Here is a 107,083-nt window from a genome sequence, read left to right on the forward strand (position 1 = left end):
CTTAAGACCAGCCGAGCTGCTTGCAGGCAGTGCAGTGTGCTCTAGGTCCATGGCTGTAAGGAGCAGGTCCCTTTGAGTCCCTTCTGCTCCTGGGTGCAGCCCCTCCCCCACTGGCACACAAGTCCTACTTTAGAGTCTGCCCATAGTAGGTTCCAATCCAGGGCGAGGAGACCTGATGGTCTCAGACCCACAACACCGCCTCTCCTCACACAGCATCTCACAGTAGCGCTGGCTGGCCTCTAAGTCCCAGCAATGCTCCCGACTCAGTCTCTTAAGTGCTGAGTCACGCTTGACCACTTTTTGGTTCTTGAATCAGCTTATGTAAAAGACAGCTTCTGCTAAAGACTTCAATTTTATTGAATTAAAAAACAAGCAAACAAACAAAAAACTTACAATCGAAAAAAGCAATTAGAGCAAAACCAGTAGTTCGAGGACTAGAATTTAAATAATACAATAAAAAAAAAAAAACCAATTGCATACTTGGTTTCATCAAGGCTGCCTCTCAGTGCTACCCTCACAGGCAACCAGAGGCAGAAGAGATGTTCCCATGTGACGTAACAGGTCCCCTTTCCTGCATTCTAGGACATGGCACGCTGCCAGAACTGAAGCTCCTCTTTAGAGCGCTGACACAGCAAAACACTTTAGCAAATTTTCAGTTTTTTCCAGTGGAGCCGAAACCTCCTGAGCCCCTTTCAGTGTTATCCAGTGTCTGAAAGACAAGAGAGGAGGAAGGCACGCCAATCAATCCGTCAGAGCTCTCCGGACAACCCACAAACCCTTAGCCTACCCTGTCACCCCACCATCCGAAAGGCTATGCTCTTCCAGATGAAAACATTCAACGGCCTCACACTGAAAAACCAATCTAGCTTAACTAGCACGGGTCGCGCACACTGTTTAGCTACACACAGCACACTCCCAAACATCCCTCCTCTGCACTTTGAGACGCCATTCGTTCTCCACTCGGCATTTACACTTACTTCAACTTCTTCTAAGTCTGGATAAAAAATCCGCTCACAAATGAGCTGTGCAATCCGATCACCTTTTTTTACTTAAAAAGAAAAGAAAAAACACAGATTACTATTGATATTTATGGATGTATTTTCTATCCTGTCTTATTCAATGAGAACTAGGGTCAGTTTTACTAACACAGGTAACTCAAATTTCCTACACAGGTGAATGTATATACTTAACTCACCTTCAAACTTCTCTTTTCCAAAGTTAAACAGCACGACACCAACATTTCCTCTATAATCCTCGTCTATGACACCGGCTGGAGGAAGGAATAATTTAAAATAATTTAAATTTAAATAAAATTATTTAAAATAATTTAAAAATAGTTATTTTTGATTTATGTCATTAGAACAGCAGGTGTCTTAAGATTATCTCAAAACTACTTTTCCAAAGACTTCCTCAGATTCTCCTTCTTACACCTGACAAAGTGAATTTCACTTTGGTCCTACACAGTCTGGAAACAATTGATATTACTAAAAAACAAGCATTTTAGAAGTGTGTTCCAATTTTCCATCCTGAATGCTTATCAAGTGGTGAGCATCTTGTACTCCAAGCTGGCTGGAGCAAGCATCCTCTCCAACCTCCCGGCCGACTTCACAGTTCACATGCTAAGACTAGCAGAAAAAGATCTGGGCTTTCGAAGTCTTCTCTGCTAACAGCTTTCGTTGATTAAATCAGAGAAACAACACTCCGAGCCCAGCAACCTACAGGGGAAGTCAGTGGTGACATGCTACGTAGCAGTCTTGCAGCTACTAGAACAGTCCACTTGCACAAGAAAATGGGGCAGAACTGCTGCTGTATCTCCCTTTCCATTCAAACCACGAGAGTTCGGTTAACACTGGCTGGTAAGCTGAATGAGTTCTCTTAAAATTTTTGCTGTTGTTGCAACAGCGTGAGTGGAGGTCAGAAGGCAACTATGGGAGTCAGTTCCTCCCATGCACATGCGGGTGTGAACTCCAGTCACCTGGCTTGACAGTGGGGACCTTTACCCCCCAAGCCATCTTGCTGGCCCAAGATTATTTTTAAATATCTAATTAGTACATGTTTGATATTACAAAATTAAATGGATCCTTACAAGAAACCTGAGCTAGGTCCTTGCCACAGCCCAGAAGATACAGGCCTCACAACTGCCCCCAGCCATCCCGGAGTCCGGAACTTGATGTGTTCCCACAAGCACAGATAACGTGGCTAACAGCCCTTCATTTCTATTAGCATAGCAACAAACCTTTCACCAATCCAAATATTATATAAGGTTCCCTTTATTATCAGTTTATTACTCTTCAATAGTTAGGAAAGGAACTGACAAAGATTGGGTCAGCCGTTCTCATACTCTTTGGAGGAAGGTTAGCGGCAGGAACAATGCAGCTTGCACTTCACAAGGAAACCCCAGGATAAGTGTGTGCTGTCCCACGTTGGAGCGAATGACCACAGAAGGCTGGAGAATTTCCACCGTTGAAGACCTCTGAGGCACACAGCCTAATACGCATACTGACTACAAACGAGTCTGTGTAAGATAACCAGGGCTGACTTCCAAATTCTTTTGGTTGTGCTTTATTAGGAAACTATTAAATTACCCAAGCAGCATCACAAGGTAAAAACCAATATTATAGTAATCAAGTTTCTAAGAGTAATTAAATTACTTTAAGTCTTCCGCCCCAAAGAATCAGTTATTCACTGAAACAGCATAAATTCTAGTGATTCCTTTATATGCATATGTAGAAGGGAGTGACATTACTTCTATGCAGAAATAACATAACAACATACGTAACAAACACTCATGTTGCTTTCATGTTTTTGCTATGATACACAAAACAGCCTTGGATGTACATCAGCGCTATCTCTAGTAAGTCACAGGAACTATCCTGGGTCAAAGGACGGACATATACATACATTGCTAGATAAAAAAGATTCCATGGTCTTTTCATTCCCTGTGGGTAAACATTCTTTCCATATGTACAATGGACACTTGTCATACATTTCCATATTTTATCTATGATTTTTATGTTTTTTTCATGAGCTGTAAATATAGTAATTTTCTAGCATATATATATATAAAATCTCCACTGTGTATCTGCAAAATTCTCCTATTGAGAACATTCAAACAGCTAGGTGTCTTGAATCCTACAAGGTCATGTCATTTTATATGCCCGGAATATGAAAATGTGAAAATCTACCAGCAAGCAAATAAACCAAAACAATGCTGGCTCCAGTGGCAAAGGCCTTCAAGGCCAACTGCCTGGGAGGCTGATGCAGAACAACTGCCATGTTCAGGGCTCACCGGGTAACTTAATGAGCTTTTCTCTCATGAAGACAGGAAAAAAGGGCATGGAGACATGGCCAGCACTTAAGAGCACCGGCTGCTCTTACAGGATTTGAGTTCAATTCCTAGAACCCACAAAGCCACTACAAACTACAAGTACAGATAGGACTAAAGAAAGAAAAAAAAGGGGTAGGGGAGAGCACTTGTGTGAGTTCTTGGGGGTCAATCCTAGTACCACTATTATAGAAAGAAAGAAAGAAGAAAGGAAGGAAGGAAGGAAGGAAGGAAGGAAGGAAGGAAGGAAGGAAGGAAGGAAGGAGAAGAAAAGAAAAGAAAGAGAATAAAGGGCAAGTAAACAAAACCCCCAGAGATCGACCTTCTCTGCATGAAGATGGTGAACCCTGTGTGTAATCTCTGACGATGGTGAACGCTGTGTGTAATTTCTACATGAAGATGGTGAACCCTGTGTATAATCTCTGACGATGGTGAACGCTGTGTGTAATTTCTACATGAACATGGTGAACCCTGTGTGTAATTTCTACATGAAGATGGTGAACCCTGTGTGTAATCTCTGACGATGGTGAACGCTGTGTGTAATTTCTACATGAAGATGGTGAACCCTGTGTGTAATCTCTGCATGAAGATCGGTGCGTTCTAATATCTCTTCGTGAAAATGCACCAAGTATCTTGGAAAGTTATCACTGGAAAAACCAGGCACTGGAACTGGCAGTCGGTAATGGACTTCAGGCAAGGCTTTCTGTGTCAAGACTTTGGCATGTCACTGTTGGAAACTTCACTGAAAAGGCTCCACACCTACCAGATGTGAATTCAGAGCACAGTCTTACACAGTCAACTTTTCCTTTTGACCCTTCTTCCAGCCTGAGGCTTCTAACAGCATCTCCCTTCAGTGGCCAACTATGATAAACTTGTACCTAAGAAAAATTCCTTAGATTTTCTGAATCCAAGAACATACCGCAGTGTGATTTTATGAATAACCTCACACCAACCACCGGGCAAACTAACCTTCCAACCACATGCTGTTCCCCCAGACAGTTGGTTTAAGCAGAGCAAAATTTAGAAACAAGGTTGGAGGGGAAAAAGAAGTTTCCACATAAAAATCTGCTACGTCCTTAGGAGACAGAACTGTTAACTTGAATCAAAGTATGTGCTAAACACTGTTGGCTGTTTCACATGCAGAACTTAGCTCTTGTACCCCTCAGAGGCAGGCATACTAAATTCTATTATGCAGATGAGTATAGTCCCTTTCAAAACCCTTTGAAGGTTCAATAAAAATATACAAAACCTTTTATAACTTTAAGTTAGGTAATTAGTATATGCCAAGTGGCTATTTTTGAATTGGTAATTTTTTTTTAATTTTTATTTTATGTGTATGGGTGCTTTGTCTGGGTAGAAGGCTATGCACCACATGCATTCTGTGCCTGAGGAGGTCATAAGAGCATGCCAGAACCTCAGAAATGGAGTTACAGACAGTTGTGAGCTGCCATGCGGTGCTCAGAATTGAACCCAGCTCCTCTGGAAGAGCAGCCAGCGCTCTTATCTGCTGAGCCATCTCTCCAGTCTGTAAAAAGTATTTCTGAAAATTAAATGTAACTCACTAAGCCCTGGGAATTCTCAATCCAAGAGAGAACTGTAAATACCAACCTTAAGGCTACACACAACAGACAACTGTTTAGGCTATCTGCCTTGCCCCACAGTGCCACCTAGTGCCACCATGGGAGACACCAGTACTTTCCAAAACAGGAGGCCCGCGGGTAGACAAGTCCGGGCAAGGAGCCCTTCATCTTCCTTAAGCAACCCACACCCACACTGGCACAGAACAATAAAAACAGGACAGTGAGGGGATGGGCAGTGTTGATTCCACTGGTGAGGGCAGTGGTATTAGAAACACAATTCTAAGCCAATTTTCTCGTTTAAAAAAAACAAAAAAACAAAGCAAACAAAAACCCCCACTTGACACAGTTCTGTAAAAATGGCCGCAAGAAAATCTAGCATACATAGGTATCTGAAGGCCAGTGTCTCTGCAGTCAAAAATACTGGATGAAGAAGAAAGGTCAAGAGTCTGGCACCACAGCAGTGAAGTCATGTGCCCTAATAAGAGCTCAGAAACAACATCATCCTATCAGGAGGGCCGACAAAGATGGCTCAGCAATTAAAAGCACTTGTTGCTCTTGGAGAGGATCTTAGGTTCAGCTGACAGAACCCTCAAGGCAGCTCACAACCTTCTGTAACACCAGGACCAGGGGATGAGGCCCTCTTCTGGTCCCCCAAAGACCCAGGCAAGCACACTGCACATGTATACACAAAGGCAGAATGCTCACACATACCAAATGAATACACACATAAGAATCCTGTCAGGAAAGAGAAGAGGCACGGTTAGAAACCCTGTAGCTACAAGGCGACACTGCCCAAAGGTGACAAGAGAGACAAGTGCCACTGAAGACACTTTCGAGAAACAGAGAAAAACACTGTAGTTAGTCTTGGTACTGTGGGGCAAAGAACCTTGCTACATTTTGCAAAACAAGTATGGCCTTTCAAAGCTAAGAAAATTCTTACAAGTTAGAGCTGTCTAACTAGAACCTTTTGCTAAATAGTTCAGCAAACTATAATTCAATAACCACACAAAAGGTTTTCCTCATCTTTGTATTAAATACAGATTATCAGTACAGCAAAACAAAACCCTTTGTTGGACAGTGCCTGTTCTTAGTAAGACAAGATGCATTTCATATATGATCAGTAGAAATCAGACATTATCAAATAGTATCTAAAACCACAGCATTATTGCCTATTCAGACTTAGAGATTCCCAGAGGCAAGGATACTACAAAATCTCATAGAATAAAGAAATAAATGTTACCTCCTACATCTATGAAGTGCTTTACTGCCAAGCCAGACCGTGGAGCTGAAAACAAAATTGAAAAACAGTGGTCACTTTCAATGGTAAGGGGAAATAGATACACTATTTGCAATATAACTTAAAGTACCACGGTCTCCTCTAAGGTGTTTATTTTCCCCTTAATGTCAGCAGATCACTCTTAAAGAACACTCTTACCATATACTATTCTACCAAAGCTGAAAGAGGCTAGCTTAGAAAAAGTCAATGCCATTTTAATTCAAAACAAACCCAAAGCACCGTCACAAGGCTGGTCGTGGTACCGAAGGGAACAATGGGTTGCTGAGATGGATTGGAAAGGCTCAACCTGAAGCCTTCTGACTAGTATAACCGTGCATGGGGTGTGTGTGTAGATCAGAAGTGGACTCAGTTCTCTCCTGTGCTGGGACCTTCAAAGTGTAGTCAGCGATGCTACAGACCAGCAGAATCCATTTTCCTCCTTTTAAGGGGCAAAGTACTACTGGAGGCTCTACACATGTGTGACAACCGTGTTAGTCCAGGTCTCTTATCTAAGGAAGAGCCTTTGTCTCCAGATAAGTGTCACGTCCCAGAAACTCAGTCCATGTCTTCTCAGCAGTAACGGTACACACACAAGTGCCCCTCGCTCTAATCTCTGGGGCCCAGAGCAAGACAAGGCTCGTGGGTGTGGGTTCAGGCTTCTCTCCCATAATATAAAATGCCAAAGCCATCATAAGACCCCACTTTCTTACACAAATATTAGTCTGCTCATCACTATATTTACAAAGAACGTGACCTCCTATGCAGACTAACTTTTGCAAAGTTACAACACTACTAGAAAAAGCTCCAATTAAAAACCACCCATGTTTTCCATTTTAAGAACCAACAATTGGGTCAGTGTAACAACTCTATAAACTCAAGAAGGTATTTGAAGTAAAAATGCAGAAAGAGGCAAACGTAGACATGTGAAGTGTTTTAAAATAGCTGTGTGTGGCCAGATGGACACTGCCCAAGCTTGCATCAGCTCTCCACTGTGTGCCCACATGACACTAAAATGACAGATGTTACCATACAGGGCAGGCGTGACAGTTACCTGTTTCTTAAACCACTTACCTACTCTTCCATAGCACCCAGAAGGAACAGCGATCTGAATGTCTGTTTTCACAACAGCTTTCTCCATGGGTGCTACTGTATAATCATAGGCACTAAAAAGACATTTAAATAAAGTAAGTATTTATTAAACTTTTTTTCTTTCCAGACACGGTTTCTCTTTATAACAGCCACGGCTGCCCTGCTACTCTTTGTGGACCAGGCTGGCCTTGAACTCAAGAGATCCTCCTGCCTCTGCCTCCCAAGTGATGGAATTAAAGGTGTGTGCCACCACCCCTTTATTAAACTGTTTTTAACATTCTTTGCTGTGATAATGCATATAAACTGTATAGCTATGTCATTACTTCACATAAACTTAGATCCTATAAACAATATTGACAAATTCCTAACTCATCTAAAATGTTTCTTTAGAAGGTAATTTTTCTTTTAGCTTTAAAAAGACGGCCTTAGGTTGGAGGTGGTGGCAGACACCTTTAACCCTAGTGCTCAGGTAGAGAGATCTTGGTGAGCCCAGGCTAGTCAGAACTCCATGGTAAAACCCTGGCTGGGGGTGGGAAAGAAATACCGGCTCACAGCTTAGCTAACTGTTCTCTGAATTTAACAGTGGATCGAGCAGATGCTAATACTGCCACAGCTGTGCGTTTTCGGCATTGAAAGCAATGGCTGGGTATTAGCACGGGGAGCAGAAAGGTAGACTTAATTCACAAACTTTATGGAAAGAAAATGAAAAGCCAAGAAACTGGCAAACAACAGCTAACACTCACTAGGCCCTCACTCCATGCCAGGCACAGTTCTAACCTGCTAACACATGATTCTCCTGAGTGAGGGTGAACCTGCAGAAGAAAAGGGTAAACACGGGTGAGGCGCCCGAGATGCGCTGCATCCTTCTGAGCCAGGTAGATCAACAAATCTCCCAAGCTGTGGCTGTGAACTTCAGTGGCTGAGGAGAAAATTGGCCACCCAATTTTGGGTGTCCATCCCCAGTGGCTCCTGGGATGGACACGGATGAAAACCGATTTCCGAAGGTGCACCTACCAAATGCTGCGCTCCCTTTCTGTTAAAAACGTCAGAGGCTACAATGAGCAGCACTGGAAGTTACTCGGGAGACCTTAATTTAGTCTGGAGAACTGTGATAGCTCCATTCCTTTCACGTGGTATGTGCTCACCAGTCACTTACGAAACACAAAAGACCCCAGCTTACTTACAAGATGTGCAAATTATCTAACCTCTCTCCAGAGACTCGCCATGCTAGATGCATACACACGGGGCATGAGGCTTGATGACCATCGCCAAGTGCTTATACTGCTGAGCCTGGGATCCCCCCTTTCTTAAGTTCCCAGTCTTTGGACGGAATGGCCGTATAGAAATGTAAACAGCGTCCAGGGGTCCTCTTCCTAGACTCCCACGTAGCTTTTCTAACGTGCACACCGTCACCTCTCCGTCAAGGATAAGCCGCGCTCACCGGACCTTCCCCTTGCAAAGGGTGGCGTGCACGCTGCACAGCAATGCTTTTGGCTATGTCAGACGTTTACTTTCCCCTCGCCCGAATCCCTTACAGGGTTTGCTTAGGTAGAACTCTTAAAAGTTTCCGCGAGACCGCTGCGGAGCCACGGCTGCACCGAGGCTCGGGGTTTGCAATCCTGCCGCGTGGCCGTGGCTCTCACCTGTACAGGTCGTAGCCCGCAGCGCGCGCGGACCCGCGGGTGGGAGCCGTGGCGTGCTCCGAGAGGCGCACGAAGCGCAGAGAAGAGCCATCCTCGGCCCGAGCCCGCTTGCTGACCGAGCCGGCGGCCGCGTCTTCCGAGCAGGGCATGGCGGCAAGTGGGGAAAAAAACCAAGAGCGGAATAAGCACCGGAGCCCACCAGCCCGGGAAGAAAAAAAAAACCTCTCCCGCCTGGACGAGCCCACCGCGCAGGACAGGGGCGCCGCCTTCCGCAAAAGGCTCGAGCGCAGCCTAGCGGAGACTCCGACCGCGGCGTGCTCCCCTCCTCGGAGACCCCAATGGACTCGCTCCCGCGCTCGGAGCCCGGCCCCGGCTCCCCGCTACCTGAGCAGGCCCAGCCTCCCCACCCGTGCGCGCGCGCGTGTTTCCTCCGCTGCGTCCCCTCCACCCGCGCGCGCTCCCGGCCCAGCGCCCGCACCCTCCCTTCCCCCCCGCCCGGGCGGGGACTTCACCGGCTCCGTCGCGGCTTCGGCTCTGCACGGGCGGGAGCGCGCGCACGGGGAGCCGAGCCCGCAGGAGCGCACGCGCGCACAGGAGCGCCATGGCGGGTCCCTCCCTGGGAGGCCGGCTCGCACTTTAGGCCCCGCAGGCCCCGAGCCCGCCGCCCCGCCCCGCGCTCCGCCTAGCGGCCTCCTGCGCGCCCTTCCTCGGCCCGACGTTCCGCGGCGCTAAGGAAAGACCGTTCGCCTTCTGCAAGTGAACCGGCAGAGCGTTTTTAAATCTCTTCTCGGCCAAAGCACATGGGAGATCCCGTGGCTGGAAGTCAATTATTCTTTGACTTTACAAAGGGGATAATGAAGGAACTTAATAGACTCTCCGGTTTTGTCTGTAGTATACTACAAACACATGGAAGCCCAGTTGTGATGCACTTGGATTTCAAAATAAATAGAAGGCCCAAGGCATTTTTACAGAAATACCAACTAAACATATTAGGGGATGATCGTCATTTCCATGCCTTTTCTACAGGCCAGTGCCGTCCTCTACTGGGTGTGCAATACACTCTGCTTCCTGAAGCTCCTTGACGAATCTGTTATTAGCCAGGCGGTGGTGGCACACGCTTTAAATCCTAGCACTTGGGAGGCGGAGGCAGGTGGATGGATGGATCTCTGTGAGTGTGAGACCATCCTGGTCTACGGAGTGAGTTCTAGGACAGCCAGGACTACACAGAGAAACCCTGTCTCAAAAAACCAAACAAACGGAAGGAAAAGTTAGAGGAAAAGGGAAAAAAAAACCACATGATGTGTATGTGTGCTTCTGCATCTATGGCCATGCCTGTGTGAGGTCAGCTCGGTCCACGATAGGTGGGTTTAGGGGTGGACTTTTGACCTTTGGTGACCAGGCTTGAGCAATAAGCTCACTGTCCCACTGAGCCTTCTCTCTGGGCCCAGACTTTAAATTTTATTTATATGCCCAGAACTTTGAAATTTCTAGCGTGGGCAGGCGTTCATCTCATTTTCCCGCTTGAGCGACTGTCCTACGCCCTCTGGTCGCGGTGTTTTTCTAACCGTTTCTAGACCCAGCTTTGGCCCCAGCAAAACTCCATTTATCTCCAGGCCATTCTGAAAAAAACTTAAGTGGTCGCCCCGCCCCCCCTCAGAACCGTTTACTACCAGAATATTTTTTATTTACATTTCTTGTTACTACAGTCTGTACATGTATATTTTTTCTTGTCTATTGTCTACTTATTGATTAGATTCAAAATCCATCAGGGAAGGCCCTTATATCCTTCAATTGGCCTTTTATGTTCCTGGTGTAACATGGTAGGTTTCTGAAGCTCACTCCAGGCCCAGTGTCTATTTCTGCCTGCTGTCTGAGGATCAAGGCGCCTCTGAATTTTAACTGAAGGCTTTTTCTTCCGTATATTGCTCTTCAGAATAAGAGACAGGTATGATGCCTTCCCTAAGCGTCTGCACACACCCACTCCCAGTCTCACTCCTTAAGGGCAAGGCCCCTAATGTGTGGGCTTTTCGTGCTGGAATTTCCTTCCCTATCTCTAGATTATGTGTTGACATTTCTCTTAAAATGATACAGAACTTACCTTCTGAATTAGGATAATTCTTTTAACATTATCCTAAACACCAGTCCTGGGAATATTTAATGAGAACGTTTGAGCAGGTCCTCCCTTGAAAGACCTTTGTCCTGACTCCAGCTATCATTCACTACCAAGGCAAATAGTGTGATGCTTTAAAAACCATAGTGCTCTCAAGCCAATTGTTTTATAGGAGCTACATCTAATTTGCCCATTATTTTTTTGTATTGTATTCCAAACATGCTACAGGAAACACATTTAGTTCTTTCTCAGTTATAATTTCCCCCAGGGTATCCTTTTCCATGGTCTGGCTCTGGTCTGTGGTGGTTGAAGTGGCTCTAGCAGGCCTGAGCCTGGTGAACGCAGGCCTGGGCATGGTGAACGCAGGCCTGGGCATGGCTAACACAGGCCTAGGCATGGCCAACACAGGCCAGAGGATGACAAACATCTAACTTTTACCCTTCTTCCCCATTCCCTTGCATTCTTTAAGCTAGCTACCAAGGTCTTTTCTTTCATTTGACCATTTTCTTCTCCTGAAGTTGACTACCAAGGTTCAGTTATCAAAGTCTTGAAGTCCGGCAATCAAAACTCCCCCTTTTGGCTGCCTTAATTACCTTGTCCAATCAAAATTAGCCAACTCATCCTAAGAGGAATTTTACATTTTACCTTAATAAACTGCCATTTGCCTACAGGCTACTTCTGTCTCCTCTCTATCCAGAGGCAACCCTTTGTCCCTCTGAGGCAAGTATCCCTTCCCCCTACTCTGTTGTCCCCTTCCCCTTCTCCCTTATCCTCTGTCCCTTATCTTTGTCTCTTATTCCCTGCTCTTTGTCCCTCTGAGGTGAGGAAGTCTTCATTGTGCTGAGAACTTGATCTGGGGTGTCTTGTGACTTCAAGGTTGTTCCCGCTCATCCTGAGCGTGGTTCCAGGGATCAAGTGTCTGGCTCTTAATTTGTTCCTTCGTTTTTGCTGGAGTCCTTTCTAGTAGTTTCTGAAGAGAGTTCCCATGAGAAATTGTTTGAATCCGTGCTTCCCTGATCATGTAATAATTATAGCTCTCTTCTAGTCCCAGATCAAAATTTCTCTTCACCCAAGACACTTACAACCAGAAGTGACTCCTGCTCCCATCTTATCTCCCACGACACTCACTCTATCATTAATTTGTCACTTAGCTCTGGTGTGTGAGCTCCTATCTTATCTTCCAGATTAGCAAAAGTCATATAACGTCATGAATGCTTCAAAGTGCTTAACTGGCTGTTTTATTCCAACAAAAGCATCGCTTACCTTATAATACCCACCACCATGACAGTGCCCTTATGTGCTTTTTATTAATTTGGGTATAGAAAGTGTTGACTGTGATCACTTTTTCCTCTGGGTCATTTTCGACTGAACAGAGAAAGGGCCATTAGCCACCTGAAAAGGAGTGTCAGGATTCCGAGGGGGAAACACGACAAGTCATTGTTAATGGCAGTGGAGATACAGCTAAAATGAACATCGACTTGCAGTCCAAGCTACGCTACTTAAGAAGAACGAGGTATCTCCCACCCCAGTTTGTTTTATCAGGACTCAGCTACCAGTCCTGCTGACTAATTTAATTGCATATGTCCAGCGGCAGCTAGAAACCCGAGGATCAAATAGGAGCTTTGCGGGCGAAGTTTGCCGCGCAACCTCAGATGCTCTGGTGTCCGAATCCTTGCTATTTCAGCATTCTCTGCAGGTTTCTATGTATCTCAAGAAGACCCAGATGGCAACACGGAGCCTGCTGCCACCCATACTCTCAGGTGCTAAGATGACTGGTAAACGAATCAGGGTCCTTCATGTTGGAATTGATGGATGGTCCCTTGTGGGACTGCTTCCTCCACAGGCTGCACCCTCTCTCTGGTCCCGTCCCCCCCCCCCCCCCCGGGCATCCTTGGGTGAGTTCTGATCCTTCTCAAATTCTTGTGCTTCAAGCTTAAAAAAAAAAATCTAAGAAGAGCCAGGTATGATGGCACATACCGTTAATCCTAGGTCTTGGGAGGCAGGGGCAGGTTCTGAGTTTGAGGTCAACCTAGCCTACAGAGCCAGTTCCAGGATGACCAGGTCTACATTGTGAGACCCTGTCTCCAAATGAAACAAACAAACACAGCATTTTAAGAAGAGACTTGGTTTTTCTTTCAGTTTTTCTCCTCTTTATTCATTAACCAATCAACACATAGACAGAGGGACCTCTCACACCATACCGCCACAGCCATAGTGTTGAAAAGCGTGGATGTTACTTGATAAGATTTGTTTGTTATCTGTTGGTTGATTTAATCCCTTGTAAAACTGTTAAAGATTTCTGTAAAGTACCACCCATTCCCTCCTCCAGGTAAGCTTTCTGTGCTGTTGAATAAAGGAGAGAGCAAAGCCCTTTGTGGGGGCATAAACACACAGACAGACACAGGCACAGGGTAAGAGTCACCAGACAGCTCTCAGTCAGCAACAGGTTCAGACCCATGCAATAGACAAAGAATGACAAAGGCACAGGGAAAGGCAAGTAGAGAATTCAAATCTGGCCTCACTCTTAGTTACACCAAGTAGAAGTGATTTTAAATTTATCTTTCTTAATTAGACACCGACGCATTGTTAGTGGCTGGGTGTTTATCACTAATGCATCCAAACCGATGCATCTACTAACATTTATCGCTTTCTCCATCTTCCTCCAGTGTCTCAGACCTCTGGCCAGCGTCACTGTTCTCCTCTCCAACTTCCTGAGGTGAGGGTCCTTCATAGAGGAGCCTTCTCAGACCTGGGGGGTTTGAAAACTCTTGCATTCCTTCTGGGTGGGGGTCTGTCTTATTGGGCAATAATGCAGGAATAGAAGCATTGTAGGCAGTGATGGAAGACTGTCCTTATTGTCTGAATTTAGAACATTCCAAAATGGGCCACAGCAACTTGGTTTCTCATGCTGAAGTTCATGGAAGTTTGTGACGTTCAGACATGGATGCCAAGAAAACACAAGGTCACTTAGGACTCTGATAGTAAAACTGAAATGTGTTTCTTTGTTTCTGCTCCGGAGGCCTTTCCACCATGGAACAAAATCCGAGGCAGGCTGGGGGCAGGTGGGGAGTGTGCTTTTGTAAACAGATGGTTACAATAGGGGAGCTAGAAAAGGAACTGGTAATACAGACAGGGAAGCATAAATAAAAATATAAAATATAGCCGGGCGGTGGTGGCGCACGCCTTTAATCCCAGCACTTGGGAGGCAGAGGCAGGTGGATGTCTGTGAGTTCGAGACCAGCCTGGTCTACAGAGCTAGTTCCAGGACAGGCTCCAAAAACCACAGAGAAACCCTGTCTCGAAAAACCAAAAAAAAAAAAAAAAAAAAAAAAAATATATATATATATATATATAAAATATAATGTTAATGAAAACCATTCTTCCAGAACTTCTGAATGTTTTAATTTTGCTAATGTACTATTTTTAAGTTTTTGGCCCAATACACCATTGTGGGTTCTGGAGAGGTGGCTCAGTAGATCGTTTGCCATACAAATGAGAGGACCTGAATTTGACTCCCACTACGCACATAAAAAATAGGGTGTAGTGGTGTGTGCTTGTGTTCACAGCACTGGGAGGCAGAGACAGACAGAACCTGGGGCTCCCTGGGCAGCTATCTTAGTCTAGTCAGTGAGTCCCAGGTCAATGAGAGACCCTGTCTGTACAAACTAGGTGAGTGATTCCTGAGAAATGACACCGGAGACTGACCTCTGGCCTACACACACCTATACAGACAAACATAAACACACGTGCACACACACCTACACACACACACACCTACAAAATAATACCATTGGGAAGCTTCTCAGGGTGACTTTTCCTTCCCCAGAAGTGTGTGTGCAGGCATATTTGAAAATATTTTATTAGTGTATAATGTAGCAACCACATACGAATATTCCTACGAGGCCCTCATGAAGAACACAATGAACAGATGTAGGATTTTGATTCCGTGAGACAAGCCCAGGGATCTTGAACATACAAATAGCTCAGGAGGGGCTGGAGAGATGGCTCAGTGACCAAGAGCACAGGCTGCTCTCGCAAAGAACCTGGGTTCAGTTCCAACCGGGAACACAAAGGCTTACCACCATCCATAGCTCCACTCCCAGGGGATCGAGTATCCTCTTCTGACCTCCGTGAGCACCGGGCACACATGCAGTGAACTTAGATACATGCAGGTAGAACACTCTTAAAAATAAATACATCTTAAGGAGAAATAGTTCTGCAGATCTACACAAGAGTGACTGGCAGTTAAGTGGCCTGGAAGCTAATTAGGCAAGTATTTCTTGCTGTAAAACTATTTGAACCGACTCACAAATTATTGCCTCATTGTGCTGCAGAGGTTGGTGGGGATAGAATACTTATCATAAAATCTGAGAGCGTGACGTTCTCTTGAATATACTGAATACTCAATCTAACTTAACGAGGCGGCCATCATGAAAAACTGATTCTACATTATGCAGACGTGTCAGGAGACACAATCTCTGTAATTGTAGTTCACAGATGAGTTACTATTATCTAATTTTAAGGCATCATTTAGCTCATCTGAAGGAAATAGTGTAAAAGTGACAGCTTTAAGAAGGGAAGTACACAGGACAGTCACCAGAGAGCTTGGCTAGAGCTCGGCCCAGACCTCAGAGCCCATGGTTGCTCATCCTGTTCAGAGACTGTTGCTTTGGGATTTATTTTTGGAGAATTTTGTGGGTTCATCACACCCTAGGAAGAATCCCTTCACCTTTAGTCACTCTTCCCAGCTCTACCAAACCTGCTGTGCCGAACATTTTGGTGGAGACATCATCACCTTAAATACGCGAGCCCCAGCAAGAATTTTTGTGATATAATTTTATTAATAAACAGACAGCATCCCGAATGTCTCCTGCTTTCTCAAGTAAGCTGAATGGAGATCATCAAAACAAGTCACAAAAGATGCCCCATCAGCCACTGAGTGGGACCAGAAGGCTGAAGTTTATTGTCAGATGCGAAGGGAAAGTCTGAGTGATGCGGAGCTATTAATGGAGGAACGCCCTTGAGAAACCATGGACTTTCTTTGTCTTTCCTGGCTCATGGTGCTTCTTCACAGCATGTCTTCCTTCCTCATTGGACTTTCTTAATGAACTACGAAATTAACTTTAGAATGTAGCCATCTCTGTTGGCTGGGCTCTGGTCAGAGCGTCTTTATATGATTCCATCTGACATTGGGGCCGAATTTATTTTTCTTTTACCGTTTTTCTAGACACCCTTTGTGCAACGTTTTGTAACTCACTCGAATTTTCAATTTGAGTCAAGGTAGAAGGAATAATAGTTTTAGGTGCCATTTCGGGTTACCCTGACTTCCCCAAACACACGTGTATTATTTATAGAGATGGAATGGTCTCCTACACCAGGACAGAAAACAGCAGAAAGGGGGGCTATAGTCCAGAGATCCAACTGAAGGCATTTCCCTCTGCCCCTGCTTTTGTATTCATTGCTTTTCTGTTACTGAATCCAAAACGCCTGACAGAAGCAATTTGAGAAAAGGCAGGCTTATTAGAGGCACACCTCCAGATCCAGTCCATCATGGCATAATAGAGGCAAAGCCGAGAAGTTCTGTTCGTGGCAGCAGGAGCTTGTGTCCATGGCTCTTCAAACAGCAGAGACCAGGAAGCAAAACCCCTCACCTTCCTTGGTTTCTCCTCCAAATGACTTCTGGGAATGAGAAGCAGTCACCTCAGAGAGCCCACTTTCACTTTCCCAGTTACCTGTCCCCCTAACTCTCCCATAGGAATATACAAGATCACATGGTTTGGGTATGAAGTTTCCCCTAAAAAGCTTAGGTATTGAAGACTTGGTCTCTAGTTCTTGGATTCAGCCATTGAGGACAGTTGGGTTATGAAGACTCTGCTTGATTCAGAGATTAATCCCCTGATCAATTCGTAATTCAGTGACATTTCGGGAAAGTGGTAAATAATCTGAGAGGAAGTAGTCCACTAACCAAATATTCTTGGAGGTGTTTCTCATCCTGGCCCCTTCTTCTGGCTCTGTCCTTTCCTCCTTACTTGCTGTGACGGGAACAGCATCTTCTCTTTGCCATTCACTAGATGTTTCCGCCTCCCCCATAGAGTGGAAAACTAGACTTTAGGACAAATCAACTGTCAAGTAAACTAGAGAGAAGTGAGCCGTGGGCCAAGAGAAGGATTCCTTTGATAGACTCAGCGCAAGTTCCCAGGGTGGAAGAGGAGGAGTTTGTCTGGTAAGGAAAAGATGAGGGAGGCTGTCTTGGTTTCTTGGTAGGAAGAGGCCTGCAGGTGAGAAAACGACCTTCGCTGAGGGGAGAGAAGGCCAAGAAAGAGTCTAAGCTTCCCTGTCTTCCTTGTCGGGAGGTAAAGAAACACAAAAGAACAAAACAAAGCAAAAAGGCACTTTCTGGGAAAGTGGAAACTTGAAGGCCTCTTCTCAGCTTTGAGAAACTGTAAATAACCACTGGGACAGGGGGTGTGCAGGGTCCGAACTCTGAGCAGCCACGCTGAGCTCCAGCCATCTCAGAAGTTGAGGGATTCCTCAGACTTGTTGAGCTGCCTGCAAGTTGTGCAGAGAGCTCCCAGGTTGCAGCTTTCATGAGGTGTCACCTGTGTTGAGGTGGGATCATCAGTGCTGCAACTGTTCCTGAGTCTTCCCTGCTGCTGTGCATGCACGCTGGCTGTGGGACATGGGAACAGATGGAATCCATCTAACTGTGGTGGAGGCAGAAAACCTGAGCAATGACCACCGCCTCCTTAAGATAAAGGAGGTAATCAGACATTGACTGACTGGCTAAGTAGAGCTATTAGGAACACTTGGCTATCTCCATCTGAGGTCCTGTAAATATCAGGGAAGAGAAGTCCATAAAGGAAGGATGGGGTGACTGAGGAGACTGAGAGAAACTGTGTTTGATCCCCAGTTCACAAGGCCAGAAAGGTTGATGTTCACAGTAAAAAGGAAGTTGCTTCAGCAGGGACCTTGGGACTGTTTTAGAGGGCTTTAGTGGCTTTGTTGAGTCTCATGATGGGATGTGATATTTTTGAATTAGAAGAGGCTTTGGCAGACATGGGTGACCTAGACCAGCAAATAAATTGAATTTGTAAAGTGGAAAAGCAATCAGAAGAAGGAGAAGGAGGAGGAGAAGGAAGAGGAAAGAAGAAGAGGAAAGAAGAAGAAGAAGAAGAAGAAGAAGAAGAAGAAGAAGAAGAGGAGGAGGAGGAGGAGGAGGAGGAGGAGAAGAAGAAGAGAGAGAGAGAGAGAGAAAGAAAGAAAGAAAGAAAGAAAGAAAGAAAGAAAGAAAGAACAAGAGGTCTGTATAGTTCACTTGAAGTGAAGATGTTGCAAGATCTAAGTCAAACTGGCATTCCTAAGGGAAAATTGACAGAATTTCAAATGTGCCAGTGAGCTTCTGGAAGGCTTCACATTGCTTTTTCTTTTCTGCGTTTCCTTTGTTTCATTTTGCTGTTTTGAGACTGGGTTTCTCAAAGTCCAGGCTGGCCTTGAACTTCCTGAGGAAAAATTTGAACTCGTGATCTTCCTGCTCCAACCTCATTCTAGGATTACAGACTGCAGCACCGCACTCAGCAGCCTTGAATCTGTTGGTACAACAAAGTACTACAGTCTGTGGTAGTGTATAAGAAAATGCCCCCCAAAGGGAGTGGCACTACTAGGAGATGTGGCTTTATTGAAGTAGGTGTGGCCTTGTTGGAGGAAGTGTGTCACTGTGGAGGTGGGCCTTGAGGTCCCATACATGCTCAAGATACCACCCTGAATCACAGACTACTTCCTGTTGCCTGCAAGCCAAGATGTAGGATAATCAGCTACTTCCCTAGCATCATGTCTGCCTGCAAGTCGCCACGCTCACTGCCATGATGATAATGAACTAAACCTCTGAAACTGTAACTGTCCCAACCCCCACATTAAATGTTTTCTTTTATAAGAGTCGCCTTGGTCATGCTGTCTCTTCACAGCAATTGAAATCCTAACTAAGACACACTGTCTTTAAAAGTAATCTTTAGGTCAAAAGTCTAACCCAGTTATCAATAATCTAAATAAAACCGGGCATTAAAAAACTGCTTTTCTTTCTAGAAGTTCTAGAGGAGAAAGTCATGTGTTCCTTCTTCTTCCTTCCCTACCTCAGGCCTCCTCCCTTTGTGCTCAGAGATTGAGCGGCAGGTGGAGCTCTGCTGCTAATTTTCATCTCTCTGATTCTCTGGCCACACCCTACACTGGCTCTCCCCTATGTCCTTGTAACTGCAGTGTGTCTGTCTACCCAGACTGACCAGGACAATTATCCCTAGCTCTAGCTTACGCATGAGCCATGCATGCAGAGTCTCTCTGCCCCTGGAAGTAATAGACACGCCGGTTCTAGGGATCAGCGTGTGGACATCTTTGAGGAGCAATGTTTTGCTCGCCACCGAGACTTAGAACATATTTTAAGCAATCAAAAGCACACTGATGCAAGACAGAATTAGACTAGAAGTAGAGGGAGATACTGAGATCAAATGTTAGTCATTTGGGGTAATTTCATTCCTTTCCAATAATTAGAAGGCTGTGAAGATCTGTCTGTGTTCTCAGTCTCTTCAAACAGTTCTCTGATGATGAGAGAAGGTCTGCGAAGCAGGGCAAGAGTCCAGATCTGGGTCAGTGAAACTTTAAACACAGGCCTGGCAAGGCCGGGGTGTAGCTCAGTTGCTAGAGGGCTTGCCTTGAATGCATGAGGCCCTGGGTTCTATCCCCAGCGCTACAATAGACTACATGTGGATGAGTGAGGCCCTGGGTTCTATCCCCAGCGCTACCATAGACTAAATGTGGTGATGCAGGACTGGAATTCCAGGCTTGGGAGGCAGGTGCAGGAGGAGCAGTTCAAGGCCATTTGAGGGAGTCTGAATTCAAATTGAACTATATTACCCTATCTGTCCAATAAAAACAACTGAAAAATCACCCCGAACTAATAAATGTAGGCTTGACCTATCCCTTAGTGTCTAAGGAATGAGCTCCATTAGTAAATTGAGACTTGAGCTCAGACCAATCTGAGAGGAGATGATTGTTTGTTTGTTTAATTCACTATAGTTATATACTCCCTTTGGCAGAGATGGCAGACTCGTTAGTAAAGAGCTTGCTATCTGTGAGCTGGGAGGGCTGTCGGCAGACAGACCTCAGCTCTCAGCCCCTTCAGAGAAAAGTTTATACCTCCTCCTGGACAGTCCACAGCCAGTGCCTACATCATGCAGGAGCACAAAGCCCAAGTACTTTCCTCGGGTCCTGGGCTATTTTGAAGGAACATCCCTGTTCCAGATTGTTGGGCAAGCCAGTCCTTAGCCCCCACATCACTGCTTCCACCATTCCCCCGCTCCACTTCCAGGCTCCTCCACCCTCAAAGGTTCACTGTGAGGAGGATGTGTTCTCAGTGGTAAACTTCTTGCCTTTTCCTGAGACCTGCTCTAGTATTTCAGAGGAAGCAGGGTCATTTTCACAAGGTCACTAGTCATTCAAGCTTCAGATCCGTAGGGTGAGCTGAGCATAGGTGGACAAGGGAACACCAGCTGTCCAAGTCTTGCTCCTTCCTTGCCTCTGTTCTTCTGCCAACCTCTGAGCACAGCTAGGCCTAGAAGCACTCACCCTGAACCCCAGCTTTAAACAGGCTGCAAGTGTGGCCACGGGATGTACTATTCTATTCTGGCTCATATCTATGTACCATGGCACAGTGTCGTTGATTTCAATCACAGAAAAGTAAAATACACCACTTTGTCAAAGCAAAAGCATTTTAACGATTTTATTTCAGGTCAATTTGCCCCCATATGTTTCCCCAGAATAGTCAAAAATATGCCAAGGAAAAAAACAAAACAGAACAAAACAAAAAACAAGCCATTTATCAGATAAACAATTTTTTCTGTGATTAAATATTATAGACACACTATCAAGAAGAATCATCACCTGTATTCTTAAATTTTACAAGTTTCTTCATTTATGTCTTGTTATTCTTTAAAACCTATATAAGAACTATAGGAAGTAAATAGATGTAGGGTCTGGATGTATTTTTAATAGTAGACTGAAAATTTATGAGATTATTTTTCAATGACACATCTATTTTGATTTCATCTATGCAAACCACTTAATTAGAGAAAAAATGAGCAAAGTAGTATTAAGATAGACATTTAAAAATATGTAGTAGGGAAGACAATTGGAATTTCTATGTTAAGAATCAACTGGATTTCATTTAAGTGGAACATGTGTCTCTTACTTGCCTGCCTAAACTGCCTTCAGCCGGCAGCAAATGCAAGCCCTGTGCTACCAACCATCTTGTAACCAACTTGTAAGCACATTATCTGCTGCATTAAATAAACCTTATTTAGCTAAATGCTTTGAACATTCTGTAGACTCCAGTCCTTCACAAAGTTTTCAGTTATTGATTTTTAAATCTTCATAAGCCTCTCAGGAGACCAAGCAGAATCGGGCTGCTGACCCAGCAGGTCTTTTCCTGTGATTACCTCCTGCCATCCCCATACCAGCCCATCAATAAGCGCTTATGGGTAGCCTGCTGTGGGCCTGAGGCCTGCGCCAGGCTGTATAGACTCCACAGAAATGGGATTAGGTTTGCGTGGAGCTCACATCCAGATTAGCATGCCAGCGAGGTTTTATTAATTTTTTGTTTACCAGCAACTACGACAAAGTGTTTCTCTAGGAGTGACATGGCTTTTGATGAGCCTTAAACTAACGGGGAAACCTCTCATTAGTAAAAACTCTTTTTTTTTAAGACAACATTTATGTAGAATCAGGTAGACTAGTCTCCGGAGATTTGTACATCTATAGACAAGGTTTTAGAACACAAAGTACCAGATGTGTTTCATATTTAGATGTCAAGATGCAACACTCCTCATCTTTCACTCTTTAGGAGTAAAATGTCAGGACATTTTTGTGATTTCCTCTAACCAGTAACACAGGAGGCAGGTTCTTAGTCAGAATTTCCAACCACGCCATGTACAGCAAATCCGATATAGATCCTTTTCTCGCCACTGGAAGACTCCTGACGGCATGGAAGACAAATTAAAAGCAAAGAGAAAAATTACAGTGGGAAGGGACATTATCTGCGCTTCTGAATTAATAATAACTGGTAGCCTGAAATGTTTATCATATCCCCCTTAAACGAGAGCACTGCAATTATTTTAAATACAGAAATTAAATTGATGTATTCTTCAGATAATGCAAACATGTATAAATGAGAAAAAATGGCTTAGTCATTGTACAGACAAAATAAAATTATCACTTCTGATATTTTTTAAACAGAGAATTTAATAAACAAAAAATTGCTCTATGGAGAAAGTTACTCTTCCTTCCAATATATCCTGGGAATTTTTTTTGGGAGGAGTGTACATTAGAAGTGGCAGTCCTCCAGGCCACACCGTGCTTGAAGATACATATATTTTCATATATAGGTCAGTTCATGGGGTAAAAATAAAATAGCTGGACTTTTTCCCATTTTAGCACCAATCTCCATTACATGAGTAATACTTTCAGTGGGTATATTCCTAACGTTGGTGGGGTCCTGGGAGAAAGAATGAAAACATAAAAGCTCATGGTGATCTGTTCCCACACTGTCAGCCATGACACACATGGCTTGGAAGTACCCACTCAGGAAATCAGCCGTGTACACACACAGCTCAGGGGCACCCATCAAGGGGAGATGCTTGTGAGCCCTGTGGCCTGCTTGGGCTATTGGGAGGGAATTTCAGAGTTCCAGGCTTCTGGAGTCTGGTCATATGGGACCATAGGGTAGCTTCAGTCCATGGACACATGCTCCTGGCCCCATGGTTGTTGTAGAACCACTAGCAAGTCCAACCACATCCTGCTGAAGTTCACAGAACTTGGTCATCCCTGTCTTAGAGTGACAACTGTCTTCCTTCACAGCCTAAACTCCCACACGCTCCAACTTATTGCCTCCCACCGGAGGAGTCCTGGACCTTCAGTCCGATCAGCCCACGCAGCCTTCCACGCAGCCTGTCCCTTCTCCCCACCAGGCAACTGCGCCAGCGACACTTACAGCACGATCAGGTTGGCGGCTCTCGAATGTTCCTGTAAGAGCTCATTCAGCCGGACTTGGCGGTAACTCTGTGGACAGTATTTAGACTGAGTTCAGTGCGGCTCTACCAGAATTACGAACAAGAAGTTATTGTCTTACCTCAAAACCATGAATAAGCAGAAGATATGACTTTTAAAAGTCATTACTAAGAAAAAATAGAATGAAGATTTACTGTAAAGCTTCACGGGCAATTGTAGAAATGTAAAGAGTGAGTGTGGATTGTCACTGTGGCGTGGTGGCTTACTAGGAGTGTAGGGTGTGTTCTAGGGGGTGTAGAACAGCACAGATAGCAAAAACAAAACAGGTGAGAACGGAGGATTTGGAAACAGGCTTTCATCTGAAGAAAACCAACTGAATCTTGCTATCTCTTTGGTAGCCTAAGAAAGCAGGTTGTGCTCTAACCTGTTTCCTTTAAGCCCCCTGGTAATATAATATTAGTATTTTACTGGTTTTGTAGGACCCAGCCATGACAAGCTCAATAGAGGCCTGAGTCTCAGTAGTTTACCCTGAGGCAATACCTGGTTCTGAGAAAGAACACAAACTGAGACCACCCAGGTACCACCCAGGATCAGACCCTCAAAAGGAAATTCCTAACATTCTAACCTCTGTAGATAGGATTACCTGCCAGCACACATCCATTGTTTTTCACCAGGACACCCCTAGACAAATGTCAGCCAATCGGAGGTCCTGAACTTTAGAAATCTCTCATCCCTACCTTTGCTTCTATAAAAACCCAACCCCATCTGACCTCGGGGCTCTCCAATTGCTCCAATATGTTGGACACATGGAGAGTCCGAGTTTGAAAATTTATGTAAAAATAAAAGCTCTTTACTCTTACATACAGGACTCCGTCTCCTAGTTGGTTTTGAGGGGACTCTGTGATCTGATCTGGGCATAACAGTTTAAAGTAAAAAGCCACCAATAAAGTCACTGGAAAATTATTTTACAGTGCTCAGACTAATGCTTATTTTTGCATTTCACTGTTTCAGAACTAGGTTCATATGTCTGACTTGTTTAATTATATGTGATATCTCTGTGAAGACTGGGTACGTAATCACACGCACAATTTATTGTTCTCTTTTAGCTCTGTTTATGCCACTACTGGAAGAGGTTAATATTTTCTTCCTCTACAAGTTCATGTGATCCCTGTCCTTTAATGACCAGCTAATATGTTGAGCTTTGTACTTAAATCTTTACCCCTGTTCTTTCCATTATATTACTGCCTACCACCTCAATGGACGCTCGGGTCAGAGAGAAACTTAACAGTTGTTCTCTGTTCTCCTAGCCTGGCTGGGGGTTTGTGAGCCTCCTGTCTCAGCTTCCAGAGTGCTGGAATTCCCGGCCACTGCGCTATGTAGAAAAGCTCATCATTTTACATTCATCTCACCGTGGATGCTGGATGCAACTTACACACACACACACACACACAGTTATTTCACTATTCCTGTATATGTATGGCGTGTGTGTGAGTGCTGCAGTGTCTTGTAGATGTCGGAGAACAGCTTTCTATGAATCCATTTTCTGTCTCCACAATGGGATCTGGGAACTGAGCTCGGGCCACCTGATGAGCTATCTTGTTAGCCCAGGCACAACATCTGTACTGATTATTCCAACCAATGCATCATACATTTCTGCAGATACTTCTGTTAGTTTTTCACAGCTATGTTTATCAAGTTAAAGGTCTTTGTTATTGTTTAAATTGTGGGTCAATTTGACTTGATCCACATTATATGCCCAAATGAAGAATTATTTTAAGATTAATAAAAATACATTTCAAAGGAGACCTCACAGTATGGACCAATAACTTGTTTTGTTAAACTTAAAAATAGGCTTCTTTCTAGAAAAAAAAAATGAAAACGTTTTCTGAATGATTGTATCCAGTAATATGATCGAAATGTCCCTGAAAATGTGGGCGTCTGGGGTGCTGAGGAAGGCAGCTTGACCTGATGGATCAGTTCTTAAAAATCAACCGCTGCTTCCTCTTCGCTAATTAGACAGCGAAGTGGAAACGAGGGAAGACAGGTCCTTACCTTTTCCTTGACGGCTTCCAGTTCTGCGTCTGTAATTTTCCATGGACTCTCTCTTTTTAATTTCTCAGCAGTGGTCAAATCTTTGTGGCTTTCGTGGAGTCGATAAGGTTCAATCAGCTCCTCAAAGACTTTCCAGCTGAAATTGGAATTGTAAAGGAGGCCTCATAGCGGGGAAACGGGTTCATTATTTCACAGATGCAAAGAATCAGAGCTGAATGGTATGCAAATCTTTTAAGAGTCCTCTGTGGGAAACACTCTGTGAGGGAGACCATGGGCAGAGGCCTCTCTCCTTAGTCAAAGCAAGCAGCCCGTGTGTTTGAGGCCCAGTTAGTTTGCAAGGATCATCAATATTATTAATTCATGGACACGGAGATAATAATTATTCCACATATATGTTTTCTGCATAATGTAGTTAAAGATCCACTTATGCTATAGACACTGAAGCCCACATCTGAGTCTCCACTTGCTTGTAATGCAGATCAAGGGGAAACATCGCTCAGTTATTGTAGTTGGAGTATGACCTCCATTCTTTGAGCACTAGGAGTCCTCCTCACCTGCAGTCAACCGACAATGCCCACGCCTGCTGGGAGACTTCGGGCAGATAGGAAAATAGCCTAGCCTGGGCTCTCACAGGTTTAACAGCTCTAGCGCAAAAATGTCTGCGGAAAATAATGGTGTCCTTGTCCTGGTGTTTGATGTTGCTGCCTGGGATTTTCAAATGACTATTGTTCATGTTTGTGTTAAGTGAGAGGGCAAAAATCAATAACATTTAATGCCTAAAAATCTGAGGCATCTTAGGGCATCTAAAAATAAATCATTGAGGAGAAAGCGAGAAGCGGCGTCTGAGCTATGGGACATTTAAAAATTGCAAAAAGAATCTCATTCTTGTCTTACATGATAATCTCCTAAGATTTATTCCTCAAACTATGGCACAAAGTGAAGCTTCTAATTTATGGAAGGAGCTGTCTTCAGAGCTCTGCTTAAGAAGACTTCAACTATGAATAATTTTCTTTGGTTTTATATAATTTAGCTTACTTACCATTTAGTAACTTCGGGATGAATGATAATTAGAACCCATACGCTTTGGGGTTAAGAAATTAAAATACAAAGTGATGAATTTAATTATCTCATCAGTTGGCCTGATTTAGGACTTGCAGATAAAAGTGCAGAGATTACGAGGGAGTAAAATTGTCTCTCTGTCAGTCAGCCTCTATAAAGGATGAGGGGTACCTAGTCAACCTCTGTAAAGAACTGAGGGGTACCCGGTCGGCCTCTGTAAAGGATGAGGGGTACCCAGTCAACCTCTGTAAAGGACGGAGGGGTACCCGGTCTGCCTCTGTAAAGGACGGAGGGGTGCCTGGTCAGCTCCTGTAAAGGGTGGAGGGGTACCCGTCAGCCCCTGTAAAGGACGGAGGGGTACCCGGTCTGCCTCTGTAAAGGACGGAGGGGTGCCTGGTCAGCTCCTGTAAAGGGTGGAGGGGTACCCGTCAGCCCCTGTAAAGGACGGAGGGGTACCCGGTTGGCCTCTGTAAAGCACTGAAGGGCACTGAATGCAACAGACTCCTATTGTGCTGACTCACATAGAGAGCGGGGAGACAATGGGTAAGCAAGAGAACTGATGTGTCCCTGTTATTCTTTCAACAATACGTTCATTTGCTATTGCTTCCCACGGTGTCAACCCTGAGAGGGCTGTGGTGACAGTCAGTGAGATGCAGTCTGGCCTCAGAACCTGGATGGTTGCGTTAGGGTCTCTACTTTCCTCTTAGAGCTAATCTGGCCTACAGAAGGAAGTGACAATGGCCACCGAGAGCCAGGGTGATGGTGTGGGTACACCATCGGGAAAGTGAGGTAGCATTGTGCTGACCAGCCCCAGAACTTGGTTTCAGGATAGAAAACTCTATTTAAACTTTACACATTCTTATTTTGGAACAGTTTGAGTCTCTATCGCCTCATCCAGAGCCTGGCTAGAAAATACAGCGTAAGAAAGATTTCCCAAGAAACAGGCGGAGTGGTAGTTGCTTCCACAGTATCCGGGTGAGAAGCGTTCCATCCAACACCAGCCAATGCTAGCATATGTCTATGCTTTCTGCAAGGACTGAGTGAAGCCTGGGTAGTTTTGCACTAATATACACCCAGTACTATGGTGCCTCCCACTAACGGCCCTGTTTTTTAGGGGTAAAGTGAATCCTGAGCAGAGTATAAGAGCCTGACTTCACCGACTAGGGAGAGATACTTTTCCTCCCACCGAATGAACAAGAACAAGTATGGAGTTCTAGCTGCTCTCGTCAGTCATCTTGCTTTTTATAAGCTAAATGAACTTTGATTGGCAGCTCTCTACAAAAAGGGAGAACGGGAAGAAGGAGAGAGAATCAGTCCTTTGTTATGAAGTTTATTTTCTAGGTCATTTAGTGGAAACCAGCCCACACCTGTACTTAATTATGTGTGACACTAATTTCTGTCATCTAACTCACTATGAGGTGATTTCCACTTGCACTGAAACACGCTAAGGGGGTGTTGAGGGAAAGCAGAGTAGGCCACTGGATATCCTGGAACTGGAGGTGTAGATGGTTATTAGCCAGCATATGGGTCCTAAGACTCAAAGCCCGCTCCTCTGGAAGAACAGCCAGTGCTCCTGGCTGAGCCGTCTCTCCAGGCCCCAAATGATCTTTCTTTAAAGCACCTTTTAATTGACTCTCAGCCAAGTAATATCTGCTGTTAAATATAAATGATGATTAATTCTGATTTTTTAATTAACTAATAGCTGTCCTGCCTTCTCCATCATTTTCTTCACACCGAAGTTCAATACTATTTTAACTGCATAAAACTTTCTCCCTGTGAGAGGAAAGGGAAGGGGGAAAATGATGTATTTTAATCTCAAAAGTGTGATAATAATTTAAAATTTTAACCTTTGTCCACATAAGATTTCCTCTTTCAAAGTAATGTTTTGTGGTTGTTTTTAGATTATTCTAGCATCTAGCATCTTTAAGCTAAATTATCTGGTTAATTGCTTCCAATTTCTCCTTGATTTCCATATAAAGATTTCTCCTTTGGCCCATGACTTTTATTTCAGTTTATACAATAAAAATGGATTCTAACCACAATATGTCCTATGTTTCCCTAGGCTCAATTATTTTCTCATTCAGTTGGCTTTTGTGCTATCTTCACTCTTGCCCTTCCAATATGTAGAGATAAGGTTTCTATGACAAAATGCCTCAGACATGGCTAACCAACATTTCATGGTGGCTGCAAGATTTGCTAAAGAAGATTGAAAGATATTTTAACATTAGACTTCCCCAAACCAATCACTGGCAAACTGTTATCCACTCTGCTTAACACCAGGTGAGCAAGACCAAAATAGTGATCTGGGGACAGCTGTTAATGGTGGTGAAGACTGCCCAGCTAAGAAGGCCACCATGGGCACTGAAATCGAGACAGTATTCTCTTGATGGTTTAGCTCAATGGCCCGGAGTTACATCCATCTACAAGAGATTTCTCTATTTGACTGTACTACCCAGAGTTAACACAAACACGGCTAACCTGCTATCAGAGGCCACAGGTACTCTGGACCAAATGACTGTTTTCTGTTCCAAACTAGGGCTACTTTCAAATCGTGGGACCTGAGTGACCCGGGTACACGGTATTTTACACGTCAGTATGGGTACAGTGTGGTGGAAGGGTAAGAGAGGAGAAAGGCTCTCCTGAGCACTCTTCCTGGCAGATGGTCTCCTTTTCTCAAGACAGCATACATTAGCCACCAGAATTCTTTGGTCTCTGGAATGAACTTTAGACACATGGACAAAAAGTGAAAATGCCCCAGGAAGAGAACAGTGTGGGATAAATAAGGCAAAGTTGGTCTGTACTATGACACGCGGGTTCTCCCAGAGTGGAGAGGACAGCAAAGGAAGGTAACACATATCACACGTTCAATGACAGAACAGAAAGGGTAAGAACACAGTGTGGTGGCCACAGCTGCTGAATGGAGGCTAGCCTGCGTGACACAGAAAACAGAACAAAAACAAAAAAACCAAAACAAGCCTTAAGGAGAGAAAACCAGCTTGAGGGGTGAAAATACAAGGGGGTAGAGAAACAGCTGCTTATTTACAAAGATAAACAACGAAGACAAATTCTAGTCCTTCAAGAACTGGGTGGCTAAATTTTGTTCAGCATTGAGCAAGGGCTTGAAGAGAACCAGTGGTACCCTCCAGACAACGGAAAGTGGCTTGACCTTGACTTATGATGATATCTAAACCCTACCACGAAGGCGGTCATGCAAAAAATTGTTTGATTTGCTCTGTTCTGAAGGCTCCATCTCTACCAACTTGAGCCACTAAATAAGCCTGAGGGGTCACATGGCTGCAAATGCAACAGAGGCATCGACTCAGTGACCTACAGCTCTTCAAATGAGAAGAGACTGCACGACAATCCAGGCCTGGTCACAACAGTATCCCCACTTATCAATGGGAATTGTAAATATGTTATTTTATGTATGTGTTTGTAACTGCAGAAGCCCAAGAATGTCAGAAATTTGAGGTATGTCTGACACAAGGAATGTTTCAGAGCGTATCTGGTGGCCCAGCAATTTCAGCTTTCTTATCACAGTTAAGGTGCCCTGTTAAGCATTCTACCTGACCCATAGCTTTGGTGAACTCACGTACACCCTAAACAATATAAAGTTCGAGTTTATCCGGTCCATAAAAAGTGTATCTTAAGTCGTAATATTTTTAGATATTTATCAAGTTCATAAAGGAAACACTATACTAACAAGAAGGGAAGAGGTGAAAAGAGTTGGAGATTGTAGAACTACGGCTTGCCAAGAATAGCCAGAGGAAGCAGAAACTGTGGTCAAAGAAGACCTCACAGCAGTGGAGGACCCAAGGCGCTTAGAAGCCTTCACGTCCCACTACGTGATTTTCTTTGTGGGATCCAGTCTACTCTAAGTCAAATGCATTGAATCATGTCCACAAGAGACAGTAAATATAGCTTACTTTAAACAACTGAAAACGTCTTGTAATGGCTAGATTACAAGTCTAAGCAGTTCATTTAATTTATAATTGACCGTGATTCCTTGCACCTTTGTGATATCCTGTGAAGTTACAACCCGCGATACCAATAGATTTCAGATGCTGTGGCTATGAACTGAAGTTTTGCTGTCTGCTAAAGTTCACACCATGAAGCTCAAACTCCCAATGTGGTGTAGTTTGGATGTGGGGCCTCTAGGGGGCACTTCACTTTAGATAGATTCCTAAGGATGGTGGCCCCACAAGGGAATTCATACCCTAGCAGAAGAGAAAGAGATGCCAGAATTCTTTCTCCATAAAATGAAGACATAGATGCAACCAGCTTCAGGCCAGAAAGAGAATCCTCAACAGACATACACCCCAAAGCATCTTGTTCTTGGATTGCTCAACCAGAACCGAGAAACAAACCACCTAGCCTATGGCATTTTGTTAATGACTAATATAATAATGGAGCTGAGAAATTCAACAGTTGATAAGGGTTAAAATGCTGTCATACTTTGAAGACGTTTCAATGATTGTTTCTACTTTGTCACTTTCAGTTTTCTGGGAGTGGGGCTTCAACCACCTCTCTGGGTCTCAGATAGTTTTAGAGGTTCTCTCAAAAGTTCACAGCCCTAAGCATGGAGTCCCTTAGTGCCTGGAACCCAAAGCATCCCTGGGATGGGGGCCCTTTCCTTCGATTCCTCACCATAACCCTCTTCTCTCCATTAAAACGGACTTGATGGCTTTGTGCCATAGTTATGGAAAAGACTTCTCTAATATCTGTCAAGAAGATGTTACAGCCCATATAATACATCTTCAGCCCTTTGCTAAGCAACGCGGAAAAGATGAGATAGGAGCAGGGGCTGGGAAAGAGCCTACTACCCAGTTCACACCTCTCTTTGTTTGGCTTGATGTTGATGTCTCCAATTATATGGATGTCTGCAAATTTTATCCTAAATTTGCTGAGGAGAGAAGCCATTCTGAAAGAGAGAGAGATAGAAAAAACATCATTAGTGTCTATGTAATTACTTTCTATCAAAATTGTCTTTGTGTTTGATTAAGGCATCAAAAGCAATCAGTATAGCTTCCAGATGGAGGCTTTTCAGTTTTGAGATTTGTTAGCACACTTGTTGGAGACGTCACGGACAAAGCTGCTCCACTGAGGGTATAGAGCCAGCCCTTCAGGTGATCACGGTGGCACATACCTGCCATCTCAGGGCACTGAGATAGGAGGACTGTGAGTTAGAGGCCAGCAGGACACACTCCGAGACACCTTGTTATAAAAATGAATCCAAGAAATAAAAACAAAGAAATCCTGGTAGATACAGAGAACAGAACAAAGGGAACTCTGCGTTCATCTTCGTGAGAGAGAATGTGAAGCCATCCTTGCCATCAGTCAGACAGAACAGCTAATTCTTACTGCTGGACATCTTTTATAAACTGCTGACAAAATGGTAACTACAGTGTAGTTCCACCACCCCTGGAAATTAGTAATCTTAACTTAAATTTACAGAAATCTTCTAAAGTGATCCAAAAATTTCTAGGCTTATCATTTGCTTATTTTTTTTCCAATTTGGCTTGGTAGTCTCTTTGTTTCTTTCTCTTTATATCTATCTGTCCATCCACCTCTTAAAAGAATCAATATATATGATATTATTGTATGAGCGTTGTGATATATTAATTGAAAGTAAATGTATAAATATACTCATATCCTTATTATAAATGTGAGTATATGTGTGTGTTTACCATAATTACATTCACTTAGAGGGAAAAAGAAAATATGAAAATTGATGGAATGAGAGTCCTGTTATCATTGCACAGTTTCTGGAAGGAACAGAGCTCAGGACTTTAGCCTATCATGCAGGACCGAGAGCTGCTGATATTGACTCTCCAGGCTTTCCATGACAATTATGAGTACATATGAGTACACCATGCTCTTGGATGCTTGTTATTCTCACATCTACACATCGGCTTCAAGTGGCTACATTAATGAAAAATCTACAAAGATTTGTGAATCAACTTTAATTAGAACTGTCTCTCACACATTCTCTCTCTTTCTTTTGAGACAGGGTCTCATTATGTAATCCTTCCTGGCCAGAACTCAACACGTGCCCAGGTTGGCTTTGAACTTGCTATGTAGAGCAGGCTGGGCTCAAACCCAGAAAGATCTGGCTGCCTCTGCCTCCCCAGTGCTGAGAATTAAGGCATGTGCCACCACACCTGGCTAGCTCAAAGGTATTTAAGCACTGAAAATGACAGCAACAGAGCAGCTCATGCTCAGAAGGACCAGCAAGGTGAGCCACAAATTACTCACGAAATCTTTTCCTCTTCAATACGGTTGATCTTTCCTCCAACGTAGATTCTTAACTTACAGTCTTTCCATTTTTTTCTGAGAGTCAAGATATATGGAATAAGAAGTGTTAACCCTGGAATAAAGAGTAAATTACAACAGGAAGGATGAGAGAAATTGAAAGAAATGAGAACATTATTTTTATTCATTCCCACTATCATAACTAGTAAATGACTTATTATAGTGGTATATTATTTGTGTGTTAGTAAATAAAGTTTGCCTGGAGATCAGAGCAAAGCAGCCACACTAGTCAGCCATACAGGCCAGGTAGTGGTCGCATACACCTTTAATCCCAGCAGCCACAATAGCCACAGAAGCCAGGCAGTGGTAGCACACACCTTTAATCCCAGCAGCCACACTAGCCATAGAAGCTAGGCAGTGGCGGTGCACACCTTTAACCCCAGCACTAGAGAGGAATATAAAACGGGAGGAGATAGCTCACACTGTCAGTCTCAAGCTGAGGATTCCTGGAGGCAGGCTCGTCCATTTTCAGTCTGAGGTAGAGGTGAGAGCCAGTAGTTGGCTGCTTTGCTTTTCTGATCTTCAGGTTGAACCCCAATATCTGTCTCTGAGTTTTTGTTATTCGTGCTACAATCTGTGGCCTTCAGGAACTCAGAAATGAGTTCCCTAGCTCCCTAGTGAACGTTCTGGACAGCTTACCTCCGTCATCGAACAACCACCACACATCGATCGTGCCTTTTCCTTGTTTCTTTTTAAACTGAGCACTGGCTTCCACCAGTTTCTGGTTGAACTCCCCGACATGCATCGACTGGATGGTGTTGATGTTGCTGTCTGAAACGGAGGACACAGGAATGCATCTGTTTGTCCTCTGAGGACAGACACAAGGTAACTTTCCAGTTAACCTTCTGAGCTCCAGTCTGCAAAGCCAAGCTCCATAATTTAACTTGCCTTCCTTAACTAAGGAAAGAATTGCCCCCAGTTCTGCCGAAAGTTCATATTCTAAAGAAGTGCATCGTTTTTAGCTCTCTTATAATCTCACGATGGAATTATAATTTAGGTGTATAGTGACTTAAACTTCAAAGATACTCCACAGGCTTATATTTTGAGATGTTCCCCCCACCCTGGCTGATTGGTGCTATTTTGGGAGACTGAGGAGCTTTTAGGGAGGGCTCAGTACTGTTGGGGAAAGTAGTTCAGTGAGAGGGGTGGGCTTTAGAAGGTTATAGCCTGACTCCCACTTCTGGTGTGCCCAGATGTGAATAGTATCTGTCTTGAGCTCCTGCTGCCAAAGATGAAGCCACAGGAGTTCGTCCTTTCTACTCTGATGGGCTAAAACTCTCTGAAATCACAAGTTATTGGAAATATTTAAGAACTATTTCCTCTTTTAAAGTGATTTTTGTTCTGTCTTGTTTTTGGCCAGGAGACTGTTAAAGAATAAGTGGTGTCTATGGGGATGGTTTGGAGGAGGGAAAAAAGTGTTACGTGGGACACGTACGTGGGAAGAGGCTACCAGGGAAGAGAAGGGTACAAGGGAAGGATGGGAGGGGGACAAAGTGGGGGAGACACAATACAAACAACAGTTGTTTGAAAAAAGCTATAATGGAACCTAATTCTGCATATGTTAATAAAAACATTCCTATTAGAAGAAGAGGGCCACACAACGGCTTCTTGCGGGATGTTTTAGCCTGGTTATGCTCCAATTATGAACGCAGCGGATGAAAATCAACAGATCCCCAACCTCCCGAAATTTTAGAATGGAACAAACATTTTTAGATTTACTTTAAACTAGAACGTGTGGTGACTGAATTTTCTAGAGATGAGCAGTAGGGGACAGGGAAGGTCACTTAGGCGCCAAAGTGCTGGCCTCGAAGAACCCCATGAGAAAATGACATGAGAGGTGTCTTGTGTGTGCAGTCCCAATCCTGGGGAGGCAGAGAGAGGTGGTTTCTGGGGCTAATTGGCCAAGCAGCCTGCCTTGCTTGGAGAACTCTAGGCCAGTGAGAGGCCCCGCCTCAAAGTGGATGGGTGGCTTTCCTGGGATGATGCCTAAGGCTGTCCTCTGGCCTCCACACACATTACAATGAGCACCTCCTTACATCCGTGTGCACACTTCCACACACACGTAAAAGCTATTCTTTCATTGGAAATTTCACTCATTTAAACACGGTTTAGTCATGAACTCCACAAAGGCCTGGCTGGTAGTTTTCTATAATCCCAGATCCCAACTATTTCCTTTTCAAGGGTTCTGAGAAGCAAAGCAAAGTCCCTTGAGTTGTATGGATTTTTTCGAATGATATGAAAAAGGTCCAGGATACATAGAGATTAAAAACTGCTTTGAGTTTTAATTAAGGATGGATATATATGTAATTTTTAGGAGTGAATAATACTTTTCTAAACTATTATTATTTGCATTATTTTTACATGTGAGTGTGTGTGTCTCTATGTGTCTATAGGTAAGTATGCACACTGTGTGCATTATGTCTCTGTGTGTATGTGCGTGTGTCTGTAGGTAAGATGCACACTGTGTGCACTATGTCTCTGTGTGTGTGTCTGTAGGTAAGTATGCACACTGTGTGCACTATGTCTCTGTGTATGTGTGTCTGTAGGTAAGTATGCACACTGTGTGCACTATGTTGCTGTGTGTGTGTCTCTGTAGGTAAGTATGCACACTGTGTGCACTATGTCTCTCTGTGTGTGTGTCTGTAGGTAAGTATGCACACTGTGTGCACTATGTCTTTGTGTGTGTGTGTCTGTAGGTAAGTATGCACACTGTGTGCACTATGTCTCTGTGTGTGTGTGTGTGTCTGTAGGTAAGTATGCACACTGTGTGCACTGTGTCTCTGTGTGCATGTGTGTGTCTGTAGGTAAGTAAGCACACTGTGTGCACTATGTGCACGCGAGTGCAGTTGCCCACACAGGTCAGAGGTATTGAATCCTCAGAGCTGGGATTACAGGTTTTGAGCCACCTGATGTGTGTGCTGAGACTCGAACACATGTCCTCTGGAAGAGCAGCAATTGCTCTTAACTGCTGAGCCATCTTTCCAGCCCCAGATCTATTTATTTTTATGTGTGTGGGTGTTTTACACGCATGTATGTCTGTGTACCATGTGCCTGGCCTGTACTCTCAGAGTTGAACAGAGGATGTCACCTGCCCTGGAACTGGAGTTTACAGGTGTGAGCTGCCTTGTGGGTGCTGGGAATTGAACCCAGGCTCTCTGGAAGAGCAGCCAGTGCTTTTAGTCACTGAGTCATCTCTCCAGCCACATGTTGAATAGTTTTGACTCTGACATGGGTATAGCAGAGGAACATCGGGGGAGTAGGCTCATTTCCTAGAGAACTCTTGTCACGGGGGTTTCTTGGCATGCTGTCTATATTATTTCTAATTTCCTCGCCCTTGAGAGTTGTTGCTTCATGGCTATAATGCAAAGAGGCAGCAGCAGGGCCATGCTCAGTGCAGCTTTGACAGCCCCTTCAGAGCTCCCTCTCTGATCTAGTGTGTTCTGAAGACACTTTGTTCTGTTTCCTCTGTTGCCGCGTTCTGGGGCCCGTCAGTTCTAAAGCAACAAGCGCATATTGTTTTTATATCCTTAGGACTGCTGAGAGAGAAAGCAAATTTATTTGTAGAATGGACCAAACTCTGCCCTTACGTCCATGCAAATCAAAGTGTCTAGACAGATTATTAGGAGAGTCTGCAGGTTTGGGCTTGAGCTGGAACTCAAAAGAGCTCTCACCATCTGAAGCCCGGGGTGGCGTAGGCTCCCTGCAGAGCAGCGTTTGAACGCCTGGGTATTGAAGTACACAGCACATGCTTTTGTCTTTCTGAACACAGAGGCAGGTTGGCATTGGGAACAAGTGCTGTGATGGAGGAGTGGACTTCAGAGTAAACACGCCTTCTAGCACGAGTGACGCCGAGACGTGTCGTCTCTCCCCCCTCCCACCACCACCAATAGAAAGAGGGAAGGACTGTGCTTTTGCTTTGAACTTTCTGTTGCTTTTCCAGGCCTGGTCACTTAATAGAGATTCATATGGCAAATAGGTCAACAATGGAAAAATAAATAATTTTTAAAAGTCTTCTTGCTAATTAAACATTTTAAACCTTTACTTATTTTGCACGTGTGCATGTCTGGGCACACATGTGCCACGGCTTATACTCGGAGGCCAGAGGACAACTTGGCGGAATCAGTTTTCTTCTTCCGCCCTGTGGGTTACAGGGACAAATTCATGTCATCAGGCCCAGTGACAAGCACTTTAACCTGCTAAACCATTTCACAGGGCCCTATTACTAATTTTATATCAATTCTAGCTTCAGATTCAAATATATAATTCTCATGGGAAAGTATGTATGTATGTGTGTGTGTATGTATGTATGTATGTGTGTATGTATGACAAGGTCTCTCTACATAGTTCTTGGTAACCTGGAACTCACTCTGTAGACCAGGCTGGCCTCAAACCCACAGAGATCTTTCTGCTTCTGCGTCCCGAGTGCTCATATTGAAGGTGTGTGCCACCATACTGGGAGGGAAATGATATTTTAAGGTGCATGGGAGGGGGCTGGAGAGATGGCCTAGAAGCTAAGAGTATTTGCTGCTCTTCCAAAGGATGCAAGTTCAGTTCCCAGCAGCCATGTACCCGTGTCAGGTAGCTTATTTCCTCCTCTAGCCCCAGCTCCAGACACCTGGTGTCCTCTTCGGGCACTTGCGTGCCCGAAAAATTAAGAATGAGTTATTTTTAAAAATTATTTTTTAAAAAATTTGGTGGGAAATATTAAGCTTCCTGGAGTCTGTAGGACACAATTTGTATTTCCTGTCATTCTAATATCACAGGTAAATTTTCAACCTTGGGCTACACGCACTAGAACAAGTCAATGGGATAGAACTATTTACAGGTTAGGGCGTGGACTTTTCAGAGCTAGCCCTCAGCACAGACCAGGAGCTGGTAAAGCCACAGTAAGGGGGTCCTGCCACTGGACTAACAGTGTGCGACCATCTCAGGCGGTCTGTGTGTATTCTGATTTTGTGCCAGCAGAGGCCGCTGTGGACCTTATTAAATTCAAACAGACTCGTTTAGGAAAGAAGGCAATTTTCAAAAGCAAGTGAATAAATCTCCCATTTCTGCAACTTTAAACAAATTCTCTCATGTTTGGTCCTCTGTCCTCAGGATGTCTTCCAGACATTCAGAGATAAGTTTACCACTAAACCAAAACCACAGGAAGCAATCAGAGTCAGGCGAAGCACCGTCTCTCATTCTGGTCAGTTACACAGATGCCTTCCCGGAAGCAGGCCCTGCTGTATCTTGTTTGCCTTGTGCACAAGCCAACTGTATGACTCTGACATGTCTGCAAGGTGAGGATTGTACAGATAAAACTGATGGGTGTTACTGGCTCTTGATTTTCTATTCTATCTCAGCAGGCAGTTCGATTTTGAGGCACCCAGTCTACACGGACATCAGGCAACCACTTTTTAAAAATAGTTTTTGTTCAGTAAGGTGTTGTAGAGCTCTTCCCCCATCCTTCCTGGAAGAGATCTTTTGGTGTCTGCCCATACTCAGTGTCTTAGACGCTCCTTCCGACCCCTTCGTGATGATCAGCTCTGTGCTCATCTGGAAGACTTATTCCTAAGATTTAAAGGCACTTACCTTTCTTCGGAGCTGGCTTGGTAATGTTCAGCTTGCCAGCTTTCTTAAACAAGCCCCGGATGCCTCCCTTCCCCTCCTCACTCTCATTGTCTTTGATTGCGGCCTCCAGAGCCAGCCGCTCCTGCTCCAGTTTCTCCAGTTCATCTGAAGAGAGGAGACACAGTCAGCAACTTTGCTCGGAGGGACAAAGTCTCTAGGAACGATCTTATAAATAAGACAAGCCTGGCATTTCATATAATTATGCAATATGACGGCAATGCGATGGTATGATTTTCTTTCCCCGACCATTAAAAAGTAATGTTCCCAGTAACTTGTATTCAGAATGTAGTAACAGCTGCTCAGAGAAACAGCTCGCACGGTGCTTTTATTTGTAAGGACAAGAAAGGCTATTTTTTTGTTTGTTTTGTTTGTTTTTATTTTGAGACAGGGTTTCTCTGTGTAACAGCACTGACTGTCCTGGGCCTTGATTTGTAGACCATACTGGCCTTGACTCACAGAGATCCTCCTGCTTCTGTCTCAGGAGCGCTGAAGACTACTAATTATTGACGCCTTTATGTCACCACCCAGAAAACCCGATTTAGTGAGATGATGTCACTGTTAAATTATTGACCTAATGATCAAGACACTAGGTAAGATTTTCAGCGAGTAGAAATGACAATATTGCAGAAGTCTGCTGGGCATGCATCCCACACAGCAAGGCTCTGAACTGAAACAGAAAACTCAGGAACTGCAGTCAGACACCTGGGTATGCTCATGTACACAGGTAATCCCAGCACTGGGAAGGTGGAGGCAGAAAAGTCAGGAATTCAAGGTCACCCTTGGCTCCACAGGTGAGTTTGATGCCAGTTTAGGCTATGATAAGACTGTCTCAAATAAGATGGGGGTGACTTATGGAAATATAATCAGGTCTTAGAATCATCTTTTCTGATCTCTGAATACAGATTGCAGTGAACGAATGTCCAGTACTAATTGTGTCTCTTAAGTGAACAATAATGACCAAAATAGCATTATGGAGTGAGTGACCAAAGGCAAAGAGTCAAAGCCGAGGTTTCTGGGAGAATGTCGGAGTCCAGATGGCTGAAAAGTCATTCGAAACACTTGAGTCTAAACCAAGAGTCAAACTGTGCAAAATGTCCTCCAGAAGCTTCAGGACCACTCTCCAGGCTTTGGTGTTACATCTGGCTGCCTTTTAGCTTTGCATGTTGATCATGTTGGAAAGTTCCTAGCTGACCTCTCTCCTTTCCTCCCCATATCTCTCTATAGTATAATACACAATCTCTCCTTCGCCTTGGCAAGTAAGAGGCTATAAGCAGTCACGTGACAGTGCTGAGCTAACAAGAATATTCTCAAATTTCTGTCAGATCTTCTAAATCTCATTGACTGCTGAGAAGTCAGCCATGGGGAATAAGCCCTGCTCCAAGGGAGAGGGCAGAAAACCAGATTCAGTGTCACAAACCCCGGCTGGGGCTTCTGTAAATGTCAACTCTCAGAACCCACTGCCTTATCTATCTGCGAAGGGACGATTCCGCCTTAGCTAAATCTGTCCAGCTCCACAGAACCACCCGGCCCCTTTCCAGGTTTTAGCAATTAATCCTTTGCCCGTGGCATGCGATTTGGAGCCAAATCACCCGTGTGATCTTCCCGAAGCTTCAAAAGTTCTCATGATGAGTAGTGGTAGAAAGGCTGGGAATGAAGCTGATGGTCTTAGAGACCAGGCGGGTCACGCTTGCACTGATATTAAAAGGTGAGGGCTGTCTACATTGCAGAGGGGACCACAACCCAGAGGAGCTCAGCTGTGGTTCTGTGACTTCAGGCATTTACTCCATGTCTCAGACTTCTGTGGAATGGGAGATCAGAATACTTTCCTTTTCCACCCTCTGAGCTTCATAAGAAGAAGAAACAGCAGAGTGCCTTGGAGCTTCATAGAGACCAGAGCAGCAATGTGTTCTTTAGGCAGGGTATCTGTGTGCCTTCTGGAAATGGGTCTTCTTCGGCTGGGAGTTGTTTTAACACTGTTTATTGCACGGTACTCTCTGGGTACCGTGTTTTCTTCCTTTCTAAACAGCTCAGAGAGGGGTTACTATGATTTTCTTCATTTTGTGGATGAAGAAACCAAAGCCCCAAAAGTTAAATAGCTTCCATGGCTATCATCCAGCAAGGCCAGGGCTTAAGTACAAAGAGCTCAGTCTGGCTGTCAGTCTGTGTGGTTCCCAGCATGAAGAACTTGCGGCTCATTATGATTACTTTACAATTGTTTCTATTAACTGTTAGCCTCTCCATCAGAGGAACCGAAACATTTGCAGGCACAGGGTACCAAGGCAAACCACACCGCCAATGATAGTTCTGGAACATGTCATTTTAGGGAGGGCTCTAAAGATCTGGGCTGGATGGGAGGTTGCCTCAGAGTTCCAGCTAGGACATTCTCTTCCAGCTGTGAATTACTTGGAGGTGACCGTAAGGGCTGCATGGAGGAGGGGCAGCTCCCCTTTCTTTCTTTGGTGGGTTCCAGCACACCCTGTGTTTAGCTACTAATTGTGCTCCACTTGGGCAAAGATAGTTTAAATCTTCTTTCGCAGAGGAGCCAGCTGGCCGAGAACACGCCAAGTGACTCTAGCCGTTTGTTCCAAGAGTCCAGAGCCTATCCAGGGCAAGCAAACTGTAGAATCCCAAGCCCAGGAGACAGACCAAAGTCTGCTCCTATGCTTCAAATCCGCTAGCTCCCTTGTAGAGCAGGCAAGCTGGTAAAATCTTTCTGGAGGCTAAAATCAGCTTGCTTAGCTATCTTGGGTCTCAGGGCCACAAGTGGTGCAATCTCCACTGCACAGTAGGCTCGCAAGTCTTCATTAGAGATGACTCTCTACCGTTTGCTCTGTGGGAGATAGATTGAGGACCCCTCCCGTGTAGCTCCTCACATTGCGGTGTGAATCAGAAGCGCCCCTTGGATGATCTGGGTTTTGAATTGTAACTGGTATACTGCATACCTCGGTTTGCACTGGGAATGAGGAGTAGACTTTGTTAAGACATTTAAGAGGGAGGGATACTGGGCAACTGAGTTGCAAAAGTCATCATTAATTACAAGAAGGAGGCGATTCAGGGGAGCCATGGTGTTGACGTTAAAGATAATTTATTCTATTCTGTACCAGAACTAATGTCCTTTTTCTTTTTCCTTCCTTCCTTCCTTCCTTCCTTCCTTCCTTCCTTCCTTCCTTCCTTCCTTCCTCCCTCCCTCCCTCCCTCCCTCCCTCCCTCCCTCCCTCCCTCCCTCCCTCCCTCCCTTCCTTCCTTCCTTCCTACCTTTCTCTCTTTCTTTCTTTTTTGAGACAGGGTCTTCCTCTGCAGCCTAGAAGTCTTCATGTACCTGAGGCTGTCTTGAATCTCTACCTCTTCACCCCAAGTGCTGCGATTACAGGCTTGTGCTCCTAGGCTCAGCTATTATACTTTGGCTATTCAGGAATTACAGAGTCTTCACATGCTGTGGACACTGGTGTGCAGGGAGAGCCGTGTCAGTCCTCATTGTCCTCATTTTGTTATAAAGGAAACGTGGACACAGACAGCGCAAGTGATTTGTCCAAGGTCACTTAGCTGCGAACACACGTCTTCTGCTTCTGATTCTAACATCTGTCCACACCACCAGTGTCTTTGAGTCTTATGTAGTCTCAGCTAGCCTCAAGACCACTGGGTAGCCTCGGCTCCTGATCCTCTTGCTTCAGCTGTGTTAGTGCTGGGATTACAGGAAGATGCCACCACACTCTAATGTCCATCTTTTTTCACCAGTGGCTCTCTGGGGCGGGACAATTGTCTATATTCTGTCAATTATGTTTTAAATGAACGCTGATTGGCCAGTATCCAGGCAGGAAGTATAGGCAGGCTACCAGAAAGGAAGTAGAGGCAGGTCAATGAGAACAGGAGAATTCTGAGAAGAGGGAAGCTCCCTCTGCAGTCCTGACAACATACCAAAGAAGCAAGATGTGGAAAAGGTACTGAGCCATGTGGCTAACACAGATAAGAATAATGGGCTAATGTAAGTTGTAAGAGTTAATAAGAAGCCTGAACTAATAGGCTAATCAGTTTATAATTAATGTAGACCTCTGTGTGATTTCCTTTGGACTTAATAACTGCAGGAACTGGGCAGGACAGAAAACTCAGTCAACAGCTCTCGACCTTCCTAATGTTGCCATTGGCCCTGTGATACAGTCCCTCATGATGTGGTGACCCTCAATCATAAAATCATTTTCATTGCTACTTCACAACTGTAATTTTGTGACTCATATGAATTGTAATGTAAATATCTATGTTTCCAATGGTCTTAGGTGACCCCTGGGAAAGGATCATTCAACCCTAAAGGGGTCGAGACCCACAGGTTGAGAACTGCTGCTCTTTACCGTTCTTCAGTGACCTGATCATGCTATCTGTCTGCCCTTTGATTTCATAGATCTTGAGAGATATGATGGTGAAAGTAGATGGCCTTTAGGTTGTCAGTTGGGAGCAGGATTTGAATAACTTTCTTTCTGCATACCCCAAAACAGTTCTAGTGAGGCCAGATGTGCCCAAACTGCTACGAACAGAGGTTATCACATTCCTAAGTGCTTCACAATCTGACCACAGGGTAACCAGTCGGAGAGACTGTATTTTGAAATTCATTTAGTTGTCAAAATGGCCTCATGTTCCAATGTGTCATGTTTTTTCTAAAGATGTCATTTAGGGGTTTATAGTTCACCCTCTGCCCTGAATCTAAAGGCCAGCAGGATGGAGAGCAGAGAGAGCCAGAGGACAGCCATACTCCCCTCCCATTTTACAGCCTCCTTTTTCTTTATTCATTATTAAATTACAACTCTTTCCTTGGCCAATCAACTTGAAGCCACAAATGCTTATATGACTCAGTTGCCGAGCCCCAGGTGGAGTCAAGCTGGATGGAAGGCAGGAAGCAGTCCCGCGGCCCTGCCTTCCAATCAAGCAATTATTTACTGCTAGGCCATCTGTCTTTATTTTGCTAAGCCACTCGATCAGACACAGCAGGATCACCGTGCTCTGAGCGGGTCATAAATCGTGCAGTACTTACACAGGGTACTCAATTGTGACTTACACTCTATCACTTTGTTTACTACTGCTGCAATCTGGATACTTCGTTGTAATTGGCAAACTTGCTAAATACCTCTGGGATGTGAAAAAAATATGAAATGCCACATTTTTTTTGTGTGTGTTGTCAGGCAATAAATTAATTTATTTAGGAGACTATTAGTCATCAGTATTGGGCGACTTGCTGTGGTGAGCAAGTTATGATGTTATGAGCATCGATCTTATTTAAACAAAAAGTTATTCTCATATGAGTCTGTGGCACAGTGCAGAGACGATTGTCATTAGCTGGCAAATTACCTAGAAAGCTGATCTCTACCCAATGCTTTGTTAACTGTGGTATATGGGCTCTGAATTGCTAATGTTCCCCTTAAATTATAATCCGTGAGGACACTGCAGTGCCCGCGTTGGGAAAGCTATGATGATAATAATTAACATCCTCTATGCAATCCTGAAGATTTATCAGGCTCGTATTAAGCCCTATATTATAATATAATATAACAAACTGCAAGTTTGTTTTCCTTCTAATCCAAAACCTAATATAAGTCTTGTGCCATAAATTGTTGGCGCTTCATAACAAAGCATGGAGCTGTGGTATCAAGCTAATTTCTGTCATTACATTTTTTTTCACATGATCTCTGTGTATTTGAGTGACATTGCATTTTTGTTTATCTAGGTAGTTGGTACTCATAATTATTTTATTAGTATCCAACCATATTTCCCCTTTCTTGGCTAAGAAGCAGAAATATTTCAAACATCAAAATTGGTCGAAATAGCACTTTTTCTTTGGGAAGCTTAAAGGAGCTATAGTTCAGTGCCAAGCTTTTTTGAGGCACATTACAGAATCTAGTGGCTCTATTGCTCCACAGAAATCAACGGTTGGTGCATTTTGGTGCCTGGAGCAGTAAGAAGTAGTGATGATGACTTTCAGCTATATCACACACATCAGTCTAATATAAGACATAAAGCAAATGCATAAACTAAATACAAATTATACTTTTTTCATTTTCATTTTTAGATAGAAAACTCAACGGCACCAAAGCCAGAAAAAAAAAATCAAAATAGATGGTATATAGGATTCAGAGGATCTGAGTTGGATCTGACCAGGAAACCTTCTCCCTGAGAACTAGCTTTCATAGTACTAGAAGGTTCTATGCAAGCTCCCATGGGAGGGAAGCAGTCAATTGTCCTACCCAGCTGTGATGCCCATGAAGCACAACAATGAGCAGAGTGGTAAGATGTCCCTAAAGATGCAACAGTGGCAGTCATATCGTGGAAGTAACCAACAGCTGTCTAATCGGACTTCAGACTCTTTCAACAGGAGGGAAATCATGCCTGGTACTGGAAACCTAGTCATTACCCAGGACTAATTAGGTCATAAATCTTAGAGGAGAGCCCACTGCTGCCACTTTACTAAGCCAGCATGATTCCTAACTGATTGGAAGGGCTTATACTTATGCCCTCAAGTGTGGTCTTCATCCTTCATCAAAGAAACGGTTCTCTATAATAGATGGGAAGAATTACAGAAACCCACAATGAATGACGATGGGGAGCCCACCTCCAACTGATACATCCACAGCTCAGGGAACATCCTGGAAGAGGGATCATAAGAGCCAGAGGACCAGGAAATCTGCTGTTTAAATGTGTCTCCTAGAAACGACAGGGACGTTTCTCCCTTGACACCTCAACAATAAAGCTGCCTAAATAAGACCTAAATGAGGATTCCAGCACTATAATTCTAGAGAAATCTCTTTCACTACAATTATCTGTGTCAAGTTAATTTTATTTCATTCACCCTAACTGGGCTTGTCTGCTGTCCCTAACAATGCTGGTTATTTATTCCTAAGGCTCCCTTGACACCAGTTACCTGGACCCTTTCTGGCTCCTTCATAGCTTCTTTCATGGGCGGTGTTTGCATTGTTGTAGTTTCTATTTCCACCTTACCTACGATGATTTCCCACCTTCATTTGCTGGGGATAGCCCTGAAACCATCACGCACTAAAGAGATTTGAGCAAAGGAAGCCTGTTTTTCACAGTTCTAGGAGTGAGAATTCCAGTAGCGAGGTGTTAACTGAGGTAATTACCCAAGGCCACTTGGCCTAGTTTGCTGGTGGTGCTTCCCACACGGTAATGCCTAGCTCCATGCCCTAATCTCTTTCTGTAAGAGCATTAGAAGAGTTGAATTGTGGTCCATTAGTGTGACCCTGTTTTACCTTAATGACACATTAAAGATGATCTTTGTAGACAGTTTCAATCTGAGGCACTGAGGTTAGGACTTTGGCATATGAATTCGGTGGTTCCTGAGGCACAGTTTAGTCCGCAACATCTAAGTCTGGATCTCAGATGCAGGCAGATTAAGACTATCGCTTACCTACTGAGCATTCCAGCAGGATTTTCCACTGCCTTTGAGTTGAGACACACATCTCTCCATAAAGCTGTAATCTGTTCTTACACTGCCCTTCTCCTTCGTTACCCCGGCACTCAGTCAACCAAGGTATCTTTCTTCACAGCTCCCTGTCCCATCTCTTAGACATTCAATCTCCAATGCTGCTCTTTATGCCTCCAAAATACTTCTTCATTCTGCCATTTTCTCTTCATCCCTGAAGGAGATTTCCGAGTTTGGGCTGTTACCTCCCTTTGCTTTTATTATTGTAGAACTCTTTTTCAAGTACACATTTTTACAGTCTTTTTCCTTGGTAAAATATTTCAAAGCAAATTATAATCATCAACTCTCACTCCTAGAATGTTTGTATATATCTCTCCACCCTTGAATTCTAAAAATTAACTTCTTAGTCTACAAAATAATGAGTTTCTCTTGACATTTTCATACATATATATTATTGTGCCTGGCTCGTATTTGTCCTCCCCGCCCCCGACTACCTTCTGCTGTCTGTCCTGCCCTCTCACTGGTCTCCTTTCTCCCATTCTGCTTTTATGTCACATATATGTATACGTATATGTATATATACTTAAACCTAGATGTCACGTATGCGAGAGAAAGTGACATCTCTTTCTCCATTCTTGACTTCTTTGAGTCATGCCACAAATGACTGAAATAGTATGAATGTTATAAGCCAAGTTTGACCATTATACTGTGACTTACATCTGTCTGAGGGTTCTCACTGGTGACAGACTACAGCCCACCCTTTGAGTATAGCAGAAGCATGGGAAGCCCTCAACATTGCTTGCCTCATACTTTTGCTTTGAGTGGTACTGATCTGCTCTGGCTATGTACATACCCACCCATCCCCGTCTCTCATCTTAACCTTTCTTCACGCTCACCTCTGGGCAAGAGATGTTTGTTCTCAAGTCTCATTATTCTTCTGTCCCTCAACACTGCTTACTTCTACTCATCCACTAAACCTATGTCTTAGTTAGGGTTTTTATTGTTGTAGACACCATGACCTATGACCTCGGCAACTCTTACAAATGAAAAAAATTTAATTTTTCACAGTTTCGGAGGTTCAGTCCATTATTGTCATGACAGAGAGCATGGCGGCAAAAAGGCAGACTTGGTACTGAAGAAATGTTGAGAGTTCTACGCCTTGCAGGCAACAGAAAGTCAACTGACAAATCCCACTGAGGGAAGCTTGAACAAAAGGGATCTCAAAGACTGCCCCTGCAGTGACACACTTCCTCCAACAAGGCCACACCTCCTAATAGTGCTCCTTCCTTCGGGGGCCATGTTCTTTCAAACCACAACCACCACAAACCATATTTCTTCCACGAAGCCTCTTTGGGAATTAGATGCCCCCCTTTTTAACCATAATTTCTCATTCATACATAATGACCACACTAATAACCGTTTCCCTTCTACAATGTCAGTTTCTTAAGTGTAGAAACCAGGCTTATTAATACTATATTATCATTAATACCAATACCTTCACCTGCACTCTGTGTGCTCTACTGTAGGTGTCCCAAGCTCTCCCCTTATCTTACTTCGTAACATTAGAAGACTCAGTAGAAAAGCTCAGCTGAAAAGGAGGACTTGTGTTCTGTCCTAATCTTTCAGACACTCTTCACCTGTGGCTCTCCTTGCTTCATATACCAAAAGGATACATTTAAATTCTAAGAGTAAAGAACTCTACCACATCCTCTGTAGTGAAGCAATAGTGCTGATCTGAACGAGTGTTTCTGCCTGTGTGCTACTTAGTGATTCACAGAGCTGACACTTTCAGATTCATTTCCACGGTGGCTACCAACCAGTCCTTGTCACCTGAAAGCAAAATACATACTTCTCCATGGCAGAGGGGGTCTTCATTTTCTGAAACATCCTGCAGAAATTAATTTGGCATTCTACTTTACTGAAGGTGTTCATTTACCTTGATGCTGGCTTTGTGGTATTACAACGAGAAAAATCGTTAGCTACCCTGAGTTAGTCTATATCCCTGAATACCAGGACAAAGGCTACGTGTGTGAGCCATGGGAAAGCACACGTGAAGTGCACACAGCATGGGCTGAGGGAGAAGCATTTTGTCCATGCTGAACACTGTTCTGACCCCACCACCTAGAAAAAGTCACCATCTGTTGAGAGGATAAGGAAAATACTTACCTTGGACCTGGAGAACTGGAGAGATGTCAAACCCTTGACTGATTCTGACGATGACCACACCGATCTCAAAGTCAAAGGCGTCGCTGGAAAGGGAAGTAACATGCTAAGTTTCCAGCGTTGTCTTCTACCTTCACACAGGGTAAATATTAAACTTGTCTCTAGGATTTTGATATCATGAAGCTATTAAAATTCACTTCAGAATACAGCTAAGAGCTGATGTCTTCTTTGGGTTTGTTTTTTCCTTCCTTTGTACTGTTAAAATATTAATTTTGGGTGGAGGTAAATTCACTATGAAGCCGATTTGTTCTCATAGTCCCACAGGTAGCTATTTTGATTAGGAGTTCTCTATACACTTTAAAATAATTAACCTATTATTAGGTGGTCAAAACAATCTGATATATTTAGAATGGAACATTTATAGATGGCAAAATCTTTTGAAATTATCCGCCTTCCCTCCCTGTCACTGGTAAGACATCTCCAGGGACACCGGGCAACGAGTTCATGTTTAAAATGTCTCTAGCACAGCAGTTGGGAGGCACAGGCAGGTGGGTCTCTGAGTTTGAGGTCAACCTGCTTTACATAGTGACTTCCAGGACAGCTAGGACTACAGAGTTGAAACCCTGCCAACAAACAACAAACAAAAAGATTTCTGGTTTCTCTGAGGAGCTCTTGCTACAGATTCTGCACAGGCTTCAGAGAAGTGCTTCTCCCTGGAAATCCCGAGTCCTCGCAGATGGCTCTGATGTCTTCTCAGCCCCAGCCTAAGGAAGTTAAAGGATGTAGACGAGAAGGAAAAGCGGTTGGTTTATCTCAGCTACGTAGTACACGTTATAGATCTGGAAGCAAGCCTATTATTTGTGTTAACTAAATGTTTCTCACTCAGGAAGTTCCCTTGTTGGCTCATCTGCAGAACTGAGACCCAGAATTCCATATGATCAGGCCTTTCTCTGCAGCATCACTGTAGTCTGTGATTGATTGATCAGGCCCCCTCTGCAGTATCACTGTAGTCTGTGATTGATTGCTCAGGTCTCCCTCCACAGTATCGCTGTGATGGTCAACTTAAGCAACAAGCTTCCAAAAAGAAGTCAACCTGAACTTTCAGGGAAGATAGGAAGAAGTTCCACTCAAAGTTCAAATGTAAATTGTCTTCACTTAACAAAGTAGGTGTATTCTAACACAGAACTCTGCGTAAGCAAACCTCGTTTCTATTTAAACCTGATAATGAGAAACTAGATAATCAGTTTCACAAAGACAATGCTGATTCTTTTATAGGCAGATGGATGGGCTTTAAAGGGCATCTTAAGTCCTAAAACCAACGAATGCCTTTCCTCACAAGACAAAGGGGACTATGATTAGGTCAAGGCTTTGAGGAGGGGAGAACATCCTACAGCATCTGTCTGGGCCAGAGGCAGTGACAAGGGTGCTTGAAAATGAAGCTGAGAGACAGAAGAGGTCTGTGCACTGTGACTGTGGCTGGATTGGAGGTGAAAAAGGAGGGCCAACAACCGCATCCGCACCTGGGCAACTTCTAGGAGCTGGAGAGGCAAGGTAGGACATTATACCAGGGCCTCCTATGGACAATCTAGCCTGGTCCACTTTAATTTGGGCACAATAAGAAATGTCTTAGATGTCTAACTCATCAAACTATAAGTTTGATAAAAAAAATACTAGGATAGATTCTAAGTGAAATCAACCATACTTGTGATACAGACATTTCAAGGAGAATAGTAAGACACTACACGATTGTAAGCATAGCCTTGCTCTAGCAGTATGTGGCTACCTTCCTCCTGCTTGCTCTTTGGAGGTGGAATTATTCAATTTTATACTAACGCAAACTTGGATCACGTTAGTTAACATTGAATTTTACTACCAAGAAGACCAGTTGCTAACGTGTTGTAAAAGCCAGAGGCTTCCTCAGTTTGATGTTACTAGGCTCTATCATTTTGATCCTTGGAATTGAGTGTTTGGGATGATGGGGAGGCTGATCACAGGAATGCTACATCAAATATTAGACTGTGAGGATGTTCACAGTTCTTATATCTTCTATGTCATATAAGATAGATATGTAAGATTATATCTTATCTGCACTTGCATTTCCTTCTCCACCCTGGGATCCACCCAGGATCCCAAAGGTTTTCAAAGAAAATTCCCTTCCCCTCTACCTGTCCCTTGCCTTCAATCTAGTAAAAGACTTTCAGGCTATACTTTAAACATTATATACCTGGGTGACCTGTATACATTAAACATTATATACCTGGGTGACCTGTATACCTTAAACATTATATACCTGGGTGACCTGTATACCTTAAACATTATATACCTGGGTGACCTGTATACCTTAAACATTATATACCTGGGTGACCTGTATACCTTAAACATTATATACCTGGGTGACCTGTATACCTTAAACATTATATACCTGGGTGACCTGTATACCTTAAGCATTGTATACCTGGGTGACCTGTATACCTTAAACATTGTATACCTGGGTGACCTGTATACCTTAAACATTTGCCTTTTCTTGATTCCAATATCACCATACCCCACCTCCACAGATATTTCAACTCCTTCCACTTCTTATTGGTGGCGTGGGGTTTTATTTTCCCACATTGGTAAAGGAGCAGGAGAATGTGTTCTTCTCCAGCAGGTGAATCTGACACAGAGAGCTTTGTGTGTCCACAAAACTGCCCTGGTCGGTGCAACATCAACAGGGGCCCGTCCTGGAAGCCACCACTTACTGTAGGATTCCCACGTAGTTCTCAATTTCTGACAAGGGAGCTTTCCTCCAGTTCTTTTTATATCCAATCACTAGAGTGTTTGGCTTCATTCTCCCCAAGCCTGAGGCCTAAACAGAGGACATAAACACATGAGCAATCCTTCCGGTGCCAGTGAAATACTACTGCAAATGAAAAACGATGTCAAAGAGCACTGGAGTAATGTTCTGAAGATTAGATTACATCTTAATGTATGTCCTTCATGCCCGTACCCAAGCATAAAATAGGAAGATCAGTTCTAAATCATCTCAGCCATAAATGGGTTTTAGATGACAGGAATGTAGCTTTGCTAAATTAGCAGTCATTTGCATTACTTCTGACACACTCATTAAAATGGTTCAATAATTTAAAATCAAGTAAGGGTTGGCTTAACTGTCGATGTGCATGTTATAACTTAGAGGTTCAGAACTCATTTCCAACAGTGATGTCCAAAATGTCATCAACAATAAAATCCACATTTTGGAGATCTCTGTATACAAGGACCGTTGAAAGCTTCCTTCTCTTATTTACCGAAGAATGACTGAACTGTGCTTCCCAAATAGACTGCTCCTGCATGGTAGTGTCCTTAGGTATTATATTTCATATCAAAAGTTTCGGTCAACTTTAAATGACAGGCTATGGCTTCCAGTTAATCAGATTTAATGTGGTCATATTATCAAGTCTGTATTATTTACGAAGTGATGTCTGAGGTACTTGGAGCTTGGAATAACATGAAGGAGACAAGCTGTACATAAGCAGTTGTAACCCAAGAGTAAATGCAACAGAGAAAGCCCAGGGACACTCGCGCCCCAGCTGATGGCTCACAGCTTCATGGGGAAGTGACATTCGTTCTGAATCTTCAAGTTTAATTGGACATTGACAAGTAGAGATAAGGAGAACTGCTAATGAAGGAAGGCCACTGGGTCCTGAAGATACTAGGGAAGCATCCAGCACCAGCCATGCTAGAGGACACAATCATGAGTAGAAGGACATAGGCACAATTGAAGGAACTTGGCCTTCCACACACTTGGTGCATGCTTCATGTGAAGCCACATGTTTAATTCTTTTTTTTTTTTACATTTATTTGAATGGTTTCTTTCTTTTTTTAAACATTTTTTTATTGATTTTTATTGAGCTCTACATTTTTCTCTGCTCCCTTCCTTGACTACCCCTCCCCCCAATCCTCCCTCAAGGTCCCCATGCTCCCCAATTTACTCAGGAGATCTTGTCTTTTTATACTTTCTATTTCCCATGTAGATTAGATCTATGTAAGTCTCTCTTAGTGTTCTCATTGTTGTCTAAGTTCTCTGGGATTGTGGTTTGTAAGCTGGCTTTCTTTGCTTTAAGTTTAAAAACCACCTATGAGTGAGTACACGTAATAATTGTCTTTCTCTGTTTGGGTTACCTCACTCAAAATAATTTTTTTCTAGCTCCATCTATTTTCCTGCAAAATTCAAGCTGTCATATTTTTCTGCTGTGTAGTACTCCATTGTGTAAATGTACCATGTTTCTTTACTTTCATTTTTCATGATTCTTTTACTATTTTTTTAAAAAAAAACTTTGACAATTTTATTCATGTCTATGCTGAATCCTGGGCCTTTTCATGCCCCTTCAGCCCCTCTCCACTCCTTGCCTTCTGCAGAAGCCCTTTTCCCTAACAAGCCAACACCTGTTTCGATGGTCATTTTTTTAAAAGATTTATTTACTTATTATGTATACAGTGTTCTGCCTGCATGTATGCCTGCATGTCAGAAGAGGGCACTAGATCTCATTACTGATGGTTGTGAGCCACCATGTAGTTGCTGGGAATTGAACTCGGTACCTTTGGAAGAGCAGGCAGGGCTCATCTCTCTAGCCTCGATGGCCATCTTCTTAGTCCACCGAGTTTAACTGTGGTCAGTTGCATGGCCAAAAATACTTGTGAGGCTATTAACTGGTACACAGTCAACTTATTGATGGATATACAGCTGAAGAAAATGACTTTATTTTCCCCAGCACCCATAAATTGCCCATAGCCCTTCTGTAATGGGTGAGGCCTCCGGAGTCCTCTCCCCCATGCACGACAAATCATTCTTGGTCCAATATTGTGTAGGTCTTGTGCAGGTAACCACAGCTGCAGTGAATCATGGCTGTGATGCCCATGTCATGTCTGGAAGATGCTATTCTGTAGCAGCCCCAGCCCTGACTCTTACATTCTTTGTCTCCCTCTACTGTGACATCCCCTAGGCTTGGAGAGAATGATGTTGTTAACCCCTTTGGGGCTCAGTACACCACAATCATTTACTCTTCATAGGTTGACTAGTTGTGAGTCTTTCAACATTAAGTAACACCTATTGCAAAAGAAGCTTCTCTGATGAAGGCTGGAACCAGCACTAACCTGTGGCCATAGACATCCTGTCTATTTAGTAAAACAAGAAGAGCAGTCTCTTCTCTGAAGTCAGTGACCTCCCTACTCATAGGCTTTTGACCAGGTTTCTATTAAAAGAGTTCTCTAGTGTGGAGGAGGCCTCAAATCCAAACAAAAGCCTCTAGTTATCTCTATAACGAACATGCCGCTGTTACACAAGTGGGGGTGTCTTGCCAGACAGGTGATTTTTGCAGAGTGTCTGGGCAGAGGCTGTGACTGCAAAGGCTGATCAGCTGATCCAAGGGTGTGGCAGACCGGGATGCTGCAAGTTCAGAGCCAAGAACTTCCTATTGCCTCCCTGTGGGCCAGCTAACATATTTGCGGTCACTAGGCTAAGATTTTGAAATACACAAATGCTATATTCAGAGAGTCTTTTGGATTGGGGAACAAGTTTCTGTATTCACTACATAAGTAGAAGAGGGAAGGGCAAAGGAAAGAACAAGAAAGAGAGAAAACTGCAGACTCCGGCATGTAGCCATAGAAATGATCACATTTATTTAATGTTCTGGAAATAATTCTCAAGGCTGGAGCGGTTTTCCACCCTGATCCACATGAATTTATTAGTGGGGTCTCACAGCTGCCCACCCGTCATTTGCAAAGAAAAAATAGGAAAGATGCCTGACCGGACCACGGCTACCTGCTGTACGAGACGCAGAGTTTGAAGTTTTAATAGGGTCGTGAATGTCCTCAACCACCGGAACAAATTTGCATTTCAATGAGTGTGGGGACAGAACGGTGCTGGTAGCAAAAGGCAAACTCATTTTCTGTTTCCAGTCGATCATTTCTAGTTCAATGTAACAGAACCTCGGCTTTTGCCTGTCACAAAGAATTTGAAATGTGTTCCCTGATCATCTGTCTCGGTCTCTGATGTTTCCTTGGTGAGTGGCCTAACTCTAGCCATTGTTTTGAGGTGCATCATCCATTGCCTCTGTGCTCACTCCCTCAGTGCCTGCCTTACCTGCAGGAGACTCCGGACACCATCTCTGAAATAGTCTGCTGCCACTGCCGCGTAAAACGCCTTGATTTTGTTCTTTATAAGCCAGGCCTGTTTTTTAGCCATGCCGCTGTTCATCTCCTTGACACACAGCTTGCGAGGGCCCTGTGTGATGCAATGAAATATTAGTTAGAAGCCAAATTATTATACGTCACACTACTGTTGTTTTCCAAGTGACCAAACCAGCCAGTCAAGCCCCATTGAATGAAGATATGGGATTGAGGGAAATGTACCCCCTTAAATGGGAACCTTGTTTTGGGAGAGGACCTGCGCTGCTCACTTTGAAATATAACACATTTTCAACCCCAAATTCAGGCTTAATAACACCCACTTAAACAATTGCCTTCTACAGAATGGAAACAAAAGCTGAGGGTGTTGGTGGAACACAGGGAAAACACTCAGAACGTGACTGAAGAGGCTCATGATGAATCCACAATCAATCTGTGATTCTACAGTGAGAGCCACGTTTATGAACCTCAGAGAAATCTCAGTTAGATCCCGATTTCCAGAAATGGACAGAGCTCTTGGGAGCCAGTGTATGACGAACTGCAAGTTTTGCCACAAATGCACATCCTGTCAGTTCTGTTGGTGCCTAAGCACTGCCTGTAGGTGTGGTAAGAATTCCTTCATTCTATTTTCTCTCTGCATCAATACACTTATAATTGGGCAAGTTAATGCTTCCTCCTTGTTCATTAAATTTGGTGGGGATGAAAGGCCATGTGTCTATGACATGAGAGAAGTGAGACAGGCTAAGGGAAACAAAGACAGGCATGGGGGTGGTAAAGCATCTAGTAAGCTCAAGGTTTAATTCTGGAAACCAATGTTCAACTAACAAGTCCTCTTCCTTAAAGGTCCAGGTTCCTCCCCTTCTTCTCATGACTTAATGCAGTCCCAGAGGTATTTCTGTTTGTCACCCATGTGTCTGGCCAGACAGACGTGAGCCACCTACTTTCTCCAGTGTAAAGAGGGATTTGTATTTTGTTTGGATGTCTTTGATTTCAAGTCCTTTGACATCTTGATCCCATGTGGTGAACTGCCCCTAGAGGGTGTGGAGTAGGGCATAAGCATCCGTATTTCTGATAAATTTCCAGGTGCTTCAGACGTTACTGGTTCCCCAGGCTGCACTTAGAATGGCAGACTCGGGTCTTTGACAGGAAAAAAAGGACTTCAGGATACAAGAAAATAAGGTTCAAGATTTGGCGTCAGACAGACCGTTTCTAGCCCAGCGCTTGGCTACTTTGGAAGTCATGGCTTATCTCTGAGCTTTGAAATCTTATTCTGGATGTGGGAATAAACGCCCTTTCCCTGCATGGCTGTCTGAGTAGTAACAGTAAGCAAGACATCTCGTGCTAAGCTTGGAAAGCGCCAGGTGCCTACCTACAGCCGACTTCTGCCATTGCAAGTGGATGTTCATAATTTCACTGACATCCCAGGCCTAATTCTGTATTGTGTCTGCTCTGCCACACCTTTGGAATGTCACTGAGCTGGGAGTCAGGGTGCTGGGTCTAAATGTGGTTTCTGGACTGACTCGCTGGCACAAATGGTGTCCTTTCTTGAGGGAAAATGTATTTATACAAATAAGGCAATTTCTGGGTGACCACTGCCCAAGATAACAGCTCTCGTCCACATGTTGCCCCTGAGCATAAGAGATATCCTAGAGGTCCTGGTACACAAATATATGTAACATAAACCTCATTAGCATTTGTACTGATTGCATGTTGAAATAACGTTTTGGACATATTTGAGTTAAACAAAAGAAATTATTAAAAATAATTTGATCTATCTTTTGTCTTTTTACTTGACAACTAGAGGATTTTAAATTATACATACAGTACGTATTATATTTCTATCATACAGCACTAATTGAGCTTCGGGGCCACTTCCATTTTGGTATTTTGTTTAAATTGGATCAATTGTTCTTTATGTAGTTAGTCGCTTGCCAGCATATGTTCTAGAAGTTACCAATATTCCCCCCAAAATTGATTCACTTATGTTAGTCAAAAAGCAAGAGCCTTCAATGAAGATAGAAAAGGTGGAGCCATCAGGAGGATGGTTATTGAGCCTGACCACCTGGACCTAAGAAAGGTATGATAGAGAGTATGGGGGAAGTTTCACTCAGGGCTCCAGAAGTCAGTGCCTTTTAAACTCCTAGCCCTCCCGTGGGCATTCTAGGCTTCACCCATGACAAGAGGAAGAAAGAATATTGTACTGAAGGTCGCTTAATGTTGATGACAACCATCAGACGGAAGAACAACCAACAACTGAGAAAGATGTTAGCCCATCAGAGTTCTAAGCTACCCTGCAATGACTGTTAACTCCTGGGGAAAATGGCACTTACTTAAAGAAATATATCTAACGTATGTCTGTTAGTATTACAAAAATCTGGATTAAACATTAATGGTGACAGATTTATTTTAATAACTGAATTTGCCATACTGAAAAGTCATAGAAATATTTCATACAGAATCTCTTTTTGCTAAAAGGGATTACGATGTTCTTGTAGAGCACTCATTAATATGAGTTAGACTGTAAGGCACGTAAGAAGGCTAAAGCCACCAACAGAAGGGGGACATTCTGGAGCATAATTAACCAATAGTCAAATATGCCATGATCACAAAAATGGATTTTATCACCAAATTAATATATTATTGAGATTAACTTCCGTCAGCATTCCCAAATATGAGCACACGAATTAATTCTCCAATTTGAAAAATGTGTATATTTATATCAACTATGCTTCCATATGTTGAGAGTCTCATGATTTTGCTTTCATTGCTTCTCTGGTTGGAACTACCAGAGGCTAATTTCTCTCCTTTTCTGATTTGTCCCATGAACCACGTTATATACCCTACTGCACATTCTTAGGTCATTTCATTCTTCCTCTATTTGTGATGTCATTATTTTATTAGCATCTTTATAGAGGCCCACTGACACAAAGAGTTTAGCATCCCTCATCTGAAATTTTGACGCTGAACAAGAAAAAGACAAGAGAAGGGAGAGAGTGAAGGGATAGCTCTTCATGGCTGAACATGAGTTAGGTGCATAGGGGTCTAGCAAATCCACTGCCTGGACCTGAGGGTATCTGGGTTTTGGTTGAAGACTACATATTTCAGGAATGAAAATAGCAACTATCATACTTTCTCAATAATAACATCATAACATTACCAAAAATAACAAAGTTAATTCAGTATTTACTGTTTGACAGACACGAAATAGTGCATGAAGTCACATATAATTCTCACGATGACCCTAAAACAGATGATTCTTTTATTCAGAGGGACTAAGCTATGTGTATAAATGAATCAAAGCTAATAAGTAGCTAAATAGTGGTTCCGAATTTGATTGTCAGTTTCAAAGACCCTGGGGAACTTGCTTCCTGGAGTTGAAAGCAAAATTGTAGCCCCCTTCCCATCATCACTACTTAACATTTCCATAAGGCTGGCTTAACCATCATCAGTATTCTTTGGGGAAAGACATTTCCAGTGGTACGCTGCCTCCCCTGCATCCCTTTCCATCTGTCTCCTTGGAAAGATGATTGACAGCTGAGCCTTGAATCTAAACATTCCGACAGCATCCGTAGCCTCAGGAGTTCACAGGAAGTAACTAACCGGGAAGTCTTTAATCGATGCAGTAACTGTTTTCTGTTCCCAAGAGAATTTCGGCATTGGGGAGTCGGACTCACGGGGCTTTCACGGAGACATCAGCACAGTTATGTGAAGTGTTATCCAATATATGTATGAACCTACCAGATCACACATTTACTTCACATGAAAAGGTTTTCTAGGACTGTAGTCCTTTTTGCAGCTAAGGAATCAAAGGGTTAGTTAAAAGCGGGGTTTCTTGTCTCCATGGAAGACCTTTTCTCCCTTGCCAATATATGACTGTTTATATTTCTTGTTCATTTCTCCGGTCCTGAAGATATTTTCTTGCTTGCTAAACCAAATTTTCTCTAAATTGCTAGAGCAGAAAAACACCCCAAACTGCTTATTCCATCAAAACCGCTTCCTATATTATATTGGCCAAAATGAAATCCACTAATCCAGGGCACTAAAGTTGATAATAAGAGAGAAAGGCTCTTGATAAGTTTTTAACAAATTCTCTGGAGTCACAGTTGGCCATAACTTAACCTGTCAATCTTCCCGACTCAGTAGCTCTCTCCACCCCACTGGATAATTGTATTTAGTAATATTGCTTGAGTTACTGTCATCTAAGCACAGAAAGAAAAGAGAACGTGGCCAACTTTCAGAGCATTTAGGATATTGCTAAGTTTTAAAAGATGTTTGAGTGTTTCTTAAGATGCAATATGGTAAATCAGTTCACTGCGTCGTTGACTGCCATCACACGCATCCCTTAGCAAGACTGGAAATGTAAAGAGTGGTCCTTGTGACAGTTCCCTCAGGCTGTCCAGGCTTTCTTCCTCATGGCCTAACAAGAGGTGCCCTGGGAGGCCGCCATGACATCCCAATTGCCATTTTCTTGTTAGGATGGCCCAGTACATGATTTAATTTTTTCTGCTTCTTTTTTTTCCAGTTAGTAAAATAAAAACGAGAATTTCTTTGTTTTCTGTGTCTTATGTGCTTGCAGATCAAATAAGAAACTGGGAAGATGCTTGGAAGACTATGTAAGTATTTAGTCATGTAAACACGTGTTGATAAACATTTAAATTGAGAGAGATACAGAGAGAGCATACAGACAGAGAAGGAGAAAAAATGAGAATATACATGAAGGCAGGTTAGTATGGAGGATTTAGATATATTTTAATTTTAATTTCAATGCTTTCATTCCCTTTGGAGAATTAATAAATAATAATTGTTGACTTTTTAGCATCTACTTTGAAAACCTTCTAGAAAAATCTCTAGTCCCTTGTTAGTCCCCCGCACAGTCTCAAACAACAGGAAGTTTGCTCAACTCTGTCAAAGGTGTGGAATGCTTAGCTTAATTCCCCAGGTATCTGCAGTGTCATCACAATTATCTAAATATTTAATCTAAAATCCATTATGTCTGGTTTCTTCTCATTGGCTTCCATAGACTCATGAGTGTTCTGGTATGATCTTTCCTACTGTTTTAATTTAGACAGTTATCAACCCAGATATCTCCATTTTATTTCTGAGCCAGTTGTGTTCTCGAGTCAAAGGCCGTAACTTAAAAATATTTATCACTTTTAAGTGGTCTTCTGAGAAATCAGAAATATATTTCATCTATCTATTTAAATTCACGATTACTTTTTCTGCTAGTTCTGAGTCAAAGAGAACTCTTGTTCAAGCTATCCTGTCACTTTCCTATTACTGTAGGTATTGGCTGTGGTACCTAAAATATCTCAAGGTGAGCACTTCCCTTGGGTGAGCACTTCCCCTTGGGTGAGCATTCCCCTTGGGTAAGCACTCTCCTTGGGTGGATACTCCCCTTGGGTGAGCATTCCCCTTGGGTAAGCGCTCTCCTTGGGTGGATACTCCCCTTGGGTGAGCACTCCCCTTGAATGAAGCAACCCTTACCACAAAGACTTCACAGCAGATGCAGAGGCCGCTATTCTTCGTAAAAGCATGGGTTATATCCAAGAGAGCGGGTCTTGCCATGGGTCCCCCTGTTAAGACAATGCACTGGGGTCTGAAAGGAAAGAAGACATGAGAATTGGCCAGTGCAAGAAGCATGTGAGCCCAGAACCCCATAAAGGAAATAAGGTAAAGAGAAGAAAAAATCAGAAACGTGGAAAAATAGAACATCCATTTCCTTAATAATTTCTTGGATTTCCCACCAGAGTCCTTGAATTATCCTGACTGCATCTTGTCATCTTAGGAAGTTTTGTTTAACTAATCACAGCAGAAGTATGAAGTAGGGAAAGGGTAGTCCCAGGCTCCCCTTGTCGTCCTGTTTTGGGCACTACATCACCCCAGGTCTCCAGACAGCCTGTCCATCTCCCATCAGTATTTTCACTGACCTCCCTTGTTGGCTTATGTTGTGAGGCACCATTATATATAACTAGTGAAGATCTACAATCACTGCTTCTCCTTAGGGAATTCATTAAACCACACAGTCCCAGACTGAATGCAGATAAGACCAGGGATTACCACTCATGGGGATCTGACATCAAGTCCTTTAAGTCTTTGTGACTCCAGGCACAGAACAGCAGGGTGAGGAGCTATGGCTCTAGGTGGGCAGAGCTCAAAACGGAAGGAAAAACATGCTCATTTCTGCTCTTGGTAACAGCGTGAATTCTATCCAAGAACGCAGGCCTTCTGCCACTGTGAAATTAGGTAGCTTTGCTATTCATGTCTGAAATGAGCCCACAAAGCTACTTGCAGCTACACTGATGTATTTGGCTTCCTCTAAATGAAAGACACTTGGAATGTGGAACACCAGGGGACCCCCCAAAACCAACTTTACCTGAAATTTTTCACATGGTCTTCCACTGTGGTTAATTCCAGAGCATTGTCTAAGGCACTCACATAGGAAAGCGCCTGGGTGGAGGAGCCCCAGTTCACATCTGTGGACAAAGAAGGAAATTGGTACCTCCCCAAAATTGACCTTTTCTCTGCATGCCTTGAATACTTTTTAGTAAACCATTCTCTCCTGCAAGTTTTCTTGCCTATGCAAGCAGTGATGAAAACCCAAGTTAGAGAAAATGCAACAAAGAGTCGTGTACCCTCCCGTGAGCACCACGTGAATCATTAGGAATGAGCCTCCCTTCCAGCCAGGGTCACAGTGTGAACCTGCAGCCCCAGAAAGCCTGTTCAGTAAGAAAGACTGCGTGGTGATGCCCACACAGGCGGAAAGCCCAAGGCCTTCACAAATTCTTCATAGGAAACAAAAGAGGGATTTCTGTGTGCAGGGTTAGTGCACAGTCATCTTTCTCTTCTGAGCGGCAGAGCTCATCAGCTTGGGAAGTTTTGCTTGTGGGGGTCTTGAGGAGAGTTTTAGCTCTTTAGCGAGTGTCTCAGTCTGTCTTGCCAGAAACTAACCTTTCAAAGAGGGAGCTCAACGCTCTCCCTGCTTCAAAAGCAGTGAGTTTAAATATTAAATGGACTTGGTAAGTTTCATGATGGGAGTCTCAGGGATAAACTGACAGATCTTCCCGGATGGCAGGTCTCCTGAGGCTTGTTGTGGAGCGTGGGCACAGTGAATATTTTATCTGAGGATCGAGCAGAGTAATATGAAGTGTTGACTGTGTGTGTGTGTGTGTGTGCTCTCATGGCACAGCAAATGTGTTGGTGGTCAGAGGGCGAGTTTTGAGAGTGGGGTTTTCTCCTTCCTCTATAGGCTTGAAAGATTGCATTCAGGTGTTCAGGCTTACACGGCAAACATTTCACCTGCTGAGCTAAATTGCCACCCAGTACTCACCCTTTTAAGGCAAAACCCTCTACTAGTCAATTTGATATTCATATGTAACAGAAGCAACTGCAAACCATACCATATACCAAAATTAACTGCAGTAGATAAAGGACTGTAATCAATTATCAAAGTAGCAAAAGTTCTAAATGCCTGTAGCCTTAGGTTGAGGGAAGATGTCTCAGGTCTTTCTCTCTCTCTCTCTCTCTCTCTCTCTCTCTCTCTCTCTCTCTCTCTCTCTCTCTCACACACACACACACACACACACACACATTACAAAAGATAAAATATAAAAAGAAAGATCAATTAGTCTTGATTAAAAAATAAGAACGTTAAAAAAATAAAAAAAAGAATAAGAACGTGCTTTGATAAAAATGAACTATCAGGTAAATGAAACGAGAAGCCGTGCGCCTGGAGAAAAGAGTTAGAAAGCACATACTGCAAGAGGAGCCAGACTACACAAGGAAGCCTCACAATTAAGTTAGAAAGCAGTAAAAAAAGAAGACAAAGGACTTAAATAGCTGCTTAATAAGATGTATAAATGGCATGTACGATTTTCAGTGTCATTAGTCACTAGAAAAATGCAAACTAAGTGACAGTGGCTAGGACTACGCCTCTATCATGGGGACTTTAAAAACCAGCTGACAATGCTACCTGCTGACAAGGGTGTGGAGTGACCAGGACACCTTTTTAAACTGCTGTTTGGAATGGAAACTAAGACTATTGTGGCAGGCAATCTGGCAGTGAAGTTACGTACACTATGTATAAGCAGTCTTCCTCCTAAGCTTTTACTCAACAAAGATAAAAACACCGATCCAGCCGGGCGGTGGTGGCGCACGCCTTTAATCCCAGCACTCGGGAGGCAGAGACAGGCGGATCTTTGTGAGTTCGAGGCCAGCCTGGTCTACAAGAGCTAGTTCCAGGACAGGCTCCCGTAGCTACAGAGAAACCCTGTCTCGAAAAACCAAAAAAAAAAAAAAAAAAAAAAAAAACACCGATCCACTTAAATTATATGTATCTATTACATATATAAACAACACAATGATATTAATATATAAAATTGTATATATATATTGAAAATGATCCATATGTCTATGACCTGTCAATCGGCAGCGGAGACTTGTGGCATGTTCATCTATAGAACACCACTCATCAATATCAAAGGATAAATTGCTTATACATGCTTCAGTATGGACAAATCTAAAAGTTCATGCTAACCCAAAGACATTTATAAAGACTATATACCATGATTCTATTTATATGGTATTCTGGAAAAGACCAAGTCATAGGTTCAGAAGTTAGAAAAGTGATTGCTAGGAGCTAAGTTCTGGAGAAAGAGCCTGAACACTTAGGTGTCTAAGGGGACTCTTGGGGAAATCCTACACCTTTATTGTGATGGTGACAAGGGCTTATAAGTTTGTCAAAACTTATGGCTGTACATTTAAAGGGGGTGGAACTTTCCCAGCTGTAAATTGTACCCATCACTAATATTGTGTGTATCCACAATTCACCCCGTTCTTCTCCCTGGAGGCTCATTCTCTGGATCTGGCATAACCCACCTCCAAGTGGCTTGATATTGTTTTAGAACTTAATCCATTCATATCAACAAATATTTATTAAATTCATGTAGAGTATTTGGCTCTGTGAGTACAAACTGTGAACCAAGAAAGAATTTTGAACAACACCAAGGTTGCTTGCGCCTCCTCATTTTCCCAGCAATCAGTTACACTGCTCTTGTGATACTCACTCTTGGCTGTGAGTCAGAACTCCTTCAGGACAGGGGCCCTATCTCATTAGGACATTAGAAGAAGGAGATGGAAGGAAAGGCTTGTGAGGTTTGGAGTCACATGCCTGTGATCTAAATGTCAGCTCTATCACATTCTGACTTTTATTTTGGCAAGTGATCGACCCTTTGGAATTTCTCCAAAACTGTAAAGTGAGCCTCAGACCATCAGGTGTGCAGCATCACTGTGTAGATTAAATGAGCATACATATATACATGACTTGTATAGTGCTCCATGCTGCTAATGACTATTGTCTTTAGATTACGCAGCATTGTGATGGACTGCCTTGCACACACTACATGTAAGCATGTGTAAGCTACATGATAAACATTCAGTGGTTGGACAGAGAAGGCCATGGAAGGCCATCCTAGGTGGCCTTTATTCTCTTACCTGGCTTCTTATAAGTCACATAGATATAGAGGGATAACTCGATGACATAGGTGATGACAGCTGCCCACCAGTTGATGACGAACATGACTGCACAGCACAAAATTGCTCCAAAAAGAGATACCCACATGTTGTAAATCCCATATGCCGGCCTCCATCCTGGAAGGAAAAATAGCACAGGGAAAGTTTTGCTGCTGTCCACTCTCTATTGTAGGGTGCAGATAACATATTCCTCTAGCATAGAAAAAAAATGTAGTTTTTAGGTTCATTTCCTAAATCAACTGTTTTTCTATGTTCTTTGATCCTTGGTCTACAAAGAGATATTGTTTATACCAAAGACAATATTGTAAGATTTGAGAAATAGAAAACATCTGGGAAGTAGGTGGGCATCAACCAGACCCCTCTCTGCTTTCTGCGAGTCCTGACTGTCCTCCAAAATGACCAGACAGCAAGCATCTGAAATCACCATCAGGAATGGGAAGAAAGAAGGTAGGTTAGAAAATACATTGTCTTTGCAATAGGTAGGGTGGAAGAATCTCCTGTCTACTCAAGAACCAGTTACAAAAGCGGTCCCTTTGCTCCATTTGTAGAGCAATGGAGACAGCCTGCCTTATTAACATCCTAAGAGGACAGTGTTTGATCCTTCAAGAGCAATAATCTCACAGAAGAGAAATGTTTCTATTAGAAATGTTTCTTAAACCCAACACATTTATATATATATATATATATATGTAGTGTTTGGTATTTCGAGACAGAGTTTCTCTGTAGCTTTGGAACCTGTCCTGGAACTAGTTCTTGTAGACCAGGCTGGCCTTGAACTCAGAGATCTGCCTGCCTCTGTCTCCTGAGTGCTGGGATTAAAGTTGTGTGCCACCACCGTCTGGCATAGCATTATATTTTATAAAGTATCTGCCACAGTTATAATACACACAGATTTCTATGTTTCATTAGTTTTCTGAAGTGAAAGATACTTTGGTCAGGATGGGAAAATCTGAGCTGGAGAATGCATTTGGTCAATGGATGAATACAACTTCAAATCTGAACTTGCTGAAATACGATTGATTGCTCTCTAGAGGAGCAATTTCCTCAATGACCACAAGATGGAAATAGCACTCCAAGAACACCATTAGAAAAGCCCAACTTTTTCTTAGTTCTGCTTCATTTTGAGAGGCCAATGGAGGTCAGGTGGATGGGGAGAGGGTGGGGTGGATTTGGGGAGTCATATTTGGGGGTTATGTATCTACTTGCGTCTTCTTGGATATGTTTTTTTTCTATTTTTCTCCCCCCTTTTATTTTTTCCTATTATTCCTTTCTACTCTTCTGATAATTATTTTAACTGTTTTTTTTTTAATAGCAAAACATGGCATTTACAGTTTCATGCTAAGAAACAAACCACAGTAAAACTCGAACTCTTCAGTTACTTTCTGTAACCCAGTAGCCCTGCGTGGATAGGGGCTCCCCAGCTTCCCTTTCTGTAACCTAGTAGCCTGAGTGGATAGAGGCTCCCTGGCCTCCTTTGCAAACCTTGCTGCCCATAAGACTAAGGATGGTGGCAAACTCTAAAAGAGTATTTATTTAGTGTCTTGGAAGTCCTCATGATAATAAATGTTCTGAGAGTCATATGACCACCAGATGACTTTCTGGAAGCAACAGAAGGAATTTTATTGGCAGTGGAAGCAGAGAAGAGAGGAAGGGTGATGAGCAAGAGGAAGACTCGGGTGTGGAATTCGAAAGCATTTAAGAGCACAGCCCGGTTGTGCACTGATGCCCCTGGGGTGAGCACGGCACTAGATCTACATTGTCTCTACTCAGCAGGTAATTACGGGAACTGTTCATCCTTCTCTTCTGCACCATGGGCAGGAAACAAATTGATAGTGAGGAAGTCTCAAATATATACATTTATTCCACTTCTGTGGTCACTTTTACCCTGGAAATAAATAGTGGTGTTTTTCCACTGCTGAAATAAATGTGGTTTCTCTTGCAATGAATAATTTATTGCCACAGGAGAAAATTGACTTTACGGTTGGTCAAAAAGGCCATTGCTCATATGATTCTTTTTCTATTTCGGAAGTCATCCCCCAACTCACCAAAATAAAGTGGATTATGCTGCCTACTAAGATATAAGGAAACATAAAACACAGATTGAACACTTTTCAGACTTATTTCATTTTATTGAGACAAACTAACTGTTTGCTTAGGCTTATGGTTTTCATATCGGCTTACCTGGAGATTTGGCGTATGAGGCATGGAAACAGGAGAAATTAATAAGTGCGTACGAGGCCAGGAAGAAGTTGGAGATGATGGGGGCGATGACGTTCAGCTCCGCTGCAAGAGAAGCAGAACAGTGTGTGTACCTCTACCTCTGAGCAGTGAGAGAGAGTGTGTGTGTGTGTGTGTGAGTGTGTGTGGGAGGGGTGGACAGCTCTTAAGGCCTGGGAACTCAACCTTTTCTGGAGATCAGAAACAGCTAAAATCTGTCAAAGTTTAAGGAGTTAGTGATTTTTCTTTGAGGCTATGTACATACGTTCAGTCAAGGTTCCCATGGGGTGAGACTCAAGACAACCTGCAAATCGGAAAATAGACAACCCAGATCTCTGTCTATACCAGGACTAAGCCCATAATAACCTCATTGGTGTGCCCAAACTTGCTATATAAACAGTCAAGAGGCTCTGAGGATGGAAATTCATGTGGTTTTAAAGGAGATAATTTAATATGTACAATATGTTAGATCAATTTTAAAGGAGGTAATTTAATGTATACATTTTTAAAAAGTTGGTTATGTGATCATTTAAATCCAGAAGGGCTCTGGTAAGATGGAAAGGGTATGCTGCCAATTCTGACCCCTTGAGTTAGGTCCCAGGGACCTACATGGAAGGAGAGACCCAGCTCCCACAGGTTGTCTCCTGACCTACTTTCAAGCTCAGGAGTGTGCACATGTGCATACATACACAAACATGTACATACACACATGTAATAAGACATTTAAATGCAGCAGAGGGCAATAATTTGAAGTATTAAACATTACATTACTGGACTATCTCTCTATATAAACTATTTTTTAAATTTAATTTCTTAAAAATCTAACAAATTTAATAGGAATTATATGTAGCCCCCTTCAACTTCATAGACATCATCTAAGGACATAAAAATTGTAGTTGTTCCCAGGGTTTCACACACAAGAAACTCTTAGCTTTAGCCTTAAGGGAGAACAAGGGTCATGAAACTGTCAAAGAAGCCTTCTCAAGACCATGTGGTTACTTCTAGTTGGCCTGGGAAAAAAAACTCAAATTATACTCCAGGTAAGGTGTCCTCAAAGCAACTCCATCTAGGAACGATTTGAGGGGCATGTGAAACACAGATTTCAAATCCTCAGTGATTCCAACTCAGCAGCCCTGGGATTGGGTCTGCAAAATCTGGGCTTTCAGAGACACCCTAGTGACTCTGAGTGCATAGTCAAGGAGCCACAATTTGAAGAAACACTGGCGCGGACGATTCAGCTGGCCAGCTTGGAGCTATTGGGCTAGTGCATAGAGCAGGGAGGGGAGGGGACGGGGTCTCACGGTTAGGACGTGTTGAATTGGAGGAAGGGCTCCTAGCATTTACAGAACAGACTGAAGCCCTAGAGTCCGTGCCCCCCCACCCCCACACCAGCGCGCCCTCCTCAAATACCCTCTTCACGTAAGGATTTCTCATTTCCTTCTCAGACAAACAGCGTATTATACAAACCAGCTAATTTCTCAAGCCAACAGCAAAAGCCTGAGTCATAAGAAGACTTTTTTTGGCTTTCTATAGCACACGAAAACTACACACCGATGAGAATGAATGCCATGGCGATCACAAAAGTGAGGAGGTATCCTCTCAGGGGCTCGTTGTTTTTCCCATAGCCCTTTGCGAAGAACTGCAGTCCTTTGAAGATGTTGTCCTTGCACAGGGCCTAATGGGAAAAAAGAGAAGACATTTGTCATTTCTGTCTATGCACAGTCATTTTCTCTAGGTGATTCAGAAAAGAAGATTTGGGAAAGATTAAGCGAGGCGCAATGCGAGGCGCAAGTTAACACTGCGGCCCATCATTCTTTATATTATTGGAATCGATCTCGACTATGTGGCAGACACAGCACTTGAGCCAGATGCAAACATTAACGGTTGCAGAAAATGATGGAAAGTGATGGCTGGCGGGAACCGCTATTCCAGCTAGTTTCGCATTCAGTGGAGACAGCACGCCCCCCATGGCTGTATTTACCTGGAAGACTTTGGGCGCACTGACGAGGGAGGCCAGGGCCGAGGAGAGTGTTGCGGAAAAGATCCCCGCGGTGATGAGGGGACCAAACCCTGACACCATGCTCATGACCTTGAGAAGAGAGAGGGCTTCAGATAAGGCAGTTCACCCAACAGACAGTTTGCAAGTTAATTGTTCTCCAGGACAGTTTCTTCCTTCTCCACTTCCTGTGAGTCTCACCCTTATAAACCAATGCTCCCCTGCCCTTGGATTTGTAATACTTCTCTTTCCAAGGTGGAATGACCTCTTCTTTTATCTACCACACACTAGATACCCACCACAAAATCTTTAGAAAACCCTGGAGGAGCTAAGGAAGGGGATGCTTTCAAGGACGTTCACAGCACCTCCCCGTGCTCTCTGTAGCTTGGGTGGGAGGAAGCTCTACCCACAGTGGGTGCTGGTGAGCCCGCATGAGGATGGCTTGCCTGCCTTCACTCTTTTTAATGCATCGGTTTTCTTTCTACCAAAGAGTTTCTAAACCTTTGCTTTTCCTGTGCTCTTTAAACCTAACTTTATTGTTTGACATAATCAAGATACTCGTGATGTCCCCAGAACAGCAATGAGAACGGGACCAGGACCAATATGATACCTGGGAACAGGTTTTACATGTTTAAGAGGAACCTATTAGCGTGAGACATACTTTGGAATAACGATTTCGGCTGAGATGATGTCTCTGTGCTGGTTGTTAGAATTAGATGGACGCAGACGCCACAGTCCGTTTGCTTCTTCCTCTCTTTACCCACCATGTAGGATGACAATTAGTATGTTTCAAGTTCTGTACTTCCCCCTGCCGCTTGGCCCTCATTTTTTTTTTTGCCCCAGTTTCTTATTCACAATTTCTCCTTGCCGTGTCTCTTGGCCATGTGGGGCTACCTTAGGTTTCTCTAATCTAACTCCTGTACACAAAATGCATCCAGAGTGCCAGCTAGCCTCTCTTTCCCAGCACAGTATCTCACAGAGTTGACTGAAAGCTAGGGAACAACATGGTGCTCCCTCCTGGTGACACAACCCACACCGGTATTGCCTCCTTACCACAGTGCCTGGAAAACAGATTGCTACGGCATCACACCTGCATGATTCCTTTCTCTCCCACATTTAATTCAAATAAATCAATATGTAATCAATTGAAGATCCAGAAGCCTCTCTATACGTGATATTCAGAAAATGCAGACAATACCAATAAACTCCCTCCTCAAAGTTCATACCTGAAAATTGTTCATCAGCCCGTACTGACAAGGTTCATGCTGACATCTTGAGAAGTCATAGCCCAATTCACAGGCTGCGGAGCCGTTGCAGTTCATCCCAGAAACGATGGTGTCGTTTATGCTTCCAGTGGCATCTCTGACCACACACGCCGCTGAGGAAACAATGTTCGTCTGTCATTTCTTTTCTTCCTAGCTCCTTTACAGTGTTAGGGACAGCACCAAGGGCCTTGAGCTTGTGATGCAAACACTAACCCTGAGCTAAAGCCCTGAGCCACGTCCTCTTCCCATCCTGGCTTTGTTCTAAACCATGCTTGGCTGGCACTGAGTCTGAACGTATATTTCCAGGGCCTGTGCCAACTGCCAATTCTTTTTGAGACATGGTCGTTGGAGCTCCCAGCCTCTGAATCCTGCGAACACCCTGACTTTTACAAGCTTCCAATCACACTGTCATGGGTGGTCCTCACCCCTGAGGCTATCTTATAGGAGTCCTGGGCGCTGAGATGCTGTCTTATTTTCTGATCTCTTAAAATGTGCGGTGCTTTGGCCTAACATGCACACAGCTCATACCTTGCTCAGTTTCTTACTGACCACATGATTTTTAATAATTCTCATTACCCAAGAGGAGACGGAGGCAAGGCACTAAGGAATCTAATAACCAAGAGAATGAAGCCTCGTTTTCAATCTAATTCTTTGCATACATTTTAGAAAACAGAGCAATAACCCTAGTTTAGATGTAAATTTAAAAGCTTTTTTTTGAGATTATAATGTAATTACATCATTTCTCCCCTTCTCTGTCCTTCCTCCAAACCCTCTCACATATCCACCTGTCTTGTTCTCTCAAATTCGTGGCCTCTTTTTTGTTTAATTGGTGTGTGTGTGTGTGTGTGTGTGTGTGTGCGTGCTTCTAAACACATGAATAGTGTACTTAGTCTGTATGCTGTTTGCCTGTATGTTTTCAGAGCTGGCCATATAGCCTTCGATCTTGAATTGCTGTGCTTTTCCCTGGGGAAGACTGTTTCTTCTGCTCTCAGCATTCCTTACTTCCCTATAGTTCTTGGTGTGAGGCTGAGATTTCATGGGCTTCCCCACCCCCGATTCATGCTAGCATGTCCATTGGTGTCCTCCTTATTCAAGTCAAATATATATCATTTTAATTGGTTTAATAATAAAGATAGCACCTCCCAGTAAGACATTTGCATAGTTTGTGCCTATGTGAGCACTGGTGAAGATAGAATAAAAAATATTAGGCTTCATCCCAAACAGAAATATAGACAAGGCTTTGGAAATCCATGAAGGAAGGAAAGGGGGGAAAAAGCTGAACAAGGGTGTCCCACTCTAGCAGGCTAGCAGAACCTCTAGTCCTGTGCAGTTCCCTGGCTTGGGTCATGGAATTCAGAAGCCACTTCCCAAAGATAAGCTAGGTGAGGGTCAGGCAGTTTCACCCCCAGCACAAGTCAAAGCCCTCATGAGCTTAAATCCAGTTGTAATATTTGGAGAGACAGTGATCTCTCCAGCTGATGAGGCAACATCGGTGATTAGTCAATGGGACTCAAGGTAGTGGGAGTTGGGAGGCATCTTGGGGATCCTCCCTTGGGTCTGTTATAACACTTTGGTGAAGAAGAACCAGGGTGGTGGTTGTGAGGAGCAGAGAGCTGGACATGGATGTGCTGAAAGGTATAGGCGGCCAGGGAGAGATCTCATCAAGCCTGGCATGTGGTTTCTCTGAGCCTGAAGCTTACAGGTAGATGAAATTCTGGAGATAACTGTGGTTCACTGCTCTACAGCCCAAGAACTCGGAAATTCTAGGGGTGCAACCTCCAGCGGGTTATTAACACTCGGTAGGCCAAGTCAGGCCCTCCACGTGTACCACCCATCTTGGTGCTGTGGTAGCTCCCACATTCCCACAGCCTTCTGCTAGAACAGGTACATCAGGTCTATGACCTGGGAGTCTCAGGAAAGTGAGAGAACCTGTCCAGCTCACAAAGGGACACAGAGAGACCAGCAGAGGCCCCTGGTGCCCTACAGAGGAGACCAGCCGCAGTGCAGTGAGCTCTGGTAGGCACCGTGCGTTTGCCCAGTACAGACCAGGCAATGGTATAAACCAGAGGAGAGATGAGAGCTCACGTTCAGCTGACTGCCCTCCCTCACTGCTTGTAACCAGAGCTTCAACTCTGAAGACCCAGACAGAAGTCATTCTGACATCATTCTCCCCTATTCTTTCTGTCCCACATATTTAGCAGGCTCTTCACTGTATTATATCTTTTGATATAATACAGTGTACTGATTTTTCTTCATACATTAATATTATTTTATGCATTTTTAATCCTCACTTTGAGGCATTTTTTTTCTTCTTTGTTTCTTTTTTGGCTGTTGTAGTAGGAGCGGCGGGGCTGCGTCCCTGGCACCCGGCCGACCACATGGCTTTACCCAAAATAATTACACGGAAACTGTATTCTTTTGAACACTGCCTGGCCCATTAGTTCCAGCCTCTTATTGGCTAGCTCTTACATATTGATCTAGACCATTTTTAATATTTTGTGTAGCACCACTAGGTGGCTTACCAGGGATATCTTAACCTGCGTCTGTCTGGACCCATGTTCCCAAATATTGTTTATAAATGTTCTTTTACATTTAAAGGGGGATATGATATAGATATAAATAATTTGCATTGGTGTGGATTTTAAGGTCAATTTTGTTATATGTTATGTATTTCTGATCTTGATTAAGGTATTGTGATTGTGTAGTTCATTAAAAAATGTAATGTATAATTAAAAAATATAGGTTGCTAATGGATAATCATCAATAATAGTCAAATTTGTAGTCATGTTAGTTAGATTTTCTAGATATATAGAGATATATTTCAGTTAGGTAGACATTCTTCATATCTTTCAAAGACTGCAGAATATGGCATTTAAATGTTTTAATAACTTAAAACTTTTCATGACAATGACACGTCTGCTCCTGGCAGCACCAATCTACTTCAAAAGGAAGATGGGCATCAAAGACGCTCCTTATGGAGTTGGATAGTCATTTGGGCAAAAAACTGCTCTTGCCTGGACTATTGTATAAATTGGACACAGAGAACCTGCAGAGAGAGGACTGCTAAACTTGCCTAAAGGTGAGATGGTCTTTCGGGGTTCCTGATTCATGAAAGAGTCTACGAGACATTCTACAGGACACAGCAGATAGTGACTAAACTGCCTTTGAAATTTCCTGCTTCATGAAAATGTCTGCTGGATTCTATGGGCTTGTAGGCCGAAGATGGATGCCCCAACGGTACAGAGGAACTTTGGGTGACTGTATAGGCAGCGAGATGTCTCTGTCATTTATAGAGTTTTGGATTTCTTGTTTGCTTAGGTAATATTATATCCTTCTGGAGTCTTTGATGGAGTTAAAGAATGGATAGATAATTATAGTTTTCCTTAGTTATAATAAAAGATAAAATAGATATAAATATTGTAACTGTAATTCTTGCTTGATAATTGTTTTGTTATATGTAATTTTACTATGTCAAAGTGAACGACTTTCTTTTTTGTTTAAACAGAAAAAGGGGAAATGATGGAGGCGGGTCATCTTTCTATCTGTTGTTTCATTGTTAAGTAATAAAGAAACTGCCTTGGCCCCTTTAATAGGACAGAAAATTAGGTAGGCGGAGTGACAAAACAGAATGCTGGGAGAAAGAAGCCTAGTCAGTGAGTCGCCATGATTCTCTCATTCTAGACAGACGCAGGTTAAGATCTCCCTGGTAAGCCACCTTGTGGTGCTACACAAAATATTAAAAATTGGCTAAATTAATACGTGAAAATTAGCCAAGAAGAGACTAGATATAATGGGCCAAGCAGTGTTTAAAAGAATGCAGTTTGTGTGTTGTTATTTCGGGGCATAAGCTAGCCAGGCGACCAGGAGCCGGGTGGGAATGCTGCCCACAGCTCCCACAACATTTGGCCCTTCTCTCTCCCTCTCCCTCCCCCACCCCCACCATCTTTCTACATTTTATCGTAATTTGAATTTGCTTTATTGGTTCCTTTCTTTTAAAAAAGGTTTATATTTTCAATAATGTGTTTGTGTATGTCCATTTGGGGGTATGTGCTTATGAATGTGGGTGCTTACAGTGGCCACAGGCATTGGATCTCCTGGAGCTGGAGTTACAGGTTGTTCTGAGCCACTCAACGTGGGCGCTGGGAACAGAACGGAACCTGGGTCCTCTGCAAGGGTAGCATGTGCTCTTAACACCTACCTAGAATCTCTCCTTCCCAGACTTTAAAAAAAAAATCTTAATAGGCTGTGTTTTTAAAATTTTTATCCTCTTTATTATATTTATTCAAATTTGTTTTGACCTTTTTCATAATCGGGAAATATTTATTCCTTTAAATTTTTCCTATTTTTCTTTCTGCTCTTTTCTCCACTCCCTTCTTTTCCTCTTAGCTATCTCAACTCACTTCTCTACTTTTCTCATCTTTCTCCTCCTCTTCCTGTATCTCATTTATTTCTCACTTTATTTATATCTGAAATAATATCATCCTCAGCCCATGGTCACTGGTGATGTATTAGTGGCTGAAACTGATCTGTGTCTCATATGCTTTGATGTTATTGTGGGAATAGAGTTTTGTTCCCTCCTTGATTGGTGGTGGGGACAGAGACTGAAAGAGTAAGTAACCAAATAAGAAGGTCCTCCCCCTCAAAAAAAAAATCCAGATATCTAAACCAAGAGATGCACTAACCACAACAAACATAAGAAACTTCAAAAAGTCAGCAGCATGACTCTTACAAGAGATCGTAACTCCATGAATGCTAAACCCAAAGATAGAGAGATATGCAAAATGCAACGTGACGATTTCAGTTTTTTAGTAAAAGTGATTAATATCCTAAAAGAAGATACAAACAAGCAGATGAATTTGATCAGGCCATAGAGAGGAACATCCGCAACTAAGAAAAAAAAGTCAGCAAAATGAAGATCAGCAATACAGACCAAAAAGTTGGCAACACAGAAAACTCAGCAAGGAAACAAAGATTTTTGAAAAGCAAAACAAAAAAACCCAGAAGCATTGAAAATGAAAAACTCACTGAATCAAATAAAAAGCACAGCAGGACCGGTCACCAAGAAACCTGACAAGCAGAAGGAAGAATGTCAGAGACGGAGGATGGGGGCAATGGAGCATGGCGTCCAGATATCAGCACAGGAAATGCCAGTGCCAAACAAGCATCTAAGCACTCTGAGACTCGAAGACAGAAGAAAGAGGCCAGCCCTGAATACATCAAGAATCTACTGAATTATACCAGAAATTCTCCAAATTAGGGAAAGACAACAATATTCAAGTGCCAGAAGTATTTAGAACTCCAAACAGACATGATGAGAGAAGAAGTTCGTGATGTCAAAATGTCGAAAATACGGAGAAAAGAAAACCATCTTAAAAGCTGTAAGGGGAAGATGGCAACTCATCTACAAAGGCAAAAACAGCAGAATAGCACCAGGCATCTCACAGGCCACCCTCAAAGCCAAGAACGCTTGGAATGAGATATACAAGTACCCAAAGCAAATAACTATCAGCCACGATTGCTATATCCAGCAAAATTACCTTTTAGAATTGATGGAGAAATAAGGGCCCCTAAGGCAGGTTAAGTACTATGTCAATGATGTGTGCCAAGCCCACACTGCAGAAGATGCTTAAAGGGATATCATACAAAAAAGGGAAGGGGTAATGATTTAATTATACTTTAATATAAGAAATAAACTACGTTTAGATAAAAAACAAAGGACAACATACATTGGTGGGGATATGGGGAAATATGGTTATTATTGATGGGAATGTAAACTTGTGTAGCTCTTTTGGAAACCAGTATGAATATTCCCTAAGAAACTGAATATAGATTTAATATAAGACCCAGATATACTCTTGGCTGTATACACAAAAAGTTCTAAGTAGACATATCTCAGAGATATGTGTACATCCATGCTTATCGCTGCACTGTCCACAATAGTCAGGACAGCTTAAATGCCTGTCAACATATAAGTGGACAGAGAACACACGTGATGTCTACACAATGAAAATTTTGCTGCCAGAAAGACAAGTGAAATTATGACAGTGGCAGGAAAATTTGAAAATCGTTATGTTAAGTGAAACAAACCAGCCTCAGAGAGACAAATACTGCCTGTTTTCTTTCAGATATAGAACCTAGGTTTAAAACGATGCACACATGTGAGTGTATATGTGTTTGTAGGCCATATAACTAGAATGGAGATGATGAGAGATGAAGCGATGTTAGGGGAGGTGAGAAATGGAGAGGGTAATGGGACACAGGAAATAGGAAAGAAGGAGAAGGAAGTGGCATGGGGAAGAAAGAAATAAGAGGAGGGCATGGGAAAGAGCAGTGGAGAAGGGAAAACTCAGGACCAAGAGTACCGACAAACACTTCTGGGGATGCTGTAAAGGCAACCCTCTGTATGTTGACTGAAAAAAATAAGTAAATCATAAGGCAATACTTTGGGATAAATATTATTATTGCCTAATTATCCATTAATATTAATGATGAGACAATCTTACTTCTGTTTCGTTATTTTCACACATTTGAATACTTCCATTATTTTGTATTATAAACTCTGTATGATAAACACCTTTGTCCATTAATGTTTTCTTCTAAATTTTAAAATATTTCTCCAGGGTAGAGTCTCCAAAACAGAATTGTGAGCATTTAAAAATACGTTCTGTTTTTAGATGTACTTATTTGGTTTTTTATGTCTATGTGTGCTTTGCCTGTATGTGTTTATGGGCACTACATATGTGTCTGGTCCCTGCAGAGGTCAGAAGAGGACACTGAAGGCCTTGGAACCAGAGTTACTAATGCTTGTGAGTTACCATATGGGTGCTGGAAACTGAACTTGGGTCTTTCTCAAAAGCAACAAGTACTCTCGAGAAGAATAAAATTTATGCTATTCATCAGAAAAATGGATGATCAGAAAGCATCATAATAATCAAAATCAGCCAGACTCAGAAAGATAATTATTTCAGGTTTTCTCTCATATGTAGAATTTAGATTTAAATTTAGATCTCAATTTGTGTGTATATCCACATACATACCTACATATATACATATATGCATACATATGTATGATGTGGAAGTAGAAGGGGGACTAAGTAGGGAGAGGGAAAGGAGGTACAAGAAAGTGCTGGAGGGGGCAAGGATGAGAAAATACAATGACGCGTCAGGGAATATTTGATCACACTGTGAACTCTGAGTTTGCATTTCTGTTAATTAAATAAAATTAACCTTGGGCCAGGAGGGTGCGTGGGCAACTCACTGACAGAAAATAATCATAGAGCCTTAGCGGGCATCAGGGAAAGAGAGAGACACAAGAAGTAGGGAATGGTTTGGATTGGCACAGATTTTTCCAGTTTGGTGAAGTGGAAGCCAATTCTTCCATGGACACCAGCAAGGAGAGAGGATTAACTAGTTGCTACCCAACCTCTCTGACCTCACAGGTTTTCACCCTAACCTTTGAATCCTGAGTCTTACTCATAATTAGAATGATAGAGATTTAGTTAAAGCTACCTTTAGTGCCAGCAACAGGACCAGTGCCTGTGGGAACAGACTTCTCGCTAGGCTGAGACCTGAGTGGTCAGCCTGCTGCTAAGTAAGTAGGCTGGTACCTGGGGAGCTGCAATTGCTGGCTGGAGATTAAGACACTGCCATTGTTAAGTTAAAGTTAAGATGATGATGTATATGATAAGATGTCAAGGAAATGAAACAAAGAAAAAAGATGGAGTATATATTTTAATTTTTTAACTTATAAGTTTTTATGACTATAATCTCTTCCACAGTATATTTGAGAGTTTTTGAAGTATATGAATATAAACTATACATAAGGATTTAAAAATGCATAAAAGATAGGTTCTTTGTAAACCAAGGGCCAACTAATAAAGGTGTTCACTTGGCTTTCCCCCCCCCCAACCCCCGGGTGGTCTCTTACTCATTACGACTACCTTTAAGACAGCTCCCAAGGTGGCTCATTGGTCTGAGGGTATAACCCTTACTTATGGAGTAAGAGGTCACTGGTTCTAATCCTAGATAAACCTTCTTATTAGGAGCGAGGGACATGTCTCAGTAAAGTGTTCACTGCACATGCATGAGGACCTGCATTTGAACATCCAGAATCTATGTAAAGTCAGGCAGGTCGTATGTGTCACCATGCTCCTAAGATGTTTCTTAAACATGCATCTGATCACCTAAAACCACAGTTGGAAGCTGTGACCTCAGATGGCTTCAGTGTCATTCTGAAGTCACTGATGTCCTAACACACTAAATCAGAAAATGTCTTCCTGTGTAACCCTGCACAGAATGTGACAGGGCGGTCAGGTTCCTCACACAAGAAGCAGCAAAATAGGCACCAGTCTTAGCTTTTTGCCTCCTCCTCCTCCTCCTCCTCCTCCTCCTCCTCCTCCTCCTCCTCCTCCTCCTCCTCCTCCTCCTCCTCCTCCTCCTCCTCCTCCTCCTCCTCCTCCTCCTCCTCTTCTTCTTCTTCTTCTTCTTCTTCTTCTTCTTCTTCTTCTTCAGAAATCAGTTTAAGATTATATCAAGCAGAGGACTACTGGAGCTCACCGTTTGGTCAAATGGCCACCAGGCTTCTGTAGTTGCCCAACCTGGGCCTGCATCCCTCACCGTGCACTGAAGAGGGTTTCTTCTCTGTGTGTTGGAAAACACATTCCTTCCTTCCTACTATGGCATAAGTGTGGCATGGCCCTAAGAGGAGGTGTGGCCGCAGGCAGTAGGTAGAGCCAAAACTTGCCTTGTGGCAGCTGGAAAAGCCACATTTGCATGCTCTGCTCACCGAGAAGCACAGGGCTGGCTTTCACACTGCTAACAGCTGGGGCTATTCGGATCTCTTGACAGCTTGTGTCAATGACACTTCCAAGTTAGAGATGAGATATTGTTATGAATTCCTCATCTTTCACAATTTCCTTTGCCAGGTTTGGGTTTGGGTTTTGTTTGAGTTTTTTCCCCTACTTTGCTCGGCCCTTGTTCTCGCTTTTCTCAGAGGGCAGGAGAGCTGAGTGCTAGAAGTGACAGCTTCCTCAGGAGTGCAGTCACAAGGGTGGCAAAACCTGGCCTTCTCCAGGCCAGGGCATAACAATTTGATAGGCTCTTTTTAGACGCTGATCTGAAGATGTCTGCATTGTACTTTCATTGCATCAATGGCTCCCAAAGACACAAACTATTAAGTACCAAAAATTGCAGCTGTAAAGACAAAACAAGACTTTCTCCTTACGTAGGCTCCATTGGTAGCCTTAGACACACACACACACACACACCCTGGGCTCCCTGACATTCTGCCATCAGGGATGTTTTCCTTACCTACACAGATAGCAACACCTATGTAGGCAACAGTGGTGATGAAGATGGCCAGCATGGTTCCTCTGGGGATAGCATCCTGGGGATCCTGTGAAAAACATGCAGAGGGGAAAACGGAACTCAGTAATAGTCAGAGTGTGAGGAGTTATTGCTATGTTTTCATGATATTAAACCATGCTTCCTAAGGCGAGCTCTAAAGAAACTGCCTAGCAATGGGGAGGTGAAGAGTCTCCGGGCGGAGTATCGGGAGTGAACGATGGGCTATTAAATGCGGTGCTGCATATGAACTCCCGGCGCTTGCCCCAGTCTCTAGCCGATGGGGTCCCAGAGCTGAAAGGAAAAGTGAACACAGGCCTGCATCCCTAACCCAGAAGTCTCATCAATACACATGAGCAATCAATACAGGTAAATGAAGATTAAGGAGTTGTTTTTTCTAAACTTAAATATGATGATCAAGTCCATTGAGAAGGTCACACTTGGTGACTACAGACACAATCCAACGTCTGGAGATCATGACTTAGCCAAACAAACAGGCACCACACCTGTGTGTAACCAGCTCTGTGCAGCCACTAATCCCTATGCTCCAACTCTTCCAGGAACATCTGCATATTGGGGTTTTGCTGGTACAGGTGTACCCAGCCTCTTCCTTGCATACTACTGACGCCACAGCAAATGATGTACAGGTGTGTGCAATACAGCAGTTCCGGGGGAGGGGGGACGAGGGTAGTGGAGCTGAAATGGGCCCTTCTTAATCGAATTCACTGGTTTTGTTTTTTTTATTACCTTTTATCTTATTGTGGAAGAATTTATTGGGAACTGGGAGGTGGCTCAGTAAAGTGTCTGCTGCGAAAGCATGAGGGTCTGAGTTCAATTCCTAGAATCCATGTTTAGGAAAGAAAAATGTGGGACACACTTATAATCCCAGCACTGGGGAGGTGAGGCAGGTGGAGGCCTGGAGTTCACTGGGTAGCCAGTCTGGCCTCATTGATGACCCCAGTTTCCAGTGAAAGACTTTCACCAAACCAAACCAAACCAAGTGTCCCAAGGAATGGCCTGATATTGACCTCTGGCCTTTAGAAGCACACACACACATGCACACACGCACGCACGCACGCATGCACGCACGCACAAACACGTCACGCACACACACACCTCCCAAGGTGAACACAAGCAGGCACACCTCACAAAAATTTCATGGGATCTGGCTTAAGTTGTAACCATCTTAACTGGAGCGTGATGGAATAGGAGGTAGAAGGTAGAAGGCAGCCTGTGACACAGACATGAAGACAGCGCTCCCCTGCAGCTGCCTACTGTAAGCTCTTAAGCTGGCCGAGGCCACGGGACATGAGGGTCAACTTGACGCTGAGGTACTAATGGGTAACTTATGATGTCAGTGTATTGATGTGCGATCCTGCACAAAATGGAATTGTTCAGTCCTGCTCCCGACAGAGGGAGCTCGGCAATTTGACACATTCTTAAGTTTCCCCCCTCCTCCAGAATTAACTGCAAAACTAAGCTGTTTCTCCTTCCTGTCAGTGAAAGTGACTCCCTAGCTAGGACAGAATATAAGTAATCAACTAGGTTTCCACTTTTTGGGGGTCTAACAACCACTTCCTAATTTTGCATCTCAGAAATATTTCTCAAATCTCCTTCCAGATCCCAATTTTCAGGACAGTTCTTGCCATGCTATTGCTGTTCCACACAGAAGGCTCAGGATGGGATCTGCATCCGCTATGCTGTCCTGGTCATTCTTCCCTGCAGGGTGGGGCCATCCTGGGAAGGGTGCTGAGGCTGGAAGCCGAGTACTCATCTGCATCTCCCTACATTCTATAAACAACGCTTCCTAAATCGAACTGACTTGATTATGATTAATATTATTATGATTATCTTGGGTTTCATCCTCAGAGAGAAATAAAGTTATGGATACAGAAATTTCCTTGCCATTTTCCAGAATATTTCATCTTTGGGAGCTAACATGTCTGACCACTCTGGCTTTTAACTATGTTTTGATGTCCTAGACAATTCTCTTTTCGCTTCCCTTCTTCCTGGGCCTAAGGGCTGTTGGTTTCCCCATCCACTAAGCAGTTTCTCTGTCTTTCTGTCTCTGTCTCTCTGTCTCCCTGTCTCTGTCTCTCTTTCTTTCTCCTCCCTCCCTCCCTCCCTCCCTCCCTCCTTTTCTACAATAAAGATCTGGGTGCCCACACTCCCCTGAGTGCTTCCTTAGCTTCCTTCCCTCCCTCTTGCACCTACGTGGGTGAGTTCACCCATGCAACAGCTTCTAGTCCTGTTTTCCTTCCTAGAGCTCCAGACTCCCTCTGCCTCCCAGACACTTGCGATGTCCTACTTCTGTTTCAACCCCATTAGCTAAGCCCGAGCCTCCTCTTCCTCATCTACTATGCCGTGAAATCGATTCAGTGAGGCGAAACCGGTGCTAAAGAACAGAATCGGATAGAACTGATGTAGACACATCAAAAGGCATTGCTTGCATTTAGCTGTGACCTATGATGCTTTCTTACTGTGGTTTAGTAAAAGAATTCTTTCCATTGCTTCTAGCTCTAACAAAAGCAGAGCTTTAACCTCTGTCTCCTGCAAGGCCTTCGTTCAGACATTAAGTAAGAGGAATTGACTAAGCACCTTGTTTTTAAGGAGTCTAAAGAAAGCACAATATTTTCCAATTTAAAAACCTGCCTGTAGCTTCCGGAAGCTTAAATCAGTGACCTCTGATATTTTCCTAGTTAGTGATAAAACAGGAGCTCATAACGAGATCTCATTCAGTGAGGAGAGGAGCTGAAGCAGCTGGCGCAGGTTTGTGACCTTTTGAGCTTTGGCATGACCTTTTCCTGCTGTTGTCTGCTCAAGAATTTACCTTGGCAGTGTGGTCACTAGCATAACAAATCTAAGTACTCAGCTCAGTTATTGTCTATTCCGACCGCGCTTTCTCTGAAGATCTTTGGCCAATGAATAAGCCCAAGGCCAAGTTGCCACGTCCTCAGAGTTTGATGACCCATAGTGAGCTTCTGCAGCCACTTCCTTTCCTGTGAACCTTGTGAGGCTCTCCAGACTCCTCAGTTTTTCTCTGTTTAACCTGTAAGAGACTCGCTGCTGTCCTCAGGTTTCTCATGCCAGACTCTGCTTGCTTCCTTGGCCAGACTTGCCTTGTTCCTCTCCAATAGCCAACTTCTAGTCTTTGCTTCCCAAGTTAACTCCGATCAGCCCAACAACTATTTGTTCAGTATTTTTATTTCGCCACCCATTGACCCCTGCATATTTTTCATTTAATACTTATCTCCCGATGAGTCTTGCAAATACTCACCTTCTGATGTTGATTATGAATGCATTGAGATGAGATTTGTCTATGTGAGAGAAAACCGTTGTCTGTCTTATGAAAGAGACTTCTATTGTCCTCTAACCCCTCTTGTACTATTGGAATACCTCAGCCTTTATTGGGTATATGGCTGCCCTACTCCAGTAAGCACTTCATAGAGTCCTTTGAAGCTAGGTAAGGACATGAGCCAAAATCCAGACAAATGGGATGTCAACAGAAAGAGGTAGAGTGTGAACCAGGAAGTGATTAATCACCCAGGACCTTGAAGATAGGGATGAGCCCCACCCAAGGTAGACTTGAAAGAGGAGAGGTTTCTCTGAGTCCCTGGGCTGTCTTTGGGAGTGGATGTTCTAATTTTGTTGGATGGCCTATGCATGTTCCAGAAGCACAAAGTCTGATCTTGTTTTGGCCATGATCCTTCTTAAAATACTGAAATCCCATCCATAGTTAAGTCAATGATCCCTATGGCAGTTGATGGGGAATGCTGTGAACTGAGGACCAAGTGGTCACATGACTGATTGCTATTGTGGATTTGGTTTTGTTTTTCTGCAAATGTCTTTTATTCCTAGTCATTATGATTTTTAAAGGGACAAGGTGATTCTTAAAGTAAGTCACATCCATTTTATTGAGAAATAACTTCCCATGAGTATGCTCTGCCTTTGGATGTCACTGAATATGGGTTTTGGAATTATATTATATTGTCAAGAGCTTAGATTTAAAATTAAAGGGGAGAGAGAGAAAGAGATGGATGGATAGATAGATAGATAGATAGATAGATAGATAGATAGATAGATAGAATAAATATCCAAGAAATCATTCAGAAACCTTCATTCTTGTGTCTCTGGGACCTAAGTCATATTGAGTCCGCACAGCTTCTCATGCTACCAACAACTGCACTCCCACCACCAGACTACAGAGGAAACTGCGTACCTCCAGGTCTCCAGAGATGTTCGCACCAGCAAGGATCCCAGTGGCAGCGGGGAAAAAGATGGCAAAGACGGAGAAGAAGCCTTCACCCTTCGTGAAGCTTGGCCCAAAGTTTTCTGCAAATATGGACGCTGAAATGCAAGCAAGAGGAACATTATCTTGCTGGGTTTTGCACACTGTAAAAGCTTACATTCTTGACTTCTGTGTTTCTAAATGGAAATGGACCTTTAGAACGGGAGCAGAGTGAACCCGAAACCATAGGTTACTCTTCTCCGAGTACCAAGGGGCCTCTTCTTTTACGTACACATTTAGGCCTTGGATCTCTCGACAGAGCTCTGGGAAGGTCATTGGAGACCATGTTTGTTTGTCTTCTTTGAATATAGAAGAAATGGGAAAAAGCAATAAGGAATACTTGCAGAAGGAAAAATTAGTCTCTTTCAATGGGGTCTCACTGGGTATACAAGCCAAGCAGTAACTGGTCAATACAAAAACAAACTCAAGGGTATTTTTGCAGACTTTTGTCTCATATTGCTTTCTTTGAACATTTTCTCTTTCTTTTTCATCTTGCAGTTCTTTTGCTTATATATTACAGGTTTCTGATTTTGTGCTTTATGGGTTTTGGTTTCTGTGTGAGTCTGTGTTTTTTGTTCTTTGTTTTTACTTTTTTATTTTGTTTATTTATCTGTTTTCTAAGGAGAGTAAGAAAGAAAAGGCATGGAGTTGGGTGGGTGGGGAGATGGGGAGGATTAGGGAGGAGTTGTGGGGGAGAAAAAACTATGATCAGAATATATCATATAAAATTTTTTAATTAAAATATGTAAAAACAAATAAATATTGCCAAGATTTTTTTTTTGCAGAAACATGTTAGTAACCTTAAAATATAGAGCATATGTTCACACGCATGCCTCATGACCACATTCTCACACATATGTATCTTTAAACAGCCTTTTCAGGCCTTTGACAAGCCTTAAGAGACCCATGTGAGGCGGGCTGCAGAATAGACTTGTTTCTAGTGTTCTGCTCTCTCTGCTCTTCCTCTCAGAGTTTGGATCTTAGGTCCTTATACCAAATTCTCAGAGAATAAGAATATGGTGAGTTGCTTTGTCCTTAGAGCAATACTGTCCTGTCCTGTAGGTTGTCACCAAATCACTTAAATGAAAAGAAAGCCTTCTAGAGAAAAGGCAGAAAGAAAGAGAAAGAAAAAGAAACCAAACAAAGAAAGGAATCTGGGGTGAGAAAAGGTGGGGAAAAGTTGAAAACATCAGAAGATATAAAGTAGGGGAAAAGGTAGAAAAGAAAAGACAGAAAAATCCAAAGCAAATAAAAGAACCACAATAAAGACCTGGTTTTTAAAATGGTGAGGGGGTCACAGGTAATGAAAACTGAATATGTAATTGAGCAATTGATATTTTTTATAGCCTTAGCTGTGCATTGAGTAATCTAGAGTAGAAAATAAGAAGGTAGAAGAAGCAGAACTGGGAGAGAAAAGTCAAATTCGTACACTGTGATGTTACCACAAGGAGATACACAAGTAATTCACCCATCATTTCTTTCAAGTGTGTGTATGTATGTATGTATGTATGTATGTATGTATGTATGTATACTGTTTGCCTGCCTGGTGCTTACAGAGGCCAGAAGAGGGCGCTGGATCCCCTGGAACTGAATGTACAGATGCTTATGAGCTCTTGGGGAGGGCTGAGCAGTCTCCTAACTCAGCTTGAAAGGTTGGCAGAGGTTGCAGCAGGTTATGTCCCAGCAAGGCTGGGTGCTACAGAGTCTCCCAGGAAGACAGAGGACTTGATTTGACGCTAGTGTTCAGCAGAGGCTGATAATCTTTCCCAGCTCCCGGTTCTCATTCCTTACATGTAGTTCCTATTCCTATTGTCTAACCATCTAGTGATAACCCAGTATTCAAGGATTTACAAGAGACCTTCTCATCTTCAACTGAAAAAGACTGACTTCTCAAAATTGTTTTTAAATTTTAAGTACCCTCCATATCTACTTTTTAAAGTTTCCTCAGGAAGCTGTCATTATTAATTTAATAGGAAAATCTGATAATCAAACAGGATTTGTATAACCCGCTCAGCTGATATGCAAGAGTTGAAACCCCACCATGGATCTCCTGAATCCAACTTCAGGCCTTTCCTGGGCTACATTGGAATCCTCGTGGCTGGGGATGGGTGAGAGAGGTAGCAATGGGGAGAACAATGTAGACCCATTAACTGAGAAGGGACTGATTGGCCCCACTTACCTTGGTAGTTGAAGAAGCCTCTAGATTTCTTCTCGTTGTTGGATGGAATGACAGTTCCAATGAAGAAGTTTGCAATGGCAATGAGAAGAATAACCAGGAGAATCACCTGGGCCTGTGACACGGCAGGAAAGGGACCGAGTTAGAAGCAACAACAATGTAAACTAGCTTCAAATCTGGACATTCTCACTGCACAGTTGAAGCTTAATATATTGCCCTCTTCCCTGTTCAGGTCTTGAGAATGAGACCTGGATTTCCAGTATGCAGTGCTGCTGGTCTGGACAGGAGTTGTACATGAAGATGTGTCAACCTTGCTGGCTGTGAAGATGCGTCAACCTTGCTGTCTGTGTCACCACGATGGCAGCAAGCAAGGTGAAACGTGGCCCTATGACCTGACACATACGATCAAGTCTTGACCAGACTTGGTACTGTTGCGGAATATCTGTTTATACTGTGTGACAATGTGTCCTGTGATTGGTTGAATAAAGAACTGAATGGCTAATAGGTAGGCAGGAGAGAATAGGTGGGACTTCTGGGCAGAGAGAGGAACTCGGGATGAATCTAGGCACACGATACCGAAGAAGTCATACATATGGTGCAGAGGAGAGGTAACCAAGGTCTGAGGCAGAATTACATTAATAAGACAGGTTAATTTAAGTTATAAGAGCTAGTGAGGAAAAAGCCCAAGCTAAGGCCAAGCTTTATTAAGTGACAACAAGTCTCAGTGCCATTGTGTGTGAGCTGGTGGCCCAAAGGAAAGTTCGACTACAGTACTTAGTGGTACGATGGCCACCTTGCTTGTACTCGTGCCTTTTGCTATAATGAAGGAATGGCAGCTGTTCTTTGTGAATATGGTGTTCCTCCTGTTGTGAGTGAGTCAGGGCCTGGCCAGCACTTGTTATTTGGTGTTAGTTAGCGACACCTACCTTCGCTTCCCACTCCATCCCTGCTACTGAGATCCCTAGGAGAATCACCACAGTGATGGAACCAATTATCCGGATGTCATTGGTTGGATCCACCATCATTGAATCGCTCTCCTGTAGGGAGGGAATCACTCAAATGATTAGAGATAGCCTTGATAGGCAAGGCTAGGACCTAGAAAGACTAGAAACTCCTTCTAGCCACAGATGCGGGAGATAATGTAGCACTGAGCAGAAGTCTGAATGTGGTACTTCAGCAGAAGGACTGGCTACTTTCATGTGCCAAGGGGAACTTTAGAAGAATAAAAATGGGTGGTTTCCAATATGAATATTGGAAAATAAGCATTGCTCAACTTAATAACAGAGAACACAAACTTAGTAACACATCTCTTGAAGAGAGTAGACCTTAAGAATACACACTATGTTCATTAATTCATATAATTTCCACATAGACATACTTTCACCAGTAGAGCATCTAAGGTGAGACGGTGAGGAGTTCCCATACCACACAGGCTTAAAGACCTTGTTTCCAGAGCACCTGGGTTGGGCCCTTAGCTAAGAGAGGCCTCATTTTCTGCAGCAAGTTGTGCCCATGTTTGAACTTTCTTCATCTTTGGAAACCTTGTGAACATCAGTGGTGTGCCTACAGGAAATGATGCCTGTTGTCTACCTGAAGCTTTGTATTTTACACACTTTCCATTCACATCCTCTCCATCTGATATGCACAGAACTCCTGGGAAATGCATGAAGCAGTAAATTAGCTCCTCGTTCCGCTTTAGAAAATAAATAAGCCTCAAATGTAGAGGAGACTGGTCTAAAGTCTCCCAGGTGGTAAGGGGAGAGCTGAAGTCAAAGCCAGATCTTCTGACCTTATTATGCCTGGGGCTCCTGCCCTGATCCCGAACTCCCCTTCTCTTATCTTGACCTGAGACTATCCTCTAGAGCCCTGTAAAGGAAAGCTGAGCTACTTTGTCTGTACAAAGAAGAGCTTTAATTACCTTAAGGAGATCTACCACAGTCTCTGCGAACCCCACCACATACATGGCGACAGCCACTGCGTTGGCGAAAGCAAAGATCAAGCCTATAGACCCTCCGAACTCGGGCCCTAAGCTCCGGGAAATCAGGTAGTAGGCTCCTCCTGCAACAAGAGAGCAGCGTGTGTCACCTGGAGGGGAAGCCGAGCTCTCCAGTCCCTATGGTTAATCTCCAACTGTTAATCATCCCACGAAGAGTATTACAGATTCCTAGGCTTGCTATAAATCCTGGGTCATCATAATGAGGCCCTGCAGGCATACCTGCCTTGTAAGCTGTACGGAGTCTGCAAAGTACGTGCCAGTAAAATTCAATCTGTTGAGACTTCCAAGTTAAAATCCTGATCTAAGTTAATAAATAATAGCAACAAGCTTTACCCAAATGCTTTGTCTTTTTAAAAAATTGATTTAGAGTATTCAAATGAAGAGTGTGACTGAAGTACAATTTTGAATTCAAAATTTCCAGAAACTGACAGACCAGGATAGAAAATGAAATGGCAAGACTTGTTCTTTTCTGGTGTTGTGGCACACGCCTGTTATCCTGGCCCTGGGAGGAAGAGGCAGGAGAGTTAGGTCTTCAGGGTCATCCTCAGTTACAGTAAACTGAGGACTAGCCTGGGCTACATAAAACACTGGCTCAAAAGAACAAAGCGGTTGATCCTTTTTTATTTTTATTTTATTTTCTGGCTTCCATTCTATTGTATAAACTTTTCTGGTAGCTAATCTGTAAAATGAGCATCTCTATCAGTGTGTTACCCACTCTGGAAAGCAGGCTTGTTTTCCGGGTTTAGCCCAATGAAGCATCAATTCCCATAATAAGGCTGCGGGACAGAAAGAAGAGCAGGGGGAGCTCTGGAAACCAATGCTCTTCCCTGAACACTAAAGAATAGCTTTGTGATTGGCCACCCACTTCCGTGACCTGAAAACCGAAAGGGGTTGCTTTACAGCTCAGAGCAAGTGACTGACACTAAGACAGGCTGACGAGGGAACTAGACATTGTAATGACCTCTTAGGTGGAGCTGGTCATGGGCATTTTGTGAAGTCAGCATGGGACAAGAAAACCCAGAATAAACCTCCTTTTGTGGAGGAGAAACTGTGCTCGGTGTGGGTAAGTTCTCAAAATGGAACGTAGAGCAAATGCCCTGGAGTTTTAAAACTTAACTTTGCTCGACAAATTGGCTGGGCAGTTACATGGGCATAACAGTAAAAACAAGAGACAGATAGGGGCTGGAGGATTGGCTCAGTGGTTAGGAGCACTTGTTGCCCTTGCAGAGGACCCAGCACCCATGTGGCGGCTCAAGACCATTCCAGGTCCAGTTGTTCTGATGCCCTCTTCTGACTGCCTCAGGCACCAAGTACACACGGTACATACACATAGATGCAGGCAAAATACTCATGAACATAAAATAAATCTTTAAAAATCAATGAATAAAACATAAGTTGAGAGAGAAGGCATTCTGTGGCTAGGGTTATGTTTTCGAAAGGCCCACGTGAGGCAGGGGGAAGACGGGGTGGTACTCATGCCTGCAACCAAGGGATTTGGAAGGCCAAGATGAGTGGATCGCTATGGACTCAAGGCCAATCTGGCCCTGCAGAGTAAAACTTTGTCTCAAAACACCAAAATCACGCTAAAGATGGCTCAGTGACTGAGAGTGTGTACTGTTTTAGCAGAGGACCTGAGTGCCCAGAAGCCAAGTAGTTCACACCCACCTGTAACTCTACTGCTGTCTTCTGGCTTCTAGCTCCTATACTGATGTGAACATACCCCCTCCACACACAAGCGCGCGCGCGCACACACACGATTAAAGAAAAAAAAATCTTAAAAATACAAAAACAACCCCTCCACACAGAACCCATCACTGACAACAGAAAGTCCCAAGCAGGGAGACTTGGATAAAACAGCCAAGGCAAAAATTAGTGAACCCGATGTACAGGGCGAGGGCAGTTAGGACAGGGACAAACTTCATCTATGTTGTTTTCTACCCCAGCCTGCCTGCTCCTGAAAACTTGACAGTAACTCATTGTTTCATTTGCTTATTTTTTAAACGTTCTTCTTGGTGATGTTTTGTGATAGAAGCAGAGTATTTGGGGAGAACCTGATGACTGAGTACAGGAGTGCTGTCTGTGTGAGAATCACCGCTGTGAGGCGGGATGTCGGGGAACACCCAGGCTGAGGGGACCCAGGAGGGAGCAATATAGCTCACCCTGGTACTGAGCACCCATTGGGATTCACCACCACAGGAAACGGATCAAAGGAGCCCTTTCTCCAGATCATTTTTTCAGTTGAGAAGAATTTTACCTTGCTTTTGGATTTTGCTTTATTTTGTTTCCTTTCAAGTCTTAGGGGCCAGTTAGCAACATAAAATCTACACACTCAGTTAGTAAACAACTCTAGACAGGATGTGCAGTCATAGTTTATAATCACAAGTAAATCAGTTGGCTTACCTCCTCGAACTACTCCGTTTGTGCAAATAGCGGACATAGAAATACCTGTGAGTGTCGTCACTACTACGCTCAGGCCGATGATGATGACTCCCAGACCTGCAAAACCCCCAACAAAAGCGTTTGACTCCAGTAGGGAGAGAGATCACCATTCCTTCAGGAAGCACCAGTCACAGAAGATCCGTCGCCCTGCAGAAACCTGAAATGCTCTAACTGGTCCGAATTCTGCTGCGGCATGGGAGACACCTGAAATGCACTGGCTTAAAACTGCTGCCATTCTGAAGAGTTGTTTCCTGTGAACGACCAGCAAGACTGTACAGACTGACCTGGAAAAGAAGAGCTTTCCCCAAGGACTCCGCGCACCTGAGGCAGGACCTGTAACGTGCCAGGATTCTGTTAGCCGTGACCTGGGTGGACTTGAACTACAACTCACCGTGCTGCTGTCTGCATTCGGCTCCTCGACACTTCCCTGTGCCCATCAGCAACCAAGTATATAGAAACGTATGCCTACCCGTAACATGTGATGAGGGTGTTAGGGATCTTAGAGATTTTACCTCCACGAACAAACCCGTTGGTTGCTATTGCAGAAGTTGACAACCCAGTGATAGAGGTTACCATGGTGGAAAGAAGAATTATAAGAACTCCAAGACCTGTCAGCAATGAAAGACAGAAGATATTACATTTTATGCTTCTTCTTGGAGTCCCTACTCCTGCAACCTCTACTGCCTTTTAATTGAACTTTTCCGGTCCGTGCCTTGGGCCCCAGTGGGGTTTCTTTGTACAAAGGTAGGGTTGCTATGCCTGGCATAAAGATCAAGTCCAAGAAGCACTCATTATGATGAGGGATGGCATCCAGTGGTCAACACAGTCTAACGTACGGTCCTGCAGAGGAAAAGCCGACTCCTCTCGGTGTCCTGGGAGAGAAGCTACCCCGGCCGTGAAAGAGGAAACATGACATTTGACCTTCTCTCTTGTTTGAGAGAAACCTGAATGGGAAAGTTTGGGATTTGACAAAGGTTAAATCCTTCTTCATTTTTCTTGCACCCTTTGCCTGGGGGAGAAAAGGAACCAACTCACATTACCTTCGAAAACACCCCAGAAAGGTCAGCGGTGAGCTATTGGAGCCTGTGCCACCTTTACCTTATGCCTGATGAACTGGCTCACAACCTTAATTACCTCCTCTGACATATCCATTTGTGGCGATAGCAGAGGTGGATAAACCAGTGATGGCTGTCACTGTCACGGCTAAGCCGATGATAATCACACCGAGACCTCGGTTGAGAGAGGAAAAATACGGGCGATTAAATGGTGGAACAGCTCATTGGGTCATTTACATAAAAGCAAACACATCTGGGTAGTCATTGAAGGATCACATTTGAATTAAACAAGCTGGCCATGAAATCGCCATTCAGGTACTAAGGGAGTTAAGATTAGGGGTGAGCAGAGCTGTGCCGCCCCCAAGTGTACGATTCAGGTTGATCAAAGCATAGGATGAACCTGGTCTTTGATGAAGTTCCCCACAGCCTTCAGCTGTTAATATAAATAAAGGTTATTCTAACTTTCCCGGTAAAGGTCTTCACTAGCAAATTGTTCATTAGGTAGATGGGTAAATCGGACAGAACCGAATTTAGGTACATTAACTTATTTGCGGTGCGTTCTCAGAATTTACTTATTTTCTGACACCCGAATGGCAGTTCCATTAGGCGTGCATGTGTGAAGTTGCTGTCGTGGTGCACAGAGGGCAGAACTCACTGGTGGCTCGCTCAGTGTACCCACAACACCCATAAATACCAGCGTTTCTGAAAAGCCTTCTGCATGTCTAGCTGTGTGGTTGGCAGTGTGAGAGATGCAAGCTGCAAACACTCCAGAATGAAAAAGCCACCCTTGAGGATACTGTGGTCCAGAAGGGCAGCGGTTATGAGGAGAAACTGAGAAAGGCCAAATTCAAAGGAGAGGCTTACATACTTTTAATTTCAATACACTCACAGCAGGTGTGTATGTGCATGTGTGTGTGTGTGTGCACGCGCGCTCACGTGTGGGGCATTTAGGCAGGCATAGAAGGCATAGAATGTATTAGAATATAAAGATTTTTTTTAACTACATAAGTGAAAATAAACTGAGCAGGCACAAGGAAAGCTCTCGGCTTTCCTGTTTGTCCAGGTCAGGGGCACACACATGTGAATGCATCCATGCTTTCGTTATCTGGAAGGACTGATGCTCAACCACAGAGACACGTGCAGGCCCGTACCAGACTGCAGAGGGTTCTTCAGGAACCCAGGAACCTTCTGGATTAGTCCTTTTATGTTCTTGCAAATTTCTGTATTTTCCTTCCCACAGTTGGTCACCCTAGAAACTCAGATTCCCTTCTCTTTGCCTAGTAGGCTTCCTGCAGCTTCATTGTTCCTTTGTTAGGACGATATATAAGTGTTCTAACCACCCCTCTGCAACACCACCCACCACCGTGTCCTCCCATGCATGTGCACAAGACATTAATAAGCACATTCTTATGAATATGTGAGTATGATGTCTGACAGTCTAAAGCATGAGGCTATGAACCCGAGATGGACAGAAGGAAACTTTTTACACTCCCCTCCCCCTGTCACGAGAAACTGATATGGAATTCAGAGATAAGATTAGGGGAGTTCAGTGACTCCGAGTGTTCTGCTCTGTCCTGTTGACTGCTCTCCCACACATAAGGCAGTCATTCCTACTTCGCCACCCCCGCCACAGACCCTTGGAGAGGAGGTGTAAGAAGCGGTCACATGGAATGTTTTAGGTGACAGAGAGACTATGAGGAGCATTCCTTCTCCTGTGTGGCTGCAGGTGCTGGTGGTTTCTTCCCAGCCTCCACACATTATTTTGATTTTTAGGATGTTTGAGGATGAATGTTTAGCACCCCCTAGACACTTCACGGGCTTGCCAGTTTGCATTGCATGACGTCACTCCCTCTCTAACTTCATTCTTTCCTGATCACTGTCTCCTGAGCAATCCCCACCTCACTCTGTCGTGCCGCGGACATTTCTGTAGCCTGTTTGAACACCAGTTTCTACTTTAACACGTTGAGAAGCTTGCTTCTTTCTGACAAAGGAAAAGTCCCAGGGTAAATGGCAGCTGAGGGAGCATTCAGTTCATTGATTCCTCAAATCGTGGCTCTTTCATGACCTGCTGCAGAAAGTACTGGGGATGCCTGTTAGAAATGCCCACATTTGCTGGGTTCAAAGCTTTGAAAGTGAATCCCAGCTCTGCGGGCTTCTATTCCACTTCTGATAATTCTTGCTCTTCCTGTAGCGAGATGAGTAGTTTAGCCTTAGCCCGTCTCAACTTGTATCTGCCTATTCAGCAAGATTTTTTTCTTTAAATAATTAGTTGAGGGGGAGAATTAACTCATTCTTTTTAATGTTTTAGCTGCAAAGTGAAATGCAGAGTGGAAGTGACTTGCTTCGGTTCACATCCACTTTTCATGCCCAACTTCCCTGCCTAATGTTGAGTTAATTGGAAATGATACTGCCCCAGCTAGGTGTCCAAGGAGAGGAACAACTGGACAGCGTTATCAACTCAGTCTGCCATGTTTTTAGGACTAGGGCAGCCCAGACTCAGAGTCCCAGCATGGCTGCCCATGAACTGTAACTACAATCACCAGATTCCTCCTGGCTTATCCCCAGGCTCTGGGTTCGAAAATAAATAACTTATTTTCTTTCTCTAAACTATGCCTAAAGCAAGAGGAAAACACTTGCGTTCATGTCTTTTCTTCTCTAGTATAGAGAGAAGTAAGCCGAACACAGTGTCAGCTGGACAGTTTTGTGTGTGTGTGTGTATGTGTGTGTGCATGTGTGTGTGATAAGATGCCTCAACAAATGGTACCAGTTTTAAAGAGTAGGAGGCTCAGTAAGAGGACCCCTCCCCAGAAGAGTTACCCAAACCAGCAGGCCCGAACTCAAAGATGCAGAGGGATGATTAGAAAACCTGTATATCATCTTAACAAATGAACAACGAAGCTGACTTTGGGCAAGTACCAGATGAAGATTTCAAGAGTTCTGACAAAAATGATCCAGGACTTGAAGGATGATACAAATTTAGTCAGACCCTAGAGAGGAATGTCAGCAAAATTGGTGAAAAAACAAGCAATATACAAAACCCAAATGGGACCGTTTGGTTCCATTAGTTTTAGGTCTATAACAATGTAGGTTGATAAGATGTTTCTACTACTCACTACATTCTATGCTCTGAGATTTAAAAAAAAAAAAAAAAACGCCAACAACTCCAGTCACCAATATCGGTTACAGCGATCACGACTGACTGTCTGTGTGATTCCACTATACAAACGAAGCAATTTTGTTTAGTCACACTAATGTCTAAAAGTGAAACAAGCAGCTTAGTGGAGAGAGGATCCTTTATACCTTTGTAATAAACCTGAAACTGGGTTGATTGTGAAGAGTTGTATAAGATCTGATTAAAGTTCCGATTGTTGCCCAAACATATGGGTGTTAAATACATACATTAGAAAGAATTACTCTTGCCTTGGGCTGTCTGTGCTCACGCCTCCACACAAAGAACTGCGTCTTGATGATCTCAATAAGTTACTAAACTGCCCTTAAAAACCTAATTTTGCGTGAAGGCCCGGAGCAAAGCCTTGGCAATATTAAGCTGCAGATTTTCCGTGGAACGGCATCTACTTATGTTGGACCCCGCGGCTGTAGGCATTCATTTGCTACGCATCATCAAACCAGCAAGCAGCCTTTCTGTCAGGCACATAGCAGCTGTTGAGCGAGAAACATAAAAAAAAAAAAAAAAACGGCGGGGATGGCTCAGTGCTCCCTGTTGGAGGACAGCCTTCCTGGTCCAGTTGTCAACTGCTGGTTCTGAAGGTGTGTTGAAGGGGGTAGGTAACACCAGGTACTTTCCATACACAAATTGAGATGTCTTCCTGAGCAGCATAGAAAGGCACAGCTGAGCTTCTGTGTTCTTCAAACCAATACTCACATCTAAGTCTCCCCTCAATACTTAAACCCTTCTTTTTCGAGTCCATAGAACAGAACACTGTCAATTTTTTATCACAGTGAGTTAGGAACTTAGGTAAAAACACAACTAAGTTTTTCAAATAAATTTTATATTCTTAATAAAAAACACTCTGCAAAACTGAATTTTTAAGTGGCAAATTATTGAAAAGCAATAAATCATCAATCCTGGAATAATACAACTTTTAAAAATACGCTTGTTTTAAATTGGTTACCTACATTGTAAGTAATCATTTGCGATGACCGGAGTCATTTCGACTATCATTTAAAGCTTATAGTTGGGAATATTTTATGAGCATTTGCTATTCACGGCTGGTATCTGACAGTAACGCAGTTATTTTCTCTGGAAAATGTTCAGCAACATGACATTTTTATGAATCAGGTCACGTATGTGGTTGTGTGCACATTTTTTGCACTTTCCCACAATTTGTTTTTGCTAAGTGAAGTTTTGCCATTCTTCATAAGTGGGACAGACTGAGGCAAGTAAAATGCAAATGTCAATATGTCCCAAAGTGTGACCACAGTTATTTGAAATAGATATGCTTCATACAGCCATATGAATGAAACTCTATAAGAAGGGAGAAATACTTGCTTGACCATTCCCCTGTTGAGCAAACTGGAAAATTCCAGTCTCTCAGGAGTTAGTGTTTCACCTTTCTTTCCTGGCATTGTCAGAGAGGAAAAAAAAAAAGTTCTCAAGTGTAAATGTCTTCTGTGACCTTCATCTTCTGCAGCCTTCATAGTGAACCCAGTTTGTTATTAAGCTTGCAATTTACATAAAAATCATTTAGGAGGGGAAATTGCTCACCGATTCCGGCTTCTCCGACAATCCAGGAGAGGCGAATGAAGAGCATGACTCCCCAGATGTTCAGCATGCATCTCACCTGTGGATGAAAGTGAGGATGGAAAGCGGTCCTGAGCCAAGCCCAGCCAACCCCCTTGGTAACTCTGGTGTCCATGACTAGCCGGTGAAGCCCATCGGGTCACCGGGCAGATGCTCTCCTTTGTAAGCAGAAGTTTTCTCACCAGCACGCCTTTCACCCATCCAAACTTCACAACCCCGGCTGTGTCTTCTTCCTTGTTTTCTGCTTGTTCATCTCCAGGCATTCCATCACCATTAGCAACCCTGTCGGCTGAGCCAGGGGCCACGGCCACATTCTGCATTTTTACAGAGGAAAAACAAAGCAAAACAGTAATGGTTCAGTCTCTGTCTCTGTCTCTCTCTGTCCCTGTCTCTCTCTCTGTCTCTCTGTCTCTCTGTCTCTCCCTCCCTCTCTCTCAATTTCTCTTAATGATTCAGCTTCTTAAAACTTTCAAAGCCAAATCAAAACAGTGGCCATAAAACTCTAGAAAAAAGAAGTATTTCAATAACTTCAGAAAATAATATTGTTATTGCTTCTTACCCTGGAAGCCAATGGGTCCCCATTATGTGCCATTTCCAACCACGGCTAAGGCTGTAGGATGGTAGGCAGAGCCTGGGCCATCCTGCCACTAACAGCACAAAAGTGGTCAAACTTAAATGAATATAAAATGCAAACGGATAAAAACAAGACAATGGACTCAAGGGAAGACAGAAGGCAAGGCCAGATGCGTCTTTTGTACCACGTGTTTGGAGGACCAGAGTGATCAGCTTCCTGGATGCAGCGAATTCTTTCCCTCTGCTTCATTTTGTTCAGTTACTTAAAGTGACCCCCCATCCAGTCTTCCCCTCTTTCTCAATCGCTGTTCCAATTGATTTTTAGATGAGAATACAATCTCTCCCCTAACTCTTTTCTCTGCCAGTACTTACTCTGTTCAAATAGTTTTTTAATAAACTACAACTTTGCTTAAAAATAAGTAATGGCAATAGACTGTTCAACCAAAGTCTTTAAGAGAGTAAACAGTAAAACCCAAAGAAGTGTTTTCTCTACACACACAAACAGAGCATTTCTGGCAGTCTACAGAAGGCTAAAGGCATGTGCGACTGCAAAACTATTCATCTCGTAATGGAACTTTCATTAATTTAACTTCTTTATTTATTTTATATGTATGAATGCTTACCCACCTGCACGTGTGCATACCATGTGTGTGTTTGATGTGTGCAGAGGCCAGAATGGACCTCAGATCCCTTAGAATTGGAGTTATGGATGGTTGTGAGCAACCATGTGGGTACAGAAAACAGAATTTACGTTCTCTGCAGAGGTAAACAAATGCCCTAAACAGCTAAGCTATCTCTCTAATCCCAAAAGGAAATTCCTTTTCTAAAACAATCTAATTTAATTTTTTGTTTTGTTCTCAGTACATCCCAACTGCAGTTTCCCCTCTCTTCACTCCTCCTCTTGGTTCCTTTCCCCTTCCACCTCCTCCCTTCCACAGATCCATTGCTCCTCTATTTCTTTTCAGAAAGAAGTAGGCCTCCCAAGGATATCAACCAAACACAGCATAACAAGATAAGTAAGACTAAGCACAAACCCTCACATCACAGCTGGATGAGACAACCCCGTAGGAGAAAAAGGGTCCTGGGAGCAGGCCAAAGAGTCAGAGATATTCCCACTCCAACCGTTATGAGTCCCACAAAACACCAAGCTGAAAAATCATAACATATATACAGGGGACCTAGTGCAGACCCGTGCAGGCTCCATGATTACCGTTTCAGTCTTCGTGAGCCCCTATGAGCCCTGCTTAGTTGATTCTGTAGGCCTTGTTCTCCTGGTAGCTCCACCCCTCTGGCTCCTACAATCCTTCCTTCCTGTCTTCTGCAAGATTCCTCAGTAGAAACAAAAAGAACTATACATAAATAATTTTGAAAAAATTAGTATATGATTTTATCTCTGTGGCCAGTTTTCAAAAACTTCCTTTTGAAAGATCTTTTTTTTTAATGATAGCCCTTGAATACAATGTGGAGAAAATGTGTTTATTTCAAATTAAGAATAGCTCTCATTCTCTAATTTTTCTTCTGCATATATCTGAATAAATTCAGGTATTTTATTTAGTCTTTGTTTTTTATCCATTTTTCATTGTTCCCTTTGTGCAGGGCACATGTAAAAAGGGAGAGAAAGAGAATGAATCTCAAGCCACGTCCTTTCTTCCCTCCCAACCTCATCCAAACATAAAATCATATCCGTTGCTACTTCATAACTGTAATCTTGTCACTGCTATGAATTATAATGTAAATATTTATGCTTTCTAACAGTCTCAGGTGACCCCTGTGATAAGGTCATTCGACCCCAAAAGGGGTTGCAATCCACAGATTGAGAACTCTCGTCTAGTTCATGCTAAGCCCATGCTTTGCTATTGGGTTTGTTCTCGGTCCCTAGCAGCTACTTTGAAAGGGGAAAAAAATCATCAGATGAAATAGCTTAGGCTTAGATATAGATAATCAAATTTTAAAATTCCTTTAGGAAATCGCATTACAGATATTTGTAATATAAATGTGTGTTGGCAGTCACAGTCCCTCACATTGGAGAAGGGACTGGAATCACAAGGAATTTTAGATTGTGCTTTACTTAGTTGGGTTTGTACAAAGTATTACCATTCAAATTTATAGTCATCATAAAGTATCAGGAAGCCTTTATATAAGTATTTTCCATGCTAAATTTTTAAAATCCAATGTGTATTTTTCATTGACAACACATCTTGACTTAGACTAGCCTCATTTCCAGCACTCAGTAGTCATGGGTCACGTATGGGCTAGCTAAACAGAGGCCCACACAGTATAATACATTTCTAATGAAAGCATCAGGTGCTTTTCACACACCAAGTAAAAGTGGTTTTCTTTTTATGACTTCTAGACACACAAGGCAGCTAACAGTCACCTGTAGCTTTTACTTTTATTTGTATGTGTTGTGTATCATGTGTCTGTGTTTCTGACGTGTGTGAATGAGCATATAGGATGTATGCGTTTGTGCTGTAAATGATATGTGTGCATGTGTGTTTGTGTTTGTATGAGTGCAGGCATGAATGTATTTGGTATGTGTGTGAAGGTCAGAGGACAACCACGATTGTCGGTCCTTGCCTTCCATCTTGATTGCAACAGGGTTTCTTGGCTGTTTGCTGATGTGTGTGCCAGGCTGAGTAGCCCCAGAGCTCCTGGAGAGGCAGTTTCCTGTTTCTACCTCTCTCTCTTGCCCTGTGTGTCCACACCAAGCAATGTTGCAAAAGTATTTTCCACATGGAGACATCTCCCAGCCACAGCTTTTACTTCCCATGACTAAAACGTACGGTCTTTAAAAGCATAGGAGTTACGGGTGTGCTAATAAGATTGTTTGGTTAGAGAATTCACTTCTTCAATATAGTTCAAGAAGCCACCTTTATAATTACCAGTATTAGCTACCATTAGTTAATCGCCATTCCGTGGCTGGGGGTCATGTGAGCAAACCATAGCCACTTGTCTTTTTGGATGTGGTTTTGGGAATAAAACCTATGCTTTCTGGTAAAACCTGATGAGGAAACTCTAGGAGATTGCCGTGCTGTTGATGAACTCCAGTGATGACGCTGGCCCTTAGATTTGGAGAATGAGCGCAATAACAACTGAAAATAACAATAAGCCAAGCAAAAAACCACCCTCAAAACAATAAGGCAGGATAAAAAATAAATTGCATATTTAAAATTATCCATCAAAAGAAGCTTTTTTATTTCCTGGTGGATGCTAATCCTGTTCACAGTTTCATGGTTTTCGATTTTGTCACTTCGACTGTGGAGCATGATAAAAAAAGAACTTGATGGGGGAGGGGGAGGGAAATGGGAGGCGGTGGCGGGGAGAAGGCAGAAATCTGTAATAAATAAATTAATTAATTAATTAAAAAAAAAAGAACAGTCTACAGTCAGGGCAGGTAAACCACCAGACATGGAAGTTAGTACAGCAATAATTTCCTAAACTGTTCAAAAGCAAAGTCAATGTCTCTTTTCATAGACAAATGGAACTTGCTAATGTTTTGAAGTTTTAAGTACATTTATATCAAGGACTTGGAGCCAGTGACCTCAAATGTATATTTCCTTCTGTGACTAATGTTTAACAGTAAATTTACAAGGACGATGCCGTTTTCTTGGCTCACTATAATATGGGAGCAAAAGGGCTCTGTATCTTGTAAACTACACGTGAAGTCTAATTTTGTCATAAAATTAATCCAGGGCACATCCTACAGCAAGCTACTCTTTGCTTTCTTAAGAAGTTAAAAATGAGAACACACCCAAGATTTTTTTTTTTAAAAAAAATATTATTTAGAAGTAGTTAAAGGCAAAATCACCTTTTATGTGGTCAAGCAAACCTTGGTTTCACACTTCGATAAATGCTTTCTTTGTATGCCAGAAGAACAGCAAATTCAATGTCTCATTCGAATACTGAACATGACTTGAGAGGAGGCTCGTGGGCACCTCAAGGGTTCTAAGCTCTGCCTACGGGGCTCACGGACATCTGGATGCTGCCGGCCCATGTGTCAAAGACGAAAAGCTTTGTGATGACGTCTTGCCTGTAGCTGTTTCTTCTTTTTGTCACAATCTGAATTAATTTTCCTGTTTACACTCTGTTTCCCTAAATGATGATCCTTAACTGTTCATAAATGCATTTTTAACTTTCTGGAATGACCATCCATTCCTCAAGATTTCTGCTTGTATATTGCAGATTCAGCGCAGAGAAAAATAAAGTGCATTTAAAGAGAAAGGAAGGCAATTTTGGACAAGTCTTTCCTCTCCCAATACTGAAAAATGAATGGAGCTCCAATCACATGCGTTCTGAGGGGAACTGGAAACAATGCTTTCTATGAAGTACAATCCTCCTCAGACGCCAAGTGATCACTGTGCCTTCTTTGATGTCGAGAAATCGCCAAGGTCGACGGTGTGGGGAAGAGAGCAGAGCCCAGAACAATGTAAAAGCCTTGGTCTTATTCCATCTGTTCAAAAACTGACACGCCAATCCACAAAGCTTTCCAATGTGCTGTGTCAAAGGCAGTGCCAGCATTCTGCGTGGCCCTTCAGATGGCATACTGAGAAACCAGCGCTTTTGAGTTTATCCTCTAACTTCAAGACCTTCATAAACTAGGCCTTTAGAACTTACTCATAATCTACCTTTCTCTTTCTAATGTCTGTCCTAAGAGCAGCTTTTCTTCTGCTCCACTGCAGCCCGTTAACAGCGCTAGGGACTGCACAGATAGTTTCGTACATTCTGGGCAAGTGCGCCCATAATGAGCCATATCATTTGTTTGCTTAATCTTGTTTTAAAATCGAACTTTAATTCTGAGAGAGGGTCTTACAAAGTTGCCCTAACTGACTTTGATCTCATTCTGCAATGAAGACATTAAGGGCCCTGAACCCTTAATTCTCTACCCTCATTTTACCTATTAGGCCAATCTTTGTCAAGTCATTTTCTGACTTGGAAATCAGGTTCTAGGCATAGCTGGGATTGCTGGCCTGAACTACCTACCAGGCCCTGCTTCTAGGTTCTTCTTAATGAGGTCTAAGGTATTACTTTTCTTCATTGTAAATTGTGGGAATGGATGAAATTTTAATATTGAAGGGGGCAGCTTTACAAGTTATGTGTAGCGTACAGGACTTGGTGGGGTAGAATTTTATGTCTTTTTCCGGACAGTTTTGGTTCTTTTTACTTCTTCAGACAATTGGAAGCTCCACGTATTGTTTAACTCCTCTTTCTGCTCCCTCCACAGCTTGGGATCACCATGCCCTCCTGTTAGTCTGCTGTTTCTTTTCTCTCCCCCTTTCCTATTCCTGGCCATTCTCCCCTACCCCCTCATTTAGAGAAGGAAACAGACAAGCAGCTTACCTAAAATATCAAATGACCTTCCTTAAAAGAATCTCCATGGGAACTGATTAATGTATCTGAATAGCCACAATATTATTATTATTATTATTATTATTATTATTATTATTATTATTGCACCAGGTAGCTCAGAGAAAGCCTAAAGTTGGCAGATCATCACAGATACAGCACAGAGGACAGAGGAGAAGGCTCGTGGGGAGTGGGGTAGAAGAGAACAAAGTGGGAGCATGGAATTTCCCTCTGGAAGTCCTAGTATGGAGTTGGGCCCCTGACAGCCCAGAGAGTAAATTTTGGAGATGTCTTTCCTCTGGGAAGAAGGTGAGAAGAAAGTAAGAAAAGAGCCAGTGCCTTTTCCAGAACCATCCTGACAGAACCCATCCTGAGTGGGGGGTAGGGATGATTGGAGACTATAACTTTTTTCCCCTTTCCTTCTTTCCTTCCTTCCTTTCTTTCAAGACCAAGTTTTTCTGTGCAGCCCTGGTGGTCCAGAAACTCACTCTGTAGACCAGGCTGACTACAAACTGTCTCCAGAGTGCTGAGCTGGTCTGAACCACCACGCCTAGCCTGTTTAACGTTTCAGAACCAGAATGAATAAATAAATGATTATGGAATGAACTGTTCATGCTCTGTTTTCTTGGAAGCTTGGGCGTGAGTAAATAAACTATATTAGAATATATAATATCCAATTCCCTTCCTAGATTGTAACCATATTCCACAAAGTGATATTCAGGGGTTGGGAGATGGCTCAGTGGCAAGGCACTTGCTGGGAAGTGTGAGGGCCTGAGTTTGAATCTCTGCACTCATGTAAATGGCCTGGGATGGTGTCTGTCCCACCTGTAATTTCAGCACCGAGGAAGCAGAGACAGGAGATCTCCAGCGGAAGCTAGCTAAGCTACCTGAGTCGTCAGACTCTGGGTTCTAGGAAGAGAATTGGACCATGTCCAACACCAGCCGCAGACTTCCACATACACCTGCATACACGAGTACAAGTGCATGCAAACTGGCACACATGCAAACAGGCACACATGCAAACAGGCACACATGCAAACAGGCACACATGCAAACAGGCACACATGCAGAGTGCCACGCAAACCAAACCAAAAACCAGTGACGTTCATTACAAACTGCCAGAAAGGCAGGAGGATAGTCTGTCAACAAATATCGGAGGAAGTCACAGAAGAAATCGAAGCTTCTAAATGATGTACACAGCTTTAGAGTCTTCCAGGGACTTTGAACCCCTTGTGCATTCTTTAAATAGGAAGTCTGGCCACTGTGCTTCTGAGCTTAAATCTAAAAGAGCCAATAGCCTCGGGCAAAGGTATGAAGAAGAGAAACACAAGGCTGAATCTTATGTATTTCTGCTCTTTCCTTAAAGAATAGGAAAGGTTGTGGGCTGAAAGCTAAGGCTCCATATATGCGCATGTGCCATGCTGAAGTGGCCTGCAGGGTAGACGAGTCCGAGGCCCCATCACCTCTGCACCACAGGGTGGCTGCCACAAATGAACTATGAAAGCACAGCGGTTTGTTTAAGAATGGCCGTGGAGTTGTTAGCACTAAGGTGGAAGCAGCTTAGAATTCAGGGCGGCATGTTCAGCCGTTTGGGACTTGAGGAACCTTATTACACACACCATAGGAAACATTGCCTCACTTTCCGAGTTCAGTCTGCACTTCTCTCCCAAGTCAGCAGCCATTTGTGAAGCACCTGGACCTTTTCTGTTTCTTGGGAACTAGAGACAGCTGTGTAAGGAAGACGGCTGGCACGCACCAGCCCTCTCCATTGGAGCACCGAGTGTACAGTGTTCTTACCTCGAGGGAATGCTGGGGAAGGACACTTACTGTGCCCTTCAAGCTTACCTTGGCCAGCTGCTCGTGGATCTCTAGAAGGCTGGGCCGATTGACCTTGGGCCCGCTCACGCTGCCCGTGTTGCGGTAGTACTCAATCTTGGGGACAGCGTCCATGGTGTTGTGGCCAAAGGTTTGTAGGTAATACGTGTTTGTGTGAGAGTCATAGGCGTGAAAGGTGGTGTCTGTTTTAGCAGCGTCTCCGTTTTGGATGAAATTGTCATAGCTCTCCTGATTCCCAGGCCGAAAGCTGATTCTCAGTCTGTTTTGGGCTTCGTCTCCGAACGAGGTCTCTTCGTAATGTGGGGGGTCCGTGCTGTCGCTCATGGCGGCGCCGCTGCCACGGCCCTCGTTTACGACATGGACTTGAAAACGGCTGGCACCAGTGGGCACTGAGCTGGAAGGGGTGTTCACTGACATCTCCTAGAATCTACTTTGGAACTATCTATTTTAGGTATTTTTTTTTTAACTCTATGTCTTTCTGCTTCAAAACAGACAAGAATGTGTTTGCAGGATGGAGGGCTCAGCTTTGGCCCTGGATGACCCAATAATTAGATTCCTGCTGGATCGTTGGTGTATTGTCTCCCATTTAATCTTCAGAATGATCTTCAACGCTGTTATTAAGAAAGAAAATTCAATTTGTTCCAGGCGATGCATGCAAACCTATTTAAGAAGGGCTATGGTTTAAGGTGCACTTAACTTCCATAAGATACACAACTTTAAATTTGTTTCACTAAAAATGACCTGTTCAGGAATCCTTGCTACCTGAGCGACGAAATCCTAACAAATAACCAGGGACTGGTTTCTGCAAACAGAACTTCCGATGAAGTCACTAGCATGTGACTGTTTGTCCTGTTTGCTTGGAAGTCACTGGGGCTTTTAGAAAGCTTACTAGCAATCAGGGATAGTCGGAGCCTTCACGGACCGGCTAAATGCCGAGACTGCAAAGTCTTTTACCTTGATAGCATTATACACTGGCTGATACACGAAACAGGAAACCCGAAAATGCTGAAAAGTGTGTGTTTGTTACAAAAATCCATACATGGTCAATGATAAATGTGCCTCAGAAACAAGTAAAAAGTTACATTTCAGAATGAAAATTTTTAAAAATGAAGTCGGCAAAGATGATTGCGAAATTTCAGAATTTTTAGTAGCCTTTGAAGCGCTTCGCTTACTCGCGTATTTGTGCTTTTTATAAATGCCATTAAGGAAGCCTTACGAAATGAGTGCTTGGGATATGAAAATAAATTAGAGCTCTCACTAAAGGCTTACAGTCTACTTGCTCCTTTTAATGAAATATTTTGTGAGTTCAATAAGCCACACAATAATTTCCATAATTCTACAGTGATGTGCCAAAGTTAAATACTGTCTCTAGAGTGATATTTCTTTGCAGATACCTTAAATTTTGATTTTTTTTCAAAGAAAGGTAGAAAAAATGAGAACGATATAAACAAAAACTCTCAAGCTGTGCTTTAAGAGATTTCTCTGAATTAAGAAAAAAAAACCACCCACATATAACTTAAACTCATAAATAACCTTTCCTGGTGAAATGACCAGCGAATCCCATATCCCTTAGCTTTGTAGACCATTTAACACTGCACAGTCCCGGACATCTCCAGCCCAGTCCTCAGGGTCTGCTTTTTGCCATGTTTTCCAGGGAAGATCTTGCTCAGCCCACATGCTTACCTTCCCATCCGGCAGCCACCTTCTGAGGAGTGCAGGCCACTTCAGCATGGCACATGCGCATATATGGAGCCTTAGCTTTCAGCCCACAACCTTAGGCTTCTCCTCATTGGTTAAAAACTTTTTGAAAGAGATGACTTTTCAGTCATTGGCCTGGAGTGCTGGGAGAAGTCCTGCCAGTCACTAGCCCTGGGGAACCGTGAGTACCACATCAACTAGTAACTCGTAGTAAATCATTAATCCTTTTAGACAGTAAAAAAAATAAAGCTTCTTTAATTCACAGATTGCTCAACAGCAAATCCTTCAAAAATATTGCTTCAGTTGTTTGGTACTAGATGAATTTAGTCCCACGGTCTGCCTTTCTTTCTCTGTCTGTGTCTCTTTCTCTATCTCTCCATCTGTCCATCTCTGTCTGTCTCTGTCTCTATCTCTCCATCTGTCTATCTCTGTCTGTCTCTGTCTCTATATGTCTCTGCTTCTCTATCTCTGTCTCTGTCTCTCTCTGTGTCTGTCTCTGTCTCTCTCTCTCTCTGTCTGTCTCTGTCTCTATCTCTCTTTCCTGCCATAAGAATTGAACCCAGGACCTCACATATGCTAAGTAAGCACTCTACCACTGAGCCTCCCAGCCCATTTCTAGATGTTTATTGTGAGGCAGGTTCTAGCTCATTGTCTAGGCTGGCCCAGAGTTCACTCTGTCCTCTGGGCATCCTCTTGCCTCAGCTTCCCAAGTAGCTGGAAGCAGGCCTTTGCCACCAGGCCTAGCTCATCATCTTGTTTTTGATGAAACCTGGTGACCTTTTATTGCTCAGCATAGGAGCCAAAATATTATCCTCAAGAGGTGGTCTCAATACTTTTTAGCTAGAAAATGTTAATTAAGTCATTTTAGCTTACTCACCTTGCCTCTTCTCTGCATAGGCAGTGAGCAGTTTGAGAATAGCATTAGTTAGTTATTGAAAAGATTTCTACCCAGTGAGAAAACTACTTCAAGCTACTCAAGTGGAAGGGGATACGCTTCCCAGTGTCTGGGTATACTTCCCAGTGTCTGGGTACACTTCTAGGGGCTGGACACACTTCCCAGTGGCTGGGTACACTTCCCAGTGTCTGAGTACACTCCCAGTGGCTGGACACACTTCTCAGTGGCTGGACACACTTCACAGAGGCTGGGTACACTCCCAGGGGCTGGACACACTTCCCAGGGGCTGGACACACTTCTCAGTGTCTGGGTACACTCCCAGGGGCTGGACACACTTCCCAGTGGCTGGTACACTTCTCAGGGGCTAGATGCACTTCTTAGTGATTGGTACACTTCCCAGGGACTTGGTACATTTCCTGGTGACTGAGTACTCTTCCTAGTGGTATGACTTTTCTGTCTCTGCATGGAGGGTCAATTTTTTTTAATCATATCTAATTTTTGAGTTTTCACAAAAGAAATTTCTGCTCCAAAATGAAAGCTGGTGATCAAGACAGTGCACACAATTCTGTGCAGGTTCTGTCATTGGTTTTCAATCAGGGTGATTGAATGAGTCCTCTGTGTCTAATAAGAAACTATCCGGGTGATTTCCAGTTGGCTGGGTGGCCCCGCCGTGGTGTGACGTAGCGGTTAAGTGTGAGCAGTGATTGAAGAATGCTTGGTTTCAATTCTGGTCCCTGCTACTTCCTGTCTGGATGAATTCAGGAGACTCATTCTCTGTGTGTGCTTTAATGTTCTCACACGCAGGCGTGGATGCAGACAATAATGGCCTGGAGCTTGCTGAGTTATTGTGAGGATTAAATGAGCTAATTCACGTTTATGTTTAAACAGCACCAGTTTGTACATAGTCCTTGTTTGTACTATTTTATCAATATTTATTATCGGTTTGTGACTCTTTTTCTACTCCCACCCCTATTCTGAGACCAACCATTAAAGACAGGGATAGAGCCGGGCGGTTGTGGCGCACGCCTTTAATCCCAGCACTCGGGAGGCAGAGGCAGGCGGATCTCTGTGAGTGAGTTCGAGGCCAGCCTGGTCTACAAGAGCTAGTTCCAGGACAGGCACCAAAAACTTCAGAGAAACCCTGTCTCGAAAAAAAAAAAAAAAAAAAAAAAAGACAGGGATAGGAATATACTTACTAAAATAAAGGAAAGGGTAAGTTGATAACCAGACATAGTATTGTACAAAGGGACATGCAGATACCAAAGGACAACCCCTTCGAAGCTCTTAGCCAGGTACTCAGTCAGGCTAATGTCGTGCCCAATCTTCTTTCTCTTTTTCTGTTTTACAATTGTTTATTTCTGTGTGGGTGTGTGCTCACACATATATGGTATGTATGGAGAGCAGAGGACAACTTCAGGGAGTCGGTGGTCTTCTTCTGCTACGTTTGTCCCAGGGTTCAAAATCATGTGTTCAGCCTGGTAGCAAGTACCTTTACCCCCTGAGCATTTGTCAGCCCTCATCTTCATAACGGCCGCTCTAATAGAGGAGAATTATTCACCGAGTGAGGATTCCACCTCTCATGTAGAAGAAGGACTCAGCTTAGGAAGTTGTCAGATGTCAGATTCAGTCAGGGCCGGGGTGGGGTGGCTGGGCTACTGACTGATCAGTAGACTGCTAAGATGATGCTGGGACCCCAAGCAAGTTCCATTCCCTGTACCAGGATGACTGACATTACCCAGCCCTCACATACCATCGGGACTCCTTTGCCTTATTCATTCTTTAGTCTTTTTCCTCCACCAGAGGCTGAGTGCCTCTGAAG

General features: G+C 43.3%; 2 protein-coding genes across 4 annotated transcripts; both read right to left on the reverse strand.

Annotated features, from left to right (window-relative positions):
- Window positions 1–333: 333 nt before the first annotated feature.
- Window positions 334–9,528, reverse strand: Dut (deoxyuridine triphosphatase). The gene is made up of 7 exons (XM_057780976.1): window positions 9,426–9,528; window positions 8,914–9,046; window positions 7,253–7,344; window positions 6,146–6,190; window positions 1,196–1,270; window positions 978–1,048; window positions 334–709 (listed from the first exon to the last, which is right to left on the reverse strand). The coding sequence occupies exons 1-7, from the start codon at window positions 9,514–9,516 to the stop codon at window positions 653–655; spliced, it is 564 nt and encodes a 187-aa protein (XP_057636959.1). The 5' UTR covers window positions 9,517–9,528; the 3' UTR covers window positions 334–652.
- Window positions 9,529–20,853: 11,325 nt separating this feature from the next.
- Slc12a1 (solute carrier family 12 member 1) lies at window positions 20,854–103,191 on the reverse strand. Of its 3 annotated transcripts, none has more exons than XM_057780467.1 (26): window positions 102,681–103,191; window positions 95,102–95,233; window positions 94,884–94,959; window positions 89,064–89,159; window positions 86,586–86,725; window positions 85,594–85,704; window positions 84,671–84,782; window positions 82,423–82,550; window positions 78,171–78,255; window positions 68,823–68,974; window positions 67,582–67,689; window positions 67,152–67,275; window positions 65,565–65,666; window positions 63,345–63,500; window positions 60,229–60,328; window positions 59,340–59,451; window positions 53,812–53,952; window positions 50,432–50,538; window positions 47,694–47,776; window positions 38,069–38,212; window positions 33,134–33,265; window positions 32,438–32,549; window positions 31,017–31,103; window positions 25,124–25,259; window positions 23,055–23,122; window positions 20,854–22,040 (listed from the first exon to the last, which is right to left on the reverse strand). In XM_057780467.1, exons 1-26 carry the CDS (start codon window positions 103,086–103,088, stop codon window positions 21,905–21,907), a joined length of 3,288 nt encoding a protein of 1,095 aa, XP_057636450.1. In that variant the 5' UTR covers window positions 103,089–103,191; the 3' UTR covers window positions 20,854–21,904. The 3 variants fall into 3 exon arrangements, with proteins under 3 accessions (XP_057636450.1, XP_057636452.1, XP_057636453.1); XM_057780469.1 differs by lacking the exon at window positions 89,064–89,159 and adding an exon at window positions 89,615–89,710; XM_057780470.1 differs by lacking the exon at window positions 89,064–89,159 and adding an exon at window positions 90,237–90,332.
- Between the last annotated feature and the right edge of the window lie 3,892 nt (window positions 103,192–107,083).

Source organism: Chionomys nivalis, chromosome 9, assembly GCF_950005125.1.
Source record: "Chionomys nivalis chromosome 9, mChiNiv1.1, whole genome shotgun sequence".
Taxonomy (NCBI): domain Eukaryota; kingdom Metazoa; phylum Chordata; class Mammalia; order Rodentia; family Cricetidae; genus Chionomys; species Chionomys nivalis.

Coding starts and splice junctions, on each gene's coding strand:
- Dut (XM_057780976.1), bottom strand. CDS start 9,516: ATGGCGCTCCTGTGCGCGCGTGCGCTCCTGCGGGCTCGGCTCCCCGTG. Junction 6,191..7,252: donor TGGGTGCTATGGAAGAGTAG/GTAAGTGGTTTA, acceptor TTTTGTTTTCAG/CTCCACGGTCTGGCTTGGCA. Junction 710..977: donor CAGACTTAGAAGAAGTTGAA/GTAAGTGTAAAT, acceptor CTTGTCTTTCAG/ACACTGGATAACACTGAAAG.
- Slc12a1 (XM_057780467.1), bottom strand. CDS start 103,088: ATGTCAGTGAACACCCCTTCCAGCTCAGTGCCCACTGGTGCCAGCCGT. Junction 95,234..102,680: donor TCCACGAGCAGCTGGCCAAG/GTAAGCTTGAAG, acceptor GTAAAAATGCAG/AATGTGGCCGTGGCCCCTGG. Junction 67,276..67,581: donor GTGCGCCCAAAGTCTTCCAG/GTAAATACAGCC, acceptor TTTTCCCATTAG/GCCCTGTGCAAGGACAACAT.